This window comes from Camelus dromedarius, chromosome 36 (assembly GCF_036321535.1).
Source record: "Camelus dromedarius isolate mCamDro1 chromosome 36, mCamDro1.pat, whole genome shotgun sequence".
NCBI classification, from domain to species: domain Eukaryota; kingdom Metazoa; phylum Chordata; class Mammalia; order Artiodactyla; family Camelidae; genus Camelus; species Camelus dromedarius.
This window is the reverse complement of record NC_087471.1, coordinates 10,385,973-10,529,131: the sequence shown is the minus strand read 5'-3', so window position 1 is coordinate 10,529,131 and position 143,159 is coordinate 10,385,973. Positions and strand designations below refer to the sequence as shown.

The 143,159-nt window shown below is 46.1% G+C and overlaps 2 protein-coding genes and 1 long non-coding RNA gene across 4 annotated transcripts; 2 read left to right on the top strand and 1 right to left on the bottom strand.

Moving 5' to 3' along the window:
* Window positions 1-28,972: 28,972 nt before the first annotated feature.
* On the bottom strand, window positions 28,973-32,228 carry LOC116149886 (uncharacterized). Its single transcript, XR_004133485.2, has 3 exons — window positions 31,837-32,228; window positions 31,415-31,530; window positions 28,973-29,178 (listed from the first exon to the last, which is right to left on the bottom strand). It is a non-coding gene; the product is annotated as an uncharacterized LOC116149886 (long non-coding RNA).
* Window positions 32,229-32,330: 102 nt separating this feature from the next.
* PINX1 (PIN2 (TERF1) interacting telomerase inhibitor 1) lies at window positions 32,331-96,749 on the top strand. The gene is made up of 7 exons (XM_010995264.3): window positions 32,331-32,483; window positions 35,307-35,416; window positions 37,097-37,189; window positions 38,957-39,035; window positions 46,686-46,778; window positions 52,206-52,282; window positions 96,068-96,749. Exons 1-7 carry the CDS (start codon window positions 32,465-32,467, stop codon window positions 96,521-96,523), a joined length of 927 nt encoding a protein of 308 aa, XP_010993566.1. The 5' UTR covers window positions 32,331-32,464; the 3' UTR covers window positions 96,524-96,749.
* Window positions 96,750-121,893: 25,144 nt separating this feature from the next.
* Window positions 121,894-128,302, top strand: SOX7 (SRY-box transcription factor 7). 2 transcript variants are annotated; one of them, XR_010379208.1, is made up of 3 exons: window positions 121,894-122,270; window positions 125,662-126,992; window positions 127,094-128,302. XR_010379208.1 is itself a non-coding variant. In XM_031442123.2 (2 exons), the coding sequence occupies exons 1-2, from the start codon at window positions 122,033-122,035 to the stop codon at window positions 126,591-126,593; spliced, it is 1,170 nt and encodes a 389-aa protein (XP_031297983.2). In that variant the 5' UTR covers window positions 121,894-122,032; the 3' UTR covers window positions 126,594-128,302. The 2 variants fall into 2 exon arrangements, 1 of the variants encoding a protein (XP_031297983.2); XM_031442123.2 differs by having other exon boundaries at window positions 125,662-128,302.
* The last annotated feature ends 14,857 nt before the right edge of the window (window positions 128,303-143,159 follow it).

Below are 143,159 nucleotides of genomic sequence, written 5' to 3'. Positions count from 1 at the left end.
CTCTGGAATGAAAATATCAGTCCTTTGACAGGAATGCATTTTCTCTGTTGGCCTCATTCCTCGCCGCCCCATCCCACACACACTCTTAGCTACTCAGGGGATCTTACTGAAGTGCTGTTCATTTGCTTTGTGTCCTGTTGCACAGGTCACACCCACTAAGCCCCATCCCAGGAATTTATCACTCATTTCTTTCTCGTTTCCTCCTGAAAAGGAGTTCTCCTTACCCTTGGAGGTAATATTCCAGAGGTCTTTAAGGCTGTCATACTCAGGCCCAGGAGTCTCTCCCAGAAGCCAGCTTGTCTTTACAGCTCAGAAAATATCAAGGGAACCACCTCCAGGAGACTGTGAGACTTCCCAGTGCCTGGCCCTCCTTCAGAAGCTGCTGGGGTAGGGGCTGGAGGGGCTGGAGGGACCCTCTCAACCCCGTGATCCTGCTCTTCTGCCTCCTGCCTGCTGGGGCTCAGGCTCTGGGACAGCCTTGGGAACCCAGAAGCTCTGGGTCTTCCATGAAGTTCAGAGTTCAGGCCAAAGAGTGGAAGTGGTCCCCATCCCTGCTCCTCAGCTAGGCTGAGTCAGGGTGTCCAGCACCTCCTTTGGGGCTCGGATGACCTGCCCACCTCTGGGGGCTGTGGCATCGCTCAGTTTGCACCACAAATCTAGACCTGAGGATGTCCGTAGGCAACAGTTCATCTGCAGCACAAACAGATCCTCTGCCGAGGAGAGTCTTCCCACTCAGAGGGGATGACTCCTGCCATGGGGGAAGACCAACCCTCTGTCAGGTGGGCTCTGCCCATTGATTGGTACCTGAGACCCGGCTGGGCCTATTGGTGTGGAGTTCCAGATGCCATGGCCAGAGAAGTCAGGTGTGGCTCAGAGCCCCTATATGGGCTGCTTCTGAAGGAGGTGTCCCATCAGAGATGCTGTGTTTCTTCCTATGGGGGGAGGCGACAGTTGCTTTAGCAGAAAGGGGTACTTAAGAGTCCTGAAGCCTCAGGAACATCGAGAGTGTCAGAGCAAGTCCAACGTGATCCGTCAGCTCTTAATCCTGCTGTCCTCACAGCAGTTACCCCCAAGAAAAATCGCTCAGTTTTTGGGTAGAGCTGGGGCTTCTTCAGAGCACAAAGGGACAATGGAATCTCAGGGTTTGCAGGAGACTCAGACACCACCTAAGTTTTGCTTGTCCACACAGACACAGACAAAAAAGATGTCAAACTTTTTCTCAAGGCCTCCAAGGGAAAAAGCTTCTGGCCTTCACTCCTTACTGAATGTCTTGTAGTCAGATGGTCCTCCCTTGTAACTGCTCGAATGCCATCTGTTGCACTTGGACTGGTTCCTTTCACTTTGGGTCTCCAACGGGACAGGCATCTCATCTTGGGATCAGCAAGCCCTCGGCCCCCCCTTGCCCAGGAACCCCGGGAGGGCAAGACTGGGAATCACTTGAAAGTGATTGAAAGTTCATCTTGTCTTTGCCTCCTGAAATTAAGTGCTCATGATAGATCACACCCCACCCCGCACCCCAACCCAGCCCAGCCCTGGCAGGCTGGAGAGAGCTGCCCACTTCACTGTGACCTCAGTTTCCACAAATCCTCAGATGAATTGTTTTTAGTTCCCTCCCCTTGGACCCTGCTGCTGTATGATTCCTTCTCTCTATAATGTTTTATGTTCAAAATTCAAATGTGAGTCTTTGCTTGAAATGCGCCTAGGAAGACAGGAGTAGGCCCCTGGGTATGGTCTTTAAAGCCCTTACAACACTGTAGACACCTTCCCTTCCTCAAACCATTTTCTCGCTGCATTTTCGGAAAATGCAATGCAGCCTGGGTGATGCCCTCCACGTGGCAGGCGCTGTGCTAGGCATTAGAGAGACAAAGAGGAAGGACGGTGTCTTAGGGCATCCACAGTCTAACAGGGGGACAAGACGACCCACAAACAGGACAGTACAGTCAACACTCTGATGCCCTGCCTAGCGTAGGCTGACTTCAAGCTTCCCTGATGTGCACTTGCTCAGGTACCAGACTTCTCACCCAGCTCCGTCCCCCATCCTTCCATTATCCAGAATTCACCAGGCATTCCTCTTGGACCCCTCTGTCTTCCCTCTTGCCTGAGCTGACCTGGTCTACGCTGTTCCCAGCTATTTCCCTGTAGCGTCAATCCCACCAAAAGCAGGATCACAGTCAGAGTAAAAATAACTATTGAACAATCCAAGGAGGCTTGATTCAATCCCACTTTTAGCCCCATCAGTGTCTCTGAGCCTCCACGCCCTTCACCTCTAGGCTCTCCGGGGCCACAGACCCAAGTTACTCCTTGGCTTTCTGGTTGGAGCCCCTCAGATGGCCGTTGGCTGTGCTTGTCGGAGTTGATCCTTGGTTGGTCATTTCCTGGCTCTGTCCCCCCACTGGCTGTCTTGACCAGCCAAGTGCCCTCTCCTGGCCCCTTCCCCCTCCATCCTCCTTCCATTCAAGACGTCAGATAAGGACGGAGTTGCTTTTTTCGTCAGCTCCCACTGCCTGACAGTGCATTTTACAGTGAAAATGCATTTCTAGTAAAAACTGAGGCTGAAGATGGCCTTCTCGGTGGCCCTTTAAGCTCTCCATTGGAAAGCCTGTAATTGGAAATGACAGAGGGAAAGGGATGACCCCAGCAACCCAAACCAGCAGGTGCTCCTGGCTTCACTGGCTCACCCACTCACCTCTAGGGGAGCAGGTGCTCCTAGAAAGGTAAAGTCATGCCAGAGACGTCGCAGCCAAGTTGATTTCCAGCTATTTCCAGGCATGTGTTAAGCGCCCTGAGAGGCTAGCGGTCCCCAGGGCAGTGGCTGCAGAGGTGAGGGTGACTGAAGGGACTCTTACTGTCAACCCCCAGCCACTGAGCTCCCGAGGCTGCCCCAACCCCACCCACAGGGATACAGAGAGGAGCCCTACGGGACAGGTTACTCCTAATTAAATAGGTGAAAATTATATATATATATCTCTATATATCTCTATATTTATTTTTCCTGGGCACAAAAGCAAAAACAAAAACTTTCTTTATTAGTACACCAGGGCTTGTAATTGAACACATCTGATTCCCTGACTTAAACAAAAATTTTTTTTTCAATTTTGAAGAGGTATTTTTTAATGGGGCTTATTTTTGGGTTTGAGATCACTGGGCTTCTTGCCCTGTGAATCAATGCTTGCTGCTGTGTTGAAAATGCATCCATTGGTGACCACAGTATTAAGCCAAATTTAAACTCTTTAGTCTCCTCCATCTGTAAGTGTTATGTATCTACCTCATTATGATTTTTTTGGTTTCCTGTGCTTTCGTGTTGTGTACAATGTCAGAGGTGAAATGTAGATAAAAATATATATATATATATATATAAAAATATATATTTTTTGCTTTGCAATAAAGTTCAAAGCTATAACACAGACTATTCACGAACTGTCATAGCCTTTCATTGTGCTCTGTCTTCTTCGTTGTGAACTGTCCTGGGAGCCTTTTTACCTGTTCACTAGAATCAGTATTATTGTGTTTGTCATTTGATGAATTATTCTAATTATTTTAACTGCACTTTTTCGACACATTGAATAAGACACTAGGATTCTTGAACAACTCTTGGTTCCAAAGGTGCTTTATTTCTGTGGACTCATGTGATCAAATGGAAGCGAAGTGTCTCTGCAGACTTGAATCTTCCAGATAAAATGATTGATCTGGATGCCACTGGGTTTAGAACAACAGGCTTGTGTGTAGGGGGAAAAAGGAAACATTGGTTTGGCTTCGACTTTTTGAAGTGTTCGCTATTGATTTATGTCCAGCTTTCTTCCTTTAATTTCAATCTCTTGGCGTGGAGTACGGTACTCACTGACCCCCAGCATCCTCATCCAACTTGGCTGCTTTTTTCTTGACTTCGCCGTTTTCTCTAGGTTGGTTTTATGTGTTGTGCTGACTGGTGGTGAACTGCCCTGTGCCCAGCCCCCTCTGAGCCTTGTGAAACCCTCTTCCGTTCCATGTGTTAAGAGGGACGGCGATTTGGAAACATTTGTTGTCTACAAGCCAGCGATGCCGTAGAGAGTCAAGTTTTTCAGAAGAATCCTGGCCAATTACAGTACAGGGCCAAGGGATCTTGAATAGAAACTGCAAGGTGGATTGTCTGCAATCGAGTCCCTTTTTCTGTAATTTGAACAGAATGTCTTTCCTTCAACTAAGCAACTTAGGTCGTGAGCCCTAGATACTCCATGTGGTTCAGCTACCCTTGTTTTTCTGTATCTTTTGCCAAAATATGTAAGTAAGACATTTCTCAAGTTCATCAAATGTGTTTTAAGTGGGATAAAGAAAGGTCTACCAGTTAGCGTGAAAGATCCTTTATAATGATACTTTAGTGAAACTCTGTACGTGTTTTTTTATCCCCCGGCTCCAGAGAGCTAGGGGAAAGTAGAAATCGAAGATCATCTCTACAAATGCCGTGTTTTCCCTAAAATACATACAATGACTGCAAAAAAGGAAAATGCTTACGATTCAATTTCATAACATGTCTGTTTTCCCTCCTTCTTCTTTCTTCTGATGACCATAAAGAATTGCTTGTGTGTATTAAGAACAGACATTTTCACGTGTGTTTGGGGAGGTTTGTGTCTCTCCTTAATGATGCTGAACTGGCATTTAAACAACTCTGGCTTGGTTATGCTTTTCCTGTTCTCAGCCATTTCTCTCTTTTTATGGTGTAATGGTCTGTCTATGAATTGAAATGCAGATAAAATGTATGTACTGAAGGTGGAACACGCCGGTGTTGATTTAAAGGGGGAAAATATCTAATGATAAATATATCTTTATATATCTCTATATATATCTGTAAGTAGGTGAGTGGGAATATATGATATATTCACACACACACACCAAACACACATGCACAGGCACAATGACGATGTACTTCCAAAGTTGGGTTTTGATTCTGAGGAACTTGCCACCTCACTGAGCTTCCCAAGAGTCCAAAATTTCTTTTGAAATAATTGTTTAAGAAATGTTTTGCTTTGTTTTTTAAGTACTAGAAAGCACAACTCTAATTATCCCCTGTTCTTTTGGTTCAGAGGAGCCTGTTCTTGGGTGCGTTTCTGTGGGACCCTTTCTCTCACGACCGCCTTCCAGCCCTCCCAGTGCCAAAAGAGAGTTAGCTACAGGAGAGCCATCTACACCCTCTTGTCTTTTCTCCCCTTCCTCTCATGTCAGGTCCCCATTTTCTCTTGTCTGCTGGAGAGCCTGCTACAGTTTGGATGCTGGGCTGACTACTCACTCCACGTAGGTGCTGGACATTTCCATACTTGGTGCCACTCTTCCTGGAGGACTCACTGCACCTCCAATCTTTACTGGGACACAGATAACTAACAGATTCCAGGGTGAACAAAAAAAAACCTTCTTGCCGCAGCTGGGGTACCGGCATTTTAAGTAGATGTGTCTGTAGTCCTAATAGCTAGGTTTCATCTGTTTTTTATAGAGGAAGGGTCCAGATGGACCAAACTCTAAAGGTAACTCTAGGAGAGGGCACGGCGTGACTGCTGAGCCAGACCACCCAGTTTGGGCCATGTAGTGCCCCACTGCTGGCTCAGAAGCAAAGCTCCCTTGGCTGAGAGGGAATTCCCAGTATGATAGAACGAGCAGGGGAACAGGGGAAAGGACATTGAGCTTCACCTCATTTTGAAAAGGTATTTTCTCCTCTGTCCTTTATTTTCTGTCCAGAGATCTTGTCTCTGCATGGCAGATTGCTCTTTGGTCTTGACCGTTGTGGGGTCGCCGTGGGTTTTTGCCCTGCCGTGAGGATGCTGTGAATTGTCTTTCATTGTTACTAGTCTGGATGCTTCTCTGTCCCCTTTAAAGAGAGACGGCATTGTTCCGGGGTGCAATCATTCAACAGAGGGATGCTGTCAGTCCTATTCATGGTTGTTAATCACTCTTGAACATCTGGGTGAATCTCCAACTTGGAATCCACTTCTGATTCTCTAGCTGCTTTCTGGGTGGCCTGTTTTGAGACAAGGACAAATTCTGTGTCTGAGAAACTTTGAAATCACTTTGAAATTAGAGGTGGGGAGTGTATTTCAATGGGATGTGGCAGATGATACAAGGATTTCCCTTACCCTGAATTTGAAGCCACGGTACAGCCGGGGTACAGCCGGGGTACAGTAGGGATAGAGGCTTGTTGGCCTTGGACTTCTCAGGCCAATGGGTCTGCCACACACTGATGCGCCTTGCAAGGACAAGGTGGTGGATAATGAACTTATTTCACCCCACTGGAGCTTTCCTGCCAGACAGCAGTCCCGCTTCAAATCCAGTCAACTATCAAATATTTACCAAACACTTCCTGTGCCATGTGCAGGGCGAGAACGGTAGGGGCTCCAAAGATAAAACAGACCTCAAGGAATTAAATACAGGAGCCAAGAAGTGTATGCAGATAACCATAACGCAGTGAAACACAGAGCCCTAAGGGAGCTCGGGTTGCTACGGGCTTCCAAAACAGGGAGCAGTGTTTCCAAGTGGAGATACAAGGGGACGCTCTAAAAAGACTGGCACTTGAGTTGGTTCTCAAAGGCACCATAAGCTGATGAAGATGGGCGAGTGGGTGGGCTGTGCCCGCAGTCATGTGACATCATTCACCCACCTGAGATATTGGCTGCTTTCTGATGAGAGAGCAAGACAATTTCCAGCGATGTACGCCTCAGCCATGGTGCCTTTCAATGTCTGTGAACATTCACCCAGAGTCGTCAAAAGAACAGTCCTTCAGGCTGCCATGGGTTTCCCTTCAGTTGGTTACATGATTCAGAGAATGGCTTCTCCTTGTGGATAAACCCTCTCCCTCCTCAGAGGCTTCCCCGAGCTCCCGGAGCCAGGCTTGTGGGCGCTTATATGTGTTGGCCCAAAGTTCAGTTCCCTGCAGCTCTGGTGTATCTAAAACCCATTCCTCTGGTCCTCCCAGCACGGTGGAAGCCAGGAGGAACGAGGCCCTAAAGTGGTGGTGATTTGTATGCCTCCACAGGTGAGGGTAAATCAGAGGACTAGAGTGTCCACTGACCATTCCAGGTTTGATTCCTGGCACTGCTGAGTTTTTAAGGCCAAAGGGGAGGAAGGTTTGAATAATGAATGGGATTTCTTAAAGCCCAAAGCTGTCCAGGAGACACAGAAGAGTCCAGCCTCTGTTTCTTAATAAGGTTTCAGTTCAACCCTGCTCAGGCCCACCTTGCAGAACATTTGAGACCACTGTAGCCCCCCAGAGTGACTCAGGCCTGCAGACCTCCATCAGCTCTGGGCGCCCCCTGTAGCAGCAAGGAGCTGGTCACTACAGGCATTGAATGAGAGCTGCAAAGCACAAAGGGGAGTGAAACAAGACCCTGCCCACAGATGGGTCCATTCCTGGAATTCATATTTCCCAGTCACAGTGGCCTGGACTTTGACACAGACCTCCGATTCTCAGCATGTCTAAGTGGAAATGCAGGGGTGGCTGTTCTGAACGTTAGGCCCTATTAATACAATAAATAGGCTTAGCCCTCTAATTGGAATCCCCTAATTCTGTGGTCTATTTCCTCACAGTTATTGTCTCTTTAACCTCCATAAAATAAATCTGTTGTTGCCCATCCATGGCATGGAATCTTCCCAGAGTGGGAGGGATGAGGACCACCTGCATCCCTGAGGCTGACAGCCTAACCGTATCAGCCCAGCATCCATTCAGAAAGGGTGAGCTGCTACTTCGTTCAAGTCGTTTTTAACTCCAAGCTTCAAGATGGTATATTTTGATCATTCCCTTTAAACACTTGCTTCCTGCCAGGCACTTTGCTCAGTGCTTTTTAAAATGTTTTCTTATTTCATTTATCTAACTTCTTCTTCATGGTGACCTTGTTGCCTTGGTTAGGGAGGATTTGATGTAGAGTTTTATTATACAGAGGAGGAAATAGATGTAGGGGATTGATGATTTGCCCAACTTCCATTGATAATGAAAGACCAGCCACAACGTGGGCTCAGGTGTCCTGCTGGAAAGACCATACACCCCCTCACTTAAATTGGTGGGGGCATCTTACCTTTCTTTTCTTTCTGCTGCTTAATTGAACTTTGAGGTTTCACCCTACCATGCGACATTTATCTAGACCTGCCTGCTGCTGCCCGAATGGCTTGATTTTTATATAAACAACTCATATTGAAATGGGCTAAGAGCAGTGGCCCTCAGGCATCACCTTGAGTCTGACATATGGAAAAGAAACCCTTTCCCTGATTTCCAATGATTCTTTCTGAAGAAAGGGCCCAAACTATATCCTATGAGAACTTACTTTTTAAGTCTATCAGTGTTCGTCTGATTTCTCCCAAGGGGCTCTTTGGGCAGGATCCACCCGTGTTGCAGAGAAGGAATCAGGGCATTGAGTGGCACCATTATATGCTGGCGCCCAAACTGCTAGAAAGAAACCAGACAGCAAAGCCCTGCCTCCAAGTGGACTGCCTTGCAGACCTGGGAGAACCCCGGCTCTAACTCTGCCTCAGGAAGCTTGTGAAGACCTGGCTTTGCCTCCTGGAAGCTGTCAGAAAGGAAGCAATCTCTCCTGATGCAAAGGAGAGTCCCCCTCCTTGAGAACCAGGGGCTCAGGACTTTTGATTCGTGGCCAGTCTATTCATTCTGTTCATGATTTAGTCTTCTTACGTTCTCACTCATTCCGCAGCCAGAAAATATGCCAGGCACTGTACTAGACCCTGCCCTCAAGTAGTTCCCAGTCTGGCTGGGGATGGAAAACTTGTCCATCAAGGTCTGATGAGTCCAGATGGAACTCTCTGAGCTTTCAGGAAGAGGAGGCTCTGTGGGTGCTGTGAGCTCTTTGTCTCCTCCTGTATTTCTGAGCATCCCTCATGGGTGGCACAGCTTGGATTTAGGACCTTAACATAATGCATCCCCTTCTCGTCCTCTCCTTTCCCTAAAGGTAACCCCCAGTGTGCACCAATATATTGGCTCCCTTGACAGCCCTTTTTAGCAGATGTCTCTTATAAGTTCACCAGGAGCCCTTCTCAAAAACAATGCTCTTTTGGAAAAATGGCTTGACCAGAAAGAAGAGACAGAGAGGAGAGTGATGAGGAGATTTGTCTTTCCCTAAGATCAATTTCCCTAGAAATAAAACTGGTTGCTTCACCCATAATTATGTTAGCCTTGACCTGGAGATTTAAAAATGATGCAGATCAGGAATTTAGGAATGTACTCTGTCCTAGTCAGTGTGGGCTTCTTTGAGAAAATAATGTAGACTGGGTGGCTTAAACCACAAACATTTATTTCTCACAGTTCTGGCGGCTGGGAAGTCCAAGATGAAGGTGCCATAGACTTGGTGTCCTGTGAGAGGTCTCTTCCTGGTTTGCGGATGGATGCCTTCTTGCTGTATCCTCACTTGGCAGAAAGAGAGAGCTCTGGTCTCTTCTTCATATAAGGGCACTAATCCTATCATGAGGGCCCCACCCTCATGACCTCTTTTAAACCAAATGATCTTGAAATAGCCCCACCTCCAAGTACCATCATACTGGAGACTAGGGCTTCAACACATGGAATTTGAGAGGGACACAAACATTCAGTCCATAGCAGACCTGTTTACTGCCTTGCCTCCAGGAGATGTGAGGGACCAGAAACTCAACATTCCCACCTCATTCTAGCTATTGCTCTGAGCCATCATTTTTCCATGTCCATGAACACATGCCTCCATCCTGAGTTTGTGGGCTTACAGAGCATAGGTTAAGCAACACGCTGTGAACATGTACATGAGTTACAGAGAACAGGAGAGAGGTCTGTTCTCTTAGGAGGAGCCAAGAGAGACGGGGCACAATTGCATGACACAGCCTTATATCAGTCAGCAGACCTTCAGAGGTTCCCTGTGAAATATTAAGCCCTGGGCTGATCCCCACAGAGCACTCTCACAATGCCCCTTTAGGCCAACCATGAATTGTCATTAATTCCTCTTAAGAATGATCCTTTTTGGGCAGTGTTCTATCCTCATGGGGAATGCTGAGCTATGTCTTGTGATGCATTAACCAGAGAGGGTTCTGAAGTCAAGACATATCATCACATCCATTGCATCTATCACTAACCAGGTGCCCATCTCTAAAATATTACATATTCATCTCTAAGTTCATTTTAAAGCTACAGATTATTCAATAGGTGGTAGTTTTTAAAAGGTCTTCATTGTTTAATAATGATGAGAAATAGTTTTTTTTCCCCAGTTATTGTTAATTCCTTAATCTCCTAGTTCAGTTCAGCAAACTGGACCATGAAAACTCTACCAGAAGTTTATCCAGTGCTTTGCTCTAAGCACGGCTGGTTGAAAGCAGGTTGGAAGGACTTCTGGAACAGAAATGCAGATTGTTTAGGAAGCTGTGCTGTTACATCAAGGGCCACACAGAGCTGTCCTCCAAGCCCCGCCTCCTCTCCAAGCAGGGTCATGGCCCCCCTGCAATCCATGGACTGGAGTCACTGCCAACTCACTGAATGAGCTGAACACAGTTTTCTCTCCTGCATCATGAAGGTGACAGTCCCTAAGTTCCCTTCCCACCCTAACATTCTGTGATCAGTACTTACCTACTCATCCAGCAAATGCCTGTGAAGCTCTTAATTGTCTCCAGACTGTGAACTTCTTCTGAGAAACCCCAGGAGGAAAAAAAAAATCAGCTTCTCCTTTTAAACTCATCTTCATACTTATGAGCATAAGAACCCAGGAGATCTTCCTGAAATTGAAGGTAAACATCTCCTAAATTAATTCAACTGTATTTTTCTCTTGCGTTAAAAGAAAAGATGAAGCCAACTTCTCACCATCCCAATAAACCTACTCAAAATATGTATCTTGAAGGTAAAACAAACAAACAAACATTTTGCTTCCCCCAATCCGTCTTCTGTTGCTGATGTCAAGCAGTTTAAGTGTATTGGGGTAAAGACCAGCACACCTGCTTGTCACGAGTAGAATCAGCCATACAGGATGTACAGAGATTGTTGACCAAGCAAAACTGAGGTTCAGAAAAGTTGACCTGCCGGAGGTCACACCATTACAATGGAGTAAGTGTCCAACTTGGGAATCTGATGCCCTGGTCAGTGACGTCCAATCCTTATCCTCCTGGGAGGTTGAAAAGCAGCAGCCCCCTTCCACCAATGTCTCTGGGCTGCCCATGCCTGTCATCTGCAACACCGTTCCTGGAAATCTTTCAGCCAAGGCAGCTCCGCCATTTACGGTCAGTAGTACTAAGTAGTCGCAGGAACCAGAAGTGCGGCATCACAGCCCAGTTCTGGGCATTCTCACTGGGCTTCACGTTTGTCTGGGGACAGCAGCAGGAACTCAGCACAGAGGACTCTTGGAGCATTTCTTTAGCCTTTAGGCCGCACTACATACCATCTCATTCCCTAACTTCATCCTGTCGCTTTGCTCATGTAAATACACCTGTGATCACAAATCCTCAAATGTTATTTCAACGGCCACCAGTCAGATCAGAAACACACCACTTGGAGAGAACAGATGTAGCTAGGCAGAGCTTTGGGGATTTATCTCAGGAAGAACGGAGGCGTTTGCAAAGGCCGTTTGGGCAAAGAAGCTCGCACCTTTTAAAAATCCTCCATTCCAGGGAAGACCCATGGTCGGCCGTCCCTGTAGACCTCAGTGGCTTGGAGGTGGCCAATCCCTTAGTGGCACCCAGAGCAATGAGCAGACAGCTTGTTTGGAGGCCCATGACCTCTGTACCCCAGAGGACCAGGCCTTGGGCTATACTTAGAGTCAGAGCTGGGTGAAGAGCACAGAGGATTTTCTAGGGCAGTCGCTTTGCCATAGTGGGTTGGGGTTCGGCATTGAACTCTCAAAAGGCTGGGCAAGAAATGAGGCTGGGAAGCCTAGAAAGGTGCAGGCTCTCTGACGGCCAAAGGGATGAGGACATGTGAGCACCTTATGCCCCGAATGAGGGACTACAAGGAGGTTCTGCCAGATTCCGCAGCCCCTAGGCTCGGAATGAGCCAGGGACGCCTGCTGGAGAAAGGCATGTGCTTCGGCTGAGCACGGTGGTCCACCCCTCCCACCCCGAGAGCAGAACCAGAGCGGGACAGGGGTGCTGAGCCTGCACGGTCTGCCAGAGATTTCTTTTCTTCTTGGGAAACGTAACAAAATTTGGAGAGGAAGACCAAATTTCCTCCAGCGTCTAGATTACAACCAAACCATTGAGTGCTTCCTGGGTCCACCCCCTCGCACGCTGTTTCAAAGGTAGGAAGCTTTCTAACATGACAGATGACGTAGGTGTGAGTAAAGGGATCGCCTGGCTCCACAGGTCACTCGTGTGAGCTGGATCGAGCCACCTGGCCACATCCCGGGTGGGGGGAGCCTGGGCTGCCCACACCTGGAGCAGTACCGGCGGATCCCAGGCCCTGAGGAACAGCCTTGGCTGTCTAAATTGTCCTCTTTTTAACTTCACCAAGCCTGGGCAGAGTTAACCCCTCTGCCGTTAGGAAGAACTCAGCCAGTGGCCCATCGAATGAGTCAGAGTGGTTTTCACAGGTCTGGGTTCTAGGATGAGGCTTGAGAGAGGTGGCGTGAGGGACAGGGGCTCTGCGCAGCCTCCCCAGGCTTCTGTCCTGATGTCTGTGCCCAAGGCTGCCCACATCTGCCCCCTCCTCTCGGAACTGAGAGAAGGGCTCTGAGGTTTCCAGGGCATCTTTCATCTCCTGACCCATCCAACTGGTTGGTTCTACAAAGCTCAGAGAAGAAGTGTCCTCCTCACCCTTCCTTCCCCTCTTGTCCCACAGCATGAACATGAAGACTGTCACCTTGTCTCTTCATTTAGCCACATCTCTCTCTTGTGGCCACTTGCCCGCCCCCCAAAGGAAGGCTCTGGTGGCTCTTCATCTGAGATATGATTTGCAGTTCTTGACACTTTCCTCCTTGTCCTTTCCAGGACAGAGGCTTGGAGAAGCACAGTGGCCTCAACAAGAGCCAGCCTTTTGCCAGATGAAGGTCCCTCCGTCCCCAGCCTCTCAGCCCGTGTCTGCAGTTCCATTCTCCCTTTCTGGGGGGTGATTCTTGATAGCACAGTGGCGTGACCTCCATCACAGTTTCCTTTGATCTCAAGAGGCGTGCTGCTTCCTTTCCGAGCAGCCTGGGACGGCAGGGCTGAAGCACAAAGCAGCACCGCCCAAAGAGGTTCGTGCTAAAACTATTCTTTTTATTTTTAAGTACAATGGGAAAGCTCAGTGACCTGGGAAACTCCCTTCAGATGCTCCACTATTTCAGCCCCAGATTTCCAGTCCTTTTCTTGTTGGAATTTTTATACCACCCGTTTATTATTTTTTTCAATGGAGGAAGGAACTCATGCTAATGAGTTGTGCAAAGGACACTTTTGTTGCTGTTTGAAGGAGGAAAGACCGTAGGGAACTGTGTTTCTGTTAAGACATCCATTTCTCGTGCTGGGTTGATTTCAGATTGGTGCATTCTCACTTATCAGGGACCTCTGGTTCTAGCAGAACAAAATCAGCTACTTACTCTAGTTACTGTAAGCAGACACATAACTTTTACTGTAATTTGAAAAACCTTGCACTGTAATGGTTTAAAAAAAAAAAAAGCAAATCTTATCAAAACTGATTTTGTATTTTTGATTACATCAGAATTTTCACGTTTTTGTATCTAACCGTGACCATGGCAGTGCTTCCATAGCTTGTGTTCAAGGTCTTATTTCTTTCCAGGTTGAATTTTTAGGATTGTGTTGATGTCAAGTGTTTCAGGGGCTGGACTGGGGCCTGGCTAGCAGACCTGTCAGGGGGTGGAGTGCTCCCTCCGCCAGATCACCGGCTGGCAGCGGGGACCGAGTGTCGCATCCCATTGCGTGAATTCCCACAGACAGCTCATTCTCCAACTAATTTAAGGCCAATGGTTTTGGCCAAACCTTTGCCAAGGACTCTCAAAACTGAGCTGCCCCCACCCCTGCACCACCCAGCTTCCTGGGTAAGGGAGGACATCTTTGCAAACAAAACTTGTGAAATTAATTTGTGATTATGACTTTTTTTTTCTCCTTCTTGCTGGAAATGTGCTGGGAACCAGACAGCATGCTGTTACTGCTCTCTCTGCTTTTCCAAACCAATACACCTGTTGTGCTCTTTTGCTTCTTAGTGAAGAAAATTCTAGACACAGACCTAACTATGAACTCTTTTCCTCCTGTATTTCTGGTTAGCAGTTCTTCCTATGTATTCCTAACTTGTTGAAGTGTTTTCCTTCTTAACATTGGTTCTCATATTTTACTTTATTTTTTTACTGAACAACGACAACAAACCCACAAAGGAACAAATAATCTCTCTTTTTCTCTCTTTCTCTCTCTGATGTGTAATGTTGTGTTGTCCAGATTCTGTATAAAAATATGTATATGATGTATCTGATATTTGGCAGCCACTGGCTGTTCCTTTAACCAATATAATTAACAAAAAAAATGCATAATGTTGGTGTTTGATTTTTTTTTTACAAAAAAAAAAAAAACAACCTAGTTAAGACGTTTGTGTATTTTTGCATGGTTAAGATGTACTTAGTGCATTGAGAAACGTTGTGGAGGTGCTCAGTGAAAAGGCCGGTTTACTTTTTGATTCTAATGGTGATTGGTTGTTGACCAGGCTATTCCCTATGATGTCCGTCTTTAATTTAGCATAATTCTATTTATAACTTGTTTTATGACTCAAGATTCAGCATAGTGTATCTATCTATCTCTATTGTATTTACTGTTCCTTAAAACCAGGTTGTGGATGTTCACGTCGTCTGGCACAGATGTCTTCGTTGCCGACTTCTGCCGAGTTGTGTTCCATTTAATTTGCTGTACAGTCCAGATCTGAAGCACCCCCCCAGCCCAATAGACCAAGGCTGTCACCTCTCCTCCCAGAGGTCTGTTCCTCTGAGCAGTACTGTGGTTTTCCCTTGCCAAGGAACATCTATTTTTTTGTTCTAACTACTTATGTAAAGTAGGAGAAAAGGACAGGAAGTTAAATCAGAATTCTAAGAATTATTTATATTTTATACATAATAGTACATATAATATATATTATAGACAGAGAGACAGGCAGACAGACTTCAAGCGTGAATTGAGCAGAAAGGCAATGGAAGATATTGAAAGACTCAGAGAGAGAGAGATCCTGGGTTTTCCTCCCAGGCGTGTTGCTAGATCAGTAAGATAGCTGCAGAAAATTGTCTTTCCTTGTGCCTCAGTTTCACCGTATATAAGGTGAGGAAGTGCAGTCTTTTGAGGGGCGGTGAAAGGAGGCGACTACACTCTTCTGAGTCTTCAGTGCACTGAGAGCAAGCGTGGGTCTTTAACTACCTAAGAGATGTTAACTGCTGGGTGTCTGGAGACCATGCTCATAGCATCCTCTGTCCTCCTCGGGACGTCTGGGCCTGCTCAGGGGAAAGACGTGTCTTAAACGGCACAAACCATTCTGGTGGGACATCCAAAGTCTTCTCTTTGGTGAGGTGGCCCCTGCACAGCTTGGAAGGAGGTGGGACTGGTGGGCACTGTCTCTAGTGAGTGGAATTGAATTTCTGTCCTCTAGACACTTACCTTTTTCTCAGTCGAGTCAGAATCGTGGGCTTGCTTTTCCCCGGGGGACAGAAGTAGTTTTCTGTTCTATATTTTCCCTTGGGAAACACTGATAGACCCCTCCTACCCCCACTGCTAGGAACCAACATGCACAGTTGGTATTAAGTGAAGCACCTGTATTTCCAGCACTTGTGGTTTTGCAGACGTTGGTCTTTTGGCAGAAAAGTTCATCTGTCTCCAAGTGAGCCTTTCCTTCCTCCTCAAATCCAGAGACCCGGCCAGTCCTCTAAGGTCTTTGGGCTTCTTGGCTTTGCAGTGAAATGTCAATCCTGGCAGCCAGCCAGGTGGAAACGGGTACTTAACGCTGTTCTCTTCCGAGCAAAGAGCTCAGAGCTCAGCCTCTTGTCTGGGGCACTTCATCCTGCTGGGACGCTGATGAGCACTGAGCTCATTATTGACCATTGCTGGTGGACACCTTTCAAAATATATTGGAATTTTCATTAGGTTTGAGCAGCACCTGCTATGGTTCCTTAGAGTCAAAGTTAACTGCAAAGTGGTAAGATGAGGAAACTGAAGCCCTGAAAGAGAGAGGAAGTAATTTCCCCAAAGAAACACAGCTAGAAATCACAGAGCCAGACCTGGAGCCTCACCGTGATGCTCTTTTGTCCCTCTCCTGACTTATAACCTGTAGCTCAGAGTCCTTGTTTGAATTTGTGAAATTCAGATGATATTTCCTAAACCATCATGTTTTAGACAAGTTTCTGGGAAAGAATAGAGTCTTTGTTCTCAGTTACTACTGGCAATGTGAACCCACACATGTATACACACTCTGCTCTGGAAACCCAGTTCTCTGTAAGCCAAGTTAAGAGGGTTAGGGTTTTGAATAAGAAATGAGCTGATGTCTCATTTACCTGCATTTTGAAGGTTGAGGAAAACAATGAGAATAAAAATGAGCAGAATCAAAATCTATAAACTGCCCTAAGTCTCTTGATAGAATAGATTCTCCAGATCATCAGAGTGGTGCATCCATCCCCCCAGCCACCCTGTCTCTCCTTCAGCCACTGTGTCTTTCTTGGATATCTTCCACACCCAAGGCATCTGGTCTCCCCAGACACCCGACAGTTCCTTTTAGCTATCTGTTTCAGGAAGCCCACAACTTTTTAGACCCAAGCTAGTCGTCATTACGTTTTACTATAAATTCCTTCTGTTTTTTTTCCCCCCTCAAATTTTCTCTCTGCTAACTTTTATCTCACCAGGACCCAAAGTGTGGTCTCCTTGTGCAGAATGACGGACCCAGAACTTTTGGGTGTCATACTTCTAAAAATGGTGCAGCCCTTCCGACCTCACCTTCTGCCTGATGGGAGCTTGGGGTGCCTGGCCTGTCTGGTCTTTTTTTCCTTTAGGAAAACACCCTTTGGGGTGTGGACACACCTCATAAGCCTGCAAGGATGTATCTAGAACGTTTTTATTTTCACTTTCAAACTAAAGTCCACGACTTGCCACCTGGGCCCTTGACTCCCTCCTCTTATCACTGAGAAGAGCCAGCCTCCCTCTCTCCAGCCTCCAGTTCTTACAAGGCCTTTTCTCATTTGGTGGAGAAATGTCTTTGATTCCAGTTAGATTCCAGTGCTGCTTCTCTAAAGAGATCAAGTAACCTGAGTTGAAGATTTTTAAAGGGATTTATTCCCTCAAACAACTGCTGTCCCAGCCCTTTCCACCCGTGGCCTGTCACTAATGTGACGCTCCCCTCCCTCCACCAGGCCCTCGGCTAGGAGCCCAGTGTCCCTCCTGGTGGTGGTTCCCCTAAGTGGCTACAGTGACTCCTTTGTCCCGTTAAAGTCGTCACTTAGGTGGTGACTCTGTTGGTGGTGGGAGAGGGCGTGTCTCCCTTTGAAACGGTGGGGCTGAAGAGAGCCTTCAAAGAAAGCGCCCCCTGGTGGCTGTAAGGGAGAAGGGTACCTGCTGCTATTACTACATTCTTAAGGCTAATTGACAGGATTTTTAAAAACAGCCACCAGCTTTTCAACGTGGTAAGAGCAGAGCTGAAGAACGTGATGTTGATTTAAGAATGTAAATCCACCCAAAATATCTTAATCCCTGCAGAAAGAGCACTGGGGTCCAGTACTTGTTTCTGCACGAACTCTGCACGTGGCTTTGGGCGCTTAGCTCCGGGTTCTAGCTGTAACATGAGGAATTAGCTAGATATCGTCCACAGGGGCCTTGTTTTGTATTGTGGATACTTTCAAAATATGTATTTAAACTCACATGAAAATAGAATTTAACAACAAAATCTCCCAGTCTGACTTATAGACTTCAACAATGATCAACTCATGACCAATCTTGTTTTTTTGGACCCCCTCAACTTGATGATCACTTTTGCTTTATTGTGGATTTATTACTATAATCCTTAGATTCCTAGAAGAAATGTCACCCATTTTTCTTAGGACCAAGATAGGGTGGCTTCCACCAGAGACGGGTGAGGCAGGGCACTGGTCCCCAGACGGCTGACCATTACAATGGGCATTTCTCCTTCTGCACACCTCATCTCCACAAACGCCCCCTCCTGAGGTGATGCTGAGTAACGGCCCAATGTGTCCAAGCCATTGCATCCTGGCGCCCCAGGCATGTCATGGAATGCTCTCACACTAGGCTGCCATCGAGTGCTACAGGTGGAGGGGACGTTGTCTTGTTCACTGAGCTCACTTGTGGGTCATTTGCTGGTGGGAGTAGCTGTACCTTTTAGCAACTGTCAGAGAGCCAGGGCTGCCATTCCAGGCCTCAGCATCCTAGTCACCCAGCATCTTGCCAGTAGCCTGCCTGGAGTGGAGGCATCTCTTAAGGTTTATGCTTCCCATAGCACTGTAAGGTCCGCTTCCTTCACTCCAGAACAAGGGGAAAGGAGAAGATTCTTCCATCTGCTCCATTCAGCCTTCTATACATTTACCTGTAAGTGGATTCAGGTCAAAGGAGTTTCTTTCACTACCCTAAGGGCCCAGCCCTGGGCTCGCAAACCTTCCCGGGACCTCACGCTCCCGTGGACTTCGTAGCTGTCATTCCATCTGATGTAGAGGGAACATTCCTGAACCCTGAAGGGCTAGTCCTGTTCTCCAGCTGAGCACAGGTCTCACTGGGGCATTCGAGCATCAGGCCTTGCTTTCCAGGACACATGGTGTTCAAGGCCCTTGGGTGGGCCAGAAGGTCTATGGCAAAGGACTTGCCTAACTCTGCACGAACCTTGGTGCTTCCACTTTTCACTCAACAGCTGGGTGCCCATGGCCTGCCCTCCTGAGAGGACCTCAGGAAAGGGAGTCTGCAGAGTAGAAACTCTGGTCAAGTTGCCCCAAGCCAGGGATGAACCTTCTTTTCCATGGAGCCTTCCACAGGGCACGCCCTCTGCTACTGCACCCTGTAAAACCGGAGCTTTGTGAGCTGCAGCCTCCTGGGCTTAGTGGTGGGGGGTCGAGGGGGGAGGTAGCCGAGGAGAAGGGGACCCCTTCCCACCTTTTGTGTACCTTCAATCTGGCTGAGTTTAGCTGCCCTTAACTCCTAGTTTGCTAAAGTCCTTATTGCCTTAACAACCACCTAACTAGCAGTTAGAAGCAGAAGAGCAAGCCCCTTTGGTGGCGTTCATCATTCAGCTCTACACCTGCCTCGGCCCCCCCCCCCCCGCCCCCTAACTGCTGCTATGCCTGAAAAGAGTCCCAGCCCCAGCCCCCAGGTGCTGGGTTAGCCTCTGGCTGAGACACAACGGTTCCCAGGCTGAGGGCAAACCCAGAACTGCTCAGGCGGGGAGACCCCCGCCCCCCCTCCCCCGACAACCATCTCCATCCTCCCCACTTGCTTTGCTTCAGATCTGGACTCCAACGCTCTCCGCGCCACCTCCTGTTCCGGAGACCCTCCACCCCATCCTTCACAGAGCCGGTCCTGGTGACCATCTGGACTTTCCGTTCTCCTGAACATCCTACCCACCTTCAGCTGCGGCTTATTCCTTCAGCCTCTCCACCAAGCTCTTTAAAACGAAAGGCAGTTGCTGTCTTCCCGCGGACAATAATGAATGTATCTACTGTAAGTGCAGACCATGTCGAGAAGTGGCTGGGTTAATCAAAAAGAGGGTTTTTGTAAAGCCTGTTTATTTTTTTAAGTCAGTTTTGAGCATTTCTATTTTATCACCCTTCACATGGTTTTGGGGAACCCAAATTGTATCAAGGTCTCATGCCAAAACAAGCCAAAAGTTGTTTTCTCTACCTTTTTCCTCCATGCACCATGATTTAAATGATTGTTTCAGTGTCATTTTAAATGTTTTCTTGTGACATGTACTGATGATAAAAGTCATCTTGACAAAAAAAAAAAGATTTATACATGAATCAGAAAGTATTTATTTCAATTTTGTACCTTTCCATTTTAATACATTATAATGTATTGACTCAACTGAGATAATATAAACAGTTCATTTTAATAACATGTGTGTACGTGTGACTTTTCCTTTGTTCGTGGTGGGGGACGGACAGATAACTGTGGAGTGGAAAATTCTGGGTGCTTACTGGCATCAGTGTGAGCAGGGCGTGGCCTCTGACGGGACCAAAGGTGTCTCAGAAGCAGCTGGTGAGCCCTGGGAGAGGAAGAGATGTTGCAGGGGAAGTGAGGAGGTAAGTGAGTCTGCCCTCCAGGCACTGATGACTCCTGATATGCGGACCCTCCCCAGCCCCAGGTAGGAAAAGCCCTGGACTCAGATCTGGAATGCAGGCTGGCGATCAAAGGTTGGGATAGGAACCACGAGGGGGAAAACCCAAAGCAGATAAAATGAGAAGAAGCTAGAGAGAAAACTCAGTCTTAAAAACTGGGGATGGGGGTGGGGAGAGACAGAAAAGATCTAGCCTGTGTTTTCTGCAGACAGCACTTCCCCCCACCAATAGTTTATGCTAGAAATTCTGCAGATGAATCCTTGGGGCTCGTTGCCTTCAAATGAAGCCCACTGACAACCAGCACAAAGGTATCTCTTTGCTCCATGAGAACGAGTTCCCATTGCTGTGCCAGGATTAACACAAAATCGGACACAGCGGTACCCAGGCTGCGCTCTTTACTGGAGGGTGGGGGCAGGTGGAAGCAAGAGAGGGGAAGATGGACAAAAAGGGAGGGGGCGTCCAAGGCAACAGCACGGGGGACTTTACTGAAGGCTGTCCCAACCATATTTGGCCAACGGGGTGGTGATTCCAAGAGCCTCCGACATTGGTCTCTGCTCTTCTCTGCATGTTGGATCACGTTCCATTTTTTAAAAGTGTCGTCTGGGAGGAGAGAGGAACACAAAGGTATCCATCTGCCCTTTCTTCCCATAGAAGTTTGGCCCCACGTGGGACTCCTCTGAGGGAAGGGGAGCGATTCCATCAGATGGGGGTGTGGCTAGGATTCTGGGAGGAGAGATGGGCCATTTGATTGCTCTCCTTCCACCCCCCACCCTCTCCTTTCCTCTGCTTACTCCTCCCAACATTTAACTATGTAACTCTCTACACCTGCTCTCCTCGGGCCTCTCCCCTCCGGCCTAGGCCCCGGAACGCAGCCTTGTCTTAACCAGCCAGGAGAGCACCGCAGAGGAGGCGTATCTGGAGGTGAGTCTAGGGGGCCTCTCCCCGCTTCCTTCATCACCCGCACCCCAGCTTCAGCCTCCTTGTCTGGGAACATTTGTGTGCCCCAGACAGGAGACCAAGTCAGGGGCCACTTCAAGTCCTAACGCCAATACATTAGGAATAAATCAGTGCCCAATCAAGTAAGTGGTTCTTCAAGCCCTACGAAGGGGTGAGTTTGGAAACCTGTCTACCAGGAAAGATGCAAAAATCCCGCTCCACCCACTCCTTTGCGAATCTCTTTTCCAAAACCCTGTTAAACTGATGGGTGATCTATAGCTTGCAGAGGGTCCAGCTGTTTAAAGAGAGTTTGGGTCCTAAGGAAAGGATGTAGGAGGCTCTTATTATCTTAAACTAAAGTTCTTTCTAAACTGAGTTAAATCTGCTTGGCTAGATGGTTTCAATAGAGAGGGCCCTTTTCAGATATATGGGGAATGTGAGTCCAGGATGTCAGGTTCCTTCCTTGTGCCAATATGTATTTGCATTTGGGGACTTGTGATTCTGGACCCTCTTTTCTCTGTAACTCATAAAGAGACGTTCAGGCTGCCTTGAGCCCTAGCAGTTGGATTGGGTGAGGGGCTGTCGTGAACAGTCCCCACGGCTAACTGGGTGAAGCACAGGAAGCCCCAGAGCACTGCCCATCAGCCCCCCGACCCCAGGCATCCAAGCAAGTGCTGCTGAGTGCCGTTGAGACTCACTTCTGCAGCTGGAAGTGGAGCCATCCTCCTTCTGTGCCCTGCCCTGTCCTCAGCTTTTCCACCTCACTTTCTTCCTTCCAGCACCTTCTTTAGCTTACTCTCCTGTCTGGGCCTGGACTGCTTTCCTCTGCCCCCGGATTTCAGTCCACTGATTTGACTTGTGGCCCCTCTGAAGAACTTCGGTGCCACAAGAAGGGAGAGGGGAGCTTCCGGGATGGGAGTGGCCTTCCTTATGCTCCCTGCCCCAGGCTCTGGTGCAGCAGAGAGGAAATCCACATGGCTGGGGTCCCCCTACAACACTCCAGCTCCAGGCCTCAGAGAGCAGAGCTGAGGCCGCCTCTTTGCCTCCCTGCACTCTTTGGAGGAGGTTTTCTGTCTGGTGCGGAGTGAAGGGACACATCCACTCAAACTCATGCTGCTCTCCCAGTGCTTTCTTGAGGGGGACAGACCCACATACCAGCCCCACTCCTGACATCCCCCAAGCTGAGGGAGCACAAACATTTCTGCAGAACCTTCAGGAAAAGAACCCCGTCCACAGACACAGTGAAGGCAAAAACGTGAGGCTTGCAGTGGGTAGAGGAGAGACACATGGAGAGGAAGGCAGGCCCCAGAATCTTCAATAATCATCCCCTACCTACCTGGAACCCCCTCATCCTGATTCAGAGCTGCTTCTCAGATCCCCTTGACCCCCCCCCCCAGATGTGGGAGAGGGAGCACTGATCTAACTCAGTGTGGAATTTTCAGACCAGACTGCAGCCCACACAGCCACAGCCAGTGGGAGCTGGTCCCAGGCACAGAGATTGGCAGAGCTGTCAGAGGTTCCGTCTGAAAGACACATGATGCAAAGCTACAGAAAAGCGTGGAACACAAAGGAATAGGCAAGGCAGGAGGGCGCAGCTCTGTGGTGGAGTGGGTGCTTAGCATGTATGAGGTCCTGGGTTCAATCCCCAGTACCTCCATTAAAATGAATACATAAATACCTAATTACCCCCCCATTAAAAAATGATTAAAACTCCCCAAAGGAATAGTCAAGAATTGTCAAATGCACATTGAAAAACCCCCAACTCTATTTGAATTATACTCTCATCTTTTTATGCAAACTCTCCTGCAGGGGAAGGGCCCTGGGCATCTGGGGAGGCAACTTAGCAGCTGCACTAGGAAGATGGACAGTCTGCTGTGTCTTGCCCTCTGCCTGGAAATAACACGTAAACAGGAACAGAGAGAAGGAAAGAAAACACCTGGAAAAGTTTTTCATTTTCTGTTTGTTTTCTAGGAGTAGCTGGTCTCTTAGAGAACTTGAACCCAGATCTTAGAATCATAAGATGATGTTGGATGACTTCAAGGAAACAGCGATATTCCTCTGGAAAGTCAGCTCAGCTTAGAGCCCAGACTCTCGCTGCTTTTTTTTTTCCTCTTGCCTGATTCTTCTACTTGGTGAGGGAGATTGCCCCGATTTCTGATCATTGTTTGTGGTCCAATGACAGCTGTCCCAACAAACACACATCTGTAGACCTGCTAGGTTTAGCCCAGAAAGCGAATCTCCACGTGGTCGTCCCCTGACTGCCACCGCGCCAGCCCCACTCCCTTCACTGCTCTGGTTCTAACCCTGGAGGCACGGCTGGGATGAGTGGGAGCTCTCACCAGGGCAGAATGAGAGGGCAAGAACTAGACAGCAGATGATAAAAGGCGAACAGCAGGGCTCCCACCACCGCCCCCATCACTGCGGTTTACACGTGACCTCTGCTACAGCAGCCCTGGTTCCAGCGGGTGGGCATGGCCTCCAGACACCAAACCTGAATCCCTCACTTCTGAGTTCCTGGCATGGCTCCACACAGAGAGCATCTTCTTAAGGGCCACCTCCCCCCCCCCCCCCCCCCGCCGAAGCTCCCTTATCAAGAGCTTGCCAACTTTTTGAACAAGGCCAAGAGAGTAGAATCCCGCTGGGCAGCACCCATTGAGCTTCTCTGCCCTTTTTCTGTTTCCTCCAAGAGGCGTGATTCTTCTCCCTGGTGACTGACACAGTAAATGACCTCATATTTTAGGTGAGACCCCAAATCCACAGAGGTGGCAGGTGGCCCCACCCTTACAGCAGTGCCAGTAAGCAATGATTAAACTGCTCGTTTCAGCTGCGGGGTCAGAACGCCTGGGTTTAATTCTTGGTTGTCATTTTAATCAGAAGGGAGTTTCAAAGCCATATTACTAACTTCTCAGGTATCTACAAATTTCCACAGAGTTGTGTCACAGGCCAATGCCAGGCAGGCAAGGCTACCGAAACAGCTAGAAAGGTGGTCGTGGTGTCTGAGCGCTTGGGGCAGGAGAGGTGATCAAGAAATCGGGGCCAGAAAAACAAAGTTAAACCAGGATCAAGAAGGGGGAGCCTGGATGTCAACCTGCCCAAGGTCAACAACTGGTCTGCAGTGGAAGGAGAGAGAGGGACATGAAGAATTAGGACAGGACTGATTCGGCCCCAGACGTGCCCGTAATTCACAGGGCGAACAGCAGTGGCCGCTTGCGGTGTTAGAGCACGTAGTGCACCAGGCATCCCTGTGTGTTTTCTGCTTAATCCTCACAGCAACCCCAGGGGATAGCGGATGGGGAACCAGAGAGGGGACATAACTTGCAAGTGACAGAGCCAGATCCGAACCCTGTAACTTTTGAGCTCATTCTGTTAATTAGTGCACCAAGGAAAATCACGGTGCGGAGGACAGACCACAGCAACAGAGCTCCCTGGGCTGTGCACTGCAGGAGCCAGGAGGAAGACTCCAGATGGGGTCAGGGAGCACCGTCAGTGAGGCTTGGGAAACTTCCTTAGGGGATCCCAGGACATCCAGTCATCACTGCCATGGTTGAGTCCATGCCTAAGATGTGATGCTCTTTGACTCTCAGGACAGGGGTCCTCGGCCAGCGGCTCAGGTCTGGAAACCCTCTCACGTGGTGAGCAAGTCAGCACATCTCTTTCAGCATCCAACTCTCACCCTGTCTACTTGTTCCCTTTGCCAGCATCTCCCTGCTCCCATCCCCCCATCCTCCCCCTGCCCCCACTCTACCACCTACCCCAACCCTACCACCTACAGCCCCCAAATCTCTCAGGATATAAGAAACAAAACCTCAGGGGGAGGGTATAGCTCAGTGGTAGAGCATGTCCTTAGCATACATGAGGTCCTGGGTTCAATATCCAGTACCTCCATTAAATAAATAAACCTAATTACCTCCCCCCAAGAAATTTTTTTTTAAAAAGAAAAAAAATTTAAAAAAGAAACAAAACCTCACTCAAAGGCTAGAGAATCTAGGCTACTCACCTAAGAAAATAAAACAATTATAAACAATTATAAGGCAGTGAGGAAATGAGATTTCTCCCCTTTGACGTCATTATGTGAACTTGATGTCTGAACACGATTTCCCATTGTTGAGCTTTACAGATTTCTGTGAAGGCTGAAGCTTGAAGCCATAACATTTTGACAGGAAGGATGAACAGAGGCAGGAACGCAGGCCAGAACTGCTGCCCGGAAGCCGGAAGGCATTTCCCAGCTGGACTGGGATCAACAGAGCCTTCCCTGCACACAGCAGTTGGCTAGGGTTTGTCTCGCTATTTGAGCTCTGATAACAGACAAAGACTGCACGAGAGGACAAGATAAACTACTCAGGAGCCTGCAGGAGGGGAGCCTGGAGTTGGCACTCACTGGGCTTGTCGAATTTGAAAAACCAAGATCACTGCCACATTCGCGTGCTCGAGGCACAAGCAGCAGAAATGGGGTGGGGGTGGAGCTTAAAGCAGATTGCAGCGGGAACAAGCCAGTTACACCAGATACTTCCCATGCAAGGAACGGGTAAATACATCTCAGCAAGAGAGTTTATCAAGCATCCATTTCTAGTGCGCTGGATCTCAGAGTGGGTGGGTACTTCCAGCCTGTGTGGGGCCTGCAGGAGGACTCCTCCCAGGAGCTGCGAGCCTTCCGCTCCTTGGGGGACAGCAAGCAGACTGGCAAACTGCGGGAATTTGTGATCAGCACAGTGCCTCTGATAACTGACAGAAACTGACTCCCTGGCCTGTGTCAGCTCTCCTGAAGCGAATTAGAGAAATATCCTCAAAGGTTGGTGGAGGAAGGGTGGAGCTGAGGCCAACAGCAAGCATCCTGGGCAGGATTTGCTTTGAACAAACGAGAAGCCTTCTTTCCCTTCCATCTGCTCTAGGCTCCACACTGCCCTGCGCCCCCCGCCCGCCCCCACCGAGGGCCACGGTACACAGTTCGGCCAAAGTTCGAAATGCTCTTTGACATGTTAACAGTATGTTTTTGGTGGTGTGGCGGTGGTGTTCTTCGGGTTTTTTTGTTTGTTTTAATAGTAGTCATTCAGAGCACATGGTATATTCTGCTTTACGTCATTTCAGGCTTATCTGTCTTTACTAGTGAAAAACTGATCTAAAGGTAAAATCTGGTTTGTTGCCTTAAAACTTTCATGGTTCTCACCTGCCAGTTGGTATATAGAACCATTTTACCTGGTAAAGACTTGATTTCTGTAGGTATACACAGCTGGCACATAAACTGTAGAGAATTTTAAACGTTTAGAAAGTATTAGGAATCCCTGCATCTGGCCACCACGGAGTAACAGGAACAGGATTTACCCGTCCATCTTAAACAACTAGAAAACTGGACAGAACAGTGCTTTCCACAACAGTGGTTTTCAGACATGGCACAGGAGGCATGAAGAACTGTGACCCCCATCCCCCAGAGACGGATGTAAATGAGGTGAGCCCCCTGATGGCCCTCATTTCCTGCCTGGAGAGTTTCCAGGCTGCAGCACAGCCTTGGGCAAAGGGACCCAAACGGAGCCCAGAGGACTCATGGAGCCAAGGAGGCGAAGATCAAGGCAGCGAGAATCCGCAAGGCTGCGTATCGGGGAGAAGTGAATGGTACCCGGGGAGTGTCCTGCATACCTGCAGAGGATCCCCTCCCATCTTCCGGTGACTGCTGAGCAAGGGACACACTGATGGACATGACTGGGAAAGAACCCCCGAGAGAAGCAGGCAGAGCTCACTCAGGCCCGAGAACCACCCGTGTTTCCTGAGCAGAAGGAACTCGAAACGCATGGAGCATCAAACAGAATTCTCAGAAGAGTGCTGCCTTATGGTGGGACCAGATTATACCCGAGCTAAAAGACTGCTGGGGACCCACCTACCAAAGCTGAAAAGAAAGTCTGGAAAAGATCAAATTGTCCCCAACGAGCTTTGTATCTCACAACAAAACGTTTAAAGGAATATAGATGCCCCCAGAATCCAATAAGGTAACACAGAGGGCCTGGCAGGGCCTGAAAAGTCACCAGGCGTGAAAACTAGTGGGAACATGTGAACAACAATCGGGAGAGAAATTTAAAAAGCGTTAGGAAGATAAAAGGTAACCATACCCTTACCAACCAGAAATGACCTTCATTAATTTCAGGTATTACCTTTCAGAACTTTATTCAACATATATTTTTTAAATTACTGAAATTACATTAATTATGTGCAACTTGGGACTCCGCTGATTTCTCTCTACATCTCGTAAGCACTTTCCCATATGTATTATTTCACTTTTCTTTTGGTTATAATAACCAACACTCACTTGGGTTACTTTAAATAATAGGAAGTGTATTAAAAGTGTATTAAGAAGGAAATGGGGTTCTTGGCTAAATTAAGCAAAAGAGAAGGAAAGACAAAGAATTGGACCTTGCTGAAGTGAAGGAATGAGATGCTGTCAGGATCTGAAAGCAAGTTCACTCAGAGCAAGAGCAACTCCAACACCTGGACCACTCTCTCCGCCGCCCCACCTCGGGACCCACCATCACTATCTCAGCATTCCTTCTCTTTGTACACTGTCTGCTGCTTCTGTTGTACAGAATGGTTTCTGCGTGGATCATGCAAATCTGTCCAAATCCACCTGACTGTTTCAACCAAACTGAGAACATGTTACATCAGGGGATTGGGAACAGAGAAAACAATAACATGCCCATTCTCTTGGCTGAGGTCCCCTGGCAGGACCCCAGCACAGTGAAGACATTCGTCTCATTGCCTCTACTTTGGGATGTTAGGGTTGGAAGTAGAGGCAATGTGGGTGAGCCTTCTTCAGTCAGAACTTGCCTGCACTGGATACCTGTCAAGGTCTGTCCAAAAAAGGTAGAATGTTGGGTTATCTATTTGAGCATCATCTCAACAGAAAGGATATATTGGCTATCCCACCTTCCTTCATGAGCACTGGACTCAACTTTCAGCTCTTAGCCATCAAAACAGAGCCATCCATATCCAGCAAGGTAGTTGCTCTATAAGAAGCAAAAAATTGCTTTTTATTGGTTATTTCCCCACAAAACCCTGCAACAAACGAATGAGCGTCTATTTACTGTTGGACTGGCTACTCCATCTTATTTAGAGATTGCTGCAATGTTATCTTTGAGTCCCTGTATTTATGTAAATGAAAAATGAAATGAAACGAAAAATCCTCAATATCTTATCTTAAACATTGTCAGAGCTGTTTTTTGTCCTCCACATTTTACTATGAAAAACATTTCAAACATGAAATATAGCTGGAAGAATTTTACACTGAGCTGCCACTGATATTTTACTGTACTTTCTTTATCACACACTCATATATCCATCCCCTCTTCATCCATTAATCCAATCTATTTCGGGTGCATTTCAAAGTAAGTTGCAGACATCAGAATACTTTCCCGTAACTCATTCAACCTGAATGTTTTTACCTAAGTTTCAATGTTTGTCAACAGTTTTTTCCACATATGTAAAATGTATACTGAAATCATAAGAGTGCACCTCTGAGTTCCAAAAAATGCATTGACCTGTGTAACTCTAATGGTTATCAAGACCTATGACGCCGTCATCACCCCAGAAAGCTTCCTCAAGTCCCTTCCCAGTCACTTTGTGCCTCACCTCCCCAGAAGAACAGCTGCTCTGATTTCTTACACCCAGGCTTGTTCGGCCTCTCTAGCCTGTCATATGAATGGGATCAGTATGTACTTCTTTCACTGAGCATCACGTGTTTGAGAGTCACTCGGGGGACAGCAAACTTTTTATCAATATTTTCAGGTATTAATCTTCTAGGCTTTGTGGCCATACGATCTCTTGCAAATACTCAATTCTGCTGAGGGAGCCAGAAAGCAGCCAACCATTAGATAAATGAATGGGTGTGGCTGTTCCAATAAAACTTTATTTACAAATGCAGGTAGCCAGCCGGAGGGCCATGGCTTTCCAAACCCTTCAAATGTTGTTTCATGTATCAGGAGTTTGTTCCTCTTCGCTGTGAGTGGTTTCCAGCGTAGGACTACACCAGTTTACTTCTCCACTGGCCGGCAAGTGTTTCCAGGGCTGCTGCCTATTATGAATACAACTACTATGAACATTTTCTTATACAAGTGTTTTTGTAAAAATATGTTTTCATTTCTCTGGGGTAAAAATACTTAGGAGTGGAATTGCTGGGTCACAGGTAGGTTTATTTTTACTTTTAAGAGAATGAAAAACTTGAAACAATAATGTCAAAGCACCTTCTCATGTGTTATCTTCACTTCTTGTTCCCCGGGAAGCGGTGGTTATTACAGCGTTCTGCGGGGGCTTCCTTCTCTCACTGCAGCTTCTCTGCCTCTCCTGCCCTTTCCTTACTTCCAAGGTGAGATCATGACAACATACTTTACATACTTGAAGCACATCCTTTACACACCTCTCTCGGCTTCCTAGCTCATATTACCACCTGGAAGAATCTGATCAAGTTTAGCTGATCACCATCATCCCATGCTTGGCCAGCTTTTCTCACCAGCACACATCAGTGACTGCTGGTCCCCTGTGGACTGGCTGCATACTTTGTTCAGTCAGCTGTGGCCTGGCAAAAAGGTTCAAGGGGCAGAGATGGGGTTTCTGTACATGAAACAACCCAGGGCTGAAGCTCTTAGCTGAGCAGTGTCTCACAGCAAGGGATGACAGATGTGGCTGGCGTCTTGATTGCTATTCAACTGTAACATGATTCACTTAATAGTCCCCCTGCTCTTGGAGATTTGGTTTGTTTTAGATTTTTCATCTTACATCTGAGGTTGCAAAGATCACTTTGGGACATGGATATTTGCTTAAAATTGGTAATGTTTCTTTCTAGACCCCCTAGACGTTGTATTATGGGGCATGAGCACTTGACATCAGTGATTTTCAAACTTCACTGTGCATCAGCATCGCCTGCAGGCTTGGTTCAAGCGCATATGGTGCAGGGACCCATCCCTAGAGTTTCTCATTCGGCAGGTCTCGCAAGGAGCCTGAGAATGAGCATCTCTAACAAGCTGCTAGATGATGCTGACGTTGGCAGTGGGATGTCTCTCTCCTTCTGATGCGTCTATAGGACTTTGTGCCACTTTAGAGCAGTTAACACATTCTGCCTCGTGTCCGAACTAAGTCTGCATGCATTCATTTCCTTCCCGAGAACAGGAGATTAACTTAAACAGTGCCAGAAAGGCAGACACCTAGATATTAAAATTAAACTTTATCATTAGAAGGCTTGAAATCAAGATCAAAATGAGATGTTTGTGAAAGGACTTGGAAAGTAGTAAAGCCCTCTCAAAATTAAGAAATTATTTATATGATACATACGATATCCCAGGTCACATAATAAGGAGAGGAGACGTAAATATTTAGAAACTAGCTTCCCCAACTTTATCCCCATCACAGTTCACAGAGACAAAAATCCTACATACTTAGAACATTTAGATCCAAGTCAGGAGAGCCCCCATGAGTCTGTGTCACAGAAGATAAAAAGGCCATTTGGACTCAGATTTGTGAAACTTCCACACCCAACAGTAAAAGGATAAAAGGTTGTGAGTGAACTGGCCTTAATTCCCTTGGCACATTTTTAGCTGAGTCTTTCCCTCTAGTAGATTTCTCAAGGAAAGCTCAGAAGTGTAGCATTCCCTTACTTCTGACATGTTTAAAACTGGTTGTTTTATAGACTTGATACTTGAAGAAAAGCTTAGCTGAATATACAATTTTCTTTCATCTTTTCTTTCCTTGAGTTTCTTGAAAATGCTGCCCCATGGTTGTCTTGCTTTCTACATTGATACTGATAGCACTGCAAACTTCTGCCTCAACCTCTCTGACCATCCTGGGGACCAAACTATCTTCCTGAAATCATATAACAACATGCATGGTGCTTGAAAAATGCTGACTTCCTGATCAGCTCACTATTGTCCACTCTATTTAACTACCTTTCATTTTCTCCAGTCCAATCAAACAGGTCACCTCTTTGTCCCAAGATCTGGGTGATCGTGCCTTCCTGATTTTGTACAAGTCCAAGTCTGTACTTTAATCCTGTTCCTCATGTCACAACTTACCTGCTCCCTGCCCTGGCTGTGACAATTCCATTGATTTTGCATTTCCTCATCCCCCTCAGCTACTGGGTATTCACTGACAGCAGCAACTATTCTTGTGAGTTTCTTTTTTCCTGATTTTTTATGAAACTAGAGAAATCTGCCTTGTTCTTCTAGATACCTAGTTAAACAGCGAGTTTATCTAGAACAGGAGTCTAGCCCTTCACATACTTTCTTGGCACCAGGCTGCTCTCTTTATGTTCCACTTACGAGGGGGAAGGCTTCTGTTGTAGTGCCACCCGAAGTTCACTGGAGGGTCACCTGTTCAAAAACACGTCTTTCCTGACTGTCTGGGATTCTCACCGCCAGGATCTCATCAGCATTTCCTTGGAAACAGAGGTGCTTTAGTTAAAATTCACACACGTCTATGGAGCCCCTACCATACTCAAAATATTTTGCTAGGTGCTAGTGTGGATACAGAGCTGAATAGGATAAAGGCAAAGTTCAAGAGTACACACTGTGATGGAGGGGAAAAGAACACCTTTGTCTTATTGAAGGCATCATGTTATTTAAAGAGAGACAACTTTTCTCCCAGATTTAGTTATCTGCTTAACTTGGGATCCCATAGATAGATAAGTAGATACCTATCTGTGTATCTATCTATCCATCTATGCATCTATCTACTTACCTACCTATACATATCTGAGGTAGGACATTAAGAAAGAGATGCGACACCACAGTGCAGTCTTCTCCTCCAGCTGAATTTCCCAAATGCCTTGTACACACCGTTTTAATAGCGCTGACGGCTCTAAAGACTGTTGTTCACATATTTCTTTTCCTCATTGGACTGTGAGGCTCTTGAGGGCAGAGTTCACGTCTTCTTTCCAGAACTCATCAAGCCTGGCATTTAATGATACACGGTGATAATGACACAGGTAACCTACCCTTGCTCTGCGGCAGACACTCATAAAGGCTTTACGTATTTCCAACCATTTAATGCAGGAACTTGCTCGAGCAAAAGAATCGAGTCTCCTTCTTCCTCCTCCTGTAGATCCGGGGACCTCCGACCTCTCCCCTCCAGGGGTCAGCTTTCCGCACCTCCCAGGTCTCCGAGCCCCGCCCCCGGACCTTCCGCGCTCCGCCCACTCGCCGCCGCGTTGTCTAGGAACTGTCGCGCCGCAGTGACGTGAGCAGCACGCGCCCGGGCCGCTCAGTCGGCTCGGCGTGCGAGTCCGGTGTTTCTAGCTTCTTCGCGCGTCGGCCGCGCGGTAACTGCCGTAGCTCAGGTCCGCAGGCCCTCAGCGTCACAGGCTCCGCGACATGTCGATGCTGGCTGAGCGTGAGTGTTGGGCACGGAGGCCGGACCAGGGTGCTCGGGTGAAGGTTCCGGGAGACTCGGCGTCCAGAGCGAGTGGCGGGGGGCGCGGGTAGCCGGCGCTCAGTAGGCCTGGGAGATGCCAGGGGCCGGGCGGAGATTTCCCAGCCCGGCCTTCCGCGAAAGTTAGCTGCAGGTTTGCTGGTGAGAGATTGCGAATGTCCATTCGGGACGCTTGTCCTCACGATCAGACCCGAGCACGCGCGCGGTGGGTTCCAACTGGGTCAGGACGCCGGTTATGGGAACCTGCACTGGCTCTTTCACTCCCGTGGGGCCTCCCAGCTTCCTGTGGTTAAAAAGAGGCGGTTGGTCCGGCAGAATCTCTTCAGGCAGTGAAATCCCGTCCTCAAAGATGTATTGAATCCAGAAAAAGAAAAGCAAAGGAGTTAAAACATCAAACACAGCAAGTTACCGTTTTTTAGGGACGGCTAGGCTAATGAGTGATTCTAAGTAAGGCTGTGGCGGTTTTGACTTTGCTAGTTGAAATTATTAACACTCTTCTATGGGGGGAGTGTCAGCCGCGACGTCCCACCCTGCCTCAGTTTGCCTTCGACTTTTACCATCGCTTTGTGAAGTTCTTTAATTCTCTTCCTCAGGGAGGCTATTTAACTTTTGAACGGTACCTGTAGCTGAGGCCACTTGCCACCAGATGGCAGTCGCGCTTTGGTCATGAAAAGCCGGCTGGTAACTTTCTGAAAGTGTCTAGTGAGCAATGACCAGAAACACCTTACTTAACAGACCAAGAGCAACCACACAGGGATTCCGTGACATAAATGCTGTTGGCATCCTCTAATCTAAGGGGGTAGAGGAATGGGAGCACAAAACGAAGTGAGTAAAGCACTGTTCACATTTTACAGGGGCAGAATTGAGGTTCAGAGGGAAATAAATTCACCCCGAGTCATTGAGGTAGAAAGTGACAAAATTGATCTAATTATCGCTGTATCTTTACGTTCTTGTTAAAACAGCAGGTTTTTAAAAAATTGTTTTTAAAATAAGTACTTATGGAAGGGAATATGTTTTAGAGTGACCCTGGGGGCTCCATTTCTTCGTCTGTGTTACCAGCATGGCTACTTCTGGTTTTAATATTCTTTGGTGTATGCTTAATTCAGCATGCACTTGGGAATATTGGCCTTGGCTATTTATGTCTCTTTCCATGATCATTGTCTCTGGGGCTGTTAACTGTTTTGATTATGTTCATTGCTAGGTTGGCTTAAAAAAATCAGTGAGATGGTGAACACGAAAATAGTTGAAAGTATGAAGTGATACGCAGGCGTGAGTGCCATCTGTGGGCAGAAGTAATTCACACTGCATGATTTCAAGAGAATACTTTCAGTTCTCTCTGCACCTTGATTCCAAATTTTCAAATTTTGTCATCATAATATGTAATATTTTGTGTTGTCTTTTAAAATAATTTGCTAAATTAATGCCTATGGCATCCCTTGTGATTTGATACTTAGCATTGGTGTCCTTATTTTTGGAAATGAGAAAATACAAGCATAGAAAAGTCCCAGTCTTGTCATTTTACTGCCTAGCAATTTTTTTCCCCAATAGTTTATAAATTGGAATAATTCAGTAGGTATGGATTTGTAACCTACTTCTTTTTCCTAATTAACATTAGTGAACATTTTCGTTTAACTGTGCTCTTTCCTTTGTTTTCCCTTGTCAAAGGACTTGTTTTCTTTTATCTTCTCCACATTCTTTAATCCTGCATTTCTCTAATTATAAATTATTTTATGGATTCTCCCCTGTGTAAGGTATACCACCCCATCTTCTCTAGCATAGTCTGGACAAACTTGGAATCCTCACTACTCCACTCAGTGTTTCTTGGATCCGCTATGTAAGGTACATAGGGGAGAATCTATAAAATAATAATTTATAATTAGATAAATGCAGGATAAAGAATGTTTTTGACAAACACAAAGAAAACTACTAGATTTTAAAAATAGGATAAGCCTCTGTGGAGAAGAAAAAGACCTGAATGTGAGCCTGAAGGAGATTATGGTCTAACAACAAACATCAGAGATGGGTATAAACAGCCATAATGCAGAAGAATGTTAATTAAATGCTGTAAAAGAAGCAGATAATTTACTGTGTAAGTTCAGAGAAAGGGTCACATGGCTTCAGGGCATTTCAGGGAGAAGGGATGGTTGTTACTGGAGACCGCATGGTGGTTGATTCTGCCCAAGGTCGGGACCCTTGTATGCTGTGGGTTAAGAATATAAGCTTTGGAGTCGGTAGGACCTTGGTTTGTATAATGGCTCTAGTTTTTGCTTGGGGATATTAGGTGTGTTTCCTTCTGTAGGCCTCAGATTTTCTCATCTGCAAAGTGGAGATAAGAGTATCTCCCCTCGTTGGGTTACTGTGAAAACTGAATCTGAGAATGTACGGGTGGCATTTGGCACATAACCTGTAGCAGCAAAAGCCAAACTGACTGCTGCTTCTGGTGACACTGACGCTGGCATCACGGGAATTACGGGTTGCTGTCGATAGCTGAGTTGGAAGGCCCGCTTGATGGTATATGACGTATTTCATTTTGTCACATTTGGAGGGAACATTTTTATTTTAATCTTTAAAGGTCAATCTGTATGTACAGTTATTGGGGAAACAGGGTGAATGATGCAATCTGATACTATTGCATAGGATGCTGCATCTGATATCTGCATCTAATAAAACATAACGTGAGTCATGTTTATGCAGGTGGTGTGTGTGCAGATTAGGGATTGTGTGTTTGTGGAATGTTTCCCAGGTGTGAAGGGTAAGTTGCTGATGAGCTCCTCTCATTTACAGGTCGGCGGAAGCAGAAGTGGTCTGTGGATCCAAGAAACACTGCGTGGAGTAATGACGATTCCAAGTTTGGCCAGAGGATGCTGGAGAGGATGGGGTGGTCTAAAGGAAAGGTATTGTGGAGAAGAGCGAAAGAAATGGAAGCCATGCAGAGAGATTACAGATCAGGAGAATACATCTTTCTTAGGAGACTGGGAGAAATTTATTTTGGATCAATAAGTGATTTTGGAGAAATACCTAACTTGTAATGACCTTGTGATGATAAAGCTAGGATTGAACATAAATATCAGCTGTCTTTGTTTATCATTTAACCTGCTGTGATTTTCATAGATGTGCCTTTTAATTAGTTGCATTTGGAATCATACTTAACCACCAGAGTTTTTATTGCCTAAGAGGAAGATTTTATTCCCTTTTGTAGCGAGACTACACATTTTCTCCTTGTCGTCACATTCCATTTATTCCTGACTCAAGTAGAACTTCTATTGATATCACTGTACTTAACTGCTTCTTGTCAAGGTCTTTAAAGATCTTGTTGCCAAATCCAGTGGATTCTTTTTTGTTCTCACATTACTTTATCCCTTAGCAGCACTGGACATAATTGACTACTTTTCTTGAAATACCTCTTTTTTGGCTTCCACAGTACTGCCCTCTGTCCTGTTTTTTTCCCTTCTACCTTACTGGCCACTCCTAAATTTGTTGCTAGCTCTTTCTCCTCTAGACTTTTGAGCTTTGGAGTTCCTCGAGGTTCAGCCCCAGGCCCCTTCTGTGCTCTGCTCGGGTGAGCTCACTCAGTCCAGACCGTGCTTTCAGTTATCTAAATGCTGAGAACTGGCACCTCCCTTTATTTAGACCAGATCCAGCTCTCAGGTTTATCATTTTTATTGTAAAACTCTTGATCCCTCCGAATCTTTTCCTTCTCGAGTTTTCTGTACACTTTCACGTAGTACCCTGTCTGTCACCTTGCTTAAGCCAAAGCCTGGGAGTCGTGCTCAACTCCTCAACCTCTCTCAGCCCCGCTTCCGCAGTCGTTGCTCCTATCTGTCCAGTGTTTCATCCCAGACCTGCACCGCCGTCACTTGCCCTGATCAATGCCACAGCCTTTCAGCTGCGTCCCTGCCTCCCTTCTTTTCCTCCTTTAGGCTGTTTGCCATATAACAGCCATCCTGAGCTTTTAAAATATAGAAATTAGATCCTGTCACTCCCGTGCTTCAAAGTTCAGTGGTTTCTCATTGTTTTAAAAAATAAGATTCAAGTTCCTGTCCTAATTGCCAAGATCCTGTGAGGTCTGGCCCCTTTCTGCCATTGCCATCTTATTTTTCCTTCATTCAGTCTCTTGGAGCCACCCTGGGCGCCTTTCAGGTTCTCCAGTACACCAGGCTCTCTGGGACACCTTACGAATGAGTGTTAATTGATATGGGGCGCTTGGAGTCCCCTTCCTCAGTGTTGTTTGTAAAATTATTTAGTGGAAAGTGCCTTGGACTTGTAGTGTCTCTGTTGGGCTTCTATGAGTTTGGTAGTCATACTCTGCTTTTGAGCATTAGAAAAAGGCATGTTCTCCTTAGTGTTTCCATGGTCCTTGAAGAGGGTCTCAGGTTGAAGAATTGGCTTTCATTATTGTAAGTGCATCCTTGGGATTACAGACATGTCTTGTAAGAATCCAGTAGACTGTGTCCTCTTTGAGGGCAAGGATAGTGCCTCCTAGATGTTTAGTGATAATTGAACAGTTGGTGAAGGAAGAAAGGCGGTCTCTTTTAATACCTAATAAAAGTGCTAACTCTGTTTGATCTCCGCAGGGTTTAGGGGCTCAGGAGCAAGGAGCCACAGAGCATATTAAAGTTCAAGTTAAAAATAACCACCTGGGGCTTGGAGCTACCATCAGCAACGAGGTGAGTACCAGCATGGCTGCCGCGGGGGTGGGGTTGGGCATGTTCCTTGCAGAACTGAGGTTTTCATCAATATAAAAAATTTAATCCAGTCAAACTGATTGATCGGTTTTTAGCTCTTAGAGCCTGTGTCGTGCATGCTTTGGAAAACGAGCAAGCCCGTGCCTAAGCTGGCTGCCGGTCATGTGACACGCCATCATCTTCCTGATTGTCCTCACGGGATTCTTTACTTATGCCTGAGAAATCCAAGCTTAGTTTTATTACTAAACTACACAAAAAGTATTCTTTTTAAAGGAATAATCATTTCAGGACAAAAAGGAATTTTCATCTTAACCTGTGTTGTAATATTAGTTTATATTGTTAAAGACTGGTGGTGTTTAGTTTCAGAAATACTGCAGGAAAGCAATATTCTTTTCCTGTCCCATTGTCTGTTGCTTACTGTTGGTGTATAGCAGTTGAATTTATTTACATTTCCTCTTAAATGCTGACACTTTGAAAATAGGACACTGTAATTAAAAGTTCATGGCTTACCATACCTTTCATTTTCAATGAAAGTATCTAAGCTGAAAGTTCACTTTAAAAAGAATCTAAGCTGAAAGCTTTGTTCTTACATTTTTACAGCCAACAGAATCTGGTAGAAAATCTGGAGAATTATTTTAGGTAAACTGGATTACTTTGATTAGTTCAGTAGCTCTGAACTACTGAGTAGAATTAGTTGAGTAGCTAAAATTATTTGGACTAATAGCAAAAATCTTAAACCACTAAAGGAAGAGTTTAATATATGCATTTGGCAAATCACCATGTTGGACACTGAAAACTAATACAGTGCTGTAGTTCAATTATGTCACAATAAAACCGGAAAAAGGCGACAGGGGCGGGGGCAATGCTGTAACTATTTCTGATGATGAAATCCAGGACCAATACTTTAGAATGTTTGGAATGTCACACTCTTACTAGATGGAATGTTTAGCATTATCTTCTGTATTTTCATCAGTTAGTAAACAGACCTTGGATAATTTTTAAAAAAGAGTTTCTATAAGGTTGATTTTGAAGGTGGATGTTGAGAGATGGATATGCAGATACACTTAATTTTTTAGGAGACACAGTAAACCAGTAAACCTATTCAGTATGCCTTAACCTTAAGCATTCTTTAAAAAGTGTGTATAAGGCAAATTTTTAAATTGAAACCCTGCTCCCCACAAGTTTATATTATTTTGGAGTTGTTCATTCTCTTTTAAAGCCAGATTCTCCACCTTGTAAATGGGTGCTGATTGATTCAGGGAGCTTGGAGTCCTTTCTCCTCCCTCCCCCAGTGTTATTTTCTAAAGTTGGGGTGGATGTGAGCAAACAGAATTGGGCAAAATACTTTCAGCTCAAATGAGCAAAGAAGACAGCCCTCAAATCCATCACTGCTTTTTGCCTTTGACCTACATAATTTTCCCTTAGTGAAAATTTAATTTGCTTTATTTTAATACTTGGCACATAGATTGCCTGTTGTTTATTTGACTGTAAATTGACTTGATAAATTATCCACTTTTGAAATTAGTGCTTAAGCTTCCAAGATGCCTGTTTTTAATAGTGATACAGATAAATTACATTTTAAATTTATACTATTTCTTCTTCATCCAAATTAATAAAATATTTTGGTGAAACATTTAAAAATTCACTTTAACTGCCAGATTTCCTTGATTCCAGTATGTGTCTTATCTTGGTCAGTGTAGGTAAACTACAGGCTTGCCTCTAATTGAGGATTTTTTGGGTATTTTTCAGGACAACTGGATTGCTCATCAGGATGATTTTAACCAGCTTCTGGCTGAACTGAACACTTGCCATGGGCAGGAAACCGCAGGTGGGGAAACCTTTGCTTTTTATCCATTAGGTTTACAGAAGACATAATCTCAATATAAAATGTGTTTATCACCTGTTTTCACTGCATGTATCATGTGTCTGACAGCTAACTGATTGAAGCTGTTCTAGATAGTCATTTCTGCTTCCATGTTAATGGTGTGCTCATTGAGTGGTGCTCTGAGTCACAAGCAGATACTTTTTTCCCTTTTAAGAGTTGAGTATGACAGGGTAAATCTATTCCGTTTACATTTCTGTGTAAACTTATCCCAGCCTGATAGTGTCTGGAGTCCTGTGGTTCAATCCTTGGCCCTCTCTCCTCTTTCATCTGCACGAATTCGCTTGCTATACTGTCTGGTCTCGTGGGGGTAGGGGTGGGGGTGTGGTGACAACTGCCAGACCTTTCTCTACTGCTTCACCCTCTCTCCTCAACTCCTGGCTGGTATTGAACCCACTACTCAGCATCTTCATTCTAGAACTTCACGTGTCCAAACTCCAGTTCTGCTCCTTCTCCACCCCCACCCTGCAAACTGTTTGACCCCCACAACCCACCGTCTCCCCGTCTCAGTTGATGTCCACTTCCTCCTCCTGTGTCTCCTAGGAAGTTGTGTTGGTTCTGCCTTCACAGTGTGTGCAGACCCTGACTGCTTCGTGTCACCTGCACCGTAGCCAGCATGGTCTGAGCAGTGGTTATTTCTTGTCTGGATCATTACAAGAGCCTCTAAAGCTGCTTTTCTCAGGTGTGGCCATGCTGGTGTTCAGGCTAGAGAATTCTCTGCTGTGAGGCAGGTCCTGTGCATCTTAGGATGGTTGGCAGCCTCCCTGACCTCTGCCTGCTGGATGCCACTAGCACTCCCTCCCCCTAGTTGTGGCAACCAAAAATATCCCCAGATATTGCCACATGTCCCCTGGGCAGAATGCCCTGACTGGGAGCTGCTGCTCTAAATTGATCTTTCTCTGTCCGTCCGTGGACTCCTTCAGTCTGCTCTCAGCCTGACAGCCAGCGATTCTTTTAAAGCGTGTGTCTGTCTGTGCTCCTGCACAGAACCCCTGTCAGTTCCTCTTTTTTGTTTAGGATAAAAGCTGAAGCCCCTGCAGTGGAGTTGCAGCCTCAAGTGTACAGACCCTTTCCCTTTTTGATTTCATCTCCCCTTCCCTCTGACTGGTTCTGTCCTGACAGCGCTGACCCCCGTGCTGCTTTGTGAAACACCAGGTGTGCTTCTGCCGTGGGGTTTGTATGAGCTCCTGCCTCCCTCTGGGATGCTCTTCCCTCGATGGCTTCTGTGCACCTTCTCAACAAGGTCCATGCTTAATGGCCAATTTGATATTGCATCCTGTTCCTCGATTCTGTTTTTAGAAGTCAGTTGAAACTTGATAAGAATTAGCAGCATAAGGGTATTATTTAGAAATAGGAGTAAGGAAAACCCGGAAGAACCAGCTAAGAGTCTGGGGAGAGATAAGGCAGGAAGTTGCTATTTTTTTTTGTGTTTTTTTATTAACAGCTTTGTTGAGGTGTAAATCACACGCCGTACTCCTTTTTATTGCCAAATAATAGTCCACTGTATGTGTATTCTATGATTTGTCTGTTCATCAGTTGATGGATATTGAGTTGTTTCCACTTTTTGTCTGTTTTGAATAATGCAGCTTTGAATGTTAACATACAAGTGTTTGTGTGGGCATATATTTTCATTTCTCTTGGGTATACACTTGGAGTGAAACTGTTGGTAGACACCAGCAGTGTATGAGGGTTGTGATTTCTCTGCATCTTTGCCAGCACTGTTTGTTGTCTGCTTTTTGGTTACAGTCCTGCTGGTGGTATGAGTGGCATCTCAGTGCAGTAGTGACTTGCATTTCCTCACTGGCTGATGATGCTGAGCGTCTTCTCACATGGTTATTGGCCATTTGTGTGTCTTCTTTGGAGAATATCTGCTCAGATTTTTGTCCATTTTGTAATTGTGTTATGTGTCTTTATTGTTGACTTAAAAGAATTTTTAATATATTCCAGGTATGTCTTTTGATATCTGATTTGCAAATATTTTCTCTGGTTCTGTGGGTTATTTTCTCACATTTCTTTCTCTGAAGAAACTTAAAATCTAGTATGAGAGAAAGAAATGAAATACCGAAATAACTAGATCCCCCAATTTTTTCAGTTCCTGAATAGTTGAGAGAGAGTAGAAAAGATTTGAGGGATTTATTTGAAAATTTATCCAAATCTCTGTTTCCTAAGCTTTTTCGTTCCCCTCAGGTAGTCATGAGTTTGTATTATTGATGACATTAGCTGACTCCTAGCACACATAGCTTTGGGTGCAGAGTGTGCTATTGGGTATAATAACAGTATATACAGCTGAAAAAAGTACAAAAAGTAAGTTAAAAGATATTGTCCAGAATACAGGTGTGAAAGAGGAAGAGATGGAAATAGGAGATAGAAGTTTAGATGGAGGGTGAAATGAGAAGACTGAATGTCTAATAAAAGTTCAGCAGCACAAAGAAGGGAGAATTGAACAGAGGCCATATGTAAGGAGACCAGAGCTGAAGACTGTCTAGAATTGGTGATAAAGCAAGTCCTCAGATTCAGAAAATTGAGTGAATCCAAACAGGTTACATTAAGAAACCCTCACTTGCAAATGTCATAACAGACAACATAGCATCAGAGCAGAGTATCTCATATACACGCACAAAATCGGAGATGCTTAATGCAGCCAGAGAAAAGACACTTACTGTTTTCAAAGGAGCAACAGTTATCAATGAAAGCAAGTTCTTAGCCATGGGAGCCAAAAGATATTAGCGTAATATACTGAGGGAAGTAAAACTGGCAACCTAGAATTTTACATTCAGCACTTACATCTTTCAAGAATGAATTTCCAGACAAAAAGTTTACCACCAATAGAGCCTGAATAAAGGAAATTTTTAAGAATGTACTTCAGTCAGAGGAAGAAATCCTTACAAGCATTATCTGCGATATCCTGAAAGTTGCAGCAACCCAGATGCCCACCAGCAGTGGAGTGGAAAAGGGACTGCCGTGTGTACATGCAAAGAAGTAAAGTACAGGTTCACGTGAGGGCATAGAGCAGGGGCGGGCGGACTTTTTTTCACAAAGGACCCTATAGAAATGTTTTGCAGACCGCAGTGTCTCTGTTCTAACTCCTCACCTGGGCTGTTGGAGTGTGAGAGCAGCGATAGACGATACATAAACAGGTGGATATGGCTGTGTCCCACAGAAGTGTTTACAGGAGCAGGTGGCGGGCCGGGCTGGGCTTGGCCCACAGGCCATAGTTTGCTTCTGGTCTAGAAGAATCTCATTAACCCAGTGTTGACTGAAAGCAGCAGGGCACATGACAGCCATTGTGGTTCCGCTTATGTAACACTTCAAATGGCAGGCAGAAACCTTATATTTAGGACCCATTCTTGGGTGGCAAAATTACTTTAATACACAAGGAAATGAGTTCTACTCTAGTGTGAAAGTCACATTAGTGATTACCCTTGGGGACAGGAATGGGTTTGGGGTTGAGGAGGGGCTGATGAGACTTCTGGGGTGACATTCATGCTCTGTTTCTTGACCCGGTTGATAGTTGCACAGGTATTTGTGAACATTGTGCTTTACGCCCTGTGTCCCCCACCCCTGTTCCCCTCTCTCCTAATAATGGTTAAAACCAGAATGAAAAGCAAGGGGAAGAATGATGATCCCCCAAATCAGGGCAGTGGTTACTGTTCTGACAGTGGTTCTTAGCCGGGGGTGATTTTGCCCCCCTATGGGGTATTTCACAACATCTGTAGACATTTTTGGTGCCCACAACTGGGGGGGGGTGTTACTGACATCTAGTGGGTAGAGGCCAGAGGTGCAGCTGAGCATCCTGCAGTGCACAACACAGCTGTGCCTCTCCCCCTTTCCCCGCCCCAAACAAAGAAGTATGCAGCCCCAAATGCAGTAGTTCAGAGGTTGAGGAGCCCTGTTGTAGAAGGAAGGGGCAAAGGTGTGCTGATGCTTCTAGATGCAGGCAGTGTCCTGTTTTCTAATCCAGAAGTTGGTTACAAGGGGGTTTGCTTTATAACTAACTGTACAGACTTCAAGTACTCCTGTGTATGGCAACATCTGTCACAGTAAGAGATTTCTAAAAATTGCATTGGGCCCCTTTCTGGTGGACTTGAGGGAAAACATGACAAGTGTAATTTGTGTCATTTAAGCCTGTAGTGAAGGTTAACTGAAGAGTTTGAGTCTGGGCTCTTTTTCTGAAAAACATCCACATGTTGATTCTTGAACAGGGAAAATTCTCACTTTGGTGTCATCACTTTCCCCTTTGATGTACTGAGTTAGAGAATGCGTTGTATCTTGCCAGGTGATAGGGGTGCCCAAAAATGATCAGCTCCAACATTCCATAAAGCAGGTACTGAGGCTCAGTTTTGGAGCTATGGGGAAGAGAGCAGTTTACTTTCGAGATTTGACAGTGACAGCTAGAGAGTTACTTTTTTTCCAATTTGACAGTACTGTGATTACTATTTTCTGTCTGAGAAATGCCATTGTGGGAGTTATGAAAACCCTGGCTTGGCACAGCTCCGCTTTGTGCTGGTTGCCCAGCCAGAGCACCTTCACTGTAGTTGGGCCTTCCTGGTGGATTCCTGGATGTGCGGGCAGTGAAGTGTTGAATGTGACTCGGGAACCCTGTTTACTTGTCAGGAAGAGTGCATAACAGATTCAAAGTGCTGGCACCAGTCCTTGGGCAGCCCGGTCCACGGGCTCATCTCTGCGAGCTGGTTCTTTTTCTTCATAAGATCTAGAAGTGTCTTAAGTCATTGACAGCCAGTTACTAATCTATAGATGACGTTGCCCCTCAAGACCACTAGAGGGTGCTGGCAGCCCCGCAGAGCCCCTGAGGGACTCTCAGACAACATTATACCCTATCTCACATTTTTAGGTTGATATGTATAATGCTTTTAATCATAGCTTTAAATAGTTGCAAAGAATACAGTATCTGGCCAATTGGGAAATATTGGCATTTTAAAATAAAAGCATCGCATCAATCCCAGGTGTGTCCAGTGGATGTTAAATTCCAGAGCAATTTGATATCCATGGTTATCTATTTAGAAATACACAAGCAAGTCTTTCTTTAATTATTCAGAAATATTATATTTCGTAGTTCCTTTTCCTCTGCAATAATATTCCCATTGTATATACCCCATAGTGTTTTGTTAGTATTTTTTTTGTTTAAACTGAAAAATTTATCACCGTGTTCTATTTCTCTGCTACAAAACAAACAAATACATATAAATTTTTGGTTTATTTCTGGTAACCCTAAGACCTAAGTGTAAATACTTTTCCTTTGGATTAAATTGTTGTTATTAATTAGTAGGTTATAATTAATAAAACCAGGATATATATTATAAATTTTGACAAATAATTATTAGAACAGTGAAACGTTCTTGGAAGTGAATCTCTTAATGAGCTAGATGGGTGTCGGGAGAGGGCTAGTTTCACTGCTTTGATTAAGGCCACCTCCCTGACACCAGTACTCTGGCCTGTTCCCTTCTTACCCTGGTGAGAGGAGAGCTGTGCTCCCCCTGCTTAAAGTGGGAGGGGGCCGCATGATGCGTCCACACAGAATCAGAGCCACCTGAGGGGAGCGTGCGTGTGGACGGGCAGGAAGAAACGGTTCCCCTGGGACGTGGTCTGGCTCTGGTGTACTTTGGGGGGGGGGGTCTATGTCCTCGGAAGGCGGAGAAGCTCCCAGGAGGTTCTGTGTCCTCTGAGGTGTGAGCGCAGCCCTGCCGGGGACAGTGCAGAGGTTGAGAACGTGCGCTCAGCTGCCTGGGTTCGGGTCCCGTCGTGGCCTCCTCCTCCATGTGCCTCATTGTGGCTGCTGTGTTTCAGTGTCCTTGAAGTCAGTTTAATGATCAGAGCAGCTACCTTTAGGGTGCTTGTGAAAGGAAGTGCAGAATGTGAGGAAAGCTTAGTCTAGCGCCGCGTACAGTGAACCTTCGATTGATGGTAACTGCCTTAAGCTGGTGGGTTGCTGGGTGATCTGGGTTCGGAACACCCAAATTGGGAGTGGTGGGTGCCACAGGGAGTGCCTGGCCACGAGAACAGAGACAGTGTCCTGGTAGGTGTGTTCGGAAAGAATCCCAGGCTGTCCCTGGGAGGTGGCTGGAGGGGAGAGCGCTGGGGGCTGTTGGTGTCGTTAACCCGTGCTCGGCGTCAGAGCTTGAACCGCTGTCTTTCCGTTGTCCAGGTGTGATTCACGCTTGGCCTTTGAGATGGCTCGTTCCCGGGAGGGGCTGCAGGTAACTGACATGGTTAACGGACACGTGCTGCTTGTGCTTTAGTATTAAGGTGAAAGTGTCCTTTTCTCTTCTTCCTCTAACCTCGTATTTATATTTCCTAATGACACAACTTTAGGAAAACTCAGTATCTTTACTACCTGTGATGTTCTCCTTCTGTTACCTGAACTTGACAAACAGACAAGGATGAGGGGATACAGGCAGCTAGTCCCAATCCTGTAATTGACTCTCACCCCAGACCTACTTGCTCTGATATTTCAGGCAAGGGACTACTTTCTGGCTCCCATTTTCCTTGTTTGTCAAAGGAACAACCATGTGAGTTTATTCCTCCGCGATTTGTTTTGTTGCTGTTTTTGCCCTGCAAGGTAAGCCTCTGGTGGAATCTAGGTTTGAGGCAGAGGCTCAGTGCCAGCCCTGTGGGATCATTAATCTGTCTTACCTTTATTAACTTTTTTAAAGAACTTTTTATTTTGAAACAGTCATAGACTTTGCAATTATAGGCTTTGTAGAAATTGCAAAAATGGTAGTGGAAAGAGTCCTGAGTATCATTCACCCAATGGTGACATCTGATGTAGTCATAGCATAATATCACAACTCAGAAGTTGACAGTGCTGTTGTTGACTGTTAACTAGACCAGTGACCTTATTCAGTTTTCATCACTTTTTTAGCCTTTATTCATGTGTGTGTGTGTGTGTGTGTGTGTGTGTGTCTGTAGTTTTATCACATGTATAGATTCATGCAGCCACCACCACAGTCAACACTCAGTATTTCTTCATCACCACAAAAGAGCTGCCTCGTGCTGCCTTTTTGTATTCATACCCACCTTCCACCCTTCCAACCTCCAAACCCCAGTTTCATCTTTGTCCCCTAGAAACCTTAATCTGTTCTCTGTCTCTGTAGCTTTGTCACTTGAGGACATTATAGCTGAGTGGGTCATACAGTACGTAGATCCCACACTGCAGCGGAGCGCCCTTGACGTCCTTCCAGGTCGCTGTCCGGTATCAATAGCTGCGTCCTCTTCGCTGCGGGGTAGTGCTCAGGGTGAGGGGGTCCCAGGACGTGCACAGCTGTCCACCCATTGAAGGAATTTGGGGTTATTTCCAGTATTTTGCTGTCATGAATAAGGTGATCATGAACATTCGTGTGGAGGTTTTTGTGTGAACACAAATTTTTATTTCTCTTCCTCCAAGATTTTATAAATTTCTGGAGAATAACCGTGGCTGATCTGTAGCACACAGTTTAAGAATATGTGTAATCACTTGGTTAGAGTTCAGTAATAAATGATGGGGCTTCTGAAGGTTTTGTTTAAATAATTCCACTTTACTGAGGAGAATGAGAATGGGGTGCAGAGTTTAATGCTTTTCCTCCTTTTTTTTTTTAAAAGACTCCTCTGACAACAAGGAAAAGAAATCTTTCAGCCTTGAAGAGAAGTCCAAAATCTCCAAAAATCGTGTTCATTATATGAAATTCACCAAAGGTAAAAATTCAGCATGTCTCTATTTGTTTGCAGTCTCTGTGTTCACACTGGGCTTCTTAGAGCATTTTTAGCCGTTCACCAGCGCCGCTTGTTTGACGTGCAGGGGAGGGGAGCGGACACCGCGGGTGGACTGGTGGGAGTGGCGCTGGACTTCCAGTGTTTGTTGTCAGTCTCTGGGGGCTTGTTGGTGTGGGGTCACATTCACTCGCTCCGAGGTGGGGCCCCAGACTCTGTTTTACACTGTGTACAAGTCCTTTGGCAAAGCAGAGTGCAGAAGCTAACTTGCTTATTTAGAGGAGAAAGGGGACTTCACGTGGCTCGATCAGAAAATAATTTTAATTTATTGCTCAACACTTTTAGTTACATTTTCCTGTTTCTCAGAGCTTGATATTGGTGCTCCAATTGCTCTAAAAAAATGTACCAGTTTAGGAGATTATGCTCTACCTTGAGAACTCCAGTACGAGGAATCTCACTCCCTAGCTGACCCGCGTTACTCCACCCCAGTCCTCCACTTCGTGTGGCCGGTGTTCCATGGCCCCTGCAGAGAGCGCGTTAGGAAGCGCTTGAGGACTGGGCTGTCCTCCTGTCACCACCTCCCCACTTCACCACGCCTCCCCACAATGCACGTGTCAGGCAGTGCAGTTGTCCCCTCTCACCACTAGGCGGCAGTCGTGTATTGGTAAGAAACCATTTAACTTGCCCTCAGCTCCCCAGGTGTTTTCCCAGAGAACAGAGTTATGCATTAAGTGTACTTTTCAGGCACAAAAACCGTACTATTACATGATATACTTAAACTGTAAACATGGTGATATTATGTCATTTAGTCATCACTTGATGGTTCTATGGGAGATTGGATGAGTGTGTCTGCCTCTGTGTGCTGGGAAAGCACATCTTGGCTTTGGTCTTGTTGCAGTGATTGAGAATTCCCTCAGCCCTGAAACCCCCTGAACAGCAGTGGGAGCTGGAGCCCCCGCCCCTCTAAACTGTTAATGGTGGTTCTTACTTGGAGCCAGGACCTCAAAAGGTGGATGGGGCTGGTTTGCGGGCGAGGTGGTGGCGGATTGGATGGAGTGGGGAGCTGGTCAGCTTCGGGGCTGTGTGAGGGATGGTCCAGTGCTCCCCCCAGTCCTAGCGGGTGTGGCTCTTCACTCAAGTCCCTCGTCTTTCTCTCGTGAAGAGCCTTCTTCATTGTTTTCCTGTGTGGCTTCTGAGCAGGGTTTTTCTTCACCCCTGACCTGCTGCAGAACAGGAGACAGTCCTTTTCAGGAGAGGCTAAATGGTCACTTCATACCCAGTCCCTTAAATATCACCCCTTCTCATCAGACCTGATGGAAGAAAAGTAGATACAGCGGAAGGGCGATGAGCCAGTTAAGGAAAGAAAGTGCCCTGGGACTTCTGGGCCTACGGCGGCCTCTTAAGCTTTCTCTTTTGCAAATAGAACCTTCTCATTTTCCTGTGGCACCTGACTGCAGGCATGGTTTCATCTGAAGCGTTTGCTGAAGCCCAGATAAACCGCTTTAATCTACTTTAATCTACTGGATGCCGGGACTATCTCCTTTCTATTTCTAGTTAAACCAAACCCCCTTGCCGGATGACCCTGTCCACCTGCTTGGTGTGTTGTGTCTTCACTTTCCCTCTTTTAAAATGAGATTTGTTTGTTTATTAGCCTTGCTTGAGGAGAAGGGGGCACTGGTATGCAGGGAAGATAATTCAAGATACATTGTCACAAAGGTGGCTGATAAGCTGTTTCCTCCAAGATAGACTGTCTCAGGTCACAAGAAACTGGGTTCTGGTCATGGCTCTGAGACAAATCACTTAACCTCTCCCCTTCTTTCAGCCTCAGTTTCCTTTTTTGTGAAATGAAGAAAGATTTTTAAGTCATCAGAAATGGTGCCATTAATTGGAACTTTTGGTTGTTCAGCATAATGGATACTAAGGGTTTTAGCCCATGGATGTGCTCATAATTACAGTACTAATGTACTTATCTGATGAGGATGATTGATATAACTCATCAGTGGTCCAGGAAACTAAAACATGGGAAGATGGCATTTCACTTAGCTTGGTGTGAAGAGTGAAGATAAAAATGTTGCATCAGAGAGATTGCAGGAGCAAGTAGCATTGTAAAGTTTGCTGCTGCTGAAATATGTTAGTTCCAGTACATAATTATTCCTTTCTCTAATCCCAAGATTATAATTTAAATTTGGCATAACTTATTACATAATTTTAAAATGTTACTTTTATCTATATTTGTTTAAAAACCTAACTTCAACAGTCATTTCTTTTAACTTGAAAATGTTTGGCAAGGCCCTATCTGCAAAGAAGAAAATGGAGAAAATACCCATTTCCCCAAAGCCATCTTTGAGGTTTGTGATGTTACACAGCGAGAAGTCGTCCAGACAGCATTGCCTTCTCCTCCCAGTCATGCAGCGGGTGGGCGGGAGGTTGTGTGGACCTGGCTTGTGCAGCTCCGTTGTTCTCATTGATTCAGACTTCTTCCTGTGACAATTGTGAGATTCTGCTTCTTAAACAAGGAGACTGCTGTTGCAGCACATGTCCCCGTGTGAGCCAGCTGGTGTGGACGCTGGCTGTGGGCTCCCTGGCTGGACTGGCTCCCCATAGTCGGCTCTGCTAGTGGTGGGTGTTAAGATTCCTCTCCTGGCTGTGGCTCTTTTGACATTCAAATATAAAATAGCACCATTGCAGGCTTTAGAAAAGTTCTGGCTGTCCTGTTATTGGTTGTGAGGGTCTCACTAACTCCATCCCCACTCTGATTCTTTCTGGCTTCCTGGCTTCCTTACACTCTCACCCGCTCAGTGAGGTGGTTGTAATCTTCCGTTCTAGGTTTATTATCAGTCCTGTGTGTTTTCATTAAAAAAAGAAACTCAAAATATAGTATTATTTGTTTTCTCCTTGATTGGAGAATGCAGATAAATTTTCTAAGCAAGTGAAGCTGCCTACATAAACCATCAGTGATTTTTATTTAGCGGACATATTTCTCAAGCTTGCATTTCCTTACTCTGGCCCCTTTACTCGGAGTAGAAAAACTCAGCTTCTCAAGCCCTGTGCAGTGCAGTGCTATAATACAGTTTTCTCCTGAGAACTTGGGCTCTGTTTGACTTTTGCCTTTAAACCAGGAGGCTCCAAATCTCCATGAATCTTAGGTTCTTTTTTTTTTTTATATAGTTTTATTTGCTTCCCGGGTGGACCTGTCGGTGCTGTGTCTGGCTGTAGCATGCATATGGGTCTCTTCTAGGAAGCTGCCCTGATGTACTTGTGATCACAGATAAAGTGCTGTTGTCAGAATGAGCAGATCATCCTTTCATGGACTTTGTTACACCAGCTTGGCTACTGGACCTTTTTTCCTGGTCTGGAAACGTCATGACCAATTGAAGCCAGTAGATAGATAAAACCAAATCCAAGCAGATAATATTTATTTCCTATTCCCTTCAATTTTTTGATTGTCATTTTCTCTAAGAGATAAGTTTATCAATAGGATTTGACCACCATTCAGAACTGAGACCAATAACTTTCAAACTCATTTTTAATATATATATTTTATTCGAAAGTGGCCACAATTGTGTAACATTTATAAACTATTCAACCAAGTCCATTAACTAATAATTATTTCAGTATCACTTCCATCTTCACATTTTTATCTACTTTTTTAAGTTCCTTTCCAGTAGTCTCTGACTCTTTCTTCTCTGTGTTTTGTTTTCCAGATCAAATCCAGAGCAAGGCCTGTAACAGTCCTGGTTTCTACATTTACTTAAGTGAACTTGCTAAAGGATAAATATTTCTGATACAAGAACCCATCACAAAAACTTTAGAAACACTTGCACCTTCTTTGGTACATCTCCCCCAGCTTGGCAGCTTTCCCTTTGATTTGTAGGCTTGTTTTTAATCTCTGCGTGTTCGTGGTTTGACATCCTGTTTTAAAAGTGTGCTCTCGCATGTACCCTCCCTTCCTTAATCATTACCTTCCAGCATTCTTTTTAGTTCAGTTGCTGTAAAAGAGATCTTAATTTGCATTTCTTTTAGGGTATCTGTTCCATTTCAGAAGCTAGCTTAGGGGTGGATGGTCGCTCTACATTTTGAACCATGTCCAAGCCCTTTTTCTGAGATGGAAGCTGCCGCCCTGAGCGCGCTCTGCGGTGCGGAGTGGGGTGTGCTGATGACAGAGCCCAGTGCAGATCTGTAGACCCCCTGAGGGTCGTCCACTGCTCCCCACTGGGCCAGTTTTATTCCCCACTTTTCTGGTTTATTTTCTGAGTTCCCACGTGGGACAAGCTTCGTTTTGTTCCTGAGTAGGTTTCTTTGGGGTCTTTTATCTGGGTTCTACTTGATAATCAGGAAGAACCAGGAAGTGCCATTTCTAGCTCAGGAAGAGAGGAGAGCACCCTGGGGGGCCTGTCCTGCGTGGCAGGGACAGGTCGCGCTGCCTGGACTGGTGAGCCTGGTGCTGCAGCCTCAGAAACTAGTTTGAGCACCTGGTTTTGCCTTAAATCGAAGGGTGTTTGTTTTTTAATTTCATAGAGTCACTTGGCAACATCATATTTGAATGCTCCAGTGATAGTCAGTGAACTTGAACCTTCCTGGGTCATGACATTACTTTGCCAAGTCGGTTTGCTGCAGGAAACCAGGAAGACAAGTGAGTCTGTGACAGTGGAACTTGGGCTTCCAACCCAGAACAGAAATTCCAGTGTCTAACCCAGAGCCTCGCTCCCCCAGAGCCTCAGGACTTTACATGTAGTGGTTACATTTTACAGTACATTTACCGTGATGTTGACAGATGGGAATAGATCTGGTCGACTGCTCACAGAGTGTTATTGGTAGAAGTGGAAATTTCAAAGAAGTGAATTTTAAATTAGTTGGTCTGTGGGTTTGAAATTAAGTGAAAGAGTATATAGTGTTTTTAATAAGAATCATGGATCCTTTGCATGCTGCTTTTGCCAGAAGCCGTTTAATTTCCTGCTCTTATTATGTGTCCTTTTATTTAAAAGTTATATCTTAGCAGGATTCTTAATTCTGCATTTCATAACTCTAAGTAAATAGCTCGTGTTCCTTGAAGTAAATGGGGTCTATTTTATAAAAGGGGAACCAAGAGACCTAGAAAGCATACCCAGTAGTAGAGCAAGCTTTAGAGTGTAATTTTCCTCTCAGTCTGCATGCTCTGGGTTGTTTCTGCCGTGAAGAGAAAGGCAAGGATTCTGGTTCACTTACTTGATTTTTAAGTGATTTTTAAATTTAGTTAATCGTATTTATTAATTAAACAGTTGTAATCTGTGAAGGGGAAACAAAGTCAGTAGTTTACAGAATTTTTTTTTGTTTTCCAAAACCCATCTTGTTTTCAGGAGTTTCACAGTTTATACTGGTGCTCCTTATTTTGGGAAGAATGTGTGACTGAAAAGCATCATGTTGTTTCTCTAGGGAAGGATCTCTCATCTCGGAGCAAAACAGACCTGGACTGCATTTTTGGGAAAAGACAGAGTAAGAAGACTACTGAGGTATTAAGCCACACACGACTGATATGTTGTGTTTCAACACTGATTTTCAACTGTGTATAGAAATATTTAGATCTATTACTAACAGCACTTTCCAGACAAAGTTACCAACAACAACAAAAAAAACATTTAGAGGCTTCATACGAAGGCTAAATGTGATCCTCTGAATAATAATACTTGACAGATAATATGTTATTACAAGGAACCTAAAAAAGAATATACGTTATTTGGGGTTTTTTTCTGCTGGCACTAGGGCCAGACTGACCTCGGGGAAGAGTGCCGGTCGCTGATGCACGCAGAGCGGAGTGCACCTCCATCCCCACGGGAGAGGGGGGCTGCGGGCAGGTTCGGTCTGCTCTGCTCAGACTGCCAGCACCGTCTGGAGGGCAGCCTGAGGTGGGGGAAGGGCAGACTCTGGTCCTGGCTCTTCCGCTGTAAAAGCATTTTGAAGCAGTGTTGGATCGGCGGGGAGAATCTGGAGGGGATTGAGGTGTAGTATCTCCTCTGTTGTACAGTACTGTTTGTTTCAAAACCAGAAGATTAGGAATAGGGTGACCGAACTACCCCCCAAAGGAGGTGGCTCCGTAATCCACAATCCTGACTGTTAAGCTGGGCTGTGTTATATACCATGGTTTTTGGTGCTGTTTCCAACTGTAAGAGACAGCTCTGGTTGTAGTTTGGATGTCAAAATATTATAGAGTTTTTGAAATGTGGATTTCTGGAAATAATGAGATAAATATATTTTAAGTTGACCTTATCTGTGAAAGTCTGGGGTGCGTGGTTGCTACAACTATCACTCTGCTCATCTGGCATGTCGTGCTCACATACCTTTATTGGTCCCAAGGCCAGGCCCTGGCTATAGAGCAAGAAAGACTTGTTCCGTTTATTTCTGACATTTCTCCAGACTGACAGAAACTTTCCCAGGATGGTAGCTATTTGTTATTTCATGTTCTTTTCAAAGACTGTAGAATTACTAGCTATTGGAAATTTTGTTTGGTGATTTCCTTTGTAGGCTGGGGCTGAATTCCTGATCTTTTAGCCCCTTTCTGCACCTGCACGTTTCGCAGTGAGGACAGAGGAAGCAGGCCCGGGAAGGGAAACCTGAGGGTGGTGCCTGCAGGTCTCTGCTGAGCCCTGTCAAAGGCGGCCGGGCCGTTAGGAGGAGGTGTCCTACACCAGGCTGTCCTGGATGCTTCATGCTCAAGAGGCTGCTGGAAAAAGCCAGGATCCTCAGACAGCCCTGCTTCTGGCCATCCTCTGCCCCTCAGTGGTTACCGAGTGACATGGGCTAGGCTCTCTGCCGGGTTCACTCAGGACTTGGCATCTGGCTTACCTCAGTCTTCCTCTAGAACTTCTCTCCTTTGGCCATCCTCAGCACATCTGTACCCTCGGGGATACTCTCTCACCTCTGCTCTGCCCTGACAACCCCTGCGCGGTCACACCCTGCGCCTTGACCTCGGCCCCGCCCCGCTCCCTGGGCCCCTGACCATAACCTTTCTGCTCCAGCTCTCCCAGGCTTGCATTCGCGTTGGACTGCTCTTCCAGATCCTTGCATTCTTGGATTCTCCCTGCTGCCAACCTCCATTGCCCTCATTCCTCATCTTTAGATCCCTTCTTGAAATTTTACAGTTGAACAGATCAGGAAAGGAAATATTTATGGGCTTTTGGTGGAACTTTAAAAAAATTTATGTGATAAGCACAGGAAAAGAGATTAGAGGTTTCTAATCCTCTGGCCAAACATCTGTTTGAGGGCTTACTGGTGTTAGGTGCCGTGAGGCTTTCCAGCACTATGCGGTGTCCCTTGACTTTTCAGTGGTGTGGTTATTTGTGATCATGTTAAAGTGAGAGGAACTTCAGAAGTAATTCCTGAGCACTAGCCCAGGCAAAATCTACTTTGGTACACTTGGGGGTAGAGAAGACCACCTTGATGTAATTCTGTGTTTTGTGCGAGAATTAAATCCAGGCACGTCTTGATCTCTCATTCTGATGATGCGTTTGTGATTCTGACTGTTGGTGAGGCTGCGTCGTATCAGGCTGCAGGACCTGCTCGTGAGCCTTGCTTCTCAACGGTGGTTGCGCTTGAATGGCCTAAGGAGTTGTGAAGAAAATGCTCTTGTCAGGGTCCCACCCAGGATGAGTGAAATCCTAAGTTTGGGTTAGGGTCCAGGCATCAGTATTAAAAAAAAGAAGAGAATTTTTTTTTTTAATTAAAAGGGAAAAAAAGCCTACTCATGGGATTCAGGTGATTGTCCCACTGTGTGATGAGGAGTGAAGATTGAGAACCACCAGGAGAATCCCTGCCACATGCCTGTGCAGGTAGAGCTGGCTGTGGTACCAGGACTGTCGCCTGGACAGGGCGTCTCAGTCCTAATGTGTGCGCAGATCCCCTGGGGATTTGCTTAAGCTGTGGATTCTGTTCCATGAGGGTTGGGTAGGGCCTGAGAGTCTGCATTTCTGCAGAGCTCCCGGGCAGCATGCTACATGCTTCACGGTGAGCGCACTGGGCCTCTGCAGTGTTTACATTTGACGCATACCTACTCGTGTGTGTAAGATAGTGTATTTAAATTTAATCACATTTTTAGGCACCAAATGAAAAGTCTTTCTCTGAAGCAGTCGCTTTTAAATTTATCTTTTACACACATTTGGATTCTCCTATATTGAGATAGCTTTTACTGAGGCACGTTTGTGCCTTCCCCGTTGCTAAGTAAACTGTTGCTAAGAAACCGTACCCTGTGAGTTACAACAGCCTTTAAAGCTGAGGGCAGGAGTCCTTTGATCACATTTGTTTGAAAATACAACCTCTTGGCTCCTGTTCTCAGTTGGAAGGAATATTGCTTTGTTTTACTCCCTTGACCCCCATAGCAACATTGGCCTCAAGTTGTATTTGGCATTGCCGAGGCCAGGGTGCCGCTGGAGGCCAGATGCCGAAACGTCTCAGAAACCACGGCAGTTTGAAACGTGACAGCAGTAGTGCCTCGCCGGGTGCTCTGGGCAGAGTGCGGATCCTGATCTTACCGTTGTGTCTGGATTTAAAGAACCTTGGGCGTTGTCCACGTTGGGCTTGGGCCGCGTCTTAGCTCTCACGTTAAGCCCAGCCCACTGATTTCTACAACCCCTGACTGTTAAGATAATAGAAATTACAGCTCTATTAAGGATCTATGTGCCAGGCACTGTGCTAGACATGATGTTATCTATGTCATCTTCATACCAGTCCCATGAAGTAGGCATTATTATCACCTTTTTTTTATAGATGTAGACACCCATGGAACCACCACCGCAGTCAAGATAGCTAACATTTCCATCACTCCCCAAGAGGTGCAGTTTTCAAATTCCCAATTTATCCCTTATTATCACCTTTTTAGCAGTGAGGAAACTGAGGCTCAGAAAGGGTTGTACCAGGCTCTAGAGTGGCAACAGTGGGGTTGAAATCCAGGTCTCTCTGACTCCAAAGTCAGAGTTCTTCCCCTTACCACACTACTGCCAATGTTAATTAACTTTTTTGCATTTAGAAAAAAAATCTGCATTTAAATGACTTAATTATGTTTAGAAGTTTTATTTGAGATTTTGTCAAAGGGTGAAAACCGGGAAACCGACGTTGGTGTGCTCTGTGGGTGTGGGTCTGAGCCGCGTTGGCGCGTTTGTGGCTCCTATAACCGCCGTCTGGGTTAAGACACAGAACTGTGCCCTCCCCACAAACATCTCACTCATCCCTCCCCCAGTTATAGTCACACTCCCTCCACACAGTCCTAACGCCAGCAATCACTGCTGCTAATTGACTGTCTAATTCGAAATGGACTATCCTGTATCTGGACCATGTGATCTCTCACACTGTGATGCTGAATCTGCTCACATCGGTAATGATCGGTACCCAGGTTTTAAGAGCTGATGGTAGTTTCCATGATCTGCCTCTTCCACATACCCATACTAGATTTTATGTCTTCTAGCTCATGGATCTTTAGAAAACACCTTGTAGAAATCAGATTTTTGATGTTTTTAAAGTCCAAGCCTATCAGTTAAGTCACTTAATTTAGTAAGTTTGGAATTGTATCAAACTGCAAAGTATTATATAAATACAAGGTGTTACCATAACATGACAGTTTGTCTTCTGTAACGTGTCAGTCTAGGAAGCCCCCTGGGCAGTACTCGGGGCACACTCGTGACGGGGAGGTTGGTGAACTCCTTTAGGCTGCACACGGGACTTGTGTGAAGGCCTGTGTGAGTGTGTGTGTGGATACACAAAGTCCAGTGCTTTCCTCAGGGTTTTCAGAGGAGTCCTTGAATCAAAAAGAAGGTTTAAATCTAGGACTAGGCATAAAAAATTCTCTTCCCAATCCAAAAAAGAATCACTTAAAATGAACTTTTTTTTGTGAGGATAGTAGGAGTTGCATATAACATATAGAAATAAAAAGAAATTCACATCAAAACAGAACAACCCAGGCTTAACCCAAGATGTCTAGTATACGTTTTTGAAATTTAAATTATGCCTTTTATCCTCTCTCTGACCTTCATACATTTAATGAAGAAATTGATCCGCTGTGGTTTTACATGTGGACTTTCTCATCTGTCATGTACACTGGACAGTGGCCTACTTAAAGAGAGAGGACTTGTGCTCTCCTTGTTTCTAGGTCCCCAGTGTGTCATTGATTCCGTGCTTGGCACATGGTAGGGATTCAGTAAATGAAAATCTCATAAAAAATGAGCTTAATTGTTACTCATCTTTAAAATCAAATTTGTATAGCTTCAAGGTTGATTTTTGAAATATTTTTTCTTTTTGAAATGTTTTGATCAATCAATAAATCTCTGAGAATAGGACATTTTCATCAGTTAATTTCCAGTCCAGTGCCAAGCATAATCCACTGGTGTAGCTGGTAGATTTTTGAGAAAGGATTATTGAATGAATGATTGCTTATGCCATTTTATGCTTTCAAAAATCAACCCTGTTTGCTAAAAATTGGCTTTCCGACATTGCATTTCACTCTGGAATGGTTTTTCTCAGGCTTCACTGTTTTTCACTGCAGTAGAAGTTAAAGCCTTCCTGTCTCTCCGGGGACTTCACTTTGACTTTGCTGGCCCATAGTATTCCCTCAAGCCACAGAGGCTGTCCAGGGGCACTGTTTTCTTGCCTGAATCTGGCTGTTCAGAACTACTTGCTTAAACAATGAAAGATCATCTCAAACTACCAACTGCTCAGAAAACTTTTAATCAGCTGTTCTGTGTAATGGTTGGTTGTACATTTCTGATTTCCACATCCTTCCTTTTCCTCACAGTCTTTGTACTGTATTAATTGGAAGACAGTAACTCTGGGTTGGAGTACACCTAAATTGGAGATGTATGCACTTTCTACAGAGACAAAGAAAGGATCGAATATATTGAATTGAAATGACTAGGGCCCCTTGAGACCTGCAGCACATACTTCTGCTGACCAGTGCCTGCCAGGAGTTAGAGATGCGTGCTCACGCACGCATGTGTGTGTTCACACTTGGTTTGCAGGTTGCAGTTGGAGACACTGAAAAACAAATTCCATTAGTTCCTATCTGGTTGAACTTCCTGATACTCCTTTTTTTTCCTTTCCTTCTCTCATTTTTTCCCTCCCCCACCTTCCCAGTTTCCTTCCTCTGTCCAGCTTGTTTCCTGAGTCAGCCTTATCACTAGAGAAAATGCTCCTAAACTGTATCAAGGAGTGAGAGTGTGTAACCAGCATTCCTGCTTTCTCTAAACAACGTGCTTCTGGCATAGGCTTTTGGCAAAATAATTGTCAATTTCTTCACCTTTATGACCTGATTGAATTAGACACCTTGTGAGTATTTTTTTATGCTCTCTCAGGATCCCCAGCTAATGATCATTTTTTTTGCATTCCTCTGACGGCTTTTGGCTTTTTGAACCAAAGCATGACTTCTTTATGGTTTGTGTCCCTTTCTCATCAGTTACCACAAATCTCCCTTTTTTCCCATTTCTAACTGTAATATTTGAAAGTGAATTTCCAGGCAGACCCTTCTGTTTTGGTTGGTTGAATTCATGGGGTATTTTGGACCATTCTTTCTTCTAGTTCTATAAACTACCCTAAGCATCTCATTGGGAAAAGAAGTCTTTTTTTTTTTAAATTTTTTACTTGAAATGTCTTTGAATTGGAGGCTATTTCTCACTAGTTCTGGATTGGCATGTTAATAACCTGTATTTGTGAATTGGGTTGAGTTTTGTAAATGGTTTACAGGATGTGGACTCTTACATTTAAATCTCCCTGTTTCGTGCAAACCTCTGTCACCCTGCCTCCGCTCCTCACCCCAGATCTGGCATCACCATTCAGAAGCTGAGCAGCTCTCCCAGCCTAGTATCTGCGAAGATAATCTTATAGTGAAAAACCTTTTAGTTAGAGATAAATTTAAACTAAGCCTACAGACAAGCTAAATAACACATTTAAAATCTGTAGTTTATTTTTTGCCAGCAGTGATGACTTCAGTAATTCTTGTCATTATTTTGACCATTGATAACAGAGTAAAAATTCAAAATAATTTCTCTAAGCTGGGAAATTTGGCCAAAATTAAATGGAAGAAATTTTGTGAAGCTATGTAAAGTCTCATTTAATCCTGGAAAGAACTAATTTGGTACCATTTGAATGAGAATTGACTTAGAGGCCAAAGCATATAATCTGACTACAGGTTTAACTTAAGCCAAAATGTGCAGTCTGGCCACCGTCCTGAGAGTGCAGGCTTGGGCAGCTTTAGAAGCAACTCAAAGCAGCAGGGCTTTTGCATGGTTTCTGCACTGGTGAAAGTTTTTGAACTGTCCTGTTCAGGCCTGGGTGCCGTGTTTTATAAGAATGTATTCTGAGAATGACATTAGGGACAGAGCTATCTGGAGAGCATGCTGTGCACAGAAACGATCAGATGAGCAGTTACGAGATTCTGCCTGCACCACAGGAAGATGCTGACTTGGAACAGTTTCAGTGGTCCCCTAGAAAAGGAACAGATTTGTTTGTTAAGCTTCAGAGGACGAACTGATGGGTGGAATTCATGGAAAGATTTCTACTCAGAGGAAGGAAGCAGCATGGGTGGCAGAGCTGGCCAGCTGCATAGGAGGTACCTCCAGGTGAGTTCCTGGAGGCATCCTTATAATAGGTAAGAATCGGAACTAAAGGCATGTGAGCACTTCCAAGTCTAAGGTTCTGATTCTGGAGTAAGGAGAGCACATGAAATACTTAAATTTGAAATGGTCCTTGACTTGAAGGTGCACATCTTCCGAGACTACAAAGGAAGGGACGTTACTTGGATTCCTCTCCTTGATTCTCATGTACTTGGGCAGTTTTGGTTGTATCTGCTTATCTTCTTTATCCAGGAGATGAATGTGAAAAGAATTTGGTTTGTTCAGTTAAGAAATCAAATAATATTGAGGTAAAATAGCGAGTTGTCCTAGCAATTCAGGACTTAAAAGCGTGATTAGAAACATTGAACGTCGAGGTGCAGGTGGTTGTGGATATCCCTATTTTATCTGTAAACTTAGTTTCTTATTTATAAAATGAGAATGTTGAATTATATGTTCTGTTGTAGATTCTGTTTTCCAAAGATGGCCCCCGTGATACCTCCCATTCCACACACTCTTCTAGCTTGACCCCCTCGGCACTTTCTCACCAGGGGATGGAGCCCAGTCCCCTCCCTCCGTCTGGGCAGGCTGGTGACTTGCTCGTAGCCCTTGGAATGTAGCGGTGGGGATACTGTATGATCTCTGAGGCCTTGTCAGCTAGAGTTCTTGTTCTTGAAGCCATCAGCCTTCGTGTAAGCAGTCCAGCTGCCCTGAGTCCCCAGACTGTAAGAAAGCCCAGAGCCCAAACTAGTGTACGCAGAGGAACCATGACAGGAGAGTCGTGCAGGTGCCCCAAGACTACTTGGAGACTAGAGGTGCCTGGCCCGGCCCTCTGTTAGGCCCACTCTCATGACTTTGACAGCAGCACATTAGAGAGACCCTGAGCAGCACCACGTACCCAAGCTCTTCTTGAATTGCTGATCCATAGAAATGCTGTGTGATAATGAAATGATTGTTACTGCTGAATTTGGGAGGGAAGGAGGGAGGGTTGTTACCTAGGTAACTGAAATGGCTCCCCAAGGAGCCATCATTCTATGGTCCTGTGATTATACCAGGAAGAACCATCTTAACCAGTAGAAGGAGGAAATGTCTGAAACATGTGTAGTTTTGTTTTCTTTTTCTCTTTCACAGAAAGTATAGTTTGTTGGTACTTGTTGGTGGAAAAGCAAAAAAAAAGCTTCAAAGTTATAACAGTTTAACCATTCTGTAGTTGTTGAGTACCTGGAGTGTCCTAGTTACTACTCTAATTGCTGAAGCTCCAAAGACAGTAGGCCCCGGGTCCCCTTCAGAGAATTCATGGTCGGGGAGATAGGTGTCTTGAACATAGTGTAAAAAGCTCTCTGTGGAAACTGAAAGTTCCAATAGAATCTATTCTACAGTGTATTTTCCCCAGAGCAACTTGAAGTGATCTTTGGAAAATGTAATTGAGATCATGTCACTACTTTGTTCAAAGCCACCCCGAGTTCCCTGTCACCCTCCGAGTGGACGGTCAGCCCTGACAGTGGCTAGAATCCTCCTGGCCTCCCACGCCTCACACACACTGTCCTGCCATCCCTCGTCTTCTGTCTTCCCCGCCTGCGCTGCTCTCGCCCTTCCCGCTTCCTTGCTCTTCCTCCAGGACTCCTGGGACACTCCTGCCTTATGCTTAAGCACTCCATGGTCCTCTGCAGGGAATGGTTTGCTCCCTGCCTCCTTCACATTTGTGTGCAAGTGTTCTCTCCATTGGTCTTCCTTGGTTACCCTATAGTTGAAAGCACAAACAGTAACAACAAAAAATCTCTGATATTCTTGTACCCTCTTCTTTGCTGTGTTTTTCTCCATAGCAGTTATCACCATCTGATGCACTGAATAGTTCGCTTGTGCCGTCTGCCTTCCCTTAGACTGGAAGCCCCTCGGGGTCAGGGGCTTGTATTCCCTAGCTTCTAGGACCAGGCCTGGCACGGAGTAGGTTCTTAGTGAAGTTTTTGTTAAAATGAGTTCAGCTGTTGAAGCTGAACATGGTGGGAACACAGACCCAAGTGCCATCAGTTTTTACCAAGGCTGTCAGGAGAGGTTGCAGAGAACTGTTGGTGGATCTGGGCCCAACGGGCAGGAGTCTCTGAATGGACAAGGCACAGAAAAGAAGACATACCATGAACTACAACCTTTCCCAGGTCTCAGACTCATGCCAGTGGGGCCCAGACCTGTGACTGTAAGTGTGTAAGTAAGTCTTAAAAGTCGAAAGACAACAGGGAGTTAGGGAAGCTGATACCCTGTCTGAAAGTATCCAAGATTCACAAAGTGATAATGATGATGAAGGTGGTTGTGGTGGTAGAGCCCCTTCAGGACAGTGAAACAGGTTTGTGGTGTTGTCTAATGCAGACTACTAGTTTGTAATCGTTTGTTTATTTGGTAGGGAGAAATCTGGGCAGATTTATGTGCTTAAGAGTGGAATTGCATTGCAGAGACCAGCTGCTTAGACCCGTCTTGTGGAGTGTGCTCGGCAGTCTACAAGTATATTTAAGATGTGCTTTCTGTCTCCTGAATGTGTGAATATTCACACTTGTCCTCTGTAGGAACTTGTGCTCCTCTCATATTTGAGCTTTGACTTCTCTGTGCTTTGGTGCCTGTCAGAGGCCTGGAGATGGGCAAGAGCTCAGAGAACTCGTGGCACCGTGGACAGCTGCCTGCCTGGAGGGAGGTGGGTGTATAAATGGCGCCTTAGATGAGGTTCCCGCTGGCCTCGTCTAATTCAGAGTGCTGGTGAAATCATTCCAAGTGAGTAAGAAGCATTACATAGCTGGATTTTCTATTGAGCACAGCTTTTGATAAAAGCAAGAAGAGCTGGGTGTTGACTTTTGGTGCCTGTTCTATCAGTGGTCTGTTAATCAACAGAGGATAAATTATTGCTCTTCAGAAACAGGAAAGGATCCCCCTTGGCTTGAAGGCGTTTCCACCTTTCTTCTCTTTGTGTTTTCTCTTTATTGGGAGAGGATCTTTCCTCCAGCCACTTGCTCCTTGGGGGTTTTGTTAAGGACTGAAGGGAAACTGAAGGGAGCTCCTTTGATTTATCTTCCATCCCTTCCTTTTGGTCACTCCACAGGGCTAAAACAGCCGAGTTGGCTTTAATATGTCGCCATTAGAGACCCAACATTAGCTGGAATAAACCATCATGCCTCACAATGAAAAATGTCCCCTGATTGGCTAATTAATCAGTCAAAGGGGAATGACATGGCTCTCGGCTTGAGGGACTCTGCTAGAGAGAAACAGGCTGTTGATAAATGGTTTTCCAACAAATTCATATATCAAGGAAACTTAGTCATTTTTTAACTATAGTTTGTGTGACTGCAATTTTTTCCAACTTTTCCTTTTCTGCTGCTCTTGCTGTTTAGGCTGCATTTTTTGTTGTTGTTGATAGAAAAATATGGGATTTTAGATATAAGAATATAAATGCCTTCTCCTTACTCGTGTTTGTTAGTCTGATTGGTTTTGACTGTGTGTTTATCAGGAGGTGAAAATCAGATAGCTTTTTCCAAAATAATCTGTGAATTATAAATTTCTTGGCTTCCTTTGAGGTTAAGATCTTCGGATTTCTGGTCCGCACTGCCTGCATTTGAATCCTGATTCTATCAGTTGCCAGCAGGGAGATACTGGGCAGATTACCTAACCTCTCTGTGCTTTAATTTCTTCATCTTTGATACGGGGATAATAAACTATCACCTAATAGGGCTGTCGTGAGGATTGAGTGATCTTATCTGTAAAGCCTTTGGAACAGTTCCTCTCACAGAGTGATTACTCGTTAAATAGTTATTGTTTTTTAAATTCAAAGTAATATATGCACATAGATTTAAAAAATGAAGCTGCACTGGACACAAAGAACAGCAGCCTTCAGTCGGGCCCTCTCCTCTTCAGCTCCTAAGCCTGCTCCGTGTAGCACCTTCGGTTCTTATGTGGTGTCTATGTGGTAATTATCTGATGGTATTTATCTTCATATTTAAAAGAAAAATCTTACATTGTCTTTCTGATGTGTTAGTTTTTAACATTGTCTGGGCTTTTATTTTGGTAGGTTAGGATTTAGGCCCATTACCACTCAAAATACTGATGTACTGTACTTACCAGTTAATGTAGTGTTTGTTTATATTTTTGTCAGTACTATGTCAGTATTGTTCCCTGCTAAGCCAAGCAGTATGCTGTGACTGCATTTCCTCTTACAGTTTTGTGTTGTTTGTGGGGACAGAAGACGTGTCCACGTAGTTTTTCCCGTGCACTCTACCAGCCCCTTCGTGCACAGCTCTGCCGGGTCAGGCACACCTGGTAACCTGTCGCTCCGTCTTTCCCCAGGAGGCTGCCCTCCTGGGATGCCGTCTGCCTGCTGGCTCTGGCCTGGCTGTTGGTTTGCTCTGCCCTGTCACCCTAGACAGTCCCCTCTGCCCTGCTTCTCCCACCTCCCCGTCCCTGCTTCTCCTCCCCGGTCTTCCAGTAGCTTCCTGAGAGAGGGTGCAGTTCTGGAAATCTCTATCATAATGTCATGGCAGGGTGTGTGGGTATAGAATTCTGGATTGAAAATCATTTTCTTTCAGAATTTTGAAGGTGTTATCTGGTGTCTTCTGATATCTGTTGTTGCTGTTTTTACTTCAGTCCATGCACATACCTGTTTTCTTTGTTTGTAGGCTCTTCTTCTCCTTGAATTTCTAAAATCTTGTGGAGATGAGACTGGGTTGGGTGTTTTTAGTCACTGGACACTCGGTCAACCTTCCATTGAGAGGATTCATGTTCTTCTGTCCATTCTGGAAAATTACCTTTTATTCATTCTTTAGTTTTTTCCCCTTTGTTTCCTCTGGAAATCATTAGTTAAGTGGTGGACATCTTAGATTATTCCTCAGATTTTTCTCATTTTTTTGTCTACTATTTTTCTATATTTTTGTTCTACTTTGGGGAGATATTCTTGATTTTACCTTCCAACCTTTCTATTAAAAATGTAAGTTTTGCTCTTACATTTTTAATTTACCAGAGCTATTTTTTATCATCTGATTATTCCTTTATATTTCCTTATTTTTAAGTAGCATCTTGTTCTTGTTTCATGGGTACAGTATGTTCCCTTGCCTCTGAGTACATTGTATAAGGATATTTAGGGTTGTTTTTCTGCCCTTTACCCCTGAGCTCCTTTACTTTTTTTGGTTTTGGTTTGTTTCTTTCATGCTGGAAGGTTTCCCCTTGGCCTGACGTCACCTGGCCTCTGCTCTGAAAGTCAGTCAGTGAGCGGCTGGCTGGCGGCTCTGTCTGCACAGGCGGAGCCACTCAGCTGGTGAGTTCCGCTGCACAGTGAGTGATCGGGGTGAGCTGGCTTTTTCCTTGGGGAAACCCCAGATGCCAGAATTTTGGCAGGGCTTTTCTTCAGTGTGGTCCGGTTTCCCTACAGAGGTGGTCCTCCTTGGGGAACATGGCCTGGGTTCTGGTCAGGGATGGGGCGGGGAGCTCACCCCCTGGGCTGCAGCTCAGCAGAGCTGCTTCTGTGCAGCAGAGCCTCTAAGGCTCAGTCTTCGCAAGGAATGATCATCCATCAGTTCTGAACTGTAAACTGTTTCATCTCAAAAAACTTGGGCAGGGGTGTTGTTTTCAAATACTGGCCCTGGCAGCATTCCGATTTTAAAACTAAAACAAAATCTTACCCTCTTTGTTATTCGGATTTACTTCCTGATAAGGTATCTTTAAACAGGATTGGCCTAGGAATAATCTAGATTTTAAATATGGATTCATCAGATTTCTGTTAACTGCCTCTGTACCATCTCCCAAGGCAATAGAAATAAAAGCAAAAATAAACAAGTGAGACCTAATCAAACTTACAAGCTTTTGCACAGTAAAGGAAACCATAAACAAAATGAAAAGACAACCTACAGAATGGGAGAAAATATTTGCAAGCGATGCCACTGACAAGGGCTTAACTTCTAGAATATACGAGCAGCTCGTATAACTCAATATCAAGAAAACCAAACAACCCAATCAAAAAAATGGGCAGAAGACCTAAATAGACATTTCTCCAAAAAAGTCATACAGATGGCCAGTAGGCATATGAAAAGGTGCTCAACTTGGCTAATTATTACAGAAATGCAAATCAAAACTACAATGAGGTATCACTTCACACCAGTCAGAAGGGACATTATTAAAAAGGCTACAAATAGCAAATGCTGGAGAGAATATAGAGAATAGGGAACTCCCCTACACTGTTAGTGGGAATGTAAATTGTGCAGCCACTATGGGGAACAGTATAAAGGTTCCCTTAAAAACTAAAAATAGAGTTACTGTATGATCCAACAATGCCATTCCTGGGCATACATCTGGAGGGAACTCTAAAATTTGAAAAGACACATGCACCCTAATGTTCATAGCAGCACTATTTACAATAACCAAGACATGGAAGCAACCTAAGTGTCCAACAGATGACTGGATAAAGAAGATGTAATATATACATACAATGGAATACCACTCAGCCATAAAAGAGAATGAAATAATGCCATTTGCAGCAGCAACATAGGAGGACCTAGAGATGATCATACTATGTGAAGTCAGTCAGACAGAAAGACGGATATCACATGATACCATGTATATATGGAATCTAAACTATGATGCAAATGAACTTACAAATGAGAAACAGACTCAGACATATAAAACAAACTTATGATTTTCAAAGAGGAAAGGGTATGGGGGAGGGATAAATTAGGAATTTGGGATGAACAGATACAAACTACTGTATATAAACAGATAAACAACAAGATCCTACTATAGCACAGGGAACTATACTCAGTATCCTGTAGTAAACCATGATGAAAAAGAATATATATGTATGTGTGTATATGTGTGTATGTAAACTGAATAACTGCTGTACACCAGAAACTAGCACAACATTTCAAATCAACTATACTTCAATTAAAAAAAAAAGTTAAAAAAAAAAAGCCTCTTGTTCTTGGCACTAAAGGTGCAGCAGGAAACAGAGCAGACAGAAGCCCGGCCTCAGGAGCCTGTGCGTGGTGACCCCTTCAGGGAAGGTCTCCTCGCCGAGGGCTCTCTTTTCACCAGCCTCTGTGTTTGTCTGAATCTGCCATCACCATGTTCTGCCTTAGCATGTTACCTCTTTTCTTTATCCCTTTAAGAGTGTCTGTCTTACTCTTCTGCCCCTTAGACAGTGGCCATGACTTGTGTCCATTCGTAGGCCCTGGCCCAGTGTCCCTAATAGTTGCTTACTGAGAAACTAGATAACTGTGAGTGAGCTGGTATAATTAAATCAACTGAACTTTTTTTTTTTTAAAATACTCCTGGGAATCAAAATGTATTGTTTTAATTGTAGGTTAATTTTCCTGCTTCTTAATTGATAACTATATATAAGATTTGTTAAGTTTCTGGTTACTTTATTCACTTTATTGAATTTACTTTTTTTTTTTTTTACAAATTTACTTCCGTAATTATGGAAATCTATTTCAACAGAAAGAAGTCTTTTTCAGTGTTAATAAAGAACCTATTTCAAGGATCAATCTTAGTAACAGTAAAAGTAGAACAATCAGACTTCATGTGCACCTGACACAGGCAGGATGAACCTGTGGCATATTCTTGCTATAAAAAGTTGAACCTAAACTTAGTTAGGTCTCTGGTAGTAACTTTCATTCACAGAAAATATAGGATATAGCTTACTGACCTCATAAGGAAACAAATAAATACCCAAAATGTGGAAATTGTCTCAAATAATGGGCCTGATTTCAGCAACAAATCAGTGGCATGAAAAAAAAAATAAGATTGTCAGGGAGAGAGAGACCCAGATAGAAAGACCCTCGGAGAGATGAGTCACTAGGTGGAACGCGTGGGCCTGGTTTAGGACCTGACTGGAACCACAAGAAGACCTCCATGACAGCCGGGGAAGCTGGTTTTTGGACTGTGTGTTAGGTGATATTATTGTCAGTTGTGTCAGGTGTGCTAATGGCATTGGGATTGCGTAAGAAAACTCCCTAATGTTTAAGAGATCCATGCTGAGGGAAGTAGGTGTGGAATGACTGTGTCTGGGACTTGCTTTAAAATTGCATTAGCAAATTACATGTGGCAAAACCTTGCTAGCTGTCAATGGGACTGTTGAGGGGGTCACTAACTTTGTATATATTTCAGTTTTCAATATAAAAAATTTGTTAAAGAACCTACTAATAATATCCTTTAACATTTATTTAGCTCTGTTCCAAGATTGGTTTAATTATTTTGTGTGGTGGGTTCAAGATGTCATGGTCATTCGTCAAGTGTGAAGTTGTTAGTGCCCAGTGTATTTTTGTCCTACTATGTCCTGGTTTGCTCCTCCCTTAAATCCTTTCAATAAGTCTTCTTGTCATCTGTGTTAATATTAATAGAAATCAAGGAGAGAAGCCAGGGGAGAGAGGGAATGAAAATAAAGGTGGACAAAAGATATTTGCCACAGGAGAATAGGTATTTTGATTCTCTCACAGACTGGAATTCCCTGTTCTTCGAGCACGTTAGCCCCCAGGCCTAGAGGTCGGCCACGTTCCTGACTCGTGGTTCATCACCCTGATTGTGTGGGACGGAGAAGTGGTTTAGCAACAAAAGCGTCCTTGATTCCTCCCAGGGCCACTTTCATCTGTCTGCTCGTGCAGCTTGGGAAATCTAGGTCTGAAAGCAGAGCTGGAAGCGAGAGGAAGGGAGATTTCGGGATGTAGGGTAGCTTAGAGGGTTTTGTCATCATTTGGATTCTGGCAAAGAGACTACAGTCCCACAATGGCAGCAAATTTAAAAAGTGGTGATTTTATCACAGGACTAAGGAGTAGAATGCACAGCTGTTCCAGGTCTGGAATATCCAAATTTGATTGGTGTTCCGGGAGTGAAAGTTACTTTCCTAGTGAAGTTTTACCCCTGTATGTGGAGTGGGAAGTTCTGAGGCAGTGGCCTTTAGTGCGTGAGTAACTCAGTTGTGTGATGTCCCAGAGGTCCGTGTCATCAGCCCCGGTGACCCAGGCGTTGTCAACTCCCTGAGCTTATTCCCGAAGTTGTTCTTGTGCCTCTGGGGAGGGAGTTCCCGGACTTGTGTGTGATGGGGGGTTATGGCTTGTTCCCTTGCTCCTCCATCCTCCACGCCGGCTTTTTGTTTGCTTATTTCTTTGAAGTCTGTGGGTTCCTTTCTTTATCTTCATTGTGCATTTTTCAGTTTGTCAATAAAGACAGACTCATGACTTGTCATGACTTGTAACACATTTTGTGTCTTTTACTTCCCTTTCACAAGGGACAGGGCTATAAGTTGGCTGCATTTCAGTAGCTCCCTGGCATGATAGGATGTTTTCTTTACCGCTTTCAGTCAGGACGCTGATGATACATCCATGGTCAGTGACAGAAGTGCTTCTATGTTTTAGGCAGATTTGTTTGTCTGGTAGTTAGGATTCTTGAGATACTGATCGTAAGCTCAAAGCATCCAGAATCAGATCAGAATGACAACAGACATTCTAATCTATGGGGTTTGGTGTAGTTCAGTGAGTATGATTGTTTTAAAAACCAGAAAACTTCAGTGCAAGTCCCAGGTCTGTCACTTAACCTTCGATGTGACTTTGGGCAGGTTGTGGGGTTTTAGAACTGAAAGGGACCGGTTAGTTCCTTCCTTGACTTTCAGAAAAGGAAATTGAGGTTTCTGGTGGTTAAGCTCAACCACAGGCTGGGTGAGAGGATTCATTCTTCATGTCGGGGGGAGGGACCGTTCCACTCCCTGGCGCTTACCCGCTCTGTGCTTCTGCCTCCTCATCTGGACATAATGAGTGGAGCAGTGTATGCGACAGCACTTCTGAGACTTGTTAAGACATAAAGCAAACCTAATTACCCCCCACCACCAAAAAAAAAAAAAAAGACATAAAGCAAATGTCAAGAGTGGCAGTATCTTTGAAATGATAAGAAGTAAGTACAGGCAAATAGCTGGATTGTAGCCATCTGCTCCTGCTTTAGTGTCTGAGAAATTGAGTTTGAGGTGCAATTTTGTAAGCCAGCAGTGCAGATCCATCCCATTTCTTTATTTACTCCCACCTTCTCTCTCTGCAGGAGGAGGCGTGATTCACCTGTGATATTAGGAAGAATTCACTTAAGTTTTTCTGTGTTCTAGCATTCCATTTCTTAGTAGCAGCATGTATATAAAATATATTTGTCTCTGGCTGAGCTTGTGATAATAGAAGGTGGAGCTGGAGAGACTGATGCAGGGATCCCGCGAGGTGGCAACTCTGAGCTGAGGGCCTTCCGTGCAGAGAGAGTGCTGGACCAGATTTACTGCCCGCACACTTAGTTACGGGGGCCCTGCCCGCGAGCACCTGTCAGGTGCTGTGACTGGAGGCCGTGGGAAGGTGGGGAGGGGGAAGTGCTGTCCTTTTCTTCTGAGGCTCATGTAACCTTAAGAATTTGTACTTTATTCTCAACCAGATTGTGTAGATAAACTCCATTCTATTCTAGTTAACCATGACCAGGAGAAACCCACTTTACTCATAACAGCGCTTGCAGTAAAAGAACCACAAAATGATTGTCGTTGACCTTGTATACAACAGTGCGGTGACGTTTGGGTGCATCGGTGTAGTTTAGCAACAGGGTCACCCTTCAATCGGCAAGTGCTTTCATCCATATGCAGTGTGAAGTGTTCACCAAACCCTAAGACTCGTGCCAGATAACAAACTCTGACTAGGTGAAGTCCCTACCTCCAGGGTCGCACTTTGTGGAAGTGACGGTATAGATAGAAAAATGTAATTTAAACTAAAACTGAGAAGAACAAAAATCTTAAAGAATGGAAATGGCAAATGTGAAAACAGGGTTGGATAGTGGGCAGAGCACAGATTTGGTGTGGACCTGGGTCTCAGTCTTGACTCGGCCCTGTGACGTGTGCGACGTTAGGCAGGAATTTTACCAGCTCTTCAGAGAGTCCCCTAGTGACAAATAGCCCAGCAAGGACTACCTAGACTCCAGCACGGAGCAAGTTCCCTGTTCAGCTTTGTTGGAAAGTCACCCTAACTCGGAAAAAAATAACCTGCTTTTCCCAATACAATTTCTAAGATCCGTGTTCACATCCTTAGTCCTTAAACACCGTCCTCTGATCCCATCGGCTGACTTCCTACCTCATGGTCCCTGGCTGCTTGCTCAGTCGCTAGACCCCTTCATGCAGACACACACAGATGCCTTGGCCACTGCACCCCGACTGGGAGAGAGGCAGTGGGTGGGTTAGCCTGGGCTCGTTGCCCACTGGCTTTGGCCCACGTGTCTGTGCTTTTCCCTGCACACTTCCTCTGGGTTGGGCACTCACCTGCACATTTCAGACCCTGTCAGAGGTGGACTTTCATAAGCCAGGCAGATGCGGTGGGAACGAACGGGAGTCTTAGGGCAGCAACAGAAGGCAGAGTAAGATGGATAGCAGGGCCTGGCTGGTGGAAAATGAAACGCGCTGACAGATCTGTTTGTCCTGTAGTGTAAAAGCAACAACTCCGAAATGCTTCAGGCGTGAACGCACGTTTTGAAGTCTTGTCAGTTTTACTGAGACTGTCTTTGTCTTATATTGATAACGTATTCAAATATAGGTAATAGTATAAAACATAAATGCAGGTTTATCATACATTTAGCAGAGCCTGCCATTTTCTGTTTTTTCTTCTCTCCAAACAGTAGAATAGATTCCAAATGCAATGAAATGAAATAGAGAAAAATAAAGAAACCTTTCTCTAAATATTGTAGTTTATTCAAATAAATTGTAAATATCATGCTGCCCTTTTCACTTTTCTACGAAAATAGGAAGAGTCCTCATCTCTGATTTCTTTTCTGTAAAAGTGTGTTTAGGTACAAGCTCCCACTTTCTTACAGTTCATATAATGGAAGGGACAACTTTTCTTACAGAGAGAGAACAGAAAGTGATGTACAGACAAAATATGTAACTTGTGCGTTATAAATAATCCCTAACCAAACTAACAGCCCAGGATGGGGGAGGATTAGGGAGGCAGATAGCCCTTTCTCCGACCACTGGTGCTGAAGGTTTGCGTGCAGATTGTTCTAATTTCAAATAATTACTTCTTGTGCACAGTTTGGGAAAACTGAGTATTTTCTGAGAAGCTGACACTAGGAGGAGCTCCTGAGCAGTGATTTAGTCCTCCAGTTCTCAGCTCCAGTTCTTGACAGGCAGAGGGGTTACCTGTGAGCAGGTTTAAAATGCATATTGTAGGTTGGCTAGACCCTAGAAGTAGGAGTTTTTAACTGGCCCATAGATAATTGCAATTCAGAAACACTGACTAGGCCATTAGACTTGAAAGAATTGACCTCTTCTGAGTTAGGGTGGTTTTCCCCTCCCTGAGAAAGTTGCAAGAGCAGTTGATGAGGATATGGAAGGATTTCCATTTGAAACAGCTTATTGCCAAAGGACTTTTCCTAAATACCCACCAGTACAGTTTTTGAATTGCCTGATTGGCATTTAATAATCAGGAGTCCTACATGTAAGCCTTGAGTGATAACAAGAAATTATATTATGTTTCTTTTCTTTCTTTCTTGTTGGGGGATGAGGTAATTAAGTTTTACTTATTTTTTTGGTGGAGGTACTGGGGATTGAACCCAGGACCTTGTGCATGCTAGGCAGGCACTCCACCACTAGGCTATACCTTTCCCTTGTTTCTTTTCTTTAATAATTTCCATTTTATGTTTTCTTCTATATATGTGTCAATGGAAAATATACCTTCATATTGACTTTTTAACCAACTGGTAAAAAGAATATGTTGCCACAATACCTCGTTCTGAATTGTTTCCAGTCATCTTTAGGCAGATGGATCTGAGAGGGCATGGAATTCAACTGTAAATAAGTCCTTGGGGCTGATGATTGTGATTTTCTCAGCATTTCAGCAATACGTGCATGCACAGACTGTAGTGGGTGTTGAAAGCTCTACCCAGGTCACATGTACTCTAGGGGAAGTGAAGTTTTCCAAAAGTTCGGCTGACTAGTTTACTTGAAGAAAGCCCACCGGGGTCATACAGTCTTGTCAGAAGCACGTCTGTTGATAGGACTAATCCAGAGTGGACTCTGTCTCACCATCTAGTCTTCATTTTTAGTGTAGCTCTTACTCCTGAAAAATCGAGGTAAATACTTCTATTTTCTCTACTTAAAAATACTTGCTTTGGGTTCTGAATCATGATGGCGGAGTAGGAGGATCCTGAGCTCACCTCCTCCCATGGACACGTCAGTACCACAGCTGCGTGTAGAGGAGCTGCCTCTGAGAATGACCTGAAAACTAGCAGAACAGATTTTCTACAACTGAAAAGGCCACACTGAGACAGGTAGGAGGAGCAGAGACGCGGTCCAGGCAGAATCCGGCCACCTGGTGTGCTGACCCATAAGCTGAAGGGATATCACAGCCACGGAGGTCCCCCATGAGGAGCGAGGGGTTTGAGCCCCTCATGGGGCTCCCCAGCCCAGGGGACCCGCACTGGAAGGTGAACCCCTGTAACGTATGGCTTTGAAAATTGGTGGGGCTTATGTCCAGGAGAGCTGGAGGGCTGTAGGACACTGAGACCCTGCTCTTAAAGGGCTCATGTACAAGTTCGCTTGATCCAAATCCCAGCACAGAGGCAGTAGATTGAAAAGTGCCTGGAGGAGATGATTGATGGTGTCAGAGCTGTGCTAGAGGGGCAGGGATCTGGCTGGACCTCCTCCAGGGACAGAAGTGATAGTGCTTTTTTTTTTTTTTTTTTTTTAAACTTTTTCCACTTAGCTGGCTTAGCACTGGTAGATGCCATTTCTGTCACTCTCCATTGGCCCAGCTAAAACAGTACACCCTACTCCAGCATTCCCTTTAGGACCCCAAAATACATTGAGACAAATAAAAATGGAAACACAACACTGCAGAATCTATGGGATGCAGCAAAAGCAATTCTAATAGGGAAATATCGAGCAATACAGGCCTACTTCAGAAAACAAGAAAAATCTTAGACAACATTAAACCTTGCACCTAAAGGAACTAGAAATAAAAGAACAAAACCCAAAGTTAGTAGAAGGAAGGGAGTAATAAAGATGAGAATGGAAATAAATGAAATAGAGACTTAAAAAACAATTGAAAAGATCAATGAAATTAAGAACTGGGTCTTTGAAAAGATAAACAAAATTGATAAACCTTTAGCTAGACCATCAACAAAAAAGAGAAAGGGCCTAAATAAATAAAATCAGAAATGAAAGAAGAGAAGTTACAACCACAGAAATACAAAGGATAAGAGATTACAATAAACAACTATACACCGACAACTGAGAAGAAATGGATAAATTTCTAAAAACATATGGTCTTCCTAGATCGAATCAGGTAGAAATAGAAAATCTAAACAGACAGGTCACTAGAAATGATATTGAATCAGTAATCGAAACACTCCCAACAGACGGAAGTCTAGGGCCAGATGGCTTCACAGGGGAGTTCTCACAAACATTTTAAGAAAAGTGAATTCCTGTTCTTCTCAAACTATTCCAAAAAATTGGATAAGAAGGGACTCTTTCAGACTCACTCTATGAGGCTGGTATTACTCTGATACCAAAACCAGATAAAGACATTACAAAAAACATAGTGACGCACATGATGCAAAAAGTCCTCAACAAAATATTAGCAAATCAAATTCAACTGTATATTAAAAGGATTCATACACTGTGATCAAGTGGGATTTATCCCATGGATCCAGGCTGCTTCAGTAGCTGCAAATCCAGTCAATGTGTTACATCACATTAATATAATGAAGGATAATTAATGCAATAAAGGATCAGAAAAATTATTTGACAAAATTCAACATCTGTACTTCAGCGAAGTGGGTGTAGATGGAACATGTCTCGACATGAAGAAAGCCATATACGACGTGCCCACAGCTAACAATACTCAAGGGTGAAAAACTAAAAGCTGTTCTTCCAAGATCAGGAAGAAGACAAGGATGTCTGCTCTCACAACTTTTATTCACAGTGGTGGTGTAAGTTCTAACCACAGCAATTAGGCAAGGAAAAGAAATGAAAGGCATCCAGATTGGAAAGGAAGAAGTACAACTGTCCCTGTTTGCAGATGACATGGTACTGTGTATAGAATGCCCTAATGACTCCACCATAAACTATGAGAACTAATAAGTAAATTTAGGAAAGTTGCAGGATACAAAATCAATATACAGAAATGCGTTACATTTCTATACACTAATAGTGAACTATGAGAAAGAAATTAAGAAAACAGCCCCATTTACAGTTGCATCAAAAAGAATAAAATACCAAGGAATAAATGTAACCAAGGAAGTAAAAGACCTATAGTCTAAAAACTATAAAACACTAATGAAAGAAATTGAATAAAACAAATTATTGGAAAAATATATGCCCATGGGTTGGGAGAATTAGTATTGTTGCAGTGATCATACTACCCAAAGCAACCTGCAGATTGAATGCGATCCCTATCAAAATACTGATGGCGGGGGGTGGGGCGTGCTCAGCATGCAAGAGGCCCTGAGTTCAGTCCCCGTTAAAAATCAATAAATAAACCTAATTACCACCCCCAAAATACTAAGGGCATTTTTCACAGAACTGTAACGAGTAATCCTAAAATTTGTAAGTAACTACAGAAGACCGCGAATGGCCAAAGCAATCTTAAGAAAGAACAAAGCTGGAGGTATCATTCCTGATTGGACAAAGTTACAGTCCTATAGCAATCAAAACACAGACGCAGACACACAGACCAACGGAACAGAATAGAGACCCCAGAAATAAACCCATGTTTACATGGTCAGTTAGTTTATGATACAGGGGCCAAGATCACATAGTGAGGAAAAGATAGTCAAATCAGTAAATAGTGTTGGGGAAATTGGACAGCTACGTGCAGAAGAATCAAACTGGACTACCTTCTCAACATCATATATAAGAATAATCTCAAAATGGATTAAAGACTTAAATGTAAGACCTAAAACCATAAAACTGGAAGCAAACATAGGCAGTGTGCTCTTTGGCATTAGTGTTAGCAACATTTTTGGGGTATGTCTCAGGCAAGGGAAACACAAGCCCCCCCCCCCAAAAGGGACTACATCAAACTAAAAAGCTTTTGTACAGTGAAGGAAACTATCAACAAAATAAAAAGACTGCCTATTGAATGAGGGAAGATAATTGCAAAAGTTTTATTCAGTAAGGGGTCACTATCCCCAATATACAAAAAAATCATACCTCCGAGTTAAAAAAATGGGAAGAGGTCCTGAATAAACATTTTTCCAATGAAGGCATACAGATGTCCCATAGGCGTATGAAAAATGCTCAACATCACTGTGTCTGAAAGTAAGCGTTTAGTTTTTTTTTTTTTTTTTTCTGCATTATTAGAACTTATCAAAAGATGGCTTTGGAGCTTTTTGTCATGATGATGAAGCACAAGGAATAAAAGTGAATTTCAGATGTCTCTGGTCCCACGCATCTATGCTTAGATTTTTTTCTACATCTCTGATTCAGAGGTTCTCTTTTTATTTTGAATAAAATAGCAGTGTACTAATAATGTAATGTAATGTAATCTGCATGACTCAGTCTCTGTCTTTAGAAAGTTTTTGTTGTTTTTGTGAGGGCATTTTTCTTCTTTTTTTTCTTTTTCTTTTCTCCTTTTTTTTCTTATTTTCTTTTTCTTTCTTTCTTTCTGTTTTTTTTTTTTTTTTTTTTTTGATAAGAACTATATTGCCTCATATAACCATGTGCTCAAAACTTGCACCGAGATCCGAACACCGCTATTGACCAGTTCAGGCTCCACCTGGCAGGTTTGAGTTAAATGCAGAAGCTCTGTACTGTTAAGCTGGAGCCTTTTTCGTTAGAGAAGGAGTCATTCAGTAACAGCAATAATAATAATGTCTTATTTGTTATGGAGCTTTTGGTTTAGAGAGTGCAGTCTCAACACTGTTCCATTCTACATCCTTAGTTGCTCCAACCCTGAGCGGTGGGCAAGGCAGATGTTAACATGAGGGAGATTCAGAGTTAAGTTCCTCGACTGAGGATTCGCACTAGTACCTGTCACAAGCTGTGCTGAAAAACAGGTGTTTTGACTTCAGCTCAGCAGCTCCTTGCTGTGACTCTGCGGTCTTGCGCTGCAGGTGACATCGGGAAGCTATGCTAGGGTCGGGGAGATGGGACTAGATCAGCTTCAGTTCAAGCCTCATTGCTGTTTCTTTGGGTTGGTTCTAGTTGGTTGCTGTAGGGCAGAGTTTCCCAAAAGGTATTTCCTGGATCACTGGATGGTGTTAATAGATGTTGGGGGGGAAGGGGTGGGGGCTGATGATTGTCATGTCACATGTTTGCATACATTTGGGAAACACCTGATTAAATGTATAATTGTATGACAAGTTTTTTTTTACTGCATCCTTTTTAAAAAAATTTTTTTTTATTGAAGTATAGTCAGTTTACTGTGGTCAATTTCTGGTGTACAGCACAATACTTCATCATATAGGAACATACATATATTCATTTTCATATTCTTTTTCACAATAAGTTAGTACAAGATGTTGAATATAGTTCCCTGTGCTGTACAGTATACACTTGTTTTTTTAATCTATTTTATACATAGTAGTTAGTATCTGCAAACCTTGAACTCCATTATCCCTTCCTACCCCTTCCCCCACCCCCTGTAACCGTAAGTTTGTTTAATATCCCTGTGAATCTGTTTGTTTTGTAGATAAGTTTGTTTGCCTTTTGTTTTTTTTTTAAGATTCCACATATAAGTGATGTCATATGGTATTTTTCTTTCTCTTTCTGGCTTACTTCATTTAGAGTGACATTCTCCAGGTCCATCCATGTTGCTGCAAATGACATTTTATTATTTTTTATGGCTGAGTAGTATTCCATTATATAAATATACCATAACTTCTTTATCCAGTTACCTGTCAATAGACATTTAGGTTGTTTCCATGTCTTGGCTATTGTAAATAGTGCTGCTATGAACATTGGGGTGCATGCATCTTTTTGAATTAAGGTTTCCTCTGGATATATGCCCAAGAGTGGGATTGTTAGGTCATATGGTAAGTCTATTTTTAGTCTTTTGAGGAATCTCCATACTATTTTCCATAATGGCTGCACCAAACTGCATTCCCACCAACAGTGTAGGAAGGTTCCCTTTTCTCCACACCCTCTCCAGCATTTGTTGCTTGTGGACTTTTGAATGATGGCCATTCTGACTAATGTGAGGGGATTACTGCATCCTTCTTTAGAGTTTTTTATTTGGTGACGGGCATGGTGTATCTTCAAAGCTTCTGTTACTTACTTGACTGTGGACCCCTCTTTTAAAAACCACCTATTTACATCTCTTAGAACAAGTTGAGGAAAACTGCTGTAGGTCACTAAGAGAAGAAATTACCCATAAGAAAATGTAGGTAGAGTAACAGATTTGTATAATCTCTCTGAAGTTAACAAGTTAGTTTTCTGGGACTTCCTATGTCCTAAACATTTTATGCTTTAAGGAAAATACATTACCAGAATAAAACTAAACAAATAAAACAGCAGTACAGAAAGCATGCCTCACTAGCTGGGTCTTCAATATAATAGAGAATTATTGTCATTTCTTTTCCCCTTCTATCCTCTGGAATGTGATCTGATGGCCAAGTGAGTACAGGAAGGAGGCTGGAATACAAGGTAGAAAAGTTCTGACCCATCAGATTCTTACAGATTATCTCCACTCTGGTTGAAATTAACCAGATCAAAACTCCCGTGAGCTCCACTTGGCCCAGGGGACACCTGTGCCCCTCACCTGCCGGGGGCCTTTGACTTCAGGTGGGAGCTCTCCTCCCCGGGCTGCCGGGGACTGTGGTTTTGCACACAGTTCCACAGAAGCCTGTCATATCTGAGCGAACAGTCTGCTTCATGCCTTCAGGGGTGATTGGGTGTGCCTTTCTCACCGTCATTATCTGCAGCCCTAGAAATTTTCTGTCTCATTCCCGTCTGAGCCCACCGTTCCTCCATATCTGAACTCTTTCACCACGTGGCATCCAGAGCTGTCAGCTAATTCCCTTTATGAAATACCTTACCTTTCTTCTGTGAGGATAATAGTTTTTCTTAAACCACACCAGGCAGTTAAAAGGGTCACTTTATTTTATTTACCCAGACAAATTCTGTGTTCAGTTGAAAGGCAAGGATGCTTAGGCACGTGAGAAAGATCAAGTGATACTTGTGGATAAGAGTGTGTTGTTGTTGTTGTTTGGTGACTGTCATAGTATTTGGAATTCCCGATGGTAGATTTTAATTTTTAAAAAATGTGAGATGACTTTAATTGTAACTTTACCTACTTAAGTAATATAGTATGCTTTGAGAGTCTTGGGTTTTTTTCTTATAAGTAGTAACTATAAAATATGTCATGCTGTTATAAGGTAAAGACTTTTACTTAAGGTGACAGTAATTGTTGAACATTTTTGTTGGTACCTTTAGAAAGGATCCTTTCTGCTTCATTGATTATAGCAGGTAAGAAAGACAGCCTGGGGGCGAGCCACATCCCTTGCAGCCAGGTAAGAGAAGTTCTGCGAACTTACTTGGCTGAGGTGGAGGTTTGATGACCCTTAGCCGTGGAGGTCTGGTGATTTTCCTTACTTTGATATTAGCACTTCCACCCAGCCCAAGTGGTTTTTTGTTGTTGTTTTTGAGTGAATTAATCTTAGGATTTTTCACTTACAAAGTCAAGAAACTTTTGAATTTTCTCATTCTTTAAATACTAACTTAAAAAAAAATTACTTATTTATTTTGATGGAGGTACTGGGGATTGAACCCAGGACCTTGAGCATGCTAGGCACACACTCTACCACTGACCCATCTATACCCTCCCCTCTAAATACCCACTTTCTAGGTGGGTGTAACATCGACCTTCTTTAAATATTTGGAAATGTGTGATGTGTCTTTTCTAACTTCCACCTGCTTTAGCTCAGTTTCTTTTATGTTCAGTTTCCCATTCTGACATGGACAAAGGAGCTTGCCCTGAATAAATACAGTAAATAGATGGTCTTTCTCTTCTTGGGAAGAATTTAGAGCGCTTTTTGTTCTTGTCACACACACAAAAATTCCATCTTAAAAATATTGGTGCACTCAGCCTTTAGTTTCAAATCCTGAAAGTCTAATCTGAAGGCATGTATTATTTTCTCACTCATTTAAAAGTAATAATAGGCAAACGATTCGAGGCTTGTTACTCTGTGATGCTGCTTCTGCTTTAGGCAGATGTATGATAGAGTTGCTTCTGGTGAGAAAGCAAAGTTCCCTTTTCTTCTCGGTTAAAGATGTTTGTGTGAATGTTTACAGAATCTATATTTTTAAAATATATTAATAGTTACAAATTTTAACTAGCGACAAGTTGCCAGTTAGTGAGCATTGATAACTTTGGTTCTTAGGAGTCCGTTCCTACAAATACCCCTCCATTGCCTTTCCATGGCTTTCTCGTTTTTGAAGAGAAAAATCAGTGAAGAGGCTTATTATGTTAATGACAAACCACTGCAAGCAGTGAGCAAATCCATTTTTTAACGGTTTACATTTGTTCAAATTTACATTTGTTCATATTCCCAAATCTTTGAATGTAGTTTTCTCATGTAAAGGCTGGGCTGGGCTGGGCTGGGCAGCACAGCTTTCACACACCCCTCTTTGAATTATTTTGCTTCTTGTTTGAATCTGTTAATGGATGCTCATTGCAATAATATTTGTTTTAAGTTCATCTCAAGTTAAATCACATGTAATAAGGAATACACTAAAATGCTCTTAAGCGACTCATGTTACCATGATTTGTTATAATAACATTAATCAACTGTATTCATGTTGCTGCCTTGACAGAGATCCCTGAGGCCAGGTGGCTTGTAAACTCATTATTTTATTTTTCACTTTTTGTTTGGTTATTGAAGTTAATAACCTTTTGTAGTAAAAATTAAAACGAGTGCCTGTATTCCACTGGACCTGTGTCCTTCCTTTAGCATTGGCCCTTTAGAAGCTTTTGAGTGGGAAGATAATTGTCTGAGTCAAGACATTTGAGCAAACCAAGCTCAGGAACATAACTCTTGGCTCAGAAAACTCTTGTGCCATAAAGAATAATTTGGTTTGAAATTTTTTATAGACCAGATAATAGAGGATTATATAGATGATATGCTCATTAAATAGCTTAGGGAATGCAAACACTAGTGGATACAGATTTGGGGCGGGAACTACTCAAGCTTGTGCTTCTAGAAGCTCCTTAAGGCAGATCTCCACCCCTAGCAAAGCACTGGCGTGTAGAAGGCACTCAGCAGATGCTGCGAGGGTTGGAGGAGTGAGTGCACTGAGAGCACAGCCCAGGGAACACAACTGGGAAGAAGACTGTGAGGGGGGAGGGTATAGCTCAAGTGGTAGAGCGCATGCTTAGCATGCATAAGGTCCTGGGTTCCATCCCCAGTATCTCCTCCAAAAATAAATAAACCTAATTACCTTCCCCCACCCAAACAAAAACAAAAAGAATGAAGGCGGGGGAGGAGGTGGTGTGTGAGACTAAATAGGAGTTCAGTTAAAGGGCTCTTGCTCCAGAGAGGCATGGGAAGCCAGGGCGCTGGTTGTGGCAGAGAGCTGGAGAGAAAGGAACAGGTTTGAGTGATATTGGGGGGGTGGGGGTGAATGCCCCAGGACTTGGGGTCCGACCAAACGTGGCGGAACTGAGGCTCTGACTCAGCCTGGGCAGCTGCGTGAGTACACGGCAGTGTGGCTCCCCGGGATGGGGCATGCTGCGGGGGGAGAAAGTCTGTGGGCACTGATGGGGTCAGCAGTGAAACATTAGCACACAAATGTGTGTGTGTGTTGTCCTGGGCCTTCCCTGCACTCACGCCTTTTAACTTTGCTCCCACTGACTGTCCACTCACCTCTCATTTCATTGCTATTGCTGATTGGTTTTTTCACAGCTCACCTGTTGCTGTTTTTCATGGACCATCCACCTGTGCTGGAGCCTTTCTTCCCCTGAGCCGTGTCTTCCTGATAAGCCTCCTTCCTTCTCATTTGGCTGCTTTCTCCTGTTTCCCCCGTGGGTCCCCGCAGACACAAGCTGCAGGGCAGGGAGGAACCTGGAGAGAGGTGTCAGGACCAAACGGAAGTGGAAGAGGTGAGAGGAGGAGTAGGGGGCGAGGGGCCAAGGGAACTCAGAAAATGCCGCCTCCTGTGATGAGCTCAGAGTCGAGGGCCAGCACCTGCCACTGGGGACCACAGCAGTCTGCCCTAAGTGTGATCATCCTGGGGGAAAGTGCTGTGCTGTGAGCTTGTGGATTTTTTTGTTTGTGTGTAAATGTCATGCGATTTTTTTATTATAAGAGCAGTAAATATTCACTGTAGAATAATTATTGCCTACAGATATGTATTAAGAAGGAAAAAAGCCAGGATCCAAACACAGAGCTATCCATAGTGGAAACTGTGGCGTGTGGAGGCGTGTGCGTGTGCGTGTGCTGGGAACGGGGTCTGCCACTGCCTGGCTGTCTCAGAAGCGGACCACGCTGTACATACTGTGGTGTCACTTTTTAAAAACTCACTCATTTCGTCTCTTGCATTTTCAATTCTGCCACTAAGCCTGAGAAGAGAGCCGCTCCTGGGCCCGGGTTTCCTGGCAGCCGCCCTGAAGGCACCTGGCTTGACCACGGCTGCCTTTGCAGTGGAAGGGAGCTCGTCCACCTGCCTCCCCCTCGTCGGCCTGCTGTTCTCTTTACCTGAACCTCTTGAGAAGTTCAGCCTTTCCACTCTCTTGTCAGGTTCTGATGGCCTCAACGTTGCCTGTGATGGAGGGAGAGAGGGAGCCGGCTGGAAGAGGGAGGCTCGCAGGCAGCTGTCCTGGGCTTGGCCCCTTTAATGGGCCCATGAGCAGTTTCCACTCCCCGCCTCCACCTTCATCCTGTGCTCTTCTCTACCCCGCATCCTGCTTTTCCCGGCCTCCTCAGTTCCCTGGTATTACATAATATTCCTGTTAGGATCAGTTCCTGTTTTGCCAGCGAGAGGAATTGTGACTCTTTCAGGGAAAAACCCTGTTCTAACATTAGTAGTGGCTGCTGGTGGCCAATCCATGATCTCATATGGGAAACACACCGCGCTCCTGGCTTCTGTGTTCCCGTCTGAGTCAGTGCAGCGCACAGATGGGATTACCTTTCTGCTTCGGTCGGGTTCCCCTCTGCCTCGCGTCTCCTGTGGGAGCCCGAGGGGACTTCTCTGAGGATAGTGGGACTGCCAGCTTCGTTAGGCCACTTAGTGGTCACTTCACTTACTCAGAGATGCCGTCGGTCGCTTACTGCACTCCAGGAACAGTTCTGCTAATGTACTGGCAGACGTGCATTTGCTTTGAAATCATTTTATTATGGAAAACTTAAAGTGTAAGAAAAGTAGAAGAACAGGAGTCCCCACCTCCCCGCTCCCAGCTCGGCAGTGGTCAGTGCCGTGGCCGGTACTGTGCCGGCTATTCTCCACCCACTTGCTCTCCAATTATTGAAACTGTTCCTAGACATCATGCCACTTTATCTTATTATCTTATTTTAGCATTTCATCATATGTCTCTGCGAGATAAGGGCTCTTGAACACACCATCACAGTGCAATTATAACACCTAAAATTGAACCACAGTTCTTTAATGTCATCAAACCCAGTCAATATTCAGATTTCCCCAGTTGCTTCATATTTTGTAGTTTGTACATTTGAATCAGGATCCTAACAAGGTTTGCATATTGCAATTAGTTGATAATGTCTTTTAGACTCTTATAACCTATGGATTCCAATTTCTTCTCTTTTTTTTCCTTGAAATTTATTGTTGAAGAAACCTTGTTACTTGTCTTGTAGAATTTTCTATATTCTGGCTTTTGTTGATTTCGTCTTCATACGTTCTTTAATACATTTGATACAGTCACTTTTTAAACCCTGCAGTGAATCCTTTTATAACATAAATTCCATCCCTGCTGGGATGGACCCCTTTTTATCTTTTTTTCTTTTTCAATTGAAGTATAGTCAGTTACAGTGTGTCAATTTCTGGCTACAGCACCATGTCCCAGTCATTCAGTTGCATGGCTCTTTACCACCTAAATGGTCCCTGCCTTCGAGTAACTCACAATATACTCTGAAAAACAGTACTTAATATTGTAAACTCTTCCAGAGTACTAATGTCAAATAATAAATACCATAAAATAAAATGTCAAATATAGGCATTTCTGTTATAACACAATATATGTGTTCATGAAAAACATTGCATTTTGTAGAATTCCACGTTAAAAAACAATAAGCTTGTAGGGAACGTCAGGTAAGAGGTAAACTGCTGAAATCTGTGCAGTTTTGTAACCAAGACCACACACGTCGCCCCCTTTCTCTCTCTTACACACATGCACGCACGCACACACACACACACACAATAATTGTTGTCTTATGAGATAATTCACTCAGACCAGGGAGACTACTTAGGAGGATCTTAAAAATGCTCAAAACAGGAGAATGAGCACACTGGCAGGTGCTGAGCTGCTAAGGACGGCAGTGGGGCTTGGAGCTGTGGGGACCATGAAGGTGACTGGGCACGCGCTGTGCAGGTTGGCTCCCGCAGGGCGCAGACCCTAAAACGGACATCTGTTAGTGTGAAGGGAGTGTAGGGGAGGCGCTGTCTGCAGTGATACCTGGGAGAGGCCTCGGGGAAGGGGAAGCAGGACTGGCGGGGTTGAGGGGGGAAGTAGGCTGCTATGATGTAGCCAAATGTCCTCAGCTGACTCCGTGGCGACCTCTTCAGAATCGCCCCAGGGCCTTCGTGGCCCTGCATGGACCAATTCCTGGGGCCAAGCCCCTGCCCCTGCGGAGCGGGAGTGTGCCCTCAGACCAGGTGGCTGCTCCCAGAGAGGACTGACCAGGAGCAAACCCTTCAGTCCTGCAGGGCGGACCTTGGGACACAGCACAGTATTTGCTGCTGGAGTTCATTTTAATTTTCGGGAAATAGAGCCAAAAGGGTCCTGCCTGAGCGGCAGCAAGCCATCATTTCTCTGGCCATCAGAAAACTCAGCTGGCTAATTACTTGCAATGACTCTTCCAATACATTGACGAGGAAACAAACAAATGATGAAGGATAATTCTACAGCATTACAAGGCATTTTGCATTAATGAAAATGTGAAAAAATGACTAGTACCAGGAACTCCAAACAGCTTTCTAACAAGTGCTTCAGCTTGCTTTACCTCTTGATTTTAGTAACCTAGATGTGGGGAGGTTTCTATTTCTGTAAACAGAAAAGCTGACCTGGGGAGTAACTTTACCTCAGTGCAGTGTGAACATTTCCTGTCCCGTGGACTCTGTGCGCCTTCAGTGATGAATGGATGCCTCCTCTTGCTACGCACCATGTCCTGGCTCTGCTGTGTTAGCAGTATCAAGTCCCTTAATCTCCTAGTGCTCTACCCAGCCCAGAATCTTTTTAGGTAACTAATTCTACCCCCTTAATTTGATTTCCCTGGCAACAAATCTAAACACTTGTCTAGCAAAGGAGGAAAGAGCTGTTCACAGTACATTGTTGGGTTCCTTTATAGTGTGCATTACTCCATCCTCGCGTGGGGAGTGGGTACCACGTGTAGAAAGAGATGTAGACACACGTGTACAGTAGCATACGTTCATAGATGGGGTACTTAACAATAGGCCTTTCAACACTGGCTTGTTCAGTGTCGTAAAAAGTATTTGCATTTAAGATTTTCTTTCATTTCTTACTTATGTTTAGGGTTTTAGAACCTTTGTTCCACGGGGGAGAAAACAGCCTCAGTCCCAGCTTATCATTTAAACTGTCCCAGTGGGGTTGCTTGGATAAGGACTGACTGTAATTAGTACAGCAAGTGTTTATGAAGTGAGCATTATTAAACTGAAGCTGCCCGAAAGCAGTTCTTTGAAGAAATTTAAGTAAGTATTTCTCTTAGCCTTAGGAGTTCTTTGTAATTTGAACTATTTTATAATTAAGTCATTTAGATAATTTATCACTGAAACCCTGTTGGATGGAGTTTAAGAATCTTGGCTTTTGTAGACTTTGGTTCTAAAGTGAAGTGTTAAGGAGGATTCTGATATGTTACTTTGCTAGGTCGTAGAGATAATGTGAGAAGAAACTTAAACCCAGCCCTAAATTGGTAGAATTTTACTAGTAGCTCTAAATTGAAGACATTTCTTGTAGTATATTTACATATATACTACATATATAATATTATATAATATATAAACGTATTAGTTTATTTCTGTAGTTTAACGTGTTTCTTGACGCTTATCAGGTGTTAAATTGTCATCCTAAGTAATTCCATTGGAACCACTTGATAACAGCCAAAAAATTCTGTTTAAAACTCAACTTTAACCTAAAACTTTATGGGAATTTTCCAAATAATTTTTTTCTCCCATAAGATTTAAATTAAAAGTGCTCAGTGTCTATTAGGAGGCAGAGAGCTGGTAGGTCTCTCTGTTTGTCAAGATTCTGTTACTTCTTATCTGCAGCCCAGTGAGCCTCTGGGAAGTCCACTCAGAGTTGTATTTCTTCAAACAGCACTAGTCTCTGCAAACAGCGCGAGGCCAAGTGTCTGGGTTTTGTTTTTATCCTGTTGTCCTTTGACACGTTTGTCTTTTCTGCATCAAAAGGAGTTGTTTTAAGCAACACAGTAGCAGTAAAGACAGCCAGCCTGTAGTCACTTGGGTCCCCTGACAGGTTGTTTCCTGGACTCCTTTTGTAACTCTCATTCCAGTTCTTAAAATCACATGGCGGGTCTCAGTTTTACTTGACTGGTTTTGAAGCATTTTGTGAGCCTGAACTTTAAATAGCTTTTAACGAGTGCTTAAACTTTTTTTGTGTGTCTTGATTTCAGGAGCCTAGATTTGACAGGTTTCTGTTCCTCAGGCAGAAGAAGGGGAAGCTGCTTTCCCTAAGTACAACCTGAACATTCATGTCAGTACCTTTGTAAAACATAGGTAGCTTTTATGGGAAATTGTTGAGTAGACTCTGGAAGTCATGAGAGTTAATATATTTCTGTGTACCACTGAGACCTGTAAAGTGTCAGCTTTAGATATTTACCTAATTCTGATTCCAAAATTGTTAAAGTTTCAAATTGGAAATTATTTACCTGCTTACTTTGTGACCCTAAGAAAATCTTGTTAGAAATGTATGATGTTTTTAAACAGTGGCATTATTCATTTAGTTAAATCATCTAATTTTAGATTATCATCCGTATGCTTATCCCATCCCCTCCTCCCTGTCACGATGATGCATACATTATTAGGGAAGCAAAAGCATGGCATTCACATTATTTTGTTTTTTAATGGACCCCAGCTACTCAGAATTGGATAAATCACAGGGCGTGACATGTTGTCATCATTGGTCCCAGGTTATTTTGGACTCCTTTTTAGGGATCCTTGTAAGGATCTGGAACTGTCAGGTGCAGGCACCTTCTTAAGCAGAGCCTGCCTTCTGGTCACGTGGGCTCAGCCTGGACCCAGCGGTTTGGGCTGTGCTGTGGCGGGGTTACATCTGCAGGCTAGAGGCTTGGTCACGACCCCCTGTGGTGTACTCTCTGTTTCAGCTTTCTTTTTGTAAGTAATATTATTTTAATTGCTTTCTTGCTTTCTAGTTCCCCTGATCCAGACCCTTTTTTCTACTTAATTCAGATGTTTTTTCCTTGCCATCAATAGCATTGTTACATGACAGATGATTAAATGAGTAAGATACAACTCCTGTTTACAGTCTAGCTGGGAAGTCAGAGATGTACACAGTCTGCTGGTGCAAAGGCCTTGGAGTGCTATGTCAGAGGTCTGGGGACACAAATGATGAGATGAGACGGAGTCAGCTTGCGGAGATTAAAGAAGGTAGCATAGGTGTGGTGTCTTAAAGGAGTAGCAGTTGACCAGGTTGCAAGGCCTTGCAAGACAAAAAGAAAACCACACCCACAGAGACACAGATCCTTGAAAAAGCTATGGGGCTTTGGGGGTGACAAGCCTACTGGTCGGGCCAGACTGTAAAGGTGGATAGAGAGGGGTGAGCACCCCACACCCCTCTCCCCTCCGTGTTACTTTAAATAAATCCCAGAAATCATAACATTTCACCTGAACTGAATACTCCAGTGCTTCAATATGTATCTCTTAAAGTTAAAGGACTTTTTAAAAACGTTTAACTCTAAGACCGTTATCATGCTCTATAAAAATTGGTAATAATTGTATAACATCATCAGTAAGTGTTCAGAGTTTCAATGTTCATAGTCATCAATTTTAGTTTTCTTTACAGTTTCTTTGAATCAGGATCCAAACATAACGATTGATACATCTTTTTAAATTTCTTTCAATCTGTGGATTCCCTCCCCCTATCTCTTTCTTTTCCTCTCTCATTTTTAGAATGAAATTTAGAATAGAATTTTTCACATATCTACTGTTTGATTACCTGGCAGTAATAAGTGAATAATAAATATTTTATTTCCTTCATTTACCAGTTTTCAAATGGAAGAGCTTCTCTAACATTCGCTGAAAGGGACCAGTGAGTTTTCCTTTTCTCCATCATTTATGGATTGAATGTCTGTTATGTTTCAGTGTGTTGCATTTATCATCTTAATGATCAGATTTTCCCTCTGCCCAGTGGGAACCTCTTCAGGTTGGTTCCTAAATTCTTTTGATGTGACCCTGAGTAGTATTTGATCGCTCCTCCCTAGCCGGTATAAGATTTTCTAGGCCCACCTTGTGCATTTGCTGCCCCTGATTTGGGGTCATCCATTTCTCCCTGGTTCCTTTGGGTGGTAAATGATATTTAGAGACCGCAATCTGGGCAGTAGGGTTGCTCATTGCCACTAGGTTGATCTTTGTTACAACTAGGCCTTGTTACATCAACAGAGCTATAATTTTTTTTAATGGTAAAGTACATTATGAGTTCTCACTCACATTGCTTGTTCAAATTCAGGACCACCAGGCTTAACAAGGTTTGAGGAGGGTTTAAAGCCTTGCTTATTTCTCTGCAACATGGAAATGGAGTTGTGAGTATGTGCCCTGGCCCCAGAAAACACTAGTTGTTTAAATCTATGGAGGCACTTGAGCCTGTGGAAAGCGTTCTGTCTGCAGCCTGTGGCTTGTAGGCCCCCCTCAGAACATCGACTGGCAGTTCAGACTTGTGCTACGTGCCCAGGAGCCAGTAGCACAAAGTAGTCAGGGGCAGGGCTCAAAGCAAGGAAAGTGGTGGTGCACTCCCAACGGAAAGGAAGTCCTTATAAAAACGTCTATCCCTGGTGCTGCAGTTTTAGCAAAATGAGATGTAAAATGTATGTGTTTATTTTTTAAGGCAATTTTATTTGAGCCAAGCCATTTTAAGATATATTAAAAACCTCCACTCTTTTCTTCATCCCACACCCCTTCCTACTGCACTCCCTCCAATCCCCAGGCTGCTCGCACGCCCAGCCCCCCTTAGGCTAGTTCGTTTATTGCCGGTCCCGCTCTGGAAAGTAGCAGGAAGGGCTGATAAGGTGCCGAGGACAGAAATCTCTGGTCTTATCTCTCTCTAGCACACGGTGCCGAGAGTGCATCCTTTTCCTGTCCTCGGACGGGAGACATAAACCCACCAGCTCCGGGCAGCAAGGACTTCAAACAGGGCTTGGGGGCCTGCCTGCATTTTCTGTAAGAGCCAGAAAGGGGAAAGTGGGTCACTGCTTTTTTGAAAGTTGTTTTAGTACCACTAAATATGTGTGTTGTCTTCCAGATCAACACACATAACTTCGTAATAAGGCACTATTTAAAAAAGAAAAAGAAGAGGAAAGAAAAAGAAGTGAGGGCTGAGGGGGAGGGCTACCAAGACAACCAGAGGTGTAAGGCAGGGGGCTGTTTTGTTTGGTTAGACTTTTGCCAGGACATAGGTTTGGCCTGAGAGGATTAGATTTTTGGCTTTTTGTTTGTTGACAGATCAAGCAAATGGTTTTAAGAGCTTTTGTGATAATAAGAGAGTGACAGGTAGATGGCCCAGTGGTGGAGGAGGAGAGTGAAATAATTGGCTCATTTTTCCCTCGACCCCTCTGTCCTGCCAGGAAAGCAGAAATAACAGCCTCCCCCAGATTTTCAGCCCGTGATGTCATGATAGCAGGGTGAGGAGGGAGCTTCCTTTGGGCTAGAGCACAGCTAGTGGCTGATGGGGTGATGCTTTGCTTCTCACGCTAGGGCCTGCAGTGAGCGTGGTGGGGACATTGGTGTCGCGGGTCTGGGCATTGCCATCTCCCCTCTGGGTCTTCTGAGCCTCACCATGTAGACCAGGAAGAGTTAGCTAACCTTGACATCATCCTCAGTCATCTGGGTCTTCAGAGAGATCCCAGCCTGCAACTTAAGGCTTCACGGTACTGAAGAGATCAGGCTTGATACTCTGTTACCATTTTTGGAAGACTTTGGTCCCTGGACAAGTCTCACAGCCAATTGTTGGAATTCCAAAAAGTTACTGATGCCTTAAGAATTGTACGTATTATGTAACAGTTAAGGTTTGGTTTTATTCTTGAAAGCTTCTTAGTCTCCCCTTACTGAGTGCTGTGAAGTTATCTAGGCTACAGTGAATGTTAGAATGGTAATGGACCTCAAGTACATAGCTGTTGTGTTTCAAACTGTATGCCTAAGAGCCCGGAGAGTTCATCAGAGATGTCTCAGGGGCCTTCCCAGGGGAGAAGAGGGTCAGGACATGAGTCTAGGGTTCCCCCAACCCCACCCCAACCACAGTTCCCCTGACACGCTGGTCTCTCGTTTAAGATTTCATTTGGAGAGAGACATGAGTTGCTAAAACTAGGTTTGAAAAAAGTCACCGAGTAGCCCTCCTTCCTTGTTTTGCAAGTGATTCACTTTGAAGCCCAGAAAGTATGGTGACTGGTCCAACAAGACCACACATTCAGATGTGAGTCACACTTTTTGGCACCTACGTCACTACACTGAATTCAGGACCTTTCTTTCTTTCCTTCGAATATTTTATACCAGTGCCACTCTAAGCATGGTGCACAGATCCACCTGTGACAAGGATGGAAATTGAGAGTAAGCATTTAGCCACTTTTATAGTAGTGTGATACAGAGTTTTAGAAGTTGCAACTTGTGTTTTATATGTCTTTAAAATTTCACTTTCCTAGTAATTTTTAATTTTTTTTTTAAACAAAAATCTTGGCCCACAATGGATTGCAGTTTTTAAGAAGAGAAAACATTAGCCCTTCACCCCAGATGGTTTGGGGAGCTCTGTGATACAGGGCATTGAATTTCCACAGAGGATGAAGCAGGTCTTGCTTTCAGGAACCTTTTTGGAGTCTGAGCAGGTCGGGTGGCACTATTACTTGCTCTTTTTCACTAATATCTTTCTTGCTTATAAAATAAAATGATTATAGCTTGCATGAAGCTAAGAGAAGAGAGTGTATATTTAAACATATATATGTTAATAGTGTGTAAGAGAAGGAGTACACCTCTCGTAGCAGTAGTAATGTTTATTTTTATGAGCTCCTTGGTGCTGTGATCTCAGCTTAGTTGGTTAACGGTTTTGTCAAATGGACTTGTTTTGTAGCTGCTTTTCTTGTTTATTTTCTGTCTGTTCTAAAAAATAAATTCTCCCAGTGTATTTTTTTTTTAAACTTTATTGTTGTAAAAACACTTACATGAGTTCTACCCCAGGGCTTTTTTTTTTCTTTTTTTTCTTTTTTTAACCTTCTGTCACCCCCAGGATGGGAGCTCCTGTCTGTCCCAGCCCTGGTCAAGTAAACAGTGTGTGCTCTGCCCGCTCAGCGGGGTGTTCAGGAAGGACTGGATGGCCACGTCTTTGGCCCTCAGCCTCTTCTAGATCTTATGTATTTTTGAATAATTTAGTTTTATTACATGACTCAATGATTTCACGGTTTTATTTAATTTACTCTTACTAACTTAAATATCCTTTAAACGTAGAATGGCTTTGCCCTACCAAATTCACTCCTAGAGTATGAGTAAAATATTTTTAAAATGTATTTATTTGCTACTTTAATTTCTGGTCAGTTAGAAAGAGTGTATAACGATTAATTTAGGTAGCCCACAGGAACCGAGGGAGAAGACTGTAACTTCATTCACCTAATTTACCTTTCTCTTCTTAATAATCTTGATTATTCCAAATAACTATTCGTACTCTAGTCCTTGTTTTCGGGATGCTGGGGTCGCTAAAATCTTCAAAAGATGCTGTGCTTTCTGTAATAAGAAGGAGTCTGAATTTGAGTTGTCATGATTCTTAAGCATTTTCAAATCAGTGCAGTCGAGATGGAAGAGACAGACCCTTTGTAGCCTCCGCTTCTGTTGGTTGAGATGCAGGTACTAGCCGTCAGCTACTTCTGTCTGTCCTGCCCCCAGAGAGCAGGGAGCGGAACCAGTTGACCTAGAATTACAAAATATAGTCAATCTGGATTATTTTTAGACTTCAGAGAAGCTGGTACGTGTGTCACATTGATCATTCCTCGCTCTGGAGGAGCCTCGTTTATCTTGCAGGGGCCGGTGTGAATGTTGTCACGTGAGTCACCACTACTTTCTGAGCCTTCAGACCTTCCAGGGAGGCAGGAAACCTGCCCTTTCCCCTTTCCCCTCTCCTTCCCCAGAGGCTGTTAGGACTCTTGTCAGTAGCTCTGATGTCAGTTACTTGAGACAAGTTGTTGCCATAGAGAACCATCCTTTTAAAACATGTTTGTGTTGGCTTTTCCTAATGAGTGGTAATTTGAGCAACTGACTAGGCAAGTGGAAAAAAAAAGAAATGAACAGTTTTGTTAGCACTGCCCTTCCCATGAGAGTTTGGCATTATTTGTATTTCTCTACCATTGTCCAGGGAAAAGCAAGATATTCTGTCCCTTCCAGTTCCCCCTTATCTTCTCTGAGATGTCCAGTTCACTTGTCCAAGTCTGTAAATTCACTTGATCTTTAAGAAAGTGATGCACATGACTGCGTGCGAAGGGTCCAGAACACTGAGGGGACGCGGTGAGGGACTGCAGCCGCACATTCCACCCCCTTTGTTGGCGAAATGTTTCCTGCTCACACGGTCCAGCACTGCCTTCATCTCAGCACCGCCTTCCTCTTGACGAGTCATGAAATGACTTCTTACCTGGATTCTTCGCTGTCCAGAATGGATGGGTGCAATTTCTGCCTCCCAGGACTACGTCAAGTCATAATCTATGTTTGTCAAAACTGTCCTGCTGAAAAGTCTAGAACAGACACAAATCGTCCTTTCAAACTACTCACTTGCCAGGCGTCCTTAACTTTTCAGGGACTGAGCCAGTCCGAGCGGATGACGAGGAGGTGAGCGTTGGTTCATCGCAAGCAATAGCTATGACAGCGGACAACCCCGGTCGTTAAATCCATTTTCCTTGAGCTGCTTTTTCTTTCAATGAGAAGAGTTCGGCGAAGGATGACTCTTGCAGCCTGCTCTCTGTGTCTTTACGTGGAAATCAAAAGGCTTCAATCCTCTTGTCACTTAAGATCAGCAGTGACATATGACAGAGGCTAGTGTGCCAAAAGCTTTGCCTTTGAAAGCGCATCCCTGGGCCGTGCGCTCTGGGTCGGGAGTGAGGTTTTGTTTGTGTGCATCTGCCCCAAATGCCTCACCAGGTTCTCTGTCCAAACTGCTTTGCTTGCCTGTCCCTGGAGTTACTAACAACGCTCTTCTGAGAATAATGCAGAGAATCCTGTTTATCTGGGCATCTCACTGTTAACCCATCTCAGTGTCTAAGTCTGAATGACACAGGACTGTGAGCCCAGAAGAGCTTGAGCAGACAGCTCACTGCGTGGCAAAGCCTCTAGAGAGAAGACCTCAGAGAAGCACAGGACACGTCTGTAGACGTGTGAGAAAAGGTGACGTGTAACCTTCAGACACCTGAGATGGTTGTGGTACATGGTAGCCAACAGCGTAACCATCTGTCCCTGCGAGGTCTGGTTTCCTTTGCGTCCACTCCTCACCCCTCCCCCATCCCGCTGCTAATTCAGAATCACCAGGGTACCTTTGGGCCTTAAGATTCTCTGGCTCTAGTCGTGGTACATGATATATACAGTCACGAAGCACTTGAGAGAACCCAGACAAAGCGAGTTCGTGGGGGAGCGGACTGCCTGCCACGCCGAGGGGTCGCTGTCTGTACTGGGGTGTCCAGGTGGGAGTCTTCCACGTCTCTCCCTGGGGAGGCTGGTCTTGGGTTTTACTACCTGCTTTAAAACACTCATACTTGGCCAAGTTAACTTACATGCTAATTTGACAAATTATCAAACTCAAGCCTGGCTTCAGGCTATTTTTTATTTATATGAATTGCAAACTAGATAATAGAGGGATTTTTTTTGTTGTTGTTTAGAAAGTAATATCTATCTCTGGTGGCAAAATACTAAAAAGTAAGTGGTGTGTTTCTCAGTACCGGTTCACTTTGAAGTAGAGACCAGATATGAAATGTGTTAGTTTTCCTGAGAAGGTGTACATTTTTCATATTCATGGCTGAGAATATAGAAACGGGGGTTGTAATCACTGTAGTAAACCTGGGTTTATGATTTATAAATTCATAAAATTTGAGCTTATGAAATATGATTCTGGGCCTTGCTCCTACAGGAATCAGATTTGTAGCCGAGTCCTTTGTTTCCATGGTTTTTCAAACAGATGCATCCCTGGAGTGTGGGAGGCTGCCCAGCGAGCCACTGTGCTGCCAGCACCTTCCCTGGGACGAACAGGACTGGGCGCTGGCAGCTGTCTTGTTTGCCTCCACGCCCTGCTGAGCTCAGTGTGCAGTGGGCCGTGATCAGCACAGTCCTTATCACCAGAGGACTTGATTACAAGCAGGGTTACTTTCCGGGTTGAGAAAGGCCTGCTAAACTCAGCAAGTGGCTCAAAAGTCATCTTAGATTTTCTAATAATTAAAAGTGTGATTAATACCAGTAATTAGCTACTGTGATTTTAACTGTTAAAAGCAGGAATCCTGAAGGTAATAAATAGGTAAACAAGGTAAGGAACCAGAGGATATGACTTGAATTTGAGTTCCTGAGACACAGGTACATTCTGGAAAAGTGCAACCCTCCCCCCATAAGACAAATTCCTTTACTCCTGTGAAGCTGCCTGAGACCCTTGTTCTGTAAATGGGCCATCCTTGCGGATCCCTGCTGAGGAGCTGTGTGCCCTTCCTTAAGTGGAAGGCAAGACCTTTCTTGTCCACTGGACTGAGGTTGGCCAGGATCAAGAGAGCCTTGAGAAGATTTTTCATTACACTCTGCAAAATTTCAGCTCTTTTCAACATTTGAGGAACAAAAAGACAGAGTGACCTTGTTTTTTGTCTCCCATGGCAGCTATTTTAAAGTTTTTCTCAAAAGTATCTCATGGGATTCCTGCCAAAATTGAGTGTTGATAGATAACACTTAAAAAGCTTGGTTGGTTTATTCCACATGTTCTGCATTTTACCTTTTGAAAATTTCAACACTGTATGATTTTGTGTTTTTAGCCCTGAGTAAGATAAGTTGTGCTGATTGGATGAGTTGTGATGTTGTTTGGTAAGGTTCCCTTTGGTGAGAGCTCTCTGGGGCAACAGCCATTCAAAGCCCAGTTGTCCATTGATAGGATATTGATTTGGCCAAAATTTCAGACGGGATGCTATTCTGATTCCCCCGAGCTGGGTTTTCAGTGCCTCTGTGACAAGAAAATATGTGGTCCATTTATATGTGTTGTAATAAAGTTAGCTGGACAAGCAGAGCTTTGCCTGCCAAATTCATAGTAATTTGTAGGCTCCTAATTTGGAAGAGGGTTTATTCAGAAAACTTTTCCCACCCCACGAAAGAGTCCAACTATCCGTCTCTTCCTGTGCGAATAAGTGAATTTGAAGGAAGAACCAAGTAATTAGGAAAGCTGAAGTTTAGCACAGCTGTTTAGTGGCTCAGTTGCTGCAGAAGACTCTGGACAGAAGACTCCAGGCATTGACCTGACTTAACGCATAGTCCTGTTTTCTTCCGTTTGAACATGTTCCTTGTTCACACACACGTTTTCATCACCTACTGCCGGCTAGCCTCAGCCCGTATGCTGTGACACCAGCATTGCATTTTTTATCCCAGGCTATTAAGTTAGGATTTTTTTTTTCTCTTTTCAAGCCTTATAGTTGAATGAATTTATGTAAAGTTAAAATGTAAACTACACTCAGTCCCAGCTGCTACAAGTGAGTAATTCCTCATTTGGAAACAGGATGGACACACATGAGGATCTAGTTCACACCAGAGTCGTCCCAGAGAGGGAGGCTCCCGTCTCCCATCCCAACCAAGGGGAGAGGTCCCCGTGGTCTCCTGGTCCTTCTGGGAAGAGATGGGACGTGTGCCCTTCCAACCCCGGTGCCTTCTTCCCTGGAGTGGTTGCTGGAGGGCCCGCTTTGCATCTGAACGTAAAAGAAGGTGCCCGGGACACACCAGGCTGGCATCGGGCTCCTGTTGTGGGAAGGGCTAACATGTACACGTGGCACCTGAGTTTGCAGGTCAGTGTGGGACAACCTGTGTAATCATGATGAGCTGAAATGGGTGACTGACAAAGTCCCAAAGCTCTGGGGTTTCAGGGCCTTTTATTCTGATGGAGACTCTAGGAACTTAATCACACTCATTACATTGTTGCTAAGGAGCTGTTTACTCAGAAGTCATCCAGGTGACTCGCCCTCTGACTTCCAAAGTCAGCGTCTGTGTGTGCAGCCTCCCACCCCGAGTCCGTGCACTGCAGCTCAGCCCGGCCTGACTGCGAGCTCCGGGTGGGGGCCCCTGGGTGCCGTGAGCCGTGATGAGCTGACGCCTAATCTGTTTTCTCTTCTCCCGCACTGCAGGATGACTCCGGCCCCGCCGCCCCAGAGCAGGTTGACACCTCCACCACGACCACCAGTGCCTTCACCATCCAGGAGTACTTTGCCAGGCGCATGGCGGAGCGAAGGAACCGGCCGCAGGGCACGGCTCCGGAGCTTGCTGTCTCAGAGACCCAGACGGAAAGGAAGGGGGGAAAGAAGAGAAGGAAAGAGGCCAAAGATAACGATGTGGAAAATTACACCCAACCTAAGGCAAAAAAGAAGCAAGACCAAGTGGAGTGGCAGCTGGGAGGCCCTGGATGGGACGAGAATTTGGACGCTTCAGCTGAGGATGGAGAGGACTGTGCGAGGCCACGCGAGGACCAGGACTTCCCCCCGAAGCCAAAAAAAAGGAAAGCAAAGAAAAAAAAACAAGACGAGGCAGCAGTGGATGGTCTGTTAGATGAAACATCAGTGAAAAAGAAGAAAGGTTCCAAGTAAATTCTCTGAGCCAGGGCCTCCCGCTTCCCAGCTGTGGGGCGCCGCCGGGGCCGCCGGTCTGGCCCCGAGTCAGCGGGTTCCCGGGGAGTCCGCGCACGTTCCTCGACATGCCCGGCCACTGCCGAGCCCTGCCCTCTCACCACGTTCTCCCCAAATTGTCTTCCCAGAACTTAATGTTCCAAATCATGGCTCTCGTAAATAAACTTTTTAGACTCCGAGTCCTTCACCATGTTTGTTCCTACCTGTGTGGACACATCACGTGCTGTGCGTGTGCAGATTGTCACAGGCCCTGTTCGTTCCTGGTTTCCTTCAGTAACTGAACTGTGCTTCCTTCTGAAGGACTTAGTCTAATTAAAGGATTAAGAGGCAATAGTTCGGATTCAGATAGTTCTTTTTGTTCTATAGCCAACCATACATTTTTGCCAAGTCGGTATTACATGATTACATTCCCAGAGAGTTGGTTTGGTTTGGTTTGGTTTTGATGGGGAAATTGTTTGAACGCCCTCTCCTCCACTAAGCAATGGCAGCTGTGTATTTTGAGCTTTTCTCCCCAAGACTACAATGTTTAAGAAGTGAACTGACGGTGGGGACAGTTTGACTTTCCAGCCCTCCCAGGAGGCCCCTTGTGGTTCCTCAGCAGGAGTTGAGGGTCAGATAGATTTCCATTTGGTGTGCGTGTGGACAGGTCCCCTAGAGTGGGCTCTAACTTATTTATAGTGATCGGGAGACCCTCAGAAGGTTAAAAAAAAAAAAAAAAAAAGCTAAGACTCTTAAGGTTATGGAATTAATTTCACCTAGATTGGGCCTGTCTTGTGAAAGTTCTTATGTTGTGGAAAAATGTGTTACACCTCAGTAGTGACAGCAACCTGGAACCCTGTGAGAGACCAAGCAGCACTCAAAGAGTTGGAGAACTCAGGTTAATTACGCCAGCAGGCCTAGAAGATTTAACGTTACAAGCTCCAGACCCTGTCTGTAAGTTTACACAGGCCTTTATAGGCTGCCAGTTTTACACTTTGCAACATCATATGCAAATAAAGTATAACAGAAGTTGACCAACCAGGAACAAGCTTTGTAGAAATAGACCAATCGGGAGTGATAGAGATAACCAATCAGGAGTGAGCTCCATGCAAATGAAGTACTACAAATGGATCAATCAGAAGTTAGGGAAGTGGGCCAATCAGAAGTGAGAGTAATAACCAATCAGGAGTGAAGGAAATAACCAATCAGAAGTGAGCTCAGGGAACCAATAGAATTTTAGGGGCAAGTAAGCCGTTTTAGAGGCAAGAAAAAGTGAGAGCCTCTGGGCCAGGGAACCGGATGGTGCCGGCATGAGAATAGTGGCCCTGCTTGGGGGCGCTGCCGGTTTTTTTATGGGGCTTCCCGCCTTACTTAAAAGTATAAATATTATGTAAAGAGTAAAAGATACTTTCCTTCTTGCTCACACCCAGTAGTGTCACCTGTGTTTATGCTGCCCCCGCCGCACCCTGGCATGTCTCCCTGCGTGCTGGCTCCAGTCTCCCGTGCGGGTTTCCCCAGAAAACTGCAGGCACCTTCCCCTTCACACCCTCTTTGGGACACAGAGTGAAAAAGAAAGTGGGTGCTTAGGATTTAGAGGTACGGTGACTGTTTCTTCTCCTGCTTTCCTTGTTCTCTCTATCCCTTTCCTTTTTCATCTTTTTGCCCTTTCACTTCCTCTTCCTCGATCCCCCCAATTTTCAGTTCCTGGTTTTGTCTTACTCCCTTGCTGACTGCCTGCTGCCGGTCCTGCTGGTCCTGCTGCCGGGGTCTGGCCCCACTGGCCTCTTCCGGCAGAGCCGTGGGGTGCGGCTCGCGGGCGGGCTGTGCTCTGCCCTCCACCGGATTTACAGATGCTCCTGGATAACAGAAACGGAAACGCATCACAGTTTGCCCTTGATTTTAACGCTCAGGGTCATACACTAGGTATGATGCACGGCCCCGAGATTCTTAAAACTGAGAAGATGCATGAAGAATGTTTGATTTTAGTCTTCTAAGAATCTGAATGGTACTAATTGTTTAAAAGGACACACACACCCCCACCCCACAGAGAAAAGTTTTATGAGTTCAGAGCCTGAGGTCTAGTTTCTGAGTTTTATCACGGCTCTCAGAGTTTAGAATCTTAGGCAAGGAAGGTCCAGCCTAATAAAGCACCAGAGATTTTTAAAGTCACTTTTCTTCCCAGGGGGCACATGTCCAAGTTATCTCTGCTTGTCCTGTCTTGTATACGAAACCAGAGTTCCAGAAGGGGTGGGCATGTGTGAAATCTAAAGGGAATTATCTTTAAAACACGCACACGCGCGCGCGCGCGCGCACACACACACACACACACACACACAGATGGACAGACTGGGTTTGCTTTCTTTTGCCTTTTATTTTATTTAACTTCCTTTACCAATAATAATGAGAGCCAGGAGAATACACTGAATGCAGGAGGAGGAAGCAAAAGTGCACTTGGGAGCCGGTGAGCTGTGTCAGGTCAGGTCAGGTGAAGGGGTGGTGGGAGGTGCTGGGGGAAGTCCTCGGGGTTAGGAATCCAGGCAGTCACATCGCGAGACTGTACGTGTGACTTCGATAGAGACAACGTGTAGCCCGTGACGATTATTATCTTTAATGGGCCGCAGAAAGTACTCCGGAATGATTTTATTAATCGAGAGGGTAGCCTGAGAAAAGGTACACGCTCAGCCAAGAGCAGGTAATCTGACTGTTGGCTTTGAATGACACAGAATCTTTATTTTCGCTAGAAATGCTCAGCGCTCCTTTTTCCCCAGTGTCTTTTTCAGGCCACTTCGTTTTCTGGATCTCAGTGGAATTTAGAACAATGAAACACATGCTCTCTGGACACTTGCATTTCACAGGCGTGATATTTTTAAAATCGTTAACATAGGAACCCTATTTTTGGCCTTAAGTTCTCTCACTTGGTGAAAAATGTACTCTCTATTCGTCCGTGCTTTCCTCAGCATCCTTCAGTTTTAAGAGGCAAAGTAGGTTCCCAGGAAAAGATTTATCCAGTGAAGAGGTTCTTGAACGTTCTTGCAGTGACTTCTTCCCTTTTCTGTTCATTGTGGTGGATGGTTATTACTGTGTGAGGGCTTGTGTGCCTGGCCCTGTTCCAAGCACTTTGAATAAATCAGTCTCATTCAGTCTCAACCCAGTAAGACAACCATTATTGCTTTCCCCTTTTACACATAAACTCTAGTTTATAAAAGGGCCTCTTTCGTTTTTTCACTGGATTCATGCTGCTTCCAGGGAACCAGCAATGCTTCAGTCCCCTCTCTGGCCGCAAATCTATACTTTTGTATTTAGTCCTCACTCTTGGGACATCCAATTTCACCTGTCTTTAGATTTTCTATTGCTGCCACTCTTACTTCATGTCGTTGTTACCTGTAAATGAGGATGTATTTGAATGCAGCTGGCGGACTGTGGGTTTTACAGTTAACCTGAGTTAGTGCTGTTCATAGGAACGGTAGAAATCGCTTTCGGGTGACTCAACTTCATAAAACCTGTTTGCCAGCCTATGAAACATAGACGGAATTTCTTCTAATTCGTTCAAAATACCGATGCTTCTGAATGATGAAACCCAAACGAGCATTCGTTTTACACCGGAACGCGTATCCCTGCTCCTCTCCTCAGCCGCTGGCTGCCTGTGGCAGGAGCAGGCTGGGAGCAGCACCAGAGAAACGTTTCGGCCCCGTCTGCCGAGCAAGCCTAGCCTGTGGGCCAGCGGGCAGCGCGGTACGGGATCTGAGTGGGAACTTCCCCACCGACACCCTGTTTATCTTGCAAATTCTGCAGCCACTGCAGTTTTGGAGCCTGTGGGGTTGGGGAGGTCAGATCAGGCGCTCTGATAGCTGATTTTATAGCGCTCAGTTATTAGTGAGCAAATTAATACCAGCCCCAATAAAGAGGGTGACTAAACTCCTTGCAAAAAAGCACTATCCATTAGAAAAGACTGAACACACCAAAGTGACGTGCACAAGGCCTGGATGGCAAAGGTCAAAGGTCAGGGCGGGGGGATGCAGAGAGGGGCAGCCCGGAGGATGCGGTAGATGGGAACAGGGGTGCATTTGGGTTGCCAGTGTCGGGGCTGTGCCCAGGCCCGCCGGGCTCTTCCTCCCCTCTCCCCGAACTGAACTTTTGCATGAGCATTAGCAGCGAATATTTGAGGAAAACTGCAGTGAATTATTTGACCAAAGGAAGAATTTTATAATTCGTTACATCTTAAATTTTCTGTTATTATTTCCTGTATTGGGTTTCCGTAGAGCAAAGTACATGGTTGCTGAAAGACAGTTATTTATTCTAAAAACGTTTCCTGAGCCCCGACTTTGGACAGAGCGCAGGCCAGTTCAGGACAGAGAAACAAACCCAGTGCAGGGTCTGCCCACCTTCAAGACCCGCCAACTAGACAAGTCCCCTCCGTGGGGCGCACCCGGGACCTGGCCGCCTGTCCTTCAGCAGCCGTGCGGGTGTTAAGCAAGTTGGGTGTTGGCCCATGAGGGGTCCTTGCTAACTCATTTGACTTGAACCTGAGGGGTGATTTTCTACTAAAATCTCCCTTATTAACAACATCTCTGACTCTGAGAAAGAAGAGAATCATATGCGCATCCCTCCATACAGAGCGAACTACAAATGTGTTTTGCCTCATGCGGAGTGTGAGGAAGACAGACCCTGGCTTCTCTCCCTTCGTGCCCCCCCGCCCCCTGTCACCCACGTATCTGCTGAGGGACCAGGCATGGGAGGACTAGGGGAGGCGGCCTTCAGGTGGCCGCACTGCACCTCGCAACCAGGACACCCTTTGAACATAGATGGAACGAAAACATACTAACAAACATTGGTTAAAGAAATGGGGAACTGCTGAAAGCAAACTAACTCCAGCCTCCAAAACCTGGGGAGACGAGGGTATGCGCGCTCGCGGGGTGAGCGCCCAGCCCTCCATGACGGAACGTCCCCTTCTCCCTCGTCCTCATGGCTCCCCTGGTGAGGGGCCTCTCTCCACACTGTCCCCGCCTTCCTCCTTCAGTTCTCCCAGACTCCCTGAAGCCCCCTTCCTGCCGGTCCCTCCCTGCGGCCGCCTCCTCTGGCGTCAGCTCAGCATGACAAGGGGACAAGAGGCCCTTGGAGGTTTTGGAGTCACAGGTTCCCTCTTCTCTGTGTTCCCTGGACTGTGTGTTCATGGCCGACATTTCTGTTTATTTCTGGACGAGTCTCAGCTCTGAATCGCTACCCCTCACCAGTCAGTCTCAAGCTTTTATCCGGCATCTCCAGCTGGCCATCCCGAGGGCCCCTCAAATTCAGTGGGTCTGAAAGCACTCTGGTCCATCCTTCCTGGGCTCCCCATGTACCCTGTTATCACTACAGGTAACCCATGCTCCCAGTCCTGGCTTTAACGTCTAGGGTTATTTGCAAGAGTTCACCCCAGTTACATGGCAGCATCGGTGGCCTCACGAGTCTTGCCTCACGGAGCCCACAGCTTTGCGCTCCCTCCCTCTTGACCCCTCTGCCTGGTCAGTCCTGCCCCAAACTCCACCTCCGGCTTGTGGCCTCTCCCTCCTTTCCGCTCATCCAGTTCCCTCCATGATACTCCCTCCCCAGACCCTCGCACCCACTGCCTCGAGGGTCCCCATGGCCTGCAGTCTCTTGCTGTTGTCCGTGACTGTGGCTCTCCCGTATCACCGCCCCTGACCCCCCCCCCCACCCCGGCCTGCCTTCTTCACCCGCTGGCCTTTGATGGCATCACCAGCTTCTCCAGCCTTTCCTCATTGGCTCCCAGAAGCAGTCTCTCCTTTTTGTGAATTTTCGTCGTGCTTTCTGACTCATCAAAGTCTTCCCATATTAGAACTTTGAGGTGTATCATTTCCCCCATTCAGGTCTAGCGCCTCTGAGGCCGACATTAATCTTTGTACTCCCAAAGCACCCAGGACAGTGCCTTGCCCGTAGTGGGCACGGGGGACCCTTAAAAGGAGAAGCAAATGAACAGCCCATAGCGGGGCAGGCAGCCATGCCCCGAAGACCTGACATGCACCCCAAGATGAAGACGCCAAATCAGGGCGCACTGCCGTGGCCACACCCCCCGCCTGGATTCCTTCCGATTCCGACACTAGAGCAGGTGTCCACGAGACCTCCTCACCCACCTGGGGCTGGAGAATGATTCCTCCCCGCTTTGCCCTAGGCCCTCCAGTGACTGTCACCTCGCCCTTGGAAGCTCCCAGGGCCAATTTTCAAGGCTCCCTTCCTCGAAATTAAATGAAAAAAGGACCTAGCAGAACACTGAACAGAAGGCCCTCAATGCATTTCCTCTTCCTTCAAGTACAAGAGGAAAAAAGGAAAGTCAGGGCTCCCTGCACACAGTTAGGGACCCCGGCCATGGGAAGGGCTGGCGTCCTCTCAGGGAGGGGAGGGAGCCCTGGCCTTCGAGTCCTCCCAGTGCCCTGCAGAGCTGTCACTGAGCTCCCAAACACGTCATATGTGCTCATGGCTGACAGGCTCCAGAAGGAAACACACGAAGGTGTGGCCAGGTCATCCTGAAGACACCAGAGTCCCAGGAAGGCTTAGGGCTCCCCAACCGGGGGAGGAACCCGTGAGCCAGGCCCTGGGGCCGGGTCGGGTGTGGTCACGTTGACTCAGACTTCTCAGGTGACAGGCTTCGTTTGGGATCCTGCCCTCGCCTGGGTCTCTTAGGTGGCCTGAGTTGAGCAAGTTGTTGCAGTTTAGCCTGGAGGGATTACCAAATCCTGCTGTGCCAGGCCAGGCACTGCCAATCCGAGAGGAACAAAAGATGTGGACTGGGCTGGGGGAGGGGGGACCAGTGCACTCGGGGTTCCAAGTACAGAGGAGCCTTCCACACGTTTGTCCCTGCGACCAGTGATCCCGCTCACCTCCACCCTGTAAGAGCTGCATTCATACTTTCCTCATCTGATAGATGAAGATGTAGGCTCGGAGTTTCTAAGCACCTTGACCAAGGTCACCAGTTCATAAAGTGGCAGGTGGAATGGCTGTCTCCCCTGCGCCAGCCCTTTTTTGATCTTGGAACTATTATGGATACTGTGTTTGATTTTATAGTTAAATTTATTCTGCTCAAGGTGTGAGTTAGTCCATTTGGGGATGTAAGGTGCCTTCCTAGACACTGCAGGAGGAGAGGTTACACCGTGATGGGGCCGAGCCCTGCCAGAGGGGCCCACTTAGCCTTTTCACAGACCTGGAGCGGTGCAGGCTCTGCGCTAGGGGCTGGGCAAAGACATGGTCCCAGCCCCAGGAAGCTCCACAGTTAGTGAACTGTTTGTCATGAAAGCTGGAAGCACTAAACCATATCCTTCTTTGGGATATTCACAGTTTTATATATCCAGATCCAGAAGAAAACTGTCAAAAGACTTTGCAATTATATTGTTTATACTGTAATGAACTATTGGAAATAGAAATTAAAAGTGCAATACCATGTTCAATCACTCAGAAAAATTAAATACATCAGCAAGGTGGCAGAGTAGGAAGCTCCAGGCCCTGGTTCTCCCACAAAAACATCAAGTAAACAACTAAATGCTAACTCAAAATGACTTTTAGAAGCTCTGGAAACCAGCCAAAGATCTACAGAAACCAGGTGAACACCTAGTCAAGAAAAAGCTTCACTTAACATGTTAGGAAATTCCGTCATGTTTTTACTTGCCCTCAGTCCACCCCCACAGGGAAGTCGAGAGGAAGTGACCTAATCTTCCAGAAAGAGTCAAGTGGAAACTGTTAACATTCTAGCCTATCTGTGGGCTGCCCACAGGACTGATGTCTTTCTTGCTGACTCAGAACTGAGGGAATAGCTGCAAAGTTTGGGTCTTAGGCTGGAAGCTGTGGAAGGAAGTGGTGGGCACCTTGGCATGTGAAACTTCAGGGGAACCACAGATCCACAGGTGCCTGGGGATCATTGCCCATTCAAAGGAACAAAATAAATCTCACGAAAAACACACAGTGGACATGAAGGACAAGAAAAGCTGTAAGCATACAGACAAATACAACTGCCTTAAATATGCTCAGAGAACTAAAGGCAAACACAAAGAACTAAAGGAAATCAGGAAAACTACATATGACCAGCATGACAATATAAAAATGAACTGAACAAAAACTTTTGGGCTGAAAAAACAATAATTGAATTTTCACTAGAAAGATTCAACAGCAGATTTAAATAGGCAAAAAAAAAAAAATGGAACTGGAACTTGAAGACTGGAGATTTGAAATTACCAAATCTGAGGAACAAAAAGAAAAAAGAGGAGGAAGAAAAATGAACAAAGCCTCAGAGACTTGTGGGACATGAACAAGCAGACCAGTATAAGAGTTATGGGAGACCCAGAAGGAGAAGAAAGAGAGAAGGGGCAGAGAGAATATTTGAATAAATAATGGCTGAAAACTTATCAAATTTAGGGAAATATATGGATATAAATTCAAGAAGCTTAACAAACTCCAAGTCAGATAACCACAAGAGACTTGCACCAAGATACATTATAATCCAACTTTGAAAGCCAAACATAAAGAGAAAATCTTGAAAGCAGCAAGAGAAAAATGACTCATCACATATATGAGATCCCCAATAAGACTATCAGTAGATCTCTCAGCAGAAACCTTGCAGCCAGAAGGCAATGGGATGATGTATTTTAAGTGGTAGGGGGAGAAAATCCTTCAAGTTGAAATACAGGAACACTGGAGAGTATCTCGAAGTCATAATAAAATATATGGTTTTCTAGTAAAGGTAAATCGTAGAAAAATATAAAGAATAATATCATAATTTTGATTTGTAACTCCAATTTTTATTTTCTATAGTATCTAAAAGATAAATGAATAAAATTTAAATCTCTTAATGGATATACAATATATAATTATGTAAGTTGTGATCAATGACAGAGGGAAGGGAGCAGAGCTCTAAAGAAATGGAATTTTTGTATGTGGTTGAAATTAAGTTGGTATTAATTCAAGGTAGATTGTCATGACTTTAGGATGGTATATCTAATTCCCATGATAACCACAAAGGAAATACCTATAGAATAAACAAAAAGAAAATGAGAAGAGAATCAAAATGTGTCACAACAAAAAGTCAACTGAACACAAAGGAAAGCAGTAATGGAGGAAATGAGGGACAAAAAAGCTGTAAGCATACAGAAGATAAATGGCCAGAGCGTTTCCATATCAGTAGTTAGTTTAAAGGTAAATGAGTTTAACTTCTCAATCAAAAGACATAGAATGGAAGAATGGATGAAAAAAAAATCAGGACGCAGCTATAAGAGACACTAGATCTTTTAGATCTAAGGATCATAGGTTGGAAGTGAAAGGATGGAAAAAGATATTCCATGCAAATACTAACCAAAAGAAAGCAGAGGTCCTATGCTAGTATCAGTCAAAAGATACTTTAAGTCAAAAACTGTTACAAGAGACAATGAAAGACATTATATAATAATAAAGGGTCGATTTGCCAAGAAGATGTAACAGTTATAAATATATATGCATTAAACATCAGAGTTTCAAAATATATAAAGCAAACGTTGACAGAATTGATGGGAGAAATAGATGGCTCTATGATAATAGTAAAGAGTGATGAATTTAAATGAATAAAAACACAGGACTTGAATAACACTAAAGACCAGTTGGGCCTAACAGACATATATAGATCACTCCACCTAGCAACAGTAGAATACACATTTTTCTCAAAATTTTTATGCACGTGGAGTATTCCCTGGGAAAGACCATATATCAGGCCACAAAACAAGTCTTAATACATTTAAAAAGACTGAAGTCATACAAAGTATTTTTTTCCAATCACAGTGCAATTTAACTGGAAATCAACAGTAGAAGGAAAACTAGAAAATTCACAAATACGTGGAAATTAAACAACAGATTCTTGAACAACCAATGAATCAAAAAAAAAATCACAAGGGAGATTGGAAAATACCTTGAAACAAACAAGAATGAAAACACAACATACTGAAACTTAACAGATGCAGTGAAAGAAAGCAATGCTAAGGGAGAAAATTATAGCTGTGTATGCCTACATTAAAAAAGATGAAAACATCAAATCAACAATCTAACTCCACACCTTCAGTAACTAGAAAAAGAAGAACAAACTAAAGCCAGAGCTATCAGAAGAAAGGAAATAGTAAAGACTGAAGCAGAGATAAATAAAATAGAGAACAGAAAAAACAATAGAGAACATCAACAAAACCAAGAGTTGGTTCTTATTAACAGTCAACAAAGTTGACAAACTTTTAACTAGATTGACTAATTTAAAAAGGGAAGATTCAAGTAACTAATCTCAGAAAAGAAAGAGGGGGGCACATATCAATTTTACAAAAATGAAATGGATTATTATACAAGTACACTCTTATAAGACAGTACTATGAACAATTGTGCCAACAAACTGGATAACCTATATGAAATGAACAAATTCCTAGAAACACACAACTTACCAAGACTGCATCATGAAGAAATAGAAAATCTGAATAGAGCTATAACTAGTCAGGAGGTTGAATCAGTAACCAAACTCTCCCAACGAAGGAAACCCCAGGATGAGATGGCTTCACAGGCGAATCCTGCCAAGCACTGAAAGAAGGAATAACACCAGTCTTTCTCAAACTCATCTAAAGAGTGAATTCATTCTGTGAGACCAGCATTATCTTGATACCAAAGCCAGACAAAGAAACAGGAAAACTACAGGTCAATATCTCTTGTGAATATGGATACAAAAATCCTCAAAAAAAAAAAAATACTAGAAAACCAAATTAAACAGTATATTGAAAAGATTATACACCATGACCAAGTGGGATTTATTCCTGAAATGCAAGGATAGTTCAACATATGAAGATGAATGAATGTAATACATACATTAATAGAATGAAGAGTGGAAAAACCCACATCGTCATCTCAAATGATGAGGAAACACACTTGATAGAATTCTTATTTTATGATGAAAACACTCAACAAATTAGGAATAGAAAGAAACTACCTCAACATACTAAAGGCCATGTATGAAAAACCTACAGCCAACATCATACTCAATGGAGAAAGACTGAAAACTGTTCCTAAAGATCAGGAACAATTCAGTAATGCCCACTCTCTCCATTTCTATTCAACATAAGACTGGAAGTCATAGCCAGAGCAACTTTAGGCTAAATAACTAAATAAACAAATAATCCAAATTCCAAGGGAAGAAGTAAAACTACCCTCTATTCACAGATGACATTATCTTGTATATAGAAAAACCAGAAAGATTACACATATGCAAAAAAAAAAACCTATTAGAACTAATGAATTCAGCAAAATTGCAGGATGCAAAATCAACACAAAATCAGTTGCATTTCTATACACTAACAATGAACAATCCAAAGAGGAAATTAAGGGGGAAATTTTCACTTAAAATAGCATCAGAAAGAATAAAATAGGAATAAACATGACCTAGGAGACTAAAGACTTGTACACTAAAAATTAAAACATTGCTGAAAGAAATTAAAAAAGATGAAAAATGGAAAGCCATCCCATGTTTATGACTTGGAAGACTTTACATTGTTAAGATGTGGGAAAACTACCCAAAACAACCTACAGAGTCAATGCAATGTTGATTAAAACCCCAATGACAGGCTTTTGCAGAGAAATAAAAATACATCCTAAAATTCATATGGAATCTCAAGGGACCTCAAATAGTCAAAAACAATTTTGAAAAAACAAAGCTGAAAGTCTCACACTTCCTGATTTCAAAACTTTGTACCGTAACTACAATAGCGTGATATTGGCGTAAAGACAGGCATATAAACCAATGGAAAAATAGCACAGAATTCAGTCCTCATGTGTATGGGCAAATGATTTTCAACAAGGGTGCCAAGACTATTAAATGGGGAAAGGGCAGTCTTTTCAACAAACGGTGCTGGAAAAACTGGATATCCACATGCAAAACAGTGAAGTTAGACCCTTGCCTTACACCACATACAAAAATTAACAAACGGCATCAAAGAACTAAATATAGTGGCTAAAACTATAAAAACTCTTAGAAGAAAACATAGGGGCAAAATTCATGACATTGATTTTGACAGTGATTCCTTGGATGTACACCAAAAAGCACAGGCAACAAAGGAGAAAATAAGTAAGTTCATCATCAAGCACTTCATCAAAAATTAAAACTTTCATGTGTCAAGGAACGTTATAAACTGTGAGAATGCAACCCACGGAATGGGAGAAAATATTTGCACATCGTATATTCTATCCAGAGTATATAAAGAACTAAAACTCAATAACAAAGCAAAGCTCTTTTCAAAAATGCTCAAAGGACTTGAATGTACATTTCTCCAAAGAAGATATACAAACGGCCAATAGCCACATGAAAAGATGCTCAGCATCACTAGTCATTAGGGAAATGCAAATTAAACGCGAAATACCATTTCATACCTACCAGGATGGCTATTATAAAAAGAAAACAAAACCAACCAACTGAAAAAAAAAAAAAGGTAGCAAGTGTTGCAAGGATGTGAAGGAACTGGACAGTTCATTCCACTCTCTTCTTGCTTGGATGATTTCTGAAGCCCAATATAATTCTGATTCTTGCTTCTCTGCTGATAAGACTTTTTTCCTCTGGCTTCTGTCAGGATTTTTCCTTTGTCTTTGATTTCCCACAGTTAGAATATGATGTGCCGAGTGTAGATTTTTGGGCACTTTTCCTACGTAGTGTTCTCTGAATTTCCTGAATATGTTGTTATTATTATCATTATTATTAATAGTGCTTCAAATATTCTTCTCTCTTCTTCTAGCACATGAGAACATGTGTAATTCCCATTATATGTATGATAGACTTTCTGTAGTTGTCCCACCATTCTTGAATATACTGTTTCAATTTTTTGTGTCTTTTTCTCTTTGCTTCTCAGTTTGGGAAATTTCTATTGGCAGATCATCAAAATCACTGACTCTTTGCTCAGCTGTGTCCAGTCTAATGAACCCATAAAGGGGTCTTTCACTTCTGTTACAGTGCTTTTGATATTGAGCATTTCTTTTTTTATTCTTTTGCAGAATTCCCATCTCTCGGCTTACATTACCCATCTGTTCTTACATGTTATCGGGTTTTTTTTCACTGGAGCCCTTATCACATTAATCCTACTTATTTTAAATTCCTGGTCTGATCATTCAACATCCCTGTCATACCTGAGTTTGGTTCTGATGCTTGCTCTTTCTCTTCAAACTGTATACATTTGTAAGTTTTAGTATAACTTGTCAATGTTTTGTTGAGAGCCAGACATGATGTGCAGGGTAAGAAGGAACCCGGTGCTGCTTTCTGCGATCTCTGCTCTGGTAAGTTGTGATTCTCTGTATCCACTCATTTGTCTCTCCAGTCTGGGGGGCAGCAGTTTGCACTGTGTTTTGACAAAACCTCAGTTTTCCTCCTTTTGTATAGGGAAAAAAACCCACCTCACTTCTTCCCTGCTCTGTGTTTCTTCCCTGTGAATCTCCTTTACTACTCACACAAAACACTCATTTCTGGTCACGACATGGGTGGAAATTTTTCACCAAGCAATTTTCTGCACCACCACCGAGGTGTCCTATGACTTAACTCAATTCTGACACTGTCTACCTGAGACAGCATCAGATCCCGCAGGTTAAGGACTCAGTCCCGCAAGACCGCCCCCACCCGCCGCGCCCCCCACCCCCCCACCGGCATGCATCTACTTCAGACACAGTTGCAAGCCCAGGTTATCCTGTGCTGCTGACCAACAAGTAATAGATCAGAGGCTCCAGCAGCCCCCTCCTTGGGTTTGATTAGTTTGCTGGGACAGTTCACAGAACTCAAGGAGACCCCTACTTACTTATGTTTACCAGTTTATTAAAGGATATGATAAAGAATACATATGAATAGCCAGATGCAGAGGTACATCGGGCAAGGTCTGGATGGGGGGCGAGCGCAGGGGCTTCTGTCCCATGCAGCCGGGGTGCACCAGCCCCTGGTGTGGATGTGTTCACTCACGTGGAGGCTCTCTGAACACCTTACTTGGGGGATTTTATGGAGGCTTCCTCCAATGATCCAGTATTAACTCCATTTTCAGCCCCTTTCCCCTCTCTAGAGGGGAGAGGGTGGGGCTGAAAATTCCAAGCTTCCTTTCTGGTGACCAGCCCCCACCCAGGGGCCACCCAGGGGCCCACCGAGGGTCCCCTCAGTAGAACAGAAGCTGCCGCTAGTGCTCTAATCACTTAGGAATTTACAAGGGCTTCAGGAGCTCTGTGCAGGGAACTAGGGGCAGAGACCAATATATATTTTCTATTATCTCACATCCTGTGACCTAATCCTCTGATGGATCTGAGAAGAGTACTTGATTTGCAGATTGCCCATCTTTTTTCTTGTTGTTAGAATGTGAGTGATAACATCTAAGCGCCTTACATGACAAACTAGAAACCTGAATTCCCATTCTTTTGTTTTTAATTTATCTGTGTCTTTGTGTTTAAAGTGGATTTCTTACAGGCACCATATTGTTCAGTCTCGCTTTTGTATCCAATCTGACAGTCTCTGCCTTTTCAATGGAGTGTTTAGGCCGTAAATGCTTAATGTGATCCTTGACGTGGTTGGGCTTCAATCTGACATCTTACTATTGCTTTCTATTTGTCCCATGAGTTTTTGTTTCTTTTTTTCCTCTTTTCCTTGTCTTGGATAAATTGGATTAACTGAATTTTTATCATACAATTTTATCTACATTAATAATCTGTTAGCTCTTTTTAAAAAAATTGATTGCTCTAGGGTTGACAATATTTATCTTTAATTGAGCAAAGTCTACCATTAAATAATGTAATACCACTTTACACATGGAACAAGAGCCTTGCAACAGTATATTTTCATTTCCCTCCTCATGGTCTTTGTGCTATTATCATAACATTTTACTTCTACATATGTTAATAAATTCCATAATATAGTGTTATTATTTTTGCTTTAAAGACTCAATTATCTTTCAAAGAGATTTTAAAAACAGAAAAAAAAATCTTTTATATTTATCCGTATGTTCCCATTCCTTTTTGTGGATCCAAATTTCCATCTGGTATCACTTTCCTTTTCCTGAAGGACTTCCTTGAACATTTTTCATAGTGCTGGTCTACTAATGATGACTTCACTAAGCTTATGCATGTTTGAAATGTTTTTATTTTGCCTTCATTTTAAAAGCTATTTTGGCTGGGTATAGAAGTCTAGGTTGAGAGATTTATTTATTTATTTTAACATTTTTTTTTTATTTATAATCATTTTACAATGTTGTGTCAAATTCCAGTGTAGAGCACAATTTTTCAATTATACATGAACATATATATATTCATTGTCAAAATTTTTTCTCTGTGAGCTACCATAAGATCTTGTGTATATTTCCCTGTGCTATACAGTATAATCTTGTTTATCTGTTCTACAATTTTGAAATCCCATCTATCTCTTCCCACCCTCCACCCCCTTGGCAACCACAAGTTTATATTCTGTGTCAGTCTGTTTCTGTTTTGTATTTATGCTTTGTTTGTTTTTTTTAGATTCCACATATGAGCGATCTCATATGGCATTTTTCTTTCTCTTTCTGGCTTACTTCACTTAGAATGGCATTCTCCAGGAGCATCCACGTTGCTGCAAATGGTGTTATGTTGTTGTTTTTTATGGCTGAGTAGTATTCCATTGTATAAATATACCACATCTTCTTTATCCAGTCATCCGTTGATGGACATTTAGGCTGTTTCCATGTTTTGGCTATTGTAAATAGTGCTGCTATGAACATTGGGGTGCAGGTGTCATCCTGAAGTAGGGTTCCTTCTGGATATATGCCCAGGAGCGGGATTCCTGGGTCATATGGTAAGTCTATTCCTAGTCTTTTGAGGAATCTCCATACTGTTTTCCCCAGTGGCTGCACCAAACTGCATTCCCACCAGCAGTGTAGGAGGGTTCCCCTTTCTCCACAGCCTCTCCAGCATTTATCATTTGTGGATTTTTGAATGATGGCCACTCTGACTGGTGTGAGGTGATACCTCATTGTAGTTTTGATTTGCATTTCCCTGATAATTAGTGATACTGAGCATTTTTCATGTGCCTATTGATCATTTGTATGTCTTCCTTGGAGAATTGCTTGTTTAGGTCTTTTGCCCATTTTTGGATTGGGTTGTTTGGTTGTTTCTTATTAAGTCATATGAGCTGCTTATATATTCTGGAGATCAAGCCTTTGTCGGTTTCATTTGCAAAAATTTTCTCCCATTTTGTAGGTTGTCTTTTTGTTTTACTTATGGTTTCCTTTGCTGTGCAGAAGCTTGTAAGTTTCATTAGGTCCCATTTGTTATTCTTGCTTTTATTTCTATTGCTTGAGTAGACTATTCTAGGAGAACATTTTTGAGATGTATGTGAGATAATGTTTTGCCTATATTTTCTTCTACGAGGTTTATTGTATCTTGTCTTATGTTTAAGTCTTTGATCCATTTTGAGCTTATTTTTGTGTATGGTGTAAGGGAGTGTTCTAGCTTCATTGCTTTACATGCTTCTGTCCAGTTTTCCCAACACCATTTGCTGAAGAGACTGTCTTTATTCCATTGTATATTCTTGCCTCCTTTGTCAAAGATTAGTTGACCAAAAGTTTGTGGGTTCATTTCTGGGCTCTCTATTCTTTTCCATTGGTAGGTTGAGAGATTTAAATTTTTTCTTTCAGTGTTTTAAAAAATGTTATTCTATTGTCTTCTGGATTACATGGTTTCAAGCACAAAGTCTACTGTAATTCTATCTTTGTTCCTCTGTATGTAATGTGTTTTTTTTCTTCTGATTCCTTTTAAGACTTTCAGAAATTTGATTATCATGTGCCTTTACGTGGTCTTCTTATGTTTCTTCTAGTTAGGGATTGTTGAGATTTTTTGAATCAGTGGCTTTATAAGTTCCATTAACTTTGGAAATTTTCCAGCCATTATGTTTTCAAGTATATATTCTAATCCCTCCTTTTCTTCTAGGACTTTAATTACTTAATGACAGGCCACTTAATACTGTCTCACAGATTATTGCTTCTCTATTTTCTGGTTTGTTCTCTCTGCTTTTCATTGTGAATATTTATCTCATGTTCACTAATATTTTTTTCTGTAATGTCTAACATGTTAATCTTAGTGAGTGTACTTTGTATTCCAAATATTGCACCTTTCACCTGTAAAATTTTTACTTGGGTCTTTTAAAGATCTTTCTTTCTCTCCCCATCTTGTTCTCTTTTTTCTCTATCTTCTTGAACATGTGCAGTATATTTATTTTTTATTTTTATTTTTTGCCACTTAGTTTTTTAAAGATTTTTTTATAAACACAAAAAAATTTTTTTTGGTGGGAGGAAGTAATTAGGTTTATTTCTTATTTATTTATTTTTAATGGAAGTACTGGGAATTGAACCCAGGACCTCATGCATGTTAAGCATACACTTTACCACTGAGCTATATACCCTCCCCCTGGAGTATATTTAAAATAGCTCTTTTAACATCCTTATTTGCTAGTTCCATAATCATTTCTGATTCTGTTTCTATTGACTGTTTTTTCCATGCTGGTTTTGAGTTGTATTTTTCTGTTTTTCTGGGGGTTTTTTCCCACCTACTTTTTTCAGTGTTTTTCCCACAGTCTTCATCCATTTCTCACACACACATACAGATGAGTACTCAGCCAAAGATCCAAGGAGACCCTTCTGCAGATCTCTGCGGTCCTCCCTCTGTGCAGTCTCCTCTTCTTTGCTTCGTCCTCCCATGACTCAGAACACTCTCTCTTTGACACAGCAAGACCGCTGGTCTGTTTCAGTTTCCCTTCCCTGCGCTGTGGCCTGGAAACTTCGGCTGGACTGTGTGTAGGGGAACTTATCAGGTTCGCCTTGTTTGTTTCTCTTTCCCAGGATTATTGTCCTACACTGTGCACAAGGTCTGAAACTTTTGTTTCATATATTTTATCTCACTTTGAAGTGGTTTAAAGTAGGAAGATAAATCTGATCCCTGTTTTTCCATACCTTCATCTTCTGTCATTTAAAAGGTTACTTTCTTAAGTGATATTGTTTGTTTGGCTCCAGCCTCATTCCATTCAAGCACTACATCTGGTGGAGAATTAAGCAATGAATGGGTGTCCTTGAGAGAGCCTTGGAGTGAGTCATTTTACCAGTTCTTCCACTTACTAGCTGTCATTTCATTTCTAAGGGCCTTCATTCCTCATCTCCAAAACTAGGGTAGAAATGAAGTTACTATTACCTTATTCCTATTATTTTCTTTGAGGGAGCTTGGAAAACCTTTTGAGGGACTGGCATCATGTAGTGTGTGTGCGAGGAAGGCATGAAGTAAAGGGCCACACACTTCTTTGCCTTGACTTTGGCCTTGGGGTGGGAAGCACTGTTATGAGTTACTTAGTTACCTGCCAGTTTTAAACCTCTGGTGTTCTCACCACATCATTTTACACATACACATACCTCATGGTGGTTTGAACACATGGCCACAATTCTTTGACACTCCTCATATTGAGAACTGGGGATCTGTGTTCTCTCCCCTTAAATCTAGCCAGGAGAGGGAACTTGGGACTGCTTTGACCAGTAGAGTACTGGTCAGAGGTGATGTCACGTGATTTTTGAGCATAAGTCATAAAATACCATGCAGTTTTTACGTGGTTTGTGGAACACTCATTCTTGGAGCTGAGCTGACATAAGAAATCATGCTAAAAGGAAGCCAAAACAGTATGGAAGCCATGTAGAGACACTTTAACAGTCCAAGCTTAGCTCAGCCTTTGAGTCATCTCAGCCTTGGTGTCAGATGTATGGGTGAAGAAGCGTCCAGCTCCTGACCATTTAAATTAGTTTGAGCCATTCACGTCTTTTCAGGTGAGACCTCAGACGTCGTGAAGCAGACACCCTCACTGTTCACTGTCCACGTTCTTGCCCACAGAGCCACTGAGTGTAATAATAGTGGTTGCTTGTGCTGGTACTTTTAGGGTGGCTTGTTACACAGCACAGATCACTAGGGCACATCTCATCCCCAGGCACTGGCTGATGCTGGCAGAAGTGCAGGGTGACCGGCTCAAGGACCAATTTAGACCGGTGGTCTACGTGGGTGTGGTGAATGAGGGGCGTGTTTCCCAGTGAAGTCTTCATAAAGGGACGGCTGAGACATCCCAGCTTTCTGAATAGAAACCCAGGAACTCTTGAATGGGGTGTCTTCCCACGAGTTGCTGTGGGCAACTCACTTCGATGCTTGTGGGGAGTGAGGCTGTAAAGTCGGCCTTCTTGTTGCCCAACTAGCCAGCCCACTGCACTGTTCCCTTCTGCCCTCCCTCCGTCCCTTCATTTTTCTTTCCACCCTCCTCTTCGCTGGGTGCCCATTACATGCGACACATCACTCCAGGTTCTGGCGTGTCCGGGATGAGTGTGTGTTAACCGCGTCTTCGGTTGTCTGTGTGCTGATGCTTTGGCATCCCCAGCCTTGCTGACTCTGGAGGGACCGCCCCTCCCAGGCTTGGCTCATTCCCAGAGCAGTAAACAACTTGCCTGCTAGTGCAATTTTCATGTGCAAACCCACACCCAAAACCACGTCCTTTATGGAACGCTCACACTCTGGGCCACTAGCCACCTGCCCTAATCACCCCAGGGCCAATTACCAGGCAACTAGGGACAGCCCCTCTCCCCCAGGGCCACCCAACTTATTCAGCCTCGCCAGTCCTAGGCCTGCTTTCCCTCCCTCCCTTGTTTCTTGCTGGGGCAACCACAGTAAGGGCTCTCGCCTGGCCTCCCCTTCTCCAGTGCCGCCCCACGTAGCCCCTAGAGTGTGAAGTACCCTGCTTGGGAACTGTGAGTAACTAGCTTTTCAGTGGCCATCAACTCTTGATCTGTTGGCCTGCCTATATATCAAATTTTCTGTTAATATACCACATCTTAAAACAGAAGGATACCCAGTCCCAGCCCTAAAGGAACTTAAAATGTCATGGTGGTGGAACCCATAGAATGGGAGGGCGGGTAGCATTCTGTCTCATGCTGTGAGCGTTGTATGCCGGTGTGCTCTCTGGTGACCACTCAGCCCACACCTCCGTCTGTGCCCATCTCTGTGGGCAGCAGTACTTCAGTGAACGTTTTATTAAAAGCCAAACATAATAGGGGTGGGTATAGCTCAGTGGTAGAGTGTATGCTTAGCAAGCACGAGGTCCTGGGTTTGATCCCCCGCACCCCCATTAAATAATAAATAAACCTAATTACTCCCTTGCAGGAAAAAAAAAAAACCCAATAAAATAAAATAAAATAAAAAATAAAAACAAAACATAAAAGAATGGTAGCTCGAAATCCACCCATTAAAGCAACCTCATAAGCCAAACAAATGAGAAGTCTCCTTGGTTTCTCACACCAGCTGTTGGCTGCTGACAGAATTCTCCATGATGAGATTGCTACCAGCATCACCTCACGGCATCACTCATCATGCTGACACTGCGTCCTCAGAACTCAGGCGTATGCCGAGAGCCTAAGAAAAGACTTATTTTCCATTTTGCATTATTTATAGGTGGTTTCTCATCAGTTTCTCTTCTTCCTGTTAGGCATATGGACAGAAGAGGCAATAGAGTTAAAGAGATAGAAACATAACTCCTTGAACCAACTGTTAAGTTTTCCTTGTAATTTGTTGGTTTCTCCATTTAAATTTGTCTGAAAGTTTAGCTCTGACCAATTAAATAAAGATCATTTCAATGCAGTAATCCTACCCTTTTGGAAGGAAATCTGATCATCGTTCAGAGCGGAGTGGGAGAAGAGCTTTGTTCTTGGCTTGGATCTCTCCTAGCCCTCCGTGTTAGGAAGAAGCAAACACAGCTCCCAGGATGAGCACCGCTTACCTCAGGGCTGTTCTCGGCGTGCACACGGCCCGGGCAGGCCCGTCGTCGGCTCACCGGGCCTCACTAGGCTCTCCGCCCTGTGCCCTGGCCAAGAGACTTGCTCAGATGTGCACGGCCGGTAGTGGCAGATGGGACTGGACTTCATATCTTCTGGCTCTGAGTCCAGGTGCGGCCACCGTTCACGGGGAGACATGGCTGAGCAGAGACGAGCACGCACGTGCAGAGGGGATGTGCTATAGGAACCGGAAAGTCTGACCTGGGGACCCCAGGGGAACTTGGGTTTCTCTACCCCAGTGTTTTGTTATGACTGAGTCCCTGTTACAAAAGGATCTTGCTCTTGTCAGGAGGTCTGCACTACCCACACTCAGCAGCAGTGTCATCTGAAAACCCCATTCCTTCTCCCCTAGTCCCTGCTGTTAAACCTAAGACACTGTGACACTCTGTCCAGGTGTCCTTGTGCCCTGCCTGCTTCCAGTCCACCCAGGTAAGCCGCTGGGTATGTCTTAAATCCCTCCTGTGTGGTTTAATCCCTCCAAATTATTCTAAATCAGAGACCTTGATGAATTTCTCATAAATGACTCTGAAGAGATTTCTGGTGGTTAAAAGAGAGGAACTCTGCTTCTTGGAGGAAGTCCGTCCAGGGGTGGGGGAGAGGGCAGCTGGCAGGCCTGGGCCAGGTCTCCAAGCTCTGCAGCATGCACCTTGCTGGTGGCTGACAGGGTTTACCCATTTGCTTTTCATGTTACCTTGAACTTCAAGAGCCATTTGGATGAGGAAAGGTCCAGTGGAACTTGAGCGATGGATCAGTCAAATTCAGATACATCAGTGTGAGCAAAGTGTGGTGGTGATTTCAACCTCCAGCCTGGTGTGAGGGACAAAACACACCAGCAAAACATGCACAAAAGTGGTGCAGAGATGAGGGCCGGGAGTGGTGGCTCCCTCTGCTCAGTGCAGCCGCCTTCCACTTGGTCCCTCGCAGAGCTTGGTCTGGTGCCAGGTGCCAGGGCTGCCGGGTTGCAGCAGGAATTGCGCCCTATCCCCCCTTTCTCCTTCCCCTAGAGTCACGGAAACCCTACAGTTTGGGATAGAAGGAGGAAAGCTCCTTGAGGGGAAAGTTTTGTAGGTTTGTCCCTGTTAATTTTACATTTAAAATTCCTTTATTTTACAACATTTCACAGTTATTTAAAATATCTGAGGCGCTTTCACAAACAGTAATCCTGTTATCATTCCCATTTTACTGGTGAAGAAATGAAGGCTGAGATCAGGTCAATGAACTATCATCACACCACTAGTGACCTGAGGCAACTTTAACACTTAGGGGTTCCTGACTTCGAGTCCTGTGTTCCTGGAAACCCTGCTCAGTGAACTACAGAGCTAAAGGGAGATGGGCTGGAGGAGGGAGAGGGGGAAGAGGAGGAGGAGGAGAAAGGGAAGGAGGGGAGAGGGAAGGAGGGGGCAGGGAAGTAGGGAACGAGGAAAGGGGTGGGGAGGGTAGTAAAAGGCTTTTGAGAAAGAGAGCAGAGCTCAAAGTTCACAATACACATGGGAAAAGTCAGACGCAGACCTGCGGCCCCAACTCTACTCTCCCGTGTCTTTGGGAACCCCCATCCCATTCCGTTTCGGGTCCAAGGACCCGCGGGACTGGCATCACAGTCCCAAACGTCTCCACCCTTCTTGGCACGGCTGCTTAGCGAATTCACTGCGTGGAGTCTTCACGGATGAGCCTCTGTCAACAACTGGCCGTAATCCTGGGCCCAGCGCAGGCCAGAGCAGGTGTGGGGGATGCCTCGAAAGACGCCAGCCCTCTGAGCCCCGGGCTTTGGGGACGTTTGAGCTCTCTGCGGAGCTCCAGAGGATTGAAGGTCGCCGTGACCCGAGAGGCAGTGGGGTTACAGGACCCAGCATCCCTTAGCTCCGCCTGCACCAGGGCACGCTTGCATAAATTTGCGCAGGTGAATCAATGCGTAGTTGCAAATTAAAGAAGAAATAAAGGAGTGGAGTGAGTGAAAGAACCCGGGTTCCCGCGTGCACACAGTGCACACGCTCGGGGCGGCGCCGTGCGAGCGATATGGCTGTTAACGCCCAGGTCCTGGACAACCCACGCTCGCGCTCTCTCCGGACAGAATGCAAGAAATTATGATTGGAAACAACATCGACAACATGTGTTCTCTCTGCCTTCGCCCCCGTTGTTTTCTCCATCTTTGCTGTCGGGCTCTGGAATCCAACTCCATGGCTCTGCGCTCCGGGAATCCCTGGGGCCTACGCATCTACCCAACCTGGTGCCTGGGCGCGCCCCCGCTGCGTGCACTCTCAGCTCCAGAGCCGCGCGGAGAGGGCGCCGGAGGCTGCGGGCAGGCGTGGGGACGCCCGCGGCTGGCAAGGGGGCGCTGTCCCCTAGAGACCTCTGACCCTGCGGAGCAGCGTCCTGCCCTAGAACGGCGATGGGTTAGAAAGGGTCTGAGTCCAGTCCTTCCGGAGACCCTGGGCTGCGGTGCAAATCCACCTGCGGGGATCCCTTCTACCCCCCAACAGCGAGCTGCACCCCCTGCCGGGCGCGGCCCTAGCTACCCGCGGTTCCCGGAGCATTCCGGTCTGGGGATTTTTATTGAAGAATTTCTGGCAGAGGGGTTCAACTCGGGAACCGGCCTAGGCTTCCCGGAGTAGGGAAGTCCGCCTAGACCGCGAACACGTGTTCGCCTCAAACCATCCCCTTCCCGCTCGGTCCTCGGCGCCAGCCAGCTCCGCCTCTCTACCTCGGGTTGCAAGATGCTCTCTCGGCTCCCAGCACGCACTTGCCAGCCAGCACCGCGCCCCGCGCTAATCAGCCCGGAGAGCAGTGGGTGGGGTGCTCGGGCCTAGGATGCTGCTACTGGCTGCTGGCTGGAAGGGCGAGAAAACTAAGCAGCCTATTTTGTGTGTAAAGCCCGTTCTTGGATAAGTATTATCCCGGGCTCCAGAGGTTAAAACTGGGACTTAAAAACGGAGAAGCTGCACTTCTCCATTCACTTGCACGGTCTCAGCCTTGGGGCCCGTCCGGGAGGGCGCGTTGCACACAAGGTGCCTGTGAACTCAGTCCCTGCACGCTGGGACACTGAAATCCGGACTTAGAACTCAGACTGCATGTATAGAGTTCTGTTAACATCAACCAACATGTATAGAGTTCCGGCTTTCATACACAGTCCTGTTAGATCAGTCTTACCATCTTCCTCATTTTAGGATTGGGAAAGGAGGCCTACAGAGATGCTTGACTCTTGCAAAGTCACACAGTAAGTAACCCAACACTGAAGACAGGTCTTGACTCCAGACCCCACAGTCCTCTCACAATGCTACCTCCTTTCAGGGTCACCTCTGGGGAGCCCTGCTGGGGTGGCGCTCAGTAATATATGCGGATTGAAGTCTAGGATCTAGTCAAGCCTTATGGCTGCCCCGTTTTATACAGCAGGGTGTGTCTAAGCCGAATCTGCTCGCTCATTTATTCATTCACTTATCTGGCAGTTCCCGAGTGCCTACTGTGTGCCAGCACTGAAGTGAGAGCCAGGGAACAGCCCTACTCACTCGAAGCCGCGTCACGCGGAGCTGCCGTCTGAGCAAGGGGTTTGCGTCTTCGAGGGACGAGGGACGAAGGACGAGCTCCTAGCCCGCCCAGAACCCGCAGCCCTGTCTACCCTGGGGTGTCAGGAGGAGAGGAACTCGGAAGCTACCAGTTCGGGCCAAAGCCTAGGGGACGCGGGAGGGGAGGGCCGGAACGGACTTCTCAGAGGACTCCGCTCTGAGAAGCAGGACTGCTGGTCGGAGAAGAGAAAACAACCATGAGAAAGGAATTCCGTGAGAGAAGGGCTAGCGGCCGGGACACAGGAGACTGGGGTGGGGTGGGGTGGGAATGGGGGTGTGAGGAGAGAGAAATCAGATGGCAGGCAGATAAGGGAGAGCTGAGAGCCAGGGAGCTGCGGGGCGTCGAGGGGGCCCCCGGGTGGGCGCTGCGAAGAGCCCGATGCGTGATGCGGCCCCTGCCCTTAGCAGCCTCTATGGCCGCCCAAGTTGGCTGGGGGGGAGGTTGTCGCCTCCCGGGTCATTTTAGGCAAGCAGTAGGTGTGTTCTGTTAAGAACGGTTCACAGGCTACTCTGGGTTGGGGTGGGGGATGGGGGAAAAGTCTCTCGCGCCCGGGCTTTCCCAGCGAAACCTGTTTGGCCTCGGTTCTCCGTAGGATTCCACGCGCGGGGGGAGCTGGCGGATCCTGGCCCGCGGAGGCCGCGCGGCCAGTCAGGCCGAGGGGCCCGTCCGGCTCCCGCTCCCGGGCCTGGTGACTGCGGGCGGCGTCCGCCAGCCGGCCGGAGGCACCTGCGCCGGGAGCGGGCCGGACGAGGGGCGGCCGGGCGCGGATCCCCTGGAGGGACCTGGGAGGCGGAGGGGCGGGCCAGGGGCGGGCACGGGGAAGCGGCCCTCCCTCCCGTCTCCCCTGCCCGCAGGTCGGAGCGGGGACGCGGCGGCCCGGGACGCAGGAGGGGGCCGCGCCGAGAAGGAGGGAGGGGCCGCGCCGCCTTCGAGAGTCATTGGAGGACGCGGCCGCCCGAAGCTGATAAATAAGGGGCCGGGCCGCGGCTGCGGGCCAAGTTGGACGCCCCGACCGGTGCGAGGGCCAGGTCAGCGCCGGCCCGACGACGCGAAGCGAGGCGACCCCCGTGCGGCCATGGCCTCGCTGCTGGGAGCTTACCCGTGGCCCGAGGGGCTCGAGTGCCCGGCCCTGGAAGCCGAGCTGTCGGACGGGCTGTCGCCGCCGGCCGCCCCCCGCCCGCCGGGGGACAAGGGCTCGGAGAGCCGGATCCGGCGGCCCATGAACGCCTTCATGGTGTGGGCCAAGGACGAGAGGAAACGTCTGGCGGTGCAGAACCCGGACCTGCACAACGCCGAGCTCAGCAAGATGCTGGGTGAGTGAGCGGGCGGGGCGCGCCCCGAGGTCGGCGGGACGGGGCTGGCGGCTGGAGGCCGGGCGGGGGCCGCGCGGGGGCGGGTGGGACAGGACCCGGCGCGGGGGCCGCACGGGCGCGCGCCGTGCCCGTGAGGTTGGGCATCGGGGCCGGGGTGGGGTGAGTGTGCGCGCGGGGGCCGGGATTCCCAGCAGGGACACCTGGAGGAAGCCCAGAGTGAAACGGCGCGGTCCGCCGAGGTGGCCGGGGAGGCCCGTTCGCGAGGACCGGAGCTGAGTTAGGGGCCCCGGGGCACAGGCGGGGCCCCGCAGCGGCCGGGCGACCGGGACCCGCGCGCACCGACGGGCGGGGACGGAAACGCCGAGGCCGGGTAGAATGGGCGTCTGCTAGCAATACCGGAGCGGGAAAACCGTCATTCCCTGAACTTCACCACCAGCACAATCAGAGGGAGGCTGGAACTATCACTAACGAATATTCTTGATCTTGGGGGAACGCATTGCTGCTTTACCTTAATTATTAAACCAACAGCAAAATTGACTTGATTTCGAACCTTCATTTCGCAATCGCAGGAGTGTAGAAAATTTGCTTCGGATGCTTAGGACGGCCGATGAGGGTTTGTCCTGCAGCTCGGCTGCTTCCCAAGGGCTGCTGAGCTGTCCCAACCCATGCGGCCCGACTGGGGACAGGGACGAGCCAGGCCAAGGAGCCTAGAGAGAGGATGTTCCTGGAGTTCCTGTCGGGGTTTCTCCTCTCTCCCTTGTCAGGAGCTGAGCACTTTTCAGCTCCACCCAACTCCTAACCTCTTTGCCCTTCACCGTGGTTTTTATTCATTTTAACCCGTGGGAACCTTTCAAAGCAGGCGCCAAGCCCAGTGAGAAGGCCCAGTGTGTGGGCACTCCAGGCTGACCCTGCCCTCTCCAACCCCACCCGGCCCAGATTGGAACATTTTTCCGTTGGAGCGCCAGGCTTCTTCCCCAGATCGGTAGTGAGGGCGGACCTCCATCTTTGTGCTCTCCTGCAGAGGGCCTGCCTGCAGTTAGATGCCCTTTCAAAGCCACTGATGGAGTACTGGTTTCAGAGAGCCTCCTACCTATGGCCCAGTCCGCTGGCTAGCTGTGCCTGGGGTGAATGAGTGGGCCAGTGTCTTAGCGAGCCCCTTCCCACACAGAAAAATATTTAAAATTATACTTTATACTGTGTTGGCATAAAGACAAATATATTAATATGTTCAATAATATAAAACATTTTTCTTGCAACTGAAAGTCCATATTTTTCTTCAGATTTCTAAAGAAATGAGAATACTTTTTTTTTTGTGGGTCCCTGAAAGTTTTTTTGGTGTCCCCCAGTCACCATGCCAGGAGGGAGCAGGCCCAGCCTGGGGCAGAGATCTCAGGCTGGGGAGCCTTGCAGGATGGGGGCTGCCTGCTCCCAGAGAAAGGATAGGAGAAGGGACCCAGTTGACAGACACCTCCTGTGAGCTGATTCCTGCTGGCAGCTGGCACTTGGGCTTCCAGAAGTTACAGTGCATTATGCAGGAAAGACGCTTGTTGCTTTCTGCTTAGCCACACAGCCCCAGGCACTGGGCAAGGGAAACCAACATGGTGTTGCTTTGAAAAATGCAGACTTTCTAAACCTGCTCATAGAGGGGGCAGCAGGATGGTCTGCGTCCACCCCCTGGGATCATGCCCAGCCTTTTCCTTTCTGACTTAGGGAAGGGAAAGGGCTGAATGTGGGAATCCAAACTTTTTGACTTTTAGCTTTCCAATCTTTAACATTAAAAACCTCACCCAGTAGCACTCATGTTTTTAGTATATTATGAATGAGAAAGCATGTAAAGACAGTTATACATTTGGTGGTGTTTAAAATGAACCTCTGTTTTATGAATACTACAATATCCAGGTACACTTAGAAACTAGGGTCACACTGCATATTCAGTCCACAGTCAGGGTGTGGGTGAGTCTGGATCTTGGGCCTCTTGCAACAACTTTGTGGCCTCAGCCACAGGCTGGAAACTGGTGACCAACCCCAAATCTGGAGTTCCTGACACGTTTCAAGTTGCCCTTTTAAATGAGAGCTAATTATATTAATTGATAATTCTGTCAGAATAGTTATAAATTTTCATCCAAAAGGTAGAACGCATTTAATAAGGGCCCTCCTGCAGCCCCTTCTGCGGGCCTGGCACTCAGGGCCAGCCAGCACCTGCGCCGAGGGGCCGAACACACGGCTCTGGACGTGGCCCTCTGCAGAGTGCTCTGAGTGGGAGATGTGGCCCCTTTCCTTCCAGGGCTTAGCAGAGGGCCTGCGCTCTGGGCAGGTCGGTCTCAGACTTCAGGATACAGTAGAGTCATGGGGGAACTTGTCAAGTTGTAGAATCCTGAGTCCACCCTAGGAGGTAACAATCTAAGGGGCCCCGAAGTGACCTTCAGAAAACCTGCAGCAGGGAGAATGTGCAGTGTACTTTGAGAGAGAAAGAGACACTAAGGTGATTTACAAAACAACACACAAGTGAGTGAGGATGAATAGAAAACACAAGTGAACCCAGCATCTTTGCATCAGTGGGACACAAGCATGGGATGCTTCTTTAGGAGAGAGTTTTGAGCTCAGAGGCATCGGGGAATTAAGGGATTTGCTCCTGTGTAGAGGTGACCCCTGCCATGGGCAGAAGGCCCTAAATAGACGGCTGGAAGCTGTCTGGTGTGTGTGCGTGTGTGCATGTGTTGCAGGCAGCTGCTAGCATTCTGGTCACAGACAGGTCTTCACGCAGTAGGGTCCTATTTGACCTTCAGATATAAGGGCTAACCCTCTGTTGCCCTGAGTGAGATCCTCTAATTTACATCCATTTGTGAAACTATGGACTGGGCGTGAGTTCCTTCACAAGAAGGCCTGCGAGATTTATGCCACAAATAAATATTACAGCATCACTTCCTTAGAGGCGGCTGTAATCAAGGAAGGCAGAGTTTTCATTAAGATGCACAAATGATTAGAATTGACCCTGGGAGGGGAAAGGGAACCCAAATCAATGTTGGAGTCGTTACATACTTTTGTCCTGTCGCTGACATTGGGCCAGGTGGGCCTTTCACTGTGCATCCCGCACTGTCTGTACCTACATCTGGTGGCTTTGATGTAGGAGGTGCCCTGGCTGTGTGTGTGATTGGCAGGAGCGCTTTGGGGCGTGGAAGCGGGAGAGGTTGGCTTGGCCTTCCTGAGCGCACAGGACATGGGCTGGGGAGAGGCGCGAGGAGTGCCGTGAGTCCTGCGCGGGGGGCCGGGGGGGCCAGAGGCGGCCAGCGTGTGCATGCATGATGCTTGGAGGCCCCAGTCCGAGACAGGTGCGTGGGCCGCCCTAGCCGCGCAGGTGCTGAACATGGCCTTCTCTGACTTGTGTGAGCAGGAAAGTCGTGGAAGGCGCTGACGCTGTCCCAGAAGAGGCCCTACGTGGACGAGGCGGAGCGGCTGCGCCTGCAGCACATGCAGGATTACCCCAACTACAAGTACCGCCCGCGCAGGAAGAAGCAGGCCAAGCGCCTGTGCAAGCGCGTGGACCCCGGCTTCCTGCTGAGCTCGCTCTCCCGCGACCAGAACGCTCTGCCCGAGAAGCGGGGCGGCGGCCGGGCGGCGCTGGGGGAGAAGGAGGACCGGGGTGAGTACTCCCCGGGCTCCGCGCTGCCCAGCCTGCGGGGCTGCTTCCATGAGGGCCCGGCCGGCGGCGGCGGCGGCGGCGGCGGCACCGGCACCCCGGGCAGCGTGGACGCGTACCCTTACGGGCTGCCCACCCCGCCGGAGATGTCGCCCCTGGACGCGCTGGAGCCGGAGCAGACCTTCTTCTCCTCCCCCTGCCAGGAAGAGCATGCGCACTCCCGCCGCATCCCCCACCTGCCCGCGCCCCCCTACTCGCCGGAGTATGCCCCCAGCCCCCTCCACTGCGGCCACCCCCTGAGCTCCCTGACCCTCGGCCAGTCCTCAGGCGTCTCTATGATGCCTGGCTGTCCCCCGTCCCCTGCCTATTACTCCCCTGCAACCTACCCGCCTCTCCACTCCAACCTCCATGCCCACCTGGGCCAGCTCTCCCCGCCTCCCGAGCACCCCGGCTTTGACGCCCTGGATCAGCTGAGCCAGGCGGAACTCCTGGGGGACATGGATCGCAATGAGTTCGACCAGTACTTGAACACTCCCGGCCACCCAGACTCTGCCGCCGGGGCTGTGGCCCTCAGTGGGCAGGCCGCGGTCTCTCAGGTGACACCAACGGGCCCCACGGAGACCAGCCTCATCTCCGTGCTGGCTGATGCCACGGCCACGTACTACAACAGCTACAGCGTGTCATAGAGCCGGGACAGCCAGCCTGGCCCTGCCTCGCAGCCGTTTCTCCTTCCCGCGCTGAGCGGAGCGGATGCGCAGCGCCCCGGGGCGGGCAGGTCTGAACTGCCGCTCGCGGAGCCGCTCTGCGGATCCCAGGGCCCCTCCGCCCCCTTCCCCGCCTGCCCCGCCCCCTGCAGCCTGCATTTCGAGTTATATTCCTTCAAGTGAGTTTTCACCGGCTACACCGTGGAAATAAGGCACGGTCGTTGCTGAAAGACGGTGTTTCCCGGTAGAATTTTCACTGGCCTCTCCTCCCCCATCCTCAGACCGGAAACAAGTTGGGGAAGAGCCCAGCAGCATTCGCGCCTCTCCTGCTTCTGACTCAGCCGCAGGGGGTTCAGCCGTCCTGACCTGTGGGTCTTCCAGGTGAGGGGAACCCGGGCTAAGACTCAGGGGACCCAGGATGCGATCGCAATTCTGCCTCAGGGGGCTGGAGGCAATCCGACTCATTTCTTCTCCCTTTCCAGCCCGTTCCCCCGTCTGTAAAGTGAGGGACAGACATCTGCTCCAGGTCACTTCTGCTCCAAGGTTTTCTGATTTAAGGTTCTCTCAAGGCTAACAGGAAAATGAAGTTTGCCTCAGTGAGCTCATTAATGTGCAACCTGGCGACAATTCGTGCACAGCCCAAGGATACCAGGCTTTGCTGCACTTGGCCTGCCTTCCAAAAGGATCATAGTCTTCCAAAAGGAGGCTTTTCCAGTTTGAGAAAAAATACGCATCTTGATTTGGGAAATTAACCACTGAGCTTAAATGCATCACTGAAAATGAGATTAAATTCATGCTGATCTTTTAAGAAAAAACCCGTATTTTTAAAGATAAGTTCTTTTTTATTACACATACATTTCAAGAGAATATACACAGCCTGAATATATACAGTGTGTGTGGGACACACAGCACACACACCTTCATGCACCGTCTGGATCAGAAACTCCTGCTGGTATTAGCAACTTCTTGTCAACCCTCTGTGCCTAACCACCCAAAGAGCAGGGAACTGGAACAGAATTTCAGCACAGTACCATCGCTTTCCTCCAATCTGGATGTGTTGATTTCTTGAGCAAAGCTTCATCACACTCTCCCGTCTACAGGTGCAAAAGGAACTTCTTTCCCACTGTCCCCATCTCCCTTTCTCCCTTCCCTGGAATTTCTTTTTTCTCTTCTCCCCTGCTCTTCCTTCACCCCTGAATTGGCCACTAATTCAAAGATCCCTTGACTTTAAAAATCCCAGGTGTGTTTCCTATGGCTGAGATGGAAATTTGTTCTCCTTAGCAGCCAGCTGGTCCTTCAGGTAATATCTTCAGCCAACACATCAAAGCAACCTCCCCTTTGTTGTATTTACTTCCCAAAGAACAGAAATGCACTGTGATTCAGAAAATGTTTCTGAGCCCTGACCCCACCCCCTGAACATTTCCATCCTTCCCCCAAACCTCCTTTGAAGGACCATACCTATCAGTGAGCTAAAAGACAGTTGTATTTTTGATTTCAGCATATTATTGCCTGTATGAAATATGCGTTTTATATATTCTCCTATTATTTTCACCTTATATTTTGTATTGTTGAAAGATCCCTTTTTTTTCCTTCCAAGGAGTCCTCCTGTAAAATCACTTATCAGACATGATTAATCTTTATGCTATTACTGTATATAACATTTGGTAATAAATAGTAAATCATGGACAATATGATTGGTGCAGTCCAGAATGTGTGTTGGTAATCTTGTAAAACATTCTCACAGACATTAAGCTAAACTGTTCCATTTTCTGTAAGAACTACACATGCTTTGGAACGGTTGTAGATATTCATTTGTCTAAAATATTTAATTTAAATAAACGTTTTTGTACCGTGACCATTCTATCATTTGAAACATAGTTTTGCAAGAAGAAAAAGTTTTCCAGTGGGGCGTAGATACGATGCCCAGCGCTACTTACAGTGTTGGTCAAAATGTTTTTATTTTAAGAAGTTATCTTGTAGGAGTGGTTGATTTTATTTTATGAGTGACGATAGAAAGATAAAGCCTAATTTTACACCTTAGAAACAGTATGTTGTTGTCACTGACACTGAAAGGAAAGACAAACTCATAGCCTACTTGCGAAACAGTTTTCTCCTCAGGAGGGATGACTTCATACTTGTAAAGTGGGATGAGGTGATTACCAGGCTGTCTGGAGAGAGGAAGTTTAAGTTCTGCCCAATTATTCGCTCACTGAAGGCTACTGCATTTCTCCTTCTTTTTGAAATAGTCTTTCTAAGAATCTTTACTGAGCATTTCTAGATGTAGTACCACAAGAACTGTGGGTTCTTGATACCCCATGGAGGGTTGTGGAGAAGACAGGGGAGCACGCGGATGCGTAACTGAAGGATGTAATATCATGCGAGGGTAGAAATAAAATTCCAGCCAGAAAGTGCCCAGAAAAAAACCCTGATGATTACTCAGTCCCCATGCGGGTCACCGTGTCTAGCTTCTCTCCGTGGGGAAGCGGTCGTAACTTGTTGAAGTCAAGAGTAGCCTTGTGTTCTACCAGGCCCTCTGGGCCAAGGAGGGGTCTTGGGACGGCCCAACTGGGCATACGTTCATCCTGCAAATCTGATCATAATCTCTAGTCGTTACTTTAATAGCACTTTATAGGCAGAGGGAGTTTTACAGCAAGTTTTATGATCTGTTTCTCATCCACAGCCCCAGGTGGGGCCCGTCATCTCTCCACTCCATTGCACAGCGAGGGACACTGAGGCCCAGGGTAGGAGGTGGCCCAGCATAGCTCACCCCACTCAGCCAGTGGATGCTGGGGTGTCAGCATGTCGTCAGATAACAGTTGCTGGAACAGCCTCTCAGCTAGAGGCTCATGCCTTTTTAGTGCTGCACCAGGGCATGGAATTACCTGTGGTCCACTCCTATCCGCCACAGCCCAGGCAAGAGGATGGATGGAGCGGAAATGACAGGGCCAGCGTTCGACAAAACCCCAGTTCCTTGCTGCCCAGGTCCCCTGCTGTGGTCGGCTGACAGTGGCCATCTGCAGGTCATCAGCTGGCTGGAGGGCTTGTCCTGTAGCGTCCCGGATCTGTCTGCCAGTGTCCCGCCCTGGACACTGCCAGGTGGGCGTGTCTCATTCCAGGACATACTCTTGGGCAGGGGCGGTGTCCCTGCCTCTAGAAGGGCAGGAAGCAGGCAGGCGACAGGCTGCTGTCTCGCTTTTGCTCAGCTGGGAGGGGAACAGTCGTGCCCAGAAGCCAAGGGCATTTTAGAGCTTTAGCTGCCAGTCCTGGGGACCCAGCTCCCCCCGGTGACCAGAGCGCTTTTGGCTTTGGCTGATGAGAATGGGTGGGGATGGACAGTGATGAGTCGTTTTCCTAAAACGTAGAGGTCGCCTTTTCACACTTTTCCTGGAGATCCTTCAGTGCCTGCGTGTCACCCACGGCACACAGGGGGCAGAGGTGTGTTCACAGAGAGCTGGCGAGGTTCATGCCACCGGGTGCCCCCCTCACCCAGGGTCCTGGGAAGGGCTCTGTCACGTGTTCATATGGACACCCCCCCCCACGCCCTACCTACTGCACGGAAGACCTATTGTTCTCCAAAAACGCTCTCCTTTCCCAGGCTTCTGCACCTTTCCCAGTGCTGTTCCCCGACTGGGGAGACCCTCACTCCCACCACCTGTCTGGTGACATCCCACTCCCTGTCCAAATCCAGCTCAGATGTCCCAGCCCTGCGGGCGGGGGCGCGGTCACTCTCCTCCCCGAGCTCCCGCAGGACTTGAGCACATCTGGGTTCCGGGTGCCTCCCCATGGTGCTGGTGTCACCCACCCGTGTGCCTCTTCTCCAGCAGAGGAAGCTGCTCAACAACAAATAAGTGAATGAATAAGGTGGCCATCTGAGATGTCCTGTAGGTATTCCGGTTAATCCTGGTGCTAAAGACCCGAAACTTTCTGGGTCCCTAATGTCACTCATCTCCCTGAAACCCAGACCCTGGAGCTCTTGTGTGTGCAGTTCTCAGGGCCCTGAGACTGGATGTGATGCAGCCACGGCTGTTCACCCTCACCTGCTAGAGAACTGCCTGGAGTAAACAAGTCGGGGGGCATAGGGGACTGGAGGATCTCTCTCCTCTCCCATCCCATCCTAGAGCTGCAGAATGAATTGCAGAATTTGTAACTGCCTGCCTTTCCTTTTGAAAAGGCTGTGCTGTTGGTTTCATCCCAGTGAAAGAGATTTGGAAGGAAGGGAGGGAGGGAGGAAGGAAGGGAGAAGGGAGAAAATGAAAAAGACCTATCAATCTATTTATCAATCTGTCTGTCAATCTATCATCCATCCATCCACCCATTTAACCATCTATCTGTCTCTCTGTCAATCTGTTGTTATCTATTGATACTTTAATTCTCAAAAGGGACAACATCTTTGTAGAAAGTTTAGGAAACAATATTACCATAGAGAAAAAAAGTCATCTACTGTCCAAGACTTAGACACATTATTGGGTAATTTTTTTTTAAAGGTATGTCCACCGAGTCTTTTTTTGTTTGTCTAGCTCTGCATATCCTCATGTCTTTTATAGTCGACCTTTCTATTCTTTAATATTAAACATTTTTCTAAGTCGTTCAGCTTAATTTTTCTGCAAAGGATGTTTTCTTTGCAGTTGAAAAATCAATATGAAAAAATTTAAGAAAAAGAGAATAATTACCCACTCTGTGACCTTGATACAACCATTTTCAACATACCCATTTTTTGTAAACTGAACCCCCTGATCCTGTATTCATGTGTGTAAGATGTAGATACCATCATAGCATCAGTATTTGGCTTTATTCTTTCAACATCCTATATAGAAGTTTTGCCATGTTGATATCTGTCTCCCTATCTGTCATTTTTGGCTGCTGCATGGTTCTTCAGTGCATTAGTGCAGTTTGATTTACTTGAACATCCCCTTGCTGTGACTAAGTTGTCCCATTTTTATTTTTTGTCATTATGAACATTTACTTGTCTCTGTCCTTGGCTAGATTCCCAGGTGCGTATCACAGGTCCAAGCTATGAACAGATTTATAGCTTTTGATCAGACTGCTGGTTTGTCAGCTCCCCTAGCTGAGTTTCAGCTGATATTCGAGGCACAAAATGACTCCATGCAGTTCCCAGAGTGAATGCTTTCAGGGAGAAGGACAACTCCTGAAGGCTATTAACGACTGACCCGGTACATCCACGCGCAGTGGGTGCTGCCTGTCATGGTGCTCGCTTCCTGAGGACCATGCGTGCTTGCCCCTGGCTTCCCTGGGGGGGTTCCTTTCCTCAAGCGCCACGGTCGATGGCACGCCTTTCCTTGAGCATAAGTTTACGATGTGGGGGAAAGGCTTCCTCTATCAGCACAGGAACCAGATTTGTCCCTAGAGTCCCCCGGAACACAGAGTGGCTGGCGGCAATCGCAGGGCACTCAGAGCTCCAGGCAGTGGGAGAGCATCTGCAAAGAGCCCCTTCCCTTCTTGTTATGAGACCATGTTGAGGCCCTGAGGCAGGTTGTGCTTCCCTCCAGATCCTCTGTCAGGGCTGCTTTCCCATTAATCGGAGGCTGAAGGTTGTACAGATGTGGGAAGGGGAGGGACGAAGAAGATCCCATTATACAAATCACGAGCGAAGAAGGCGGGGATCACCTGAGAGTGGGAGAGTGCATTCTGCGGGCACTCCTAGAATGTTCTGCAGGTCGTCACTTCTCAGAGGGTCACACTGCTGGGCAAAGAGGCGGGTCCCCTAGCTCTGTTCACTGTCCTCTCACTGGACATCCATTTTCCATCCATCCGAAGGGCTGTGGGTGGCACAGGTTTGGGACAAGAGGGGGGTCCTTAAGACAAGAAAAATATTCCACTGGATTCTGGAAAAATCAGTGGATTCTGATGACCGAAATGTCTTTGCAGCCTCCAAGGCTTCAGGGAGCTGGCCATTGTGTCTTAGAGGCTGTGATGACAGGACATGAGAGGTGAGGCCAACTTCTCTGGGCGAGGGTCCTGCTATGAAGGCAGTTGCCCAAAGGTGTCTGCGGGCTCCACCCATGTCCCTGCATGCTGGTTAGTTATTATCATGTCGGAGAATCCAAGAGAGCTTTGTAGCTCCTCCAGTCCAATTTCAATAAGACTTATAACTTTCTTTTTCTTTATTCCCTTCCCTGAAAAATAGAAGCTCCAGCTCCCACACCTCAAGGTGCTGTGAAAGTTCCGGGAAAGCTTGCAACATCCTTAAAATCTTCAAGACAGAGTATAGTAAGAGAAAGTGACTTGTTCCGATGGGGACCATCGGTTAGTTGGAGGTATCCTTACGTAAACAGAGCAGTTACATTTTTACTGGAAGGAATTCTCATCCCAGCTCTGTGACTTTGGAAAAATTGTGGAGGTCCGAGCTGGAAGGAATTGTTGTTACGGTGTTGTCAATCCCCAGATTTGATGAAAAAGGAACTGGAGGCCCAGAGAGGTCAGGACCCGGCGCTCAGTCTTCCTCAGCAGCGCCAGCAAAGAGGGCAGCTGGGACAGGGCTGGGGAGAGCCCCCTTGCTCTCACTGTGGATCGGGGGAGGGGATCTCCGCCGCAGGCAGGGGCTGGTGACACAGGTACAGGAAGAAGAGGCCGGGGAATGCAGACGTAGGGCCAGGAGCCCTGGGGGTCCGCATGCCTTCAGGAGGCGTCCCAAGACGTTTCTTCTTGTGCTTCTTGAAGCCCAGCTGGTCTTGGTGGGAGCTGGCCCAGGAGAGGGAGGCTGAAAACAGCATCCTGGGGACAGAGAGCCCCAGTGTGCCCTGGCGAGGGCAGGTGCACGGCCCTAGGGTCCCAGACTCTTCAGGGGACGAGGGGGATCACAGGGGGACCTGGACATCTCTGGGAGCTGTGTCTCTGCCCGCCCTGCCTGCCCCATTCCGTGACCACACTCTGGCTGAGGCAAAGAGGAGGGCGAAGGCCTGCAGGAGGGGCCCGGAGAGGGCGGAGGAGCGGCCTGGCGGCCGAGTGTTTTCCTGCCCATGGGAGCTGCTGTGACCAGGAGGAGGAGGATGTGGCCTGAGCCCAGTGTTTCCTGCCTGATAAGCCGGCCCCTCCCTGGGAGCCCTGGCTGGGCTACCTTCGAGCCCAGAGCCCTGCCCAGGGAGGGGCTGGCTGAGGAGGAAAATCACTTCTCCAGATTAGCTCCCCCGCCCGGCCCCGCAGCAGCACAGGAAACGGGGCAGAGGCCCAGCGCGCCCAGAGGTCCCCGCCATCAGAGCACTCAGGCTCAGGCCCAGGGGCTCCGGCCTGTCTTGGGGCCTCAGTGGCCACGTCCCCCGAGAGCGGAAGCCTTCCAACTCCAAAGTCAACCATTTCCAAGGAGGGCAGTGACTGCAAATCTTTTTATGTGTTTGTCAGATCTCATGCCTGGAGTTCAGGCCTAGACACTGCTCAATTTATCACAGTCAGTCCAGCACCAGCCCCCCTCCCCGGCCATTGTCCGAGGGCAGAGTGCGGAGAGCGGTGGGCCTGGGAAGGATGCCAGGCTGGCACAGAGGGCGGGCAGGGGCTGGCCCGGACCCAGCTGCTGCCCTGCTCTGTCCTGATGGGCTGTGTGGCCAGGGTGAGTCCCTGGCCCTTTCTGGGTGTTGCTCCCTGTCTGTAACTGGGAGGGTGAACCCCACGGGAGCTAAGGGCTCCCCTCCCAGCAGCCATGAATGATCGAGGACTCGGGGAGCTGCAGGGACCGTGGCCATCCCTGAGGAGGGCAGGGCAGGCTAAAGGTAGCCTATCCCCACTGAGGGAGGGCCTGAGGGACAGCACCTACTTATCAATGTCACCTTGAGCTGACCCTGCCCTGGCTCCACTGTCCTCTCCAGGCAGAACGTCCTCTCTGGTTTCCCACCGCCATCCTACCCTCGGGGCCAGTCTCCTCCCTGGGGTGGCCTGCTTCATGGGAGGCCTGGAGATGGGAGAGGCGGGTGAAGAAAGTTAGACAGGAGTCTAAGCCTTTCCACTTTAGGCTCTGCAAGGTTGGCCCAGCCACTCGTCTGCTGTGTGACCTTGGGCAAGTCACTTTCTCTTTCTGGGTCTCTGTAAATCAGGTCGGGCTTGACAGTTTTCAGGCGCTAGAAGACCCTGTTTCTCTGAGCCTATGAAAAAGAGGAAGAAAAAGAGGAGAGTTCCCCTCCTCTCTGCTCCTGGCCTCAGCGCAGGAATGGTCTCTGGGGAGGTGACAGTGCTGGGGTATCCTGGGTAGGGTCCCCCTGAGCAGAGCCGAAGCTGCGCACATCAGGGCTGGTGCTGTGGCTCCTCCATGCAGGCCTTCAGCATCTCCCACTGCATCATCCCCTCCTGCCTCAGCTGCCCTGGGCTGTCGCTCAGCCTTGCCGTCAGGCCCCGGCCCCACCTCCTTGGAACTCTGCCCACCTTGCCCACATCACCTGATCTCTCTGCCTCTCCACGCAGGTCTGGCCAGACAAGATAGGGCAAGAGGCCTCAGGTGTCTGAGCCCAGCCTGGCACGTCCTCACGTAACCCTGACACCCAGGAGCACCCTTCCTGTCAGGCAGGACGTGGTATAAAGGCTACAGCTGGTCTCCTGAGGGAAGCCAGGCCCTCCTTGGTCCATGGGGACTCCTGGACCCCATCTTCCCAATCCCACAACCACTGTCCACTCCAGACCCTCACCACAGTCACTTGGCTATCGCCTGGAGTCTGTGCCCCTCCAGTCCAGCTAGAGATTCCATCTGGCCTGAAACTGTCACCCTTTGGGGGAAACTTCTGCCTGCCAGGTACCATTAGCAAGGTGGAGCTCTGGCTGCAAGGGACATTCAGACCCGCGCTCAGCTGGCTAGCGTCTTCTCCGCTAACTCTCTCCCCTCAGTACCTGTGTTCTGGGTGCAGCAAATTTCCAAATAGGATTTGTTTTCTCATCCTCCAGTGCCTTTGCATAGGCTGTTCTCTCTGGCTGGAATGCCCTTCCCCACATCTTCACCCTGTGGACTCCTACTCACGTCTCAGGACCCAGCTCAAATGTTCTGCCTCTCAGAAAGCCTTTTCCACAGTCCCTCCATCCATCCGACCTGCCTTCCCCAGCCCTCACCCCCGGTGAGTGTGTGCATAGTCCCACATACTCTTACACAGCACCTGGGGTGTGATGACATAATCCCTGCTTTAAGCCTGTAGCCTCCCACTAGTCTGGGAACCTATTTATCTGGGAAAGACATCTTATTTGTCTTCGATTCCAGGGGGCCTACTTCATGCCTGGCACATAGTAGGTGTCCCTTCAGTATCTGTTGGATGATAGATTAGCTACTTGGAGCTTGAACACTTAAATGGTCCACCCTCTGCTCAGTGTCTGATCTTAGACAAGTCGTTTCATTTCTCTGTGACTCAGTTTTTCTACCTGTAAATTGGTACTAGCTTATCTCAAGAACTTTCAGATTATGGTAAAAAAATAAAAGCTCAGGAGATGATGGATGGTGAGGCATAAATTCCTAATGCAGCCGCCTTTTGATGAGCCCTGGAAAGATTTAATACTACGCTGGCTATCTGCCACCTTTTAGTCTGTGTTCATGCCCCACCCTTGGCCATCTCTCAGGAATGACAACTATTTGTAATGTTGTCCCCACCAGAGCAGATCAGGAAGAAAATTTGTGCTGCGTGTGGGGAGATGATCAATACACGCACATATTACATACACTCATATATACATAAATATATATAACACACATGTACACACATATATTACATACGCATATTACATGCAGTCACACAGATAGACATATACACCATATATATTACACACACACATCATGACTTTCCAAGGCCAAACATAAAAGACACTGGGGATTACTTGCTCTCCTACTGACCCCGATGGGACAGGTACAGGGGACTGATACCAGTGACTGGTGTTACGGTTTATCTAAGAAAGGAGTTGGCTGTTAGTTCTGTATTAATAAGGATGCTAAGTTCTCTTAGGAAGTAAATTTAGCCCTTTGGTAACTTACCTTTTCCAAGCCTAATTAAAAAACCTTTTATTATTTTCTGTTTCACTCCTTCTAGACTTTCCCCCTTAGGTTTATGTGTGTGCTCACACACCTATTTTTAAATTTTATTTCAGAATTTAGGGATTACATTGTTTTGTAAACTCACTTTATTAAAAAAGTGAAAATGCAGCCTGAATAATGTTTTTGCATCAAAACGTGCCTCTGAACGGGTGACAAACATTCTGTCGTGGGCTCTCTTACAAGCCACTTCTCTGTCTCCACGTTACCAGACCCCACGAATGCTCTGGGTCTGCTGAGGAAGCCTGAGTTGCCCTAAAGGAGGACCCACCTCTTCCATGTCACACCTGATGAGCAGCGAGCGCAACCCTGACCTCTCTCGGTGTCTTGGCCCCGGCCGGGCCCCCTTTCCAGAAGCACTGCCACGCCAGAGCTCTCTCGGTGCATGTTCCCATCACCCAGGCAGTGTGCGGGGCTTTTTTTCCAGAGGGGTGTGTGATGGAGCTAAGGAGGCACACTTTCACCTAAAGGTCGGGTGTATTTTCCGTCAAGCATCAGTTCTCTGCTCTTCCGTGTCATCCGGCCCCCTCCTACTCGACCAGCTGCCAGCCAGTGTTGGAGGGAAGGCCCCTCGGGCCCAGGTGCGGGCCACAAGGATGCCCACTTCCCATGGCACGCTGGGTGCCCGGGAGGGAAGTGACTGGTGTGCAGTGAGTCAGCAGCTTGGCCCTGCCGCCCCTAGTGCTGGGAACCGGCCCGGGGTCCAGGGCTGCCTCCTGGCCTCTGACGTGCGCCGTCTTGCTCAGGGCGGAAGCCTCTCTTCCTGGGAAGGAGGGCAAAGGCCCAGGGGTGCCCCAGGCCTGGAGATGCCTCCTCTGCCAGAAAGCGGCACAGCGGCCTCTGGGTGGCCTTTTCCTGTGTGTGTCCCCTCTGTCCAGCCAGGCTGTGACTCTGCAGGACGTGGCCTTCCTGTCTCCTGGATCTTCCCAGGCTGAACTCCTTCCAGCTCCCTGCTGCTGAGAGAAAGTGTGTGCAGAGAGCACACCCCCCTCCCGAGACCCCCTCACAGGGTGGATGGGTGGACTGGAATTCCAGGCTGTCATCAGATGACTCAACGCCGGCACCTAATAAACGGGCACTTTTCTTTTGGCTTCATCCTGTCGCTGCCCATCTGGGAATCACGGCGGCTCCCTCCGGGAACACAGACGTTCCAGCCTCACACCGAGCGCCCTTTCCCACAGTCCCCTCCCGACCCTGGTCTGCACCAGACTGGCTCCGTGGAGGGCGCCTGGGTGAACAAGCCAGTAAAAAACAATAGGGTCGCTGTGAAAATGCAGCTTCAAGACAGGCATTCCCGTTTGAACTCGGATTCCAGGAGTGGCCAGGTCCTCCCATTCACGCGGATTCCTCCAGCCAGCCTGCCCCCCGACACTGCCGCCCACTCTCACCATCACCCTCTGCCCAGCAGGAGCCCTCGCTCAGGTGCCTCGCCCCAACACCCTCTCTCCCAGCCTCCTGCCCCCGAGGGCCTCCCTCTGGTGCCCTCTGGGGTCCGGTGGCCCCTCCTGCCCAGGTCCTGCCTCTTCCATGACCTTTGTGCCTGTGGGCCACCATCCTTGGTCACGCAGCACCCTATGGCCTGGGTACCAGATGTTTGGGGTTCCCCTCTAGATCTAACCTCCTAGAAGGATGGGGTGGCATCAGTGTGATGGCTGATGCAGGGAAAAGGGTGGACGCTTAGCGTTAGGTGTGAGGGCCTGGGTTCGAACCCCAGCAGGTCACTTACTAACTCAGGAGCAGTAGAGAAGTTCTTTGCAAAATGAGGAGAATGAAGTAAAGTGCCCAGCACTCGCTGGGCACTCGGTGTTAAGTCAGAGATGATCTTTATCCTGCTATTTCTGCCGTCTCCTCTGTGCCCCACATAACCCTGGGGTTCCAGAGATGCTCCTGAAGTGGGGCGGCCACACGCCGTCGATGGGGCAGCAGCCAGTGTGCTTGGCTGGGCCGAGTGGCGGGGATCAGCACGAACGTGGGACCGGCCAAGCTGCGCGTGGAGGCCTTGTCGCTTCCGGTCCGAGCTTGCCCCGTGTTGACACCCTCGGCGCTTTCCCAGGCTCCCTCCTGTTCTCAGTTTTTGAAGAGTTTTCAGCAGCTGCTCACAACAGATGGGGGTGTAGCATTTCCAGGGACAAAGGCTCCAAGGAAGGGGGAAGGCAGCCCCTCCTGCACCCTCCCAGCCAGGGTGGTGGGAAGGTCTGAGCCCTGGGTTGGTGTCATCACTAATGACCATGGTGATGACCTTGGACAAATCCCTCCCTTTCCCTGGGACGCACTTTCCTCAGCTGTACTGTGAGGTAGCCAAAATGGGCTGCCCCTAGGATCCCTTCAGACCTGCTCTTCTATGACTCTGAGGTCAGAAATCCTTCTAGTCTCAAATAAGTTAGTCTTGAGGAAGTGTTTTATTCTCCAATTTCAGATAGAGTGACGGTGGCTATGTGGGTGGGGGGAAAGATTACTGTTGAGGAATGGCTGGTAGCATTAATGAATGGATTTGCTTCTGTAATTAACCACTTATTTAACTCTTCATTTATCTAGTGTTTATCTAGTAGAAGACTGGGGCTCTGAGTCAGTGGTCTCAGGTGAGACCACTTTTGGCTTCAACTTGCCAGCCATGGAGGTCCAGCAGCTTGGAAGTGGATCCTTCAGCCCAAGTTGAGTTGTTCCAGCTGATGCCACATGGAGCAGGGACAAGCTGTCCACATGAACACTACCCAAATGGCAAAATCCTGATTCTTATTAGTTTAAGCCAGCAAGTGCTGGGATAGCTTGTTACGCAGCAGTAGTCACTGAAACATACAAAGCTAGTGCTGGTGTATGGGAACCCAAAGATAAAGACATGTCTTGGCCTATGTTCCTCTCAAAAACAGAACCTAAGACACAGGTTTGCCTGCAGCAAATAGCTTCTTTGGGAAGTGACCTCAGAGACCAGAAATGGAGACCAAAGAGGAGATAGAGTAGGAAGAGCCAACATAAGGGGTGTCCCTGAGTTGTCCACCGCTGTGGGTGACTAGTGCCCCTGGGACCTTCCAAGGAGCCCTTTAGATGGTGTCTCAGAATTGTCTACCTGATGGATGAAAGGGAGACGCCTTTAGCCAGGTGTTCCCAGTTCCCGTTGGCTGCAGTGGTCCATGGGATGTTCAGCCCCCTACTTCTGGGATGTGCATATGTGTGTGCCACTCTGGGTCCTGACAGTGCCCCATGCTGTGCCATCAGAGAAGTCTCTAGGGAGGAAGCAGGGGACATTTGCCATCTGCTAGAGTAAGGTGCTGTCAGCATGAAGTAGACAAGATGGTCATGGAACAGTTACTGTATCCTTGGCTGAAATCGGAGGTGAGGCCGTGAGAGTGGGAGGTGGGGAGGTGGCCCATGAGAGATGTCCGGGATGCCATGGACCTTTGAGAAGCTGACCATCCAGTGCCTCTTCTCAGCCCATGGGCAGTGGCTACTCTGTGAAGCTGTCTGGCTGTCTCAGCTGCACCTGAAGCCTGGAGTTGATTCTGGGCTTTGAGTCCCAACCGCCAGCAATCTCCTGGGTCAGAGTTTGAAAGTGAGTCTCCTCCAGACAATAAGATGCCTGGCTGGTGTCCTCCCAAGGACAGTAGCCACCGGTCCAGGTTCCTGCTTCTTCCAAAGAGCCTTGAGCGGTGCTGCCCACCTATCACCAACAGCTCTATCCTTTTGCTAGGAAAGTTCCAAAGCCTTTGGTCACCTGTCTGGCCTGAAGTATTCAAACTTCAGAGGCATTTGGAGTCCTTCTTAAGGAAACACCTAAGACTGGTTTACATGAGAGACTTTCCTTCCTCTGCTTAGAGGTCGTGGAGGTGCTATTTCCAGATTCTGCTGGAAATCTGAAGCCCATATGGGAGACAGCCTCCTGAGAAACTTCTGGGATTGACTGGGGCCTGGAGAACGCAGTCTTATGGTATCAGGTTCAGAAAACGACTTCCCTGCTCTCACCCCGGCCCACGTGCCTTGGAACCTCAGCTGGGAGCCCCGTTGCCATGTTCTTAGAACGCTGAGGGGTCAGCAGGGGCTCAGAAAGGTCCCAGGGGTTCCCTTGCTCCTCAACTCAAAAATGCGGGCATGGGGAATGGCCTGTTTTCTCAAGCTTTTGAGTGGGTGTAAGAGAACTTGACAGAAAATATCAGAAAGCCCTTTGGGTTCTTTGGAGGACATTTTACAAGTAACGCGGTGAGGAGTTATAATAATAAAACACTAATGGTTGACAGAAGTTTGGACTGACTGCGCTTTATGGCAGATACCCTACTGGATGAGTGGGGCGCGATGACATTGCTGTTGAGGTAGACGTTCTCAAAAGAGGGAGCGATGATGGGTAGATTCTGTTTAGTGTTGCTCAGGTCCTCCATTCGACTTCGAGTGTCAAGTAGTCTTCTGTCTAAGAGTAGTGGCTGTGGTCCCGCTCAGAGTCTAGGACAGAAAGGGTGGCTTCCACCCCGGAGCCATGACACATGCAGGCAGGGCGCTGGTCTTGGCTACAGGGAGCATGCCTTTTGAGACAGTAGAGGACACAAAAGCTCTCATCTGGAGGCTGGATGTCATGGCTTCAGCCTCTATTAGCCAAGTGACCTTGAGTAACCATTTCACCTGTCTGAGCCTCAGTTTCCTCATCTCTCATGGGAGAAGCATTCCCGGCCTTGCCTGCCTACTGACCTCGTCAGATAATGGGTGTGTGCACGTCAGCTCAAACCACTGGCAGGGTGGAGCTGCCTCCGGGGTGACTGGATTAAGGTGCAATCTCTCCATCTCTCCTCTTTCTCTTCTGCTTCCCTTCACATGCTGTCTTCCTTCTCTCTGCCTGGAGTCTCAGTCTTCTAGAATCCTTACAGCCTCACACCAAGAGGGAGGGAACCCTGCCCGCTCTAGGGAGAAAAATACCTGAGTTAATCACCATGGCTGGGGGTGTGGTGGGTGGCGTGACTCTAGAGGATTTTGATTGGTCTAGCTTGGGTCACGTGCCCGTGCTTGGCCCAATCACTGTGGCCAAGGGCAATGGAGGACTAGAGTTGGTCCACTCGGGGAATGTGCACATCCTTTGGCCAGGGAGCGGGGCACTGTGGCTGGGAGCCCCCATCAGAACCACCTGGCAGGTGCAAGAGGTGTGAACAGTTTTCAAAGGAGGAGTTGTTGATTTGGGGCAGTCAAAACTGAATATTCACTGAGGTGCAGGGCTCCTTTGTAAGCCACAGGTGCCAGGTACCTACAAGGTGGCGTTGGCGTTTCTGCTGTTACTCTGTCAGCCCCGTACCTGAGTTTCTGTCAGGAGGTCCCTGGCCAAGGAGGATGGGGACTTGATTTCTCACCGACTGTTGAAAATTCCAATAGTCCACAGTCTTTTGAAAGTTAATGCTGACCTTTGGGTCAGATGCTGATGGTTCCAGAGCGGATTTGTGCCTTGCTTTTTGTATATATAGTTGGTAACAGCACAGTGGGTCTCAGGGTGGATGGTAAACCCAGAGAACCATTTGCACACGTTTTCGTTTCATCATAAACGTTCTTGAAAAAGAGAAAGTCAAGATCCTTGCATTTTCATTACTCATGCACTTTCCTTTTTTGTCGAGCTTCTTGCTGCTGAGGTTTTATTGAAAAATGAAAAGGCAGCTGCAAACAGTAAGATAAATAGTTGCAGGTTTATACCACCCAGGAAGGGGCCAAGCGGCTGCAGCAAGTCTGCTCCGACTGCTGCCTGGGAGCCCTTCGGCGACACACCGACTGAGTCGCTGCGCATCACACATAGACCCTTCCCCTGTCACTCCCGCTTCCCCAGTGGCCCCCCCAGCAGCCTGGTGGCCTCGTGCCTCTTGCAGACCCTGGCACAACCGGCAGGGGCAGCACACGGAGTGCCCTTCGCACTGCCCCAGAGGGGGACTTAGCGCTCCTGAACTGTGTCTGGGAGCGTTGCACCGTCTCAGGGAGAGCCGGGTGTGCTGACCTTGAGGGGGTGACACTGAGACAGGAAAGGGCTGGGAAGGAGAGGTAGGTCAGCCCTCGTCACCTTCCGGATTCAGCCTCGAGTTTACTGAAAACTCGCTCACTGCACACGTGACTCACACGCCCAGGGCTGGCAGAAGCCGGATGTGCAAGTGGAGGAGCACCAATCCGACCTTGGCTTCTTTTAGAGCAATTCTCAACAACACTCTACTGAACAATGAGAAGCCAGGCAGGGCTCCAGGACAATTGTAGTCAACCAGGACATCCCGGCAACGGAGAGATGGATGTGAGGGATGGGAGTGCTGCGCAGGGCCCCGCCCGTCGTGAGCAAGGACCCCATGGCAGACGGCAGAGGAGACAGAGCAGGTGGAGGGGCTGGCGAGAGGCAGTGAGTGGTACCGTCCTTTCTGCCCTAATCTCGGTGTCACGGTCACCTGTCAATTATATAGCTGCCCTAAGCCAACAACTGCTGAGTTAGAGGCTCTCTGCCTGAGGCACAATGTGCAGGGGTGGGGGCACTGATAAGGGTCCGAGGCCTGAGTTCTAGTCCTGATTCTTTCATTGCCTTGCTGTGTGGCTTTGAGTAGGTGCTC

Coding starts and splice junctions, on each gene's coding strand:
- SOX7 (XM_031442123.2), top strand. CDS start 122,033: ATGGCCTCGCTGCTGGGAGCTTACCCGTGGCCCGAGGGGCTCGAGTGC. Junction 122,271..125,661: donor CGAGCTCAGCAAGATGCTGG/GTGAGTGAGCGG, acceptor TTGTGTGAGCAG/GAAAGTCGTGGAAGGCGCTG.
- PINX1 (XM_010995264.3), top strand. Junction 39,036..46,685: donor CCATGGGCAGGAAACCGCAG/GTGGGGAAACCT, acceptor TTTTTTTAAAAG/ACTCCTCTGACAACAAGGAA. Junction 46,779..52,205: donor TTATATGAAATTCACCAAAG/GTAAAAATTCAG, acceptor TTGTTTCTCTAG/GGAAGGATCTCTCATCTCGG.